Source organism: Glycine soja, chromosome 10, assembly GCF_004193775.1.
Source record: "Glycine soja cultivar W05 chromosome 10, ASM419377v2, whole genome shotgun sequence".
NCBI classification, from domain to species: Eukaryota; Viridiplantae; Streptophyta; class Magnoliopsida; order Fabales; family Fabaceae; genus Glycine; species Glycine soja.
Genome location: NC_041011.1, coordinates 46,351,560 through 46,495,738, shown reverse-complemented (window position 1 = coordinate 46,495,738; position 144,179 = coordinate 46,351,560). Strand labels below are relative to the sequence as shown.

Genomic DNA, 144,179 nt, shown 5'->3' with positions numbered 1-144,179 from the left:
GAGAGATAAATATGTAGAAAAAATAATGTTTATGATAAAATATATTATAAAAATATTATATTAACAAGATATCTCATACTAAAATAAAAGAATCATCCTTTTAGTCATCCAAAGTTTGAGGTCCCAGTTTATATACATCGTGATTGTATTTAATGCATTTAACTCTTTTTGCATTGTAATTTGCAAATAGCAGCGTAGCTTTTCCGTGATGCTGTGTGTTTGTACAAGGAAACTTCTTTACTTCTCTTCATTAATCCATTTATTTCTAATCAAAGAAAGAAGTGGTGTTTACAAAACAAAAGCAAACAAAAGAACAAAAAAGTCAAAGAGCTTTATGCACTGCAAGACACAGTAGCAACCTAACAATTTTTGTTTGTTTGTACGTGCATGTGTTCAGATTACTTACAGCATACCCTTTGCTCTAGCATCAATATTCTCCAGCACCTCAGGGGCAGGCCAAGGTAAGCAATTTCACTAAATTGAGGTCAATTCATAATTGGTCATCATCTTTAACAAAAATGCTTAACCTTTTATGTTATGTTAAATTTTTCAGGTTTGTCTCTGGGAGTGCTCAATCTTGCAATTGTCATACCACAGGTTAGAATTAAATTCACTCCATATAGTTCCACTCAGTAACTTCATTTTATATTTGTGATATAGTAAATGTTATTTAGTGTGAATTATTAACTAACTGAGTACATGTTTATGTATATTTAGATGGTGGTGTCTGTGATAAGTGGACCATGGGATGCTCTATTTGGAGGTGGTAACTTGCCAGCGTTCGTGGTGGGTGCGGTGGCGGCGGCCGCCAGTGGCATTTTATCCATAATCCTGCTGCCATCTCCACCACCGGATTTGGCCAAAGCAGCAACGGCAGCCGGAGGAGGATTCCACTAATCAGAGTTGACCGTGTTCATCATCTTTCTTTTTTGGCCCAGTCTTTAATATGGAAGAAAAAAGGAAAAGGAGAGCTTTTTTTTTTGTTTGAAGCCGTTTGTATAAGGCTTTTAATCTTAGATCCCAACAAATGCTACAGTTGCCATGGTTTTTGTGGCATCAATGACTAATAACAGTCATTTTTAATTGTAAAGTTTGATGTGGCTGTACATAACCCTGTTGAACCAGGACCCAGGCCTGTCTTAATTTATAATACTAGTTGGTATATTGTGGGTTCTCAGGTCAGGTCAGGGGAATGTAGTGATTGAAGTAGCATGCATGGATGTTAATCCAATAATAACATATGTGGGCTGAATTGGACCAGACTGGACTACTTTCCATTGTCTTCTTCTCCAGTGATTACTAGTACTATAATAATAATTAACATTCTCTCTTTATCTCAATCACAGTGAAAGGATCACTTGTGTTTGTCTTAGAATCTTTTCTCTTTTTGTCCTTAAACTTTATAAATAATTGCTAATATTTTACGGCTAAGAAGTTGTGTACAACTTGCTATCAATTATTTCTGCCATATATTCTTTTATCCCTCTTCCATTATTCTCTATCAAAATGGTTACGTATATATAGTTCTAATTTTTTTATGGAATTATGGCTGAACAAAAATCTTAGTAATAAAATAACCCAATCCAATTGAGGAATTGCTCTTGATTTATGTCCAAAAGTTAAGCTCTATCAGTTTTGCTTGTTTGGAAGTTCTGATCTTACTAGGAGTGGTACCTATAAACTATAATTTTACACCAATTAATTTTAAAAAATCTCGTGGTTATGGCATTTTGAGAACATATCTAGCTGTCTCACCTGAAATTACTTTGATTACAAACTGAGTGAATGAGAATCGCTACCATGCTTTTTTTGTTGTTGTTGTAAAAGACCAACCACTACCACATTAATTTTGTTTTAGCAGTAGCGATCAAGTTGCTAAATTAGATGTGATGATTGATGAGAATAAACAAAAAATTGTTAATGAAGCAAGACTGAAAATAAAGCTTTCAACTTTCATGTCATGGCGCGCAAGTGGTGGATGAACTTGACAAAAGAGGAGAATTTGACGAATCTTTGTCCAACATACATTTTACTCGAACATAGTAACTGATGCTCGTTCAAGGACTTCAGTCATTGTGTTGCTGAGATCACTTGAGTTAAACTTGCCTTAACATGTTATGTATATTAAATTTATTAATAATTTGCTTAGTAATCTTCAAATATTCCCTTTTTCAGTTATAAGTTTCGTGGCAGGATTTCCAATTCAAATTCCTGATACAGGTGTAAATAAGTAAATAAGATGTAAAGCAAAAAAAAAAAAAAAACTCAAACTTTTTACCCTAAAAAAAATGATATGTGTTAGACACTTGAAAAAAAAATTAATAACCTTTTATCTTTCAACAACGATGAGTATTACTAAAAGAGATCTTATATTAAGAGTAAATTAGTTATTTAAACTAAATCTTTTTAATTTCTTATTTTTCATTGAATTAAGACAATCTTGTTGAAGACATAATCAAATATTAATATTAAATATAAGTGTCTGATTTTAGTCACTACTATATCTCTACTAGAAATTTGAACTTTTATTCATAATTTTGTGAAAACTAACTCTTTCTGTGAAATTAAGTTAATCAACTTTTGTCAATGTATATATGCAAACAACAATTAGTTTAATTTATTTGCTAGCTTACTTCAATTTGTTGATTACATAATTGGTTGACTAGTTATAACTAAACTAGTATTGTATATATATATATCTGCCATTCACTAGTGACTATTATTGCTTGTAGTGTCATGCCATGAAAATGACCTTGCAGACTAAGAATAAACTTGGGTTTGTGGATGCCTCAATAAACAAACTATATGATTTTGGTGCTTCACGACTTCTAGTGAGGCAGAGGAACAACAATATCGTTAGTGCATGAAAATAGACACGTAATTATGGTTTGAAGTTGGAACTACCTTGAAATTTTAATTTGTAATTTACTACCACATCTACCAAAAGAGCCAGCGTGATAATCGTGCTCCTGCTAAAGATATCATGGTGCATTTTATTTCAAAACATAAAAATGATAAAGTATAATGGAAAGAGGAAAATACACGTTAAAAAGTTAATATTGCTTTGTTAAAAATGAAAGTAAAAAGTGAATCACTTTGATTATTGCAAAGTAATGACTTGGCTTATGTCCAAAGACTAACGCAAAAAAAAGTAAGTAGCTATCTGTCTTGGAAACTTTCTCAACCCATCGTATTAGATTTGTAAAGGTAGCATTAGTGTCACACTGTATATTAATTTTTTTTATTTTTTTAAACACTTATATTAATTATTGTGAATGGGCCAACCAAATTAAATAGAATCACCCAATAGAATCCGATTCTTTGCTGCTGAACTTCCTTCCGCCTCTCCTTTTCCATCGATTTATTTAAGTATACGTTTAATTGGGTTTATATTAAAGAAGTAATTATCCATTTTTACTATTTTTCGGAGAGAAAATTTTAAATAACATTTATCACGACTAAATATGCTATGGTTATTAAACACAAATTTCTAATTGTCATTTTTAGACTGCTAATACTACTATTAATTTAAGTGAGTTAGATATGATACATGGTAAAATAGACATACTTTTTTAAAATATATACAATGATTAAATTAGATGATATGAAACTATTGAGACTAAAAATAAAATTTTATGAAAGTATAGAAACTAAAATCATATTTTTCTCTATAAATAATTACTCTCCCATTGCAACAAAAAATACATATTTAATGCATCCATCACATGGGATGAAATTTAATTAAAAAAACTATTTCTTAGAAATTTTCTTAAGAAACTTAAGTAATTATTTTAGAAAAGGAAAAATTAAGCATGCATCAAATATTACTTTTATTGTTTATACATTTAATACGTAAGGAGATAAATATACTTTGTTTGATTAAATTAAAAAATCACAATTCAATGAACTTGACAATTAAATACTTGTTTGGATTACCTTTTAGAACTAGTAAGCGAAGAATTGAACATTCAACCTTCGTTGAGAGAAGCATGCATGTTTTTTTATCTTTTATAACTCAGCTGTAACAGATTGGGTATTACTTATATCTTTTTATAAATAAAGTTATGAGTGCCCATGGTTTTAAGTTTAACCCATGAAGTATATAGAAAGCTAGCAGTATATAGCATACTGAGTATATTATTTTGGTCATTTGGGCAAGGAACGGTCCAAGGAAAGCTTAACGCGTGTAAAAATAGAAAATATGAAGAGAGAGAGAGAATAATTCAGTTAAAACATTATCATGAAAAATAAGAATATTAATGAATACATACTATTATAAATGTAAATAAACATTACTAAATGGTTATATGATAGTTAATTAACTTTCAAATTATTTTTTAGTTATATAACTTAAATTTATATTTTCACGTTTTTAAATAAAAAATATTATCGTATTTAGATGAGTTTATGATAAAAAGAAGGGAGAGGGAGAGTTTAAGTTATTTTAGGAGTAATTCTTAATAGAATTAATCCAGTCAATAAATTTTTTTATTTCTTTAATTTTTATAACCTAATTGATGAATAATTTAATATTATACTAACAATCTTATATATCAAAATTTAAGGAGTGTAGTTATGTAATTTTATAATCAATATTTATTTATATATAAAATATACTATATATTAATTTAAATTTATTTAATGAAGTATAAATATTTTTTTAATTTTATAAAATTTTGTAGACTAAATCTATTCAGTACACAAAAAAAAGACTAAATATATTCAATAAAGTTTTAAATTTAATAGTTGAATTATTAAAATTATATGTGTGTATATATATATGAAGTGTTAATAAATAAAATAATTTGATCATGTATATATGTATAGAGAGACTACAAAAGTTTTTTACTCATACAAAAATAACATGTTATTAATATAAATTTTTCCACAAAAAAAAATGTTAGCAAACCACTGTGAAGTAATACTCTTCGTGACTTTTAAGTTTAGTGCTTTATCTGAGCCGTTTTAGTTTTTTGTTTGCCTATGTTTCCGGGATAAGATTAAGTTTAGGCAGTTGCTAAATGCAATTTCCATTTTTCGCTAAATATAACCTCATATATTTGTGTTTTTTCCTCTCAAAACTACCCATTTTGGGAAACCAAATTATGGAATTAACATTTTTGAAAATTACTTTCTGAAAGTGTTAAAAATAAGGTATCAATAAACAAAACCACAAAGTTGCACTTTCTTAATGTGGTCATCTTAGATTACACCTTCTATACTCCCATAAAACACTTCCCTTCCATGTTAATCCTTCCCTATGTTGTCATACATGTCACTTCATCCTCAACCCCTTTTATGTCATCGCCAGGATCTAGTTTTTCTCATTCTACTTTCAATGTAATCACTGTACTTTCATCTTTAATGAATCTTTCTCCGCAATACACCATCTTCGACAAGTCATAAAGGAGTGTGTTTTGAGTTGTAGGAGATCAATATACACCAATGAGTTTTGTGTTTGGTGTTTAAGCGTGTTTTATAAGCCTCAATTGGTTGAGGCTTTGGCTTGGAATGTGTAAGAAGATCAATTATCAACGAAAGGCCATTAAAAACAACAAAATGATGATGAAAACTTTTACATGTGTAGGGACTAATTTAATATTACCTTCAATTCTTTGTATAAGCAATAGTATAAATTATCAAAACTAAAAAAAATGATTATCACAGTATAATATTATTATAAATTTAAATTTTATTCCAGTGTTAAATTTAAATATTGTAAGTAATGATCTTATTTAATGTTAAAACTCATAATCCAATAAATGAGAATTTAGTAGACAGAATTAACAATAAATTAATAGTATAAAAAATATTTAATTCTTAATAAGTTTTAAAATTATTATTATTACTTATAATTAAGAACAAAGAAAAATATCATTTACAAATGTAATAAACTTTTATGTATAAAGAGTAAACTGAGAATTCATAACGTAAATAAACTAAATTGCTTATATCACCCATCTTATTTGGAGGGTTTCTCCATTCTTCTATGTTATTTTATGTTTAAACTTTTGTAAAAGTGTAAATGAGGATACATGTGATGAATGTCAATGAGTTACTTGTGTGTCATAAGTAGTATGGAATAATTGATAAGATTAACAAAATAGGTTAAACTCGTTGGATAATCCGTTTTGATCCCTTTTTTTGGTAAGTTAGATTGAGATTTTTAACCAACGAATCCTCTTTCTTTTTTATAAAAAAATAAACTTAATATTTTTTTCGTTTATCCACATCTTATTAATATTCATTAAATTTATTTTTCTTTAAATAAATTATAAAGATAATATATATATTATTAAGTATTTATTACTTAATAACAAATAGTCAAGCATAAACGGAATATGTTTGAATTTTCAACTAATTTTTCTTACTTTCAAAATTTAAAAAAAAAACTCACTATTTTTTTTCGGGTTAATGATAGTATGCAGGTTGACCCATTATGATAATTCTAATAATTGACAAGACAGAAAAAAAATAAAAAAATAGCTTCGAGAATTTAAAAATAATGTTTCAATATCATTAGTATAAATTTATAATATCAATTTACAAACCATGGATGTAAACCCGGATAAATTCACTTTACCCGTTAGAAAAGTAGTAGTAGTAATTCTGTAATTATTATTAGTAGAAGAAGGACCCAAAATTCCAGCGATTGGATTCAAAGAAACGTAGGACTAAAGAGAAGAAAGAGGAACAAGTGTTGGTGTATTCGTGTACTGCGACTCAGTCCATTCCCATTCCATGTCCTCTCTGACTCCAAGAGAGGGATAGAACCCCCCCATTTTCTTCCTCTCCACCATGCCAGTGCCTCCCAAACCCATAAACACCTTCACCATCACAATCATGCTCACCTTCGCCTTCTTCCTCCTCTTCTTCTCCGGCTTCCTCCACTTCCCCTCCTCCTCTTTCCCTCCCATCACGCGCCCCATCACAACCACGCCGTCCAAGGCCGAACCCTTCTCCAATCTGGTCGCGGCCTTCAGGCAATGGGACTCGCAAGTGGGGTGCTCTCGCTTCAAAGACAAACCCAATGGGGTGCCCCTTAACCAGTCAAAGGTCGCGTCTTTGCAGGAAGTTGGCGATTGTGGGGGCTTGAAACTCAACCATGTTAGCGTTTTGGTCAAAGGGTGGACTTGGATTCCCGATAACTTGGATAACTTGTACTCTTGCTCTTGTGGCTTGAGCTGCTTGTGGACCAAATCGCCCGTTCTCGCTGACAAGCCTGATGCTTTGTTGTTTGAATCTTCCACGCCTCCTGTTCAGGTAGGTTTTTCCTTCTAATGTACACGGGTGTGCTAGTTTTGTTTTCGAAATCACATTTTTTGATTGGGAATGATGGCGAGTCTTGTAGAAATTTAAATGTAGTAAAGACATGAATGGGGTTACTCTAATGTTGCTCAGGGTTCAATTTATGTTCCTTGCTTTGTAGTTGCCTATTTTGAAGTTTGGTTCTCATTTATTATTTCGGTTTTCACGGCTGAAACAATAGATAGTGAGAATTTCGTATGGTTTATCTGTTTGTAATTTGTTTGAGCGCTAGTGACCTTAGATTGCTGTTGAAGTTGATGTTGGAGTAGATCTGGGACATTTGGTATGTTACCGTGCTAGTTGAGAAGGATATGTTCGCAGATCATGACTGAACTGAACTTGTTAGCCTTGCAAAACTTGCATTGGGTGTCATTTTTTTTAAAGAACAATGGTTCATTCTCATGTTGCATTGATCTGATTTTAGATATAGTTATGAGAAGATATGATGAACAATGGTTCATTCTCATGAATAGGAGGAAGTGGTAATGTTACAACCACAACTAGTTGTGATGTGAAATATAATACATTGGTGGCAGACTGATTGTGGTGCACAAGGAGTCGTAGTCAGGGGAAGCTGGTGGCAGTAATAAGTTAAGTTATCCTTTTCAGCATATACCCATAGGCCATAACCATGCGTGGACTTTTTTCTTCCTTTGTTGTAATCTTTGGTCAATAACTAGAAGATAACATTGCAATTTGGAAGATTTCTTCTTAGTCACACCTTCATAGCTTGAATGCAGATTATTTTACTAATCCCTTGTTTGTTTTGGTGTTAGAATATTAATTAATTCTTGCACTTTCCAATGTAAATCTATGACTGAGATTAATTTGGGCACATCCTAATTATAATCAGTGAGTCAAATTAATTCTATCATAATCAATTCTACTACCCAACTTTAAAACAAACAGGCCCTAAGCATTTTGTTGTCAGCTTTTTCAGGCAGTGTTGTCTGGAAGCATGTGATGATCTTTGTGTGAAGATTAGGTTAATGGATCTCGGACTTGAGAATTTGTAAAGAATAAAAAACTGTGTTCGAGTGTTTTTTATTGGACTTCAATAAGCTAGCAGTAGCATATAATATAGATATTTGGTACAATGATTTCATGGCAATTGGCAAGGACTATTTGCTTTGTTTTGGAGTTCATTTTATTTAGGAAAATGCTGGCTAGAGATAAAAGCAGCAAATAATAACAAAATAATCCCTTTTCATTTCAGAGATTTCTTAAGCAAAAGGCCACATTTTTAATTTTTGGTCCTTCATGTCTCTACTTCTACCCTGATACCATATAGGGCTTCATAGCAAGATGAAGTTCTTCTTAATTTCTTTTACATCTTAACCAACCACCGCTGACAAAAGATATATCCCCCTTTTTTCAAAATATTATTAGCTTTATTGCCATTTGGGCTGTGGTTGGGTCCATCCATTTTTCCTTAATTTTTTAACTGTGCACCTGACATTTTAATTCTATTTTTCTGTTGTCAAGGATCAGATTAAGAAAGTCAACAGCTAAAATGCTTTTTGGTTTAGTTGTTTTCAAAGTACTTCTAATTCATGGAGTGTAGTTCTTGCCTCTCAACATACAAAATACATATATAACAACACCTAAGAAATATGAAACCAGACATAATTTATTTGGTAAATTTGGTAATTATCTGTACTTCCTATGGCTCAAGTCATGTATTTGTTTGAGCCTTTAGGTGTTTAAAATGTGGTTAGTAACATGCTTACAATACAGTATCAACTATCAATACTGAGTTCTTTAGCTTTATACAATTATCTCTCATCTGATTTAATGTCGAGGGCATTTTTGTAGAAGAGTTTAATAAGCACTTCTTATTTTAAGCAGTTCAAAATCTCACCATGGTTCCATTTTCTTAGTTTTGTACTTGAGGTGCTTTTATTGACTACCCTTTCTCAAATGCTTCTCATTCATGGTTGTCTTGCAGAGTGCATGTTTAGGCTTTCAGGATATTTTGGCTGGTAACTTGTACTGTGATATTGCATTAGGACCACTTTGTTATAGTTTCTTTTTTTATTTATTTATTTCAGAGACACATGGGAGAACCTCTTCGCGTATATATGGATCTTGAAGCTGGGCGAAAGAGATCAGGTCGAGAGGACATATATATTAGCTACCATGCTGAGGATGATGTACAATCAACCTATGCTGGTGCACTCTTTCACAATGGTCGAAACTACCACGTCTCCAATAAAAAAAACAGAGTAAGTAATTTATCAAGAGGATATTAAATGACAGATGACGAAAGAGGGACTCATAGCAACCTAACACAATTTATCTTTTGTAGGATATACTTGTTTATTGGTCTTCATCACGTTGTCTTCCTCAAAGGAATGAGCTTGCCAAGAAACTCCTGAGCTTACTGCCACATCATTCATTTGGCAAGTGCCTAAATAATGTTGGTGGTCTAGACATGGCTCTTTCTCTTTATCCCGAATGTGCAAACGATGCCAACGTTACACCAAAATGGTGGGATCATTTACATTGTGCCATGTCTCACTACAAGTTTGTTCTTGCAATTGAGAACACTTTTACTGAGAGCTATGTGACAGAGAAGTTATTCTATGCCTTAGACTCTGGTGCAGTTCCTATCTATTTTGGTGCACCAAATGTCATGGATTTTGTTCCTCCACATTCAATAATAGATGGTAGAAAATTCAACTCATTGGAAGAGTTGGCTTCATACGTGAAGGCAGTTGCTAATGACCCGGTAGCCTATGCAGAATACCATGCATGGAGAAGGTGTGGTGTACTGGGAAACTATGGAAAAACCCGAGCCATGAGCCTTGACACGTTGCCTTGTCGATTATGCGATTCTGTTAGCAGAAAAGGTGGAAGAAATGCGGCAAGCTAGGTTGAGTTTTTGGCTAAATTTGTTGTCCTGCATGAGAGATTGACACATTGAATTAGGCTTGCAACCTGTATAGAGGCACATTGCTTGTTTCTCTAAGCTGAGTACATTTTGCCAAAAAAGGAAACAAAAAAACAAAATTAGAAAGGTTTAGCTCATGCGATATATATACATACATATATACATATATATATATATATATATTTTTTTTTTTTTTTCCCCCTTTTTCTGATAGATCTCCACATAAGTTACACTATAGCTGAAGTGTTTTTGCTGATGATGTATAATTTTTGAGAAACACGAGCATATGCCGACTTGCTATGACAATTCATGCAAACACCACTCTTCATTCATAATTGAATTAGCCGATTGAACCAGTTAGAACAATAACACACAGGAAAATGTAATTTTATAACTGTCGAACCTTTTTTCATGATACGAATCAAGTCTGGTGTACAAGCATGGGCTAATATTATGGTGCAACAGGTGTTTCAGTTACAGTATACATATAAAAAAACAAACAAGTGTTTCAGTTATGGTGCAACAAGTGTGGTATGTTATCTTGCACGTTATTGATTTGATTTCTGGTGTTTACTGTGAGAAGCTAACAGGTGTAGCTACTATCAGTCTAATTGATTTGCTAAAATTTACTTAAATTCACATTTTATAATGTATAGGAGTAAATTTTTAATATATTATTAATGATTTAGTTTAAATTTCAATAAATTATTTTAGTATATTTATCAATAAATGTTTAAATATATTTTTATATACATGTACACATGCTTCAAAAAATTACTATTAATATTATTGGAAGTATTATCTTAGGTAGGATATATTTCGCTTTAATGATATCTTGCATTTTTTTTTTGAAAAATTGTTTAATTTATTTTTTTTGTTTGCACGCTTGATTTGAAATAACAAAAATTGAATGAAATTGTTTAATTATTATGATTTTGTGTCTTGTTAATTGAATATATTTATTATGTTTTTTGTATATATATTTTACACTCATAGTAATTACATAGTTTCAATGTTTTAAATACATCACAATTAAAAAATAAAATATTTTATTTATTATTTTGATCACATGATAATTGATTATTGTAATTTTAAAAATATTCCAGAAAAATTAATAAATTAATTAAGATATTATATAAAATAAAAGTTCATGTAAGATTTAATTAAGCTAAATATATACTTATGGTAATTTTCTCAATTTTTTATAAATAATATTTTGTTGTAAAGTAATTAAAACTGAAAAATAAAAAAAGAACAAAAAATCACAAGTAAAAATGATAAAAAAAATTGTTTTATTTGATTGACCTTACTAAAGGTAGTATATATTTTATTAAATAAATTTTGAAACTAAAATAAAACAATTAATATCAATTAAACACGATTAAAATAGTCAAGTATGTCTAATGACAATAAACAATCAAATATTCATTACATCAATCAATTTTCAATAAACTATAACTAGTATAAAAATTAGTATTTCATGATATACTTATATTTGGTATTAATGTTTTAGTTTGACTCCATACATTAAAATAATTGAAAAGTCTATAAATTATGAATCCTAGTATTAATATCATATAAATAAGTAATTTATATTTCATATGTATTGTTTCTTGTCATGAAGTAAAAACACAAATATAAAAGCTTTAATTGATTTATGGTTTGATTTGTTAATGTAATTGTAACAAAATTATTTGAATTGATTACATCTAAGATTGAAGAATAAAACAAATAAAAAATAATTAATTACATTTAATATTGATTAAAACCTGAATATTCACAAAATATAAATTTGAAATATAAAATATGAATGTTTTAATTTACACGCTTCATGTTAATTATCCTAATTATATTTATTTGAATTACAAATAAAATAATTTCATTTAATACTTTTTTGGAGTGAATAAATATAACTCATCCCATATAATAATATTTTTTTTAGGTTAATAAAGACATAATACGTGAAAATTAAGAGACTAAATTTACGAATTAAATTATAAAAAGATTAAAATTAAATTTTGAGACAAATATGAGACCAAATTTATAATTTAGTGTTTTTAGACTTGAAAACCTTCTTTTTACATAGATAAATATATAATAGAAATATAGCAGATTATTTTTAAAAAAATGGATAAAAAACATGACGAGATGCATGGGAAAGTGAAACATTTTTGTCATGTGGGAAAGTGTACTTGTCACCGTTAGATTATTTAACTTCTTTTAGATCTAGGGCCGATAATTTTTCTTTTTTGTTATATTTCCTTCTTTCGTTGTTACTTGTTAGCAAATGTAATGGGAAGCGAGTATTTAAATTTAAGCCCATGAAATGAGAATGGCTTTGAATATTGCCACAAGGCTTCTTGTTCCTGTGGTGCATCACGGACCCAGTTTGACTTGTGTCAGGGGTTTTTCATTCTCACAGTCACCAACCCTTGTTCTTCCTCTCCACTCTCACCGTCCCGCCAAAACCCTCCTACAAATCGCCACGACGCCGTCGTTTCGGAGTTGTGGCTGCGCACCAATGTCCACGTTCCAGGTTCGCGACAAAATCGACCTCTCCGACGTCGAGAGAAGAATCTTCGACAGGCTTCTCGCCACTCTTCGCCACTTCGACCTCCAAACTCAGCTCCGAGTCGCCGGTGGCTGGGTCCGCGACAAGGTCACACTCCTCCAACAATAATGCCTAGCCCTAATTCGTTCGTTCTCCGTTGATTCTTATTCCTCTCTTTTTTTTTCCTCATTGGTTCTGTTCTGTTCTGCAGCTTCTGGGAAAAGAGTGCTATGACATTGATATCGCGCTTGACAATATGATGGGAACCGAGTTTGTGGATAAGGTGAGGGAGTACTTGTTGTCCATTGGCGAAGATGCACAGGGAGTTTGCGTTATCGAGAGGTATTTTTTTGTTTCTCTTTCTCTTGTAGTATTCTCTACATGCAGGTCTCGTTACATAACTACGTTGTGATTGTCAAATTCACCAAATTAATTAACTGTAGTATATTTCCTAATTAGAATAACAGGCTTTGATATCCGTTGCAAAATATAACTACGGATGACTCCTTAATTGAAAGGAAGTAGTGCTAACAAAATTTAGTGTAATCTTCGAATTTTGATTTTGATTAGTATTTCTGAGTTTGACTGGATTGCAAGTTAGCAAGCAAGTTGACACATATTTGTCACCGGTGTTAATGAACTAGTAAATGTGCAAGTTTGATAACCGTGCTTACTACCTGTTATGCTAGGCATTGGTTATCATTAATTCTCATATCGTAATAGGCATAGAGCCATAGACGCATAGTAGTCAATAGCAGAGCGGAGTGGCTCAACAGTGTGCTGGTTATCATTCTTTTTCATTCAACTTTGCATCCGGAAATCGCAGGCATTCCTCTTTTTTATTTGTGTTGCATTTTCTACCTTTTTGTAAAGCATTACTTATTATTTTTCTTTCTTTTTGCAGCAATCCTGATCAGTCCAAACATTTGGAAACAGCCAGGATGCGTTTGTTTGATATATGGATTGATTTTGTTAACCTAAGGAGTGAAGAATACGCTGAGAATAGCCGCATTCCTTCTAAGGTATATAATTGCTCAGTCTTTTGGTTGTGTACAAGTTTTACCTATTCTGCTGTACTTACAAATTTGCATGGTATTTTTTTTTTTGTTTTCCTCTAAATTTCTTTAATTAGTCTTTTTTTTTTGTTTATTTTGGTCATATAAGATGTTATTTTTTTTCTAGTTAGTTAAATGCTTAAGAAGAAGATGCATGGTTGCTATTAAGTTAAAATTCCCCTATATTTTGCACTTTTGTTGATATTTAAGCTAATTTTGTGCTTAGATGACCATGTATTTCCCATTTGGAATATTTGGTCTCCCCCCCATTCCATACCCTAGTCAAATAACGGAATAAAGTGTAAATTTATGCCTAACAGCAAAGATTTGGCACAGCAGAAGAGGATGCATATAGGAGGGATTTGACAATTAACAGGTATCTTTCTGTGCTTTTCGTTTTTGATAAAAAAAAGTATCATTAGATAAGACAAAGAAAAAGTACAAGACTGGGAGAAATTAAAAAAAGAAACCACTAAATATTCAAAGAGTTTGTGCGTGGAATGATACAATTAAGAATTATGTTGATAACTTCTTTTTTGCATATATGTTGGTTTGAGTGTTCTCTAATATTCACCTACTTTTATACCTATTTTACAAGATAGTTTCATAAATTGATTTAGTTGTGAATGACAGCTTGTTCTACCATATCAACACTGACTCAGTTGAAGATTTCACCAAGAGAGGTTAGAGTGGATCTTTTTTCATAAACAAGTATTTTATGAGCTATATTGTCTATCTAATAATCTATTTGGCACCTTGCAGGCATCTCGGATCTTAAGTCTGGAAAGATAGTGACTCCTTTACCTCCAAAGGCCACATTTCTTGATGATCCATTACGAGTTCTTCGAGCAATTAGATTTGGTATATTCTAATTTAGTTTATCTTGTGAATATTTTGTCCTATGCTTTCTTTTGAAGTTTGAACTTGTCCTCCTGCTATATTGAAGATACATTTTCATTATTTTTAGGTGCTAGATTTGAATTTACTCTAGATGAAGATCTGAAAGTAGCTGCTGCATGTGATGATGTGAAAGATGCTCTAGCTGCTAAAATTAGCAGAGAGCGCATTGGAACTGAGGTGCGTTCTAACTCTTCCATTACTTCAGTGTAGTCACCTTAGAATGTTATTTTCAATTTTGGAATGCTATTGGAACTTCTTATTATAAAGATGTGCCCATGTTTTTTTTGTCAGTACTGAAATCTTGCCATTCATTCTCTTATGTCTATGTCTGTGTTTGTAGATTGATCTGATGATATCCGGAAATCAACCTGTCAAAGCTATGACTTATATTTGTGATCTTACACTATTTTGGATTGTATTCAGTCTTCCTCCTGAATTTGAACCTTACATTTCAGATGGGTGTGAAAGGTATAGTTTGTAGATAGGTTCAAAAAATGTTTCTTTGTAGGTTGAAAGTGCATAGTGATTGCAAATCCATTTATTAAAAACAATCTCATTTACATCTTTTGTACAAAGTAAGAATTAGCTATATATTATTGCCTCTTTGCCAGAAAACAAAGAAACACCTAATGGACAAATAACAATGATAGATATTTGTAATGAATTTCATATTTGAAACAGTATAGCTTTTGAGACGCGTGCAAGTGTATAGATAAGAGTTGAATGGTTGTTTTTGAATTCTTCCATTCCTAAATGTTGACCTCTTTTGTATTTTAAAATTTTAATAGTCACAATCTCCCTGTATAAACAGTCTGAAATGCAATGACCTTAGATTGAAATATTTTGTTGAGATCCCACATTGGCTGTATATATGGTTAAAGTATAATATAGTGAGGCTTGGCATGCAAGCTACTGAATCCTAACTAACTGCTGACTAGGCATCTATCTAACTAACAGAAAGCTGTACAAACAGAACTATTACAATACTCTATTTTATATATATATATATACCGTATATCAATCTGGTATTATTGAGAGCCTCCTTTCTTTCATTTCTTACTTCCCTACCCTAAACCTTTTGGTCATGCTTAGTTCTTTATTTTGTTTCTTTCATCTCTTGCATGGAGAAATGGATATTTTGTTGGTCATATGCTGATCAGGTATTTTTTAAACTTTTTCCAGGCTTTGCATTTCTTACTTGGATACTGCATGGAACCTTATCCATTTACTTGGAGAGTCAACTTTTACTGTAATTAATCAGTCAAACTTTTATCTTTGCTTGCTATATATTCTTATCATAGTAAGGGAGTGCATGGTTATTCCCATACCACTTAAGGTTTGTTTGACTATCTATCTTATATGCTGATACACAATTTGTGTATTTTAGGCTGAACAAAAAAGGTTAACACTTTGTGCTGCTTTGTTTCTCCCTCTTAGAAATACCACTTACAGAGAAAAGAAAGCTAAGAAGGTACATGCTTTTTCTATATACTAGTACTATTTATGATTTGGCAATATTAAGCCTCAAGTGCATTATCTCTGAGCTCTGTGATTTGAATTGTCCAATTGACGCTTCTAGCACAATGTCTATATTAGATTTTCAACTCTAGTTTCTTTTTCAAGGAGTTATTTGTATGGATATTTTAGAATAAATTAATCCTTGAGCCCTTAGGATAGATACAATTTGTTTTTTATTGATCATATCCTTATCTTTTCTGTTTTATTTTTCCTGCCCTGTCTATTTCTGAATTTGAAGTGTAATCAGATTGGTTAGAAAAATTCTAACCAACTCTGCCTATAAATCCCAATCTCTGAAAATCTGAATGAATATGAAACAAAATTATCTTTCTTCCTCTAAACTACAAAATAAAACAATATTTTTGTCTTGGTGCCTGCATTGCTGTTTGCTGGCACTTCTAGTTAAAAAAAAAAAAAGAAACATTTTAAAATGATGACTTGAATCGAACTTAGTCCCAAATCTTGATCTAAAATTCTGTTATAGTGTTTGAGCTCATCTACTTTAACAATTTGGACTCTTGACTCAATTCCTCCCCCATGGAGAATGGAGACTAATATATGTGCTGTGTCTGTGCAAATATGCAATAGGACATGTGATTGCTGTACCTTGTGTCTATTCTTGTAATTTTTATTTCAAATGACATGTTGGTTCAATAGCCTAATATGTGATTTGGAATTATAGATTCCTGTTGTTAATCATATTATCCGGGAATCTCTCAAGCGGAAAGCTAAGGATGCGGAAATGGTTAGTCTTCTTTCCTTGTAGCCTAAGTAAAGTTCTAAGGATGTATTATAACTTGCATAATGTAAATTATTTTCAGTATTACTTACTCTGGTTGATACTTTGTGTTGGTTAACGTGTTTGCAATTGTTCACCAAAATCTAGGTGCTTAACTTACACCAAGCGTCACATAAATTTTTGTCATTGATCCCTTGTCTTGCATCTAGTGAGGATGTCCAAGTTGTTGATCATGATTGGCTGGGAGACTTAGTGGATGTCCCTGTCTCTTCTAGAGTCCGGGTACTAACAGGTACAGTTTGCTTGCTTTGCTAACTTGGTATTGCATCTGCACTATGCTGGTTTTTTGGATTGTGTTAGAAATCTAATGTAGAACCATTTATGAATCTCCCCCTAACAGCTTAAGCCTTTTGGAATTATTGTTGGTTCATGACACGGTATCAGCGATGACCAAATGGTCTAGAGTTCAATCCTTGCCTTCTCCATTCTTCTAATTTTGAAGTTTAATTTCAGTACACCATACCTAGGCCTGTGACCTTAATCTTCAGTTATAGCCTTCTTTATTATGACATATTGTGTTGCGGACTATTGCTTTTCATGATTCTATGTTGCAGTTTCAATATTACTATTGGCTTTATAATTTCTAGTAGAAAGTAACTACAATCCATATTCCCTTAAATTCATTTTGCAGTCACATTTTTCCTATGTTAAACTATTGCTTCGGTCAAAGTCAAGCTACAAGTAACACTTCTTGGCCTGTTAAGACATCAAAAGTTTTTAAACCACATGACTAAATTTTGTCAATAAAAGAAACAGAAAATATGGGATTTCCTTAGATTATGAGGACTGAATTCGATGGAGTATTGCACTGTGATTCTTGCTGCTCTTCCATATTTGTTTGTATGGGAGGTTACTGCTATGCTATTGTGCATTATGAATTGTATCTGTTATGGCTGAGTTTTTTATATTTTATTTATTTAGGGTTTCTCTTAAGAGAGCTTAAAGATTATTGGCATGTTGCTCTGTTGATATCCACTATACTACATCCCATTGACATTAAGGATGAACCATCACAGTTGGGCAAACGAAGAGATCTGTTTAATACTGTGGAGAATTCTATAATCAAACTAGGTGAGCTTAGTGGCTCTTTTGTCAATTTTTGTCTTTAACTTTTAGTTTTATTACCAATCTCTAGTGCTTTATATCTTCTGAAGAAGTCAAATACTTATTATGTCAGCCATATTCGTACCATGTTTTTGCAGAGCATTTGAAGTTGTATTTCTTTTTTGTATTATATCTAAACTTGTCGATGTGTTTCTCTGATCTGAATAATTGAATGTTCATTTGGTTTATGATCCTTTTCTTCTTTTTCCTTTTGATTTGGAATTTTGGATGCTTTGTTCTAATATAGGAAAGCTTGCACTTGCAGTGCAGTCACATCAAAAACTTAACTAAAACAGGAGCTTAAATGCGTTGGTTAAGGTGAAGAGTGATTGGGAATTCACTCTTTAGACGATGCAGGCATGCAACTGTTTGAATTAGTGACATTTGTTTCAATGGGAATGCCAATGAACTATGTTGTGGTAGAAATATAGTTTATGGTTTACACTACAATTTTATAAATGAAATATAAAAGCAAGGATAACAGGGAAAAAAAAGAAGATAAATTGATAGTTTATCATGTTGCACCAAAAAGAGTGTTTGACAGGAGATGTGTTTTACTGTATTCTGGTCATACTTCAGTAGTTTGCTACGCCTCAAATTTCATTTTTAATGAACACATTTTCGTGGATGGCAGGCCTTGAGAAAGTATGGGACATAAAACAATTGATCAATGGCAAAGATGTTATGAATGCCCTACAGCTAAAAGGAGGACCTCTTGTTAAGGAGTCGGTAAGTCATTTGGCTGACTGCATTTTCACTCATGCATAGATGTACACACTGCATTGAAATTTGAAGTTTTGATTTTCACTTGCAGCTGGATAAAGCAATGGCTTGGCAACTTGCCTATCCATCTGGAACTGCAGAGGAATGCATCGAATGGTTGAGAGAAGCCAATTCTAAGCGTATTAAGTTGCAGTGACTCTAGTGAGGTTGATTGCCTTGATTGATTGTCTATTCCTTCCTCACCTTGTTATGGATTGAGACCACGTGCCCTGGATGGAGGAAGCTTAGCCAGTTGGCTGCATGAGGTAGATGATATTGGGAGTACATCAGCATTCTTTGCTTGAGGTTGCCCTGCCACTCGCAACCTAATAAAGCCTCATGCAGTTCCTTCTCACTTTTGGGATGTAAATTTGAACCCTGGAAAGTGTTTTTTTTGTGTGTGTGTAATTGTGAAAGAAGAAAGGATGATAATAGGTATCATAGCCTACCTAGTTTTTGTTTAATGATATTTATATCTGTGTGGTTGTGAAAGAAGAAAAAATGAGAATAGATTGAGCTTTCTATCAGGAAAAAGTAACCGTTTGTATTGAGACAAATATTGGAATGGCATCAATTCCGTAGCCTGAAAGACTGCATTTTATCTTCCCCGGAACATAATACATTTGGAGACATAAACTATCCAGGCTCAATCCCTCACTTTTTATGTGCATGCATTTGAATGACATAATAAAAGTTTCTTAGGTTGGAGGTAGATGCATCAGTTGTATCGGTGTTTATGGATATAGTTGTGTAACTAGCATTGCATGTATTGGAAACAAGATTTAAAACTTTTATGAAAATGTAGTTTTATCCAACGCCCACCCTGGTCCATAGGTTGATCCACTTATCTATAGCATTGCATTGATGTATTTTACTTCCTTCTGTAAATGGGAAGGTACCCCTTGTATCTATAGCAATGAAGTTCTTTCGGCTTATATATAAAAAAAAAAAAAGTCAAGTAACAATTTGTATTTAGAAAATACTGAAATGACGTCAATTCCGTAGCCTGAAAGACTGCATTTTATCTTCCCAGGAACATAATGCAATTTCATCCTGTTACTTATAAAGTATATAAATATTACATCTTTGTAGGTTTATCTAAATACAATTTTTTTTTGACAAAATAAATACAAATTTATGAATATGCTTATTTAATTCGTAAATCAAACGAAGATGTAAGGAAGTATTTTGGACGATAAGAAAAAAATAATAACAAATGACAATTTCTTAACTTGAACTAATATAGTTTACATATTTATTATCAATATAACTTTTTAAAAAAAATTATAAAACAACTGTTAACTTTAACTGTTTTTTTCTATAAAAAGTGTTATTTATTTTTAAAATTTTATTACTTAATTATACAAGCTATCTAAAATTTGGACGAGGATCCCCTGCAATATAATCCAATGGTTTAATGTATTTTTTTCTTATATATTTATTTAATTTTAATTAATATTAAAATATAAATTTAAGGGTGTAGATTTTGTGCAGTTAGGGAATCCATATACACGATATCTGAATTTATTTGAAAAAAATAGTGAGTCAACTCGATAAATTTAATCCCATCCCATGATAAGGTCATTTTTTGAATACTAAGGTGAAATTAAGTTTAAATCCCAGTATCTGATCCGATCTGATGATTATTGAGTAAAAAGGAAGCAGAGTAACCGAATAGGGAGAGAACAAAGTTTAGGGTTGTGTTGTTGGGATCCAACACGAACACGACACAAACAAAGAACAAAGGATGAGGATGAAGAGGGTTTTCGTTGTTTACAGTGTTTTGTTGCTGCTGGTCCAGTTTTGGCTTGGTGAGGCTGAGACATTCTCGGTGGATGGAAAGGTTTTGGTTTTGGACGAATCCAACTTCGATTCCGCCATAGCCTCCTTCGATCACATCTTGGTTGACTTTTACGCTCCCTGGTGTGGCCACTGCAAGCGTCTCTCTCCCGAGGTTGATACCCACCTTGACCTTCTTTCATGCCTCTCTTCAAGTTTTCATTTTTATTTCAAACCCACTTTCAAAACTCTTTTTTTTTTTTTTTGTTTCTTTTTGCTTCATGGGTCATGTCTTGTATTGTATGTAATGTGATGCTACATTGCCGTTCTTGTTGTGATTAATAATGAGTGTCATTTATGTCGCATTTTGTGTGAGGATAAAGGGTGTGATTTTCTGTCTTGCAGTTAGATGCAGCCGCCCCTGTACTTGCAACCTTGAAGGAACCCATAATCATAGCAAAAGTAGATGCAGACAAGCATACCCGCCTTGCGAAAAAATATGATGTTGAGTATGTTTGTGTCCCTAATATGGTTATAAGGCTTGTTGGAACTGTCTTTGTTTCTTAGTAACTTTGATATAAGTGTTTCCTTTTTTGGGGGGTTCAGCATTTAAGGAGACAACTATTTTTATTTCTTGAATGAACTCACATGATGCTTCTGTTCTGTTGTGTAGTGCATATCCGACCATTTTGCTGTTTAATCATGGCGTCCCCACAGAATACCGTGGACCAAGGAAGGCAGATTTACTTGTTCGTTATCTGAAGAAATTTTCTGCTTCTGATGTTTCCATTCTGGATTCAGATTCTGCTGTGAATATGTTCGTTGAAGAAGCAGGCACTTTTTTCCCGATTTATATAGGTTTTGGTTTGAACAGTTCGGTACTAGAAAAGTTTGGCATAAAGTACAAGAAAAATGCATGGTTTTCTGTGGCAAAGGATTTTTCAGAGGATCTCATGGTATTGCATGACTTTGATAAGATTCCTGCCTTGGTTTCCCTGAATCCACAGTACAATGAGCGGAACACATTCTATGGACCCTTTGAAGGTAAGTTTATAGTTTATACCGTAGATAATCTAGGTCATCACTTATAGTTATTTTAATTTTTATGTACCTTAGTATCTAACACACCTCTTCACACAAGATCCCTTTGGGCTTGAAGCATGGATAATGCAAAGCCTCATTTTACCTTGTGCTGAAGTTTTTCTTCAGTCTGAAGAGTGATGAATCATGAATGGCTTTGTCGTGGATCAGACTCCTAACTACTTGGTCAAAGAGGAACCAATTTCATGTCATAGACCAACTCTCCTAAATGCTGAAGCTACTACATAGAATCCCATTAATGATGTTTAAACTGCATATTTTGTGACTGTGCTGACTTCACTTGCTTATTTGTCAAACCTTATTTAGATATTGGGATGTGCCTCTATTGAATGGCTTATAATCCTTAATCTAGTATTTATGATAATCTGTAGCCAATCCACTATTCCTAATCATTTGTAGCCAATTATTAAATACTTGATTTGATCCCCATTAGTGTGAATTTAGTCCTTAGTTTCACTGGTTCTTTCTAAAAAGTCAGGTTAGTTTTTTTTTTCCCCCTGGGATGCAGTAACTAGTAGTCATGAAATTGCATTTTAAGATATTTTGGAAGCTTTGGAATAATATTTTTGCTACTTTTGGGTTTGTTTGGCTATTTGGAATTTGGAACACTTAGCACTGACTATCCAGGTTTTTGGAGGCATAAATGTTGTAAATCTCTATGGAACTAAGCTCTGTCTTAAAATGTTTGGTGCATTTTTCTTGGCTGAAATATTAGTAAAACTTGAAGCTGGGTCTTTATCTTTGCAACCTTTATGGGATAAGGCGAGTTTTATGGTATCTGTATGTATTTCTGCTCTTGGTTTCTTTGGACTAGACGTGTATCTTATAAGATAAGGTATGATGAAATTACCAAGGGAACTTGACTGAATGTGAAATCTAAGCTTAACATAATAGGTTCATTTGAGAGGCCTTTTTTGTTCATGGTAGGAACTGTAATTTGAACTCAAATGCTACTGTGACTTTTTTTCTTCTAAATAAAATCTGAGCTTCAATGTCAGCTATTAATCTAGATTGCCTTCTATCATCACTAGAAGTTACTATGATGTTCTAAGCTCATCAGCACTTCTTGAATTTTGTGTTATATATTTTGTTTTTTCTTTTGATGATGTTTTTGTTTTCGTAAAGCAGAGGATTTTTTAGAAGATTTTGTAAGACAAAACCTGATTCCTTTGGCTGTGCCTGTATCCTATGAAACACTCAAGTTGATGAAAGCAGATGGAAGGAAAATAGTTTTGACAATTGTTGAGGATGAAGATGAAGAAACAACAAGAGAGCTGATTAAGTTATTGAAGGCTGCGGCATCTGCAAATCGTGACTTAATATTTGGTTACGTTGGAGTTAAACAGATGGAAGAATTTGCTGAAAATTTTGATATTGATACTAAACTACCAAAAATGGTCATTTGGGATAAAAGTGATGATTACCTTTCAGTAAGTTAATGGTCTTTACTTTAGAAGTTATTTTAGTATATCCTAATTGTAGTTCTCTGATGATATGCTTGTTGTCTCTATTTATCTTGTACTCTTATTTACCTTGTCTGGTTTCAAGTTTCTTTTCTCATTCTGATACTCTCCTCTTGCATGTATTGTTGTTATCAATTTGAATCTATATTTATAGACTCCCTCCGGTCTCGAATATAAGCAACAAAAAATTCTTATATTTTGGTCTCAAATATAAGCAAATCTCAACTAACTTTACTATATTTAATAATATCATCTCCCAAATACCCTTAATTTCATTGAGATTCTATTTCCAGTGACCCCTTTCATTCTTGATATCAAGTTCGAATGATTGATAACTTGGGAAGAAAACTTATTTTTTAAGTGGGATTAACTAAATTAAATAATATTAACTAATTTTCTTAATTAGTGTGAAGTTAGTTTATTTTTTTGTTTATAATTGAGACTAGAGGGAGTACTTGGGTTTTCAAGGATGAGTTGTTTTTTTATCAGCAAAGATGAGTTGTTAAGCTGAACAAAGGTCTCCTATCCTGACAATGATGTTGAGTAAATAGGTATCTTTGATTATTTATATGTAGGGTACACTAGCATTCTAAAATAGAAGTGAGAATTGAGATTCCCTGGTATTAAATACCTGGAATCTAATATCCCTATGATTAATGTGGCTATTAAAGTTCATTTCAGTTATAACTGTGATATTCAAGAATAAGATTTTGGATTGCCACTTGCAAGATATCACACATTCCCACAAACCCAGCTTTTCAAACATCAGAGTCCTAAATATGGGGTATCTTATAGGTGAACATACTAAATGCCTCCATAACATGTACTGCTATAAATCTGGATCTCCTTTGATCATCATCAGTTGAAGGATTGCTTTGAGATATATGACCTGGAAGCCATGGACTAGTTATATAGGTTCTTCATTTTTAAGGTTGATGGTGTTGATGGGATTTTCCATATTTTTGCCATCTGTTTTTTAAAAAATAACTCAGGGATTCCTTCCATTGACCACCCAAATTTTGCATTTGTTTCTAAATCTCCCAGTGTAGACATATCTAGGGGTATGAGCAGTGCATCAATCTTGTTACAACTTACATGTACATAATGGGTCTTAACCTAGTTGGGGCAAGTGATTGCTGGAAAATTTGTTCAAACAAATCAAACCTCTTCTCCACGTCTCATCTTTCTTCCTCACAAGATTTTTGTCTATGTCTCAATGTATTAGTCTTCATTGTTATGTCTTAGTCACTTCCAATATATTACAGTTGTGTTGTTAAATTCTTTGATATATTATTTCTTCCTGATAAACTATGAACTGTGCTTATATCAGTATGAAGGATTACCATGCATTTGTCCATGATATATTATCAATGTCACTGTTTCATCTGGAACTTTCAGATACATCCTTTTACCAGTTAGTTAATGCATTTGATTCGTTGTTGACTTCCATACTGTTGATTTTGCTATCAAAGTTTCACTATCATGGTAACATGAATTGTTCATATCAAGTTCGTCATATAAACTTAATCTGCCTATTGTTGTGTACATTTGTGCCTAAATTTTTCACAATATGAGAAGCCAATCCCATTTGTTAAAATAATTTTCAGGTTGTTGATTCAGAAACCATAGAGGGGGAGGACCAAGGAACTCAAATCACTAAATTTCTCGAAGGATACAGGGAAGGAAGAACCATAAAGAAAACATTTAGTGGCCCTTCACTAATGCGATTCATCCATCGATCCTTTGACATTAGAATGGTGTACATCATTGTTTTTGTGGTGGCAGTACTGATGCTAATTCAGACATTCAGTAAAGGAGGTGATGAATACCAGAGTGTACCCAATCAAGTTCAAACTGATCATGCAATCAGTTCTGTTTCTGAAGCTGAAAACAATGAGTATAAACCTGGTGACAAGGAAGACTAAAAATTAACATAATACATTGATAATTAATGAACGTGGTCAGGAGTATTCTAGAAAGTAGCTGGCTTTAGAATTACCATACCTATTGGTATGAGTAAATATTTTGAGTTTGTGTATCTCCATAATTTTGAATACTGTTCAAACTCTTGCCTTTTGATTTACACCTTTCCACTAGTTATTTCTTAGCATGAAAAAGGCTTATTTATTACTTTAAAAATGACAATCATGAAATTGTTAACTTTATTATTATTTGCGTCCATCCTAGATATTTTTAGTATTTATTTGATTTTTTAGTATGTTGCTGCATCGTAGAGTTGAACAAGGCCAATGTAACATAAAAGATTGACTCATTTGCATCCTTCACAAGATAGATGCTTTTTTTTTTTTTTTAATGAAAGCTTTACAAGTAGGAGAAAGAATGATGTAAAAAAAATGAGAAAAAGAGTTAAAGCGAGAAATCAAACTTGCGTATCGATATTTTATTCCCTACAATTTACCTAATTAACTCAAGGAGACACTATTGTACTTTTATGGTTTCAAATTATGTTTTTCTATTTTAACTTCAGCACGTTAAAAATGAACACAATAAAAACTCTTCATTTAATAAAATATAGATGATTTGAAAATAAAATACATGAATGCTGTGAATTTGTACAATAAATTTGTTGAGAGTTATTTTTTATTTTTTTAAAAAGAGAAACCTTGTTCTGGACATGGTTTCGGCTTCAATTTTTTATTTTTATTTTTACAAAAAATTATACATCTGGCTGGTTTAGTTTATATTATGTGCAACTTATCCTTTAAAAATTTTAAGCTAATTAAATCTCTCATTTGAAAATTAAAGCAAATTTGATTTATCTAGCAACCTTTTTTTTTTTAATCTAAACCTCTCAAATTCTCAGTTTTGATTTTAAATTTTCACAAATTGATTCTACTTAAAGTTCACTAACCAAAATATTAAGTTTTACCAACAAAAAAATCATATTTTTTCCTCTTCAAATCCTAATACCAAATTCCACAAAATACTTCAAAATTTCACTTCATTTTTTTTTTTTTACTTTTAAACTTTTAAAAACATTTCATATCTCGATACTATCCCAAATATGTGGATAGAAAATGGGATTTTGAGGATTTTAAATAAAATAAAATTCATAAAGAGGACACATTCATTAAATTTTAAAAATAAAAAAAATGAAATTATACATACTCCAAAACTGAAAGAATAGAAAACATAATTAAACATTATTAGTGCTAGTATGAAAACAAAGCAGAACATGAGCCCATGTTCTGCACGTGGAGAAAAAACATAAATACCTGTCCAGGTCCAATTATTAATTTCTCTTGATATAGGATTATAGGAACACCAGTCGAACTATAAATGCCTGCGTTTTGAAAAAAGAATGATACAAGAAGAAAAAATAACTCAACTCAGAAAAAAAAATGTGCATCACTAAGCTAGATAAAATTTATTTATTTGATAAAGTATCTATTATTGGATTTGAGATAATTTTGTATTGCATTTTTTAATAGGACATGTATCTTCACAGTCCTCATTGGTTTAAGTCTAATAAAATTTTCAAATTATCTGTTACTTTTAATTTTTTTTCTTTATGTTATATTTTTCTAATCTAATTTGCTTGTATTTTATGGAAAATAATTCAATTTTTTACGTTAAAGAGGAAATTTGAAAATTTTAGGATCAAATACAATGAAATTATTTTTTAGGATTAAAATCAATGAGTCAATATTTGGAGAACCAAAATCATATTTAACTCTATAAATAAATATTTTTTATAATTAATATTAAAAGAAATGTTGTATCTTTGTATAGTAATTTTTAATATAATACAAAATAAAAATAAATTAATATATTAATAAAACTCGAGCATCTTATTTGATAACTAAAAATATTGTCATTAAAATAAATTTGAAAGAAGATTCATCATTATTTTATACTTTGGTTATAGTCTAAGTTTCCAAACAAGGTTGGCGCACAACCGTTGGCGCGCAACCACACAAAAATTCTAAAATGTTCAAGTGGCCAACTTGCGGTTATGTTGATAGATTTTCTCCCTCTTTCTTCGATAGAAGTTAAAGATGCTACTTTATAATAAGATCGAGACATATACTTACGACATCTCATTTTTATTGGTAATTGGTTTGTTTTAGGGATATTTTAAAGTTTAAAAATATATAAATAATTTTTATCCAACATGTGCTATCTGTTATCTGAGGTAAATCTAAATTCTAAAGTACCTAATCCTTTTATTGAGTGAAGATGTTTCTCTTGACAAACTGTTTCTTCGAAGGCAACTAACTAGTCAAGATTAAACATGGTATTTAAAACCATTGAAATGATTAAGATCAAGATTATCGAGATTAAGGTTGAGAAGTTTGAAATTGAGATCAATGCTCCTAATTCTCTTCAAGGTGCATGTACTACATTGCTTTCTTCTTGAAATTTTCATGGGTTCTATTTGTAGCTAAGAAACAATGGAATGATGTCATTTTTCTTTCAGCTTCTACCATAACTAATTTGTTTGGGTAACCTACTCCTTTACAAACATTTTTAGAAAAAGAAAATAAAATGAACTTCTCCATAAGTCAAAGAGAATTCTCCATTAATTAATCATTAACTAATTTATAGATATTCTTTCATCTTTTAGAGAAGACATATTTTCTCATCTTATAAATATTCTACAAATTAACTAATAGTTAACTAACATATAACTCATTTTAACTTATGAAAAAATCCATTTCATATTTTTCTTATAAATATTTATAAAGAAACTTATTCAAATAAACTTTTATATATAATTGGACTTTTGGTTTTAAGTTTGAGACTCAAGAGGTCTCATTGTTGTTTATTATAACAAGAAGGGAATATAAGATTGATCCACTGGTTGAAAAATGAAAAAAAAAAAAAAAAAGAATGAAGGAAGATAGGAGCATTCGGTGGAACCGGTGAACTACACTTGCTTCTGGATAGATGTGTGGGACAGAGGGCTTGTGGTACCTGCTGCCCACCATTCCTCCTCTGCTTTGAGAACCGTGTGAATGGAGAGTGGGCAGAAGGGAAGGAAGTTCTCATACAGAGTCGCACACTTACTTGAGCAGTGCGGAAGACTGGGGAATGGGTTGAGTAAACTCCCCTGGGGCCGGAACGAAGCTTTACTTAGATAGGGCTTTGATTGGTATTTTTTTTCTTAGTGATTGGAAAGGAGGGCACCTGGGTATGTTACAAAAGGGGAAGACAGAGGTAATACTTTGAATTGTTCCAATTGCCAATTAATATTTCTAATATAACTATCAAACTATCATTTTCTAATGAAAAAAATAACAAAAAAGAAAGACAATAACAAAATTTTGAAATATAAGATTGATCCACGGGTTAAAAAATGATGAAGAAAGAAAGAATAAAGAAAAGGTGACCGTTCGAATTTCTAACTAATATTTTTAACAAAACTATCAAACTAACATTTTCTAATGAAAAAAATAAAAAAAAGAAAGACAATAACAAAATTTTGTTTGTTGAATTTATAAAAAAATAAAAAATTTAAAAATGGTTACTTATCTTTCTTTAAATAAATATTTATAATATAAATAATAAGAATAAAAAACAAAGATAAATGAATAAAAAAAGATAAAACTTTAAGACGATTGAACCTTCACACTCAAAAATCACATTTAGTAGCTTAATTATCCAAGTGAACTAAGAAAGTTAAATTAATGATCCACAAAATATTTAAATTTTATTAATTTTCCAACTTTTAAACCTTATAAATCATTTCATTTCATTTGAAATCACCGTCTTTAATCCTTGACTATATGAGTATAAAATATTTTTTTTGGAGTTTATACATAAGAAAAGTAAGAAAAAACTAATTGTTATAAAAAATAATTTATTATTATTGTTCTCTTTTTTTTTAATTTTTTTTCTTTCTTTAGCCGACACAACAATGGTGATTACTATTGTTATCGTCACCATGCACCACTTTCCCTCTAGATGCTCTAGTAGCTTGGAATCCAATTTAAGATTAAATGTCCACAATAAAAATAACAATATAATCTTAAATAAAAATAAGCTAAAATATATTTTTTAGTCATTATTCTCATTGTGAAATTTTATTTTATCTTTTATATTTTAAAATTATTTATTTTAATCATTTAACTCATTGGTGGTTTATAATCACTGTAAAGTATGTTAATAACTGTTACAAAATACAAAACACTAATAATGGTAATATCGATTCAAATTTAAAAATTAATGAATAAAAATGTTTTTTTAAAAGATAAAGAATTTAAATAAATTCCATAAATGAAATAAAAAATATATATTCCACCTTTTTAAATATAATTATTTTTAATCAATTTAATGTACTGTATTAATTTTTCTATCACAATGTATTAAAATTGATAAGCAATGTACACGAATATAATTTGCATCTAGTACATTGTTTTCCGATCCTAGAATATTCCATTTTATCAATGCATTTAACTATTATTATTATTATACCCTAAAAAAACTATTGTTATGATTAGTTTAAAAATAAATAAATATTTGAGGTTCGACAGTTCTATAGAGTAATCGAGACTCCAGGGACTACTGCTGTTCTGTTCTGGCGGTGAGACATAAGTAACCATTGCTTTTAATTAATTAATAATTAATAATAACCTCAACCAAGACAACTTTTAATTTGATAAGATAATAATATTAAGATTGAGACACTTAAGGCAATTTTTAATTTGATAATATAATATAATCAGATTGCGACAATTACAAGCAGCAAATGTTAATACACGGATGATTTTCTTTAAGTAAAAATAAATTCTCTCAAGAGAATGATTGTTAATATATAGTAGTGTAGATCTTTTCAGTTTAAGGAAAATTATCACTCATAAAAGAGCTTGTCAATTGTCATCCTAAAAGAAAAAAGATAAATTTAATACAAACGATTACCTAATATTATCATTTATTGTTTGTTAGGTCTGATACAAGAAACAAACAACAATTGGCTAAATTTATAATCATTTTCAAATTATTCAGTCACATTATAATAATTACCTTTGATATTTACCAATTTCCACATCAAACTTGCTTATCCACGTACGATTTGGAACTTTCTGAATACATGCTGCTGAAATATTTTTTTTGGGGATATAATATTGATTACTATTTATTTTATCTTCTGATATTATATTTCCAATTTGCTGTCAAAACATTATTATCGATCAATTTGAAATTGATACAGAGCTGAGAGCATCAAGGAATAGAATAGAAGATTCATTTTTCCATTTTGATATGGAAGCTGATGTTTCTATTATTTTTGCCGCGTTTTCAAAACCCTAAATTGAAGAAATCCCAATTTCCCCTCCTCTCTCTCTGCTTTGGATGATTTTCAACCAAAAATCTGTGCTTTTGTGCTTTTCGAATCTTTTGCTCTGATGGGTACTTCCAATCTTCTATTGTTCTTCTCTCTGGTGAGTCTGTGTGCTATGGCGGCTTCCAAGGTGGTTCTTATTGGGAATAATATCACTCTCTCCTTCGATGATATTGAAGCTAATTTTGGTGAGTTTTCTGTGCTTTGTGTATAAACTGTTTTGGATAAGGGAGGGTGTGGTTTTGGTCTTTGTGCCTTATGAATGTTGAAAATTTCAATTTGGGTGATGGATAGTGGTTTGTTGGAACCTTTTCAGTGGGAAACTAGTTCAGCCTTTCGATCTAGGATCAAAGGTATTGTCCATGGAGGCAATCTTGTTCAAGTTGGAATTTGGTTCAGCTGAAACCTTTTGTCATGTTAGAAAGTAAAAAATTTCATGAGAAGAGACAGAGAGAGATTACTGTAGATAGGAGGGGGAAAAGTGGAGAAAGGTTTTGAAATGATTCGGGGGGATATCAAACAGTAGATGCTGATGTGTGGTATGCAAGTTTGGGTTAAGGATGCACGTGCTTAAAGCATATGCTTGCCATTGTAAAGTTTCAAGATTTTTGTAATTTGTATCACTAAATTTGTGATTTTTTTGTGGGGAAAAAATTGTGCAGAAGAAGAATGTAAGTGTGGTGTTATGTTGTTGTTCTGATGTCGATGTTTTTTGCATGTGATGGTGTGTGGATGTTAATTTTATCAATCTTTTTTTTGTTGACATGAATGTCTTTTGGTTTCAGCCCCAACAGTCAAAGGTTCTGGAGAATATGGGATCTTATATTTGGCAGAACCACTGGATGCATGTACAGAATTGACAAATAAAGTTGAACAACTTCCCAATGCGAGTTCACCTTTTGCTTTGGTGGTTAGAGGGGGATGTAGCTTTGAGGAAAAAGTCAGAAGGGCACAAAAGGCTGGCTTCAAAGCTGTAATTGTCTATGACAATGAAGATGGTGGCATCTTGGTTGCGAGTAATGACCAATTCTTATATGTAGCTACATTTTGTTGTTTATCATTCTCTTCTCACATGCAATTGCCATCAAACTTATGTTTTCTCCAACTGCTAAAGATAATGTGAGTTGTAATGTGCACTCACTGGTTGTGGCAAAATGGTTTTGTATAGATTAGAGATTCATCATTTAATGATTGAGGTAGCTATTAATTTTACACTAATTATGATTTTTGTAACCCTAAAAGAGATTATAATTCCATTGAAGTTTCTGTAAAAGAAATTAATTAATATGATGTCACTTGGAAGACATGTATTAGGGGTTGTTGGTTGCTATCTGATGTTAAATGAAATGCTGGAGAAACAATCGTGTTCATTGTTCTCCCTAGAGGTGATTTTCTTTGTGCCCATTGAAATTCGGGTGCCAGCAATGATTGAATGATGTATTAGGGGTTTATGTGTAGTTGATGGAATATATTATCAAGGTAAAACTTTTGGAAAGGATGACAACATATATACAATATATGGGCAAAATGTTGACACTTGTCCAGCATATGAATTATATAGTAAAAGAATGGCTATTAAAGATAGATAACTTATCCTTGGATAGTTTTCTTGTTACCTTGAATATAGTAATTGTATATGTTTTCACACACCTACTTCATATTTTGGGAATGTCTAATTAACAATTCTTGAGTTCAGTGGCAGGAAATTCTGCTGGTATAAAAATACACGCTGTATTTGTATCTAAAGCTTCAGGTGAAATACTAAGCAAATATGCTGGGTTGACTAATGTGGAAATATGGCTCATTCCAACTTTTGAAAACTCAGCGTGGTCTATCATGGCAATTTCATTTATTTCCCTGCTAGCTATGTCTGCGGTGCTGGCCACTTGTTTCTTCGTCCGCAGGCATCGCATAAGAAGAGAAAGGCCTCGAGCTCCTCTTGTTCGTGAATTTCATGGTATGAGTAGTCGCCTAGTGAAAGCAATGCCAAGTTTGATATTTACTGCTGTTTTGGAAGATAACTGTACATCAAGAACATGTGCTATATGCCTTGAAGACTATTGTGTTGGTGAGAAGCTCAGGATTCTGCCCTGCTGTCACAGTAAGTGTTCCCATGCCAATTTTTTTTATAAATTCAGTATATTATTGTGTTGGTTTGATATATTTCAGTGTATGCCTATGTACTGGGGCATTATTCAGCTTGAATTCCCTGGTACTGTATGCAGTTCATTGTTGGATCTAATGTTCATCTGTGTTAAGACATACGATAGCCGTCACATGTTGTAAACTTCTGGTGTAATATCAGTTACCACTTACCCTTAACTGGCAAATAAAAATGTCCTTGATTGTGAGGCAGGTTTTGGATATTTTCCCTGCCATCCTTTTAGGGTTCATTGGAGATAAGTATACAATGAATGTTAGTTTTGAGGAAATAATAGGTTATGAAATAAATGATTTACATTGCTCAGAGGCCTCAAGCAGGATATCTCTTTGCTTGGAGGCTTACACTTATATTCGAGCTTCTCCCACCCTTCTGTTCCTCTAGAAACTATGGTGAAGTATTTAGTTGTTTGAAGTTTGAACTATGGTGTTTTCCTTTGCCATACCTTTCCTTTACAAATGAGATTTAAAATCTCAGACACTTTCAATTTGACTATATTGTATCATTGACGTTGATCATCACAATTAATCCTTGGAAATGAAAAGTGTAATCACATGTTGCAACAAATAAAAAATACAATAAAAAAAAATCTTCTAATGAGATTTCCGAAAATGGAAAACTGGGAGCAGTTATACTTTCTAGGTGCTACCTACTTTCAACTTACAGTTCCTCTTGCTCATATTACTTGATAGTGCATTCCAGCCACTTCTTTGCTAATCCTGGTAGGGTAATTCAGACTTGGATTCTTCTGGTGTGTTTTCTTGCAAACCCCTTTTCCTATTTTTAACTGATAAGTTGTCACCTTGAAATACCATTTGGAATTCTGAAAGATCCCTCAAACTTTTAATTAAGCTTTTATCAATATGTTATTACAATTTTTTTTCTTCAAAGCTTGTGTATTAATTTAGTTGATTGGAAATTTCTCTCTTATTTTAACTGTTTGCAAAGCAGTTAATTGTTTTTATTAGTATAGAACAAGCTTAACTCACTTCCAAAAGCTAGCTTAAGAGAGGAGGATTGTTTCCCGAGTCTTATAAGGAGTAGGCATGTTAACAGTTTTTTTGGGCTTGAGTGTCATACTGACAATCCTGATGGGGTTGAAGTGTGTTTTAACAACCCCTCCAAAAAAAAAAGCAACCACCAGTAAGCCTCTTATACAATCCTATTGCTTCTTAATCTTCAACCTTTAACACAGACATTTGTGAGAATGGTTAAAATTTTCATTCCATCTTAATCTTGAAAACTTTTAATTTTGCCAATTGAGAAGTACCTATACTAAAGAACTGGCACCCAATGGTTTTTACAGTTGAACAATGGAACGATTCATTACAATTTTAATTTGGTCTCTGTATTCCTCACAAGTCACTAAGTACTGCAAATTAAACAAATTGCTTAATTTATGTGGAATCTTGGTCTGTGACTTGCAAGTGGTATATGAAAATTGATTGTTGATGGATCATGGATGAATGTATAAAATTCACATCACATGACCTGACTGGGAAAATATTTTTTTCTAATTAGCAACCCATATCTCAATGTCTAAGTAGTCAACCCAATTGGTTGAAAGGTTCAGATGATTGTTGATTGGCCTGGGATATAATATAAAAAACTGTCATTAAAGTTTTGGAAAAAATGGAAGTTCAAGAATTATCTGAATCCCGTGTGTGGCTCTATGAATTCTAAAACTGCAAATGGGCGGTGTAATGATGCTCCAGATGAAAGAGTGATCTTCATTCATAAATCAAACTTGAAAATAGGATGCTAATTACATCACCAACTTCTGCTCGTTGTATTTTTGCTTTTAGACAATGTGCTTGATTCCTGGTGTTGGTCTGAGACCTCTGAAGGTTTAGACAAGGCCTTTATATATATATATATATATATATATATATATATATATATATATATATATATTTTTTTTTTTTTTTCTTGTTTTCCTTTGTTTTTTATTTTGCAATACATTACATGCTATTGATGTTTTGTTGCTTAACAAGATTAATCTCTTCTGCCTGCATTGGTATTACTTGTATTTGCATTATGTGCATATTAAATTATGATTATGTTACAAGATTACATTAATGCTGTTTTACCTGATGAGTTATTCACAGAGTTTCATGCTGCCTGTGTGGATTCGTGGCTTACTTCATGGAGAACCTTTTGTCCAGTTTGCAAGCGTGATGCTAGATCCGGCTTAACTGATCCACCACCTTCAGAATCCACACCCTTGCTCTCATCAACCCCAGCATCTATGGCATCGTCTGTCTTATCTTCTGCAAGATCATCGCTAGCTTCATCTTCAGCCATACAAATTGCCCGGACAGCATCTATGGCATCCTCTGCCTTACCTTCTGCGAGATCATCCCTAGCTTCCTCTTCGGCAATACAAATTGCCTGGGCAGCTTCACAGACCCCATCTGTTTCTCGTAACCACTCCATAGCCAGTACACCTTATGTTCAGCCATCTCTTAGGTCCTCCTACCATCAATCCCCCTCCCTAAGTATCAGCCGAAGCTCCGTAGATCTTAGGAATGCATCCCAAAGATCTCTAGCTTCTCACTTGAATTCACCACGTTCCATGGGATACCCGTCTTTGTCATCTCTTAACTCGCGGTACATGTCTCCACACATTCCAAGTCCAAGCAATGCTTCGGTGAGCTATATGGGCTCATCCAGTCATCAACAACATCCTCTCCGCTATAGTGAGTCAGCTGCAAGCTTCTCCCCATTTGCATCGACACACTCCCTTCCGGAATGTTAAATTGTTCAATTGATTATATCATATGATTGAGACACGTCCATGCAGTTGAACCAGTAATTGCCAAGTCTTGAACTAAAAGGTGACCATGGATGACTGGTCGATATTTGGGCGTAGCATTTCCTCCTTTGTCTCCTCTGGCATTTGACTTCCTTCTTGGCACCTGGTGTACATTGTAGCTTCTCTGTGGTGTTAGTTTCATTTTTACATGTGCTGGTTGGCGAGCTTGCATACAGTCACTAGTGTGTATTGTTTGTACTTTGGATATTGATGTTTTCATGGCCTTGATGTCAAAGTATAGTCAACTGCTAACAAGAGAAATGTTGGGCTGAAGTAAGAAGAGTTCTTTAAGTTCTTTCTAGTCATGAGAGATCATGTGATGTGATACTCTAGTGTTATCTATACTTGATCATCTAATTGCAAAAGTGAGTAATAATACTTGTAAAATTTTCGTAGCTTGCATTGCTAATAGATTATCAGTTTTAAACCATGGGGGCAAATTAGGTATCCTATTTGATCTGTGGAAAATTCATCATATATAGATACTTGTAAATTGAATTTTCTAGAGAGTGCGTGAAATTTTAGGTTTCTATTTCTTTTTTTCTCCATTTCTATTGATTTGAAAAAATATACGGTACTCAGTTTAATGTGTATAATGTCAATTTTATTTATTACTCCAAAACTTTAGTAATGGAAAAAATGGAGAGGATCTTAACCCGTATTTGTCGGTGTTAGGATATGAGTTTCATGGCTAAAGAACATGAGGGGACAACAATGAATGAAGCTTTGATTTGTCAAGAGTCTAAAGATTCAATAGAACCTTCCGATCGTGTTGAGAGTTACAATAAAAATATTAATTTCTTATTATTTGTTTGAGAAAAAAAAAATAAAAGAAGAAAGTTATTTATGTGAAATTATTAAAAAAAATCCTTCCCGGCCCCCCTCAACTTAGCACGTTCTTTCTTCTTTTGGTTTCAATTTCTTGAAAAAAGTAAATACATGTATGTATTTTACAACATAAATTATAAAAATCGATTTTATTCGGTCTAAATTAAACTCGACAGAGATTTGTCACAAACAAAACTAATGGATGCACATGTATATATTTTCTATTTATAAATTTATGATATCATTCTTGTTTATATTTTTTTCTTGTTATATGGAAAATTATCACATAACTTAATATTTATTTATAAAAATATATTTAATCAAAGATATTATTTTAATGATTATTTGAGAAAAGGTTCATAAATATAATTATCAAGTTGTGTAGATTGACATAAAAACAGTTGGCAAATTTATTTGGAGCTGTTGTACCTGGTTGAAACAGTGGGATGATGAACCACTTGATGGTGTCTTAGTTGCCTTAAGGCATGACTCTTTTTTGGTATCCTAGTCTGTTAGTTTTTGGTCTTTCTTTTCACGATGCAAAAAAACAATTTGTGTAATATTTTCTTTAAAAAAAAATGAAAATCAGTCTAATCCTGTTTTTAATTATATTGAATTCGAAAATTTTAAACTAAATTAATTAGACGAAGAATTAAAAAAACAAAACAACTGAATTGGATAATTTTTCTTCTTCTTTAAGATTAGTTCAATCCAATATGCAAATACTCTTATTCACAGATACACTAAAATTCATTTAAAGTGACGACTCAAATTTGAACTCATAAAATATAGTCGTACTGTATGTCTTAAGATGTAGCAAAATTAATCCAAATTCCCTTTTTGTTCCCTTATTATTTCAGCTTTATTGTTTGTCATTATTGAATTAAAACTAAAAATAAAAAGGAAAAAGGAAAAAAGATGGGGTGTGGATCTTATTCAGTCCAAACATAGTATATTTCACGTTTGAAATTAAAAGTCTACTAAAAAAATTACTTAATTGGTACATGTTTAAATATTGAAATTATTGTGACACATAGATCGAATGGATAAAAGTAAAAATAAAAATTCTGATTGTTTTGTAAATGAAAGAAAATTAAAAAATCTAATTGATAGAATTAGGACTCGATGGATTAAAATCCCACAATACAATAGTCAAAGAATTAAAAATGCTATTAAGCTAAAAAAGAAGATAAGATTGAATATAGAAACATTCCTTAACAAAAACGTTTACGCTTGTGCAGCATGCTGCCAAATGTCGTAGGACCCAAGATGTCTCTTCATGGTCACTACTACTGAAGATGAAAGCCCAATCCCAGTAAACTTTGTTAATTCTGCCATTAAATCGCCTATATATTTGGCGTAGAGACAATTTTCAATAGTTAATTTGAGACAGATTGGGATTGATGGGAAGACTTCCAACCCTAACTGCACGGGTGATTGTTTGCCTATTGCATACTTTTCTTTTCTTTCTTCTTTTTCATAGTACATGAGATGAAACCAGTTACGCCAAATTTATTATTATATATCTGCCACTCTTTCATGCAATAATGTATGATTCCCACTTCTTGCGTGTGCTTGTGATGGTGTTTGATTCTCTCTTCTGCGAGAATATATCTATTCAGATAGAAAAATTAATAAATTTTATTATATAAAAGACCTAAAATTTATTTAATCTGATTTTTTATATATGTAGGAGTCAATCCTATTGTTTCTGAGGAAAAAATGATAGTACTCCAGCTAGTATAAACTGTGTCACATTGGGAAGATAAGTTGTTATTAGAATTTTAACATTGAGACTCTTAAACTATAATCATCTTGACAACTCAAAGTAAACATTAAACAATACTTGTACACAATGGTGATGGCTACGGTAAAGTCTCTTAGAAAATGCATCATTGGTAAGGATCGGAAGTCAAAATTGCTTGTAATAATAGATTACTTATCGAAAGAAAAACATAATAAAAAATTTAAACAATACCTTTTATTAAAAATGTAGACTTGTTCATTAAAAGGGATTATGTTACGCTCCTTTCTCCTCCTCGGGTGGTTTTTCAGATCTGCATCGTCAATCTCCGTCTGCTTCCAGATCGATGGGCTTTGATGGCACTGCATATCAAAGCTGATTGATGTGTTGTGTTTCTTGGAGAACTTTCCAAATTGTGTTTGAATCTCACTTTTGTTGATTCTAATTCTGGTGACTTCGAAATAAATTGTGTCTCTTGCAAAAATGAATTTTTGTTAAAAAAATTACTAACCAAATAACACAATGCTACCCTTTCTAATTTCCAGAAGAGTTTATTGCAGCTGCTGCATCTCTAATTCAAAATCAAAGAAGAACTCCCTTGCTTGAATCAAATTTAATAATAAAAAAAACACCAAAAGAAAAACTTAAGAAAAAAATATCCAACTTCTGCAAATTATTATCTTATTCATCATTTGACCACCCTTATGTTATCTTTCTTTGTCCAATAAAAAAGGTTAAATATATTTTATTCCATATAATTTAATATTTTTTTTTCATTTTCGTTTCTGTAATTTTTATTTATTTTAATCCATAAAAAATATATTTGTTTTTATTTTTCATCTTTTTAGATGATCTAGATAATGTTTTAAATAGTAAAAATACTTTATACAGTAAAAAAGTTATTTAAAATACTTCAACGACGAAAAACAAAAACATATTTTATAAGAATTAAAATAATTTTTTTTATAGGAATGAAAATAAAAAATATTAAATTGAAGGAAAAAAATATATTAAGCGAAAAAAATAGTATTACTATCCTATTCATAATTTAAGCAATTTAGTTCTCCAACCCAACAACTTACTAAATGACTTCCACACAAATAATCTCACATCCCCTATAAGGACCCACACAAAGTGACAAGCACAAAGGCTTCTTTAAGCACCCAGTGCTTGGCAAGTGTTTAATAAAACTGCCTGAGTGGTAGGAAAATCATTGTTTCCATTTTTTTTGAAGAACTTGAGCTGTTAAAAAGATTGTGTCGAATTGTAATCTTGTGATCTATAAAGAAGGTTTGTAAACAGTGCTAAGTGCTAACTGTAAAGGATTTATTCAAGTAAGCACATGTATTTGAGAAAGTTTATGAAAATAGTTTATATATGTCTATAATTTTCAAGTTATTTCAATAAACCCTTTAAAATAACTAATGAAAACAACTTATAACTTATATGAAAATATTTTAATCCTATTTCATGACCTTGAATTATAAAAACAAGTTACATAAGTATGTATATAATAAATACTTATTTAATAAGATATTAAGTTGTTTATTTAAATAAAAAATAAGTTATGCATTGCTATTGTAAAATAATAAATTTTATATCATTTAATTATAAATTATTATATATAATAAATTTATTAACTTTTATAATAATTAGTTTAAAAATTACTCTAATCATAATTTTTAATATTGATAGACAATATAAAATTATTTTATATTTTTAATTAATGAGAACTCTTGTCCAATGGACCTAAATGACATTCATTTTACTTTTTGGAATTTGGAGTAAAGTATTAATTAATAGCATAGCTAGGTTGACCGTATGAATTTCAAACATTTTTACACGCTGAAAATTTGCAAGTTAACTATAGCAATTTGCTCAAATATTAGTTTTCTCTTATATATGCTCGGATTAACGTGTAGCAGGCTAGCTATCATTCTTATAACTCTTCTCTCAGCACGCATGCTTGCATTGGATTCACCTTTTGGGGTGCTCTCTGATGAGGACCCAATTCCTATGGAGTCTTTAACATCAAGCAATAAGGTGCCTTATATGGCTAATATTTATTTCTAGAAAATATGTCGGCGTGGAAAGTTATATATTTTTGCAACTTCACTTCATATTATGAGATGATGGGAAAAATAAATCATCATGTAGTTGTTATTGGAATACAAAATTATTCCTTTTTCCAAATTAAAATGAAAAAAATCTTTCATATTAATTATTATGTTTCAACCGTCTTTTGTGCATTTATAGGTAATCAGAACTGGGGCAACACATAGTAATCTTGGTGGCCCATCTTGTTTTTGGTCTAAACACACTATCCTCCACCCAGTTCAAGTAACATTATGAACGATAAAAAAATTTCTTATTTAATATAGGTTTATATACTTAAGATTTAAATCTAAAATTTCTGATTAAGTTAAAACATTTTAATACTAATTAATTAATGTGTTTGATGGTTTCTTTGTGGCCCATGTAGTAGTGCTGCAGAATAATGAGAATATGTACTGGTTGAAATTTGGAGCAATGATAGAGTTGTGGCAGATGAAGAGGGTTATGGAGAAGAAGAAAAGAAAAACATTATCATGAAGCCAAGGAGTATTATTTATTCAATAAAAATAAACTTGGAAGAAAAAGTGGAGAAATTGTTGATCTTACAGAATAAGTTTGTGATATTTTGTCTCTCTTTCTTTTCCACGTTCCCGACCGGCATGAATTATGCGATCACATACACAAATGCAATATTTTCAGAGTGTTATTTATTATTATTGGAAGCTTGTTGTGGCTTTCTTCTTTCGTTGCGTGAACAATGCTACTTGCGAGTATTTTTCACAAGAAAAACAAACTTTGCGTATCAATTTTTCTAAAGACGATATAATTTTCAAGCAAGAAATAAAACTCGTTAGGAAAATGAGTCATCATGAGACACAATTTTTTTTACTTTTTATTAATGTTAGTTAGAGAGATAAAGAAGTAAACGGCACAATAAAATAATAAATATACATTTTTTTAAAATTATATAATCTTAGTTCAGTGTTTCTGCGGACAAATTAGCCAAGCTGGCCTTTTGTTTTTATGAAATGTATTGGATGGAGTACTACCCTCGTCAGATAGATTCTTTAGTGTTATCTGACGTACAGAATTTACACTCTGTTGCTGAATAAAATATCATCGAATTCATTCTTAAAAAAATATAAAATAAAATAAAAACCAGCGTTTCTTTCTCTCACTAAATATCGACTTGCATTTTTTTGCAATTCTCTAAAATGGTAGAGAATCACGATCCATCTGTTTTTCTTAGTTAATCGTACCATGATGAACTGTTATTTTCTAATATTTAGTAGCGTGAAATCAACACTCAATTTTGGGTCGAATTTTGATTTATTTATTGTATCTTGGGTCAGAATCATTCGAACTAAAACCCTATATGATTAATAATATAAGGTTTTTTTTCTCATAAAATGATATTAGTATATAGTATTTATCAATTTTTACTAATCTTTATCTAAAGTCTAATTAATTAATTATCTTTAATTGAGTCTTATCTTTCAATTATGATTTTTTTTTTATCTACAATGCAATGCTTGACTCCAAAATCTTGTTTGACAAAATTAAACTTAATTTTACTCGAACCAATCCAACCAATAACATGTTTGCGATGGTTGAGGTCAGCCCACTTCACCGCTTACTACTTATTTATCTATTAAATTGTTTTTTTCAGTCTGGATTGTATATTTAAGAATGCATATGATAAGGCTACACCTTTATTATGTTTTTTAAATATTGTTAAATTTTATCAATTTAACCATTAAATTAAAATTACTCACGACATATATTAAATTTATAAATTTTATATAATTGAAAAACTAATTAATACTTTATCCCACTACTTTATTTTAACATATGATATAAAATATAAATAAATTAATAATAATAAATTATTTATCTAATTTTTTTTAAATTATATAAAATTTAGTACACGTGATCATTAAGATAATATTACATGACTAAACAGTTTGATTGATAAATTCAATGTAAACATTCATAAAAGTTATTAAAGATATTAATCCTCTGTAGCTTGTTAAAGAAAGATTAAAAATCACAAACAAAACGTTATAATTAATAGAAAATTTCCAAAAATTAGGAGAATGTGATTATCCCTAAAAATTAAAAAAAATTATTTTACAGAAACAAAAGCTCATACAATAGTATAGCGTTTATTGAAAGAACAAAGGGGGTCAATACTTTAATAATATCTTAGTGTTTTACTCATTCATTCATTTCATCATTAAAAAAAAGTACGTGTTTTACTGTTGACTAAAAACGAACTGATCTTGAGGGGAAAAAAAGAAAAATATTACTTTTATTCAATATGATTAAAATGTATTTATAAATTCACTTCAATTGTATATTTTATATAAGAGACTTGTGTTGCCGTAAGTCTGTAACCTAAGTGTGAAACAAATATGGTACTTGGTATAACTAACTATCTGAATTACTGATTATCCATTTACCTGTTTTCCAGCCAGCCCAATACTCCACCACTTAAATTTGTAACTGTTGAATTGGCTGTAGCGTTTAATGCACAATATTTAGTTATAATGAAAAGCCTTTTTAAATAGTAACATATCATTAGTAAGAGACACGTTAGAGAGTTCTAAGAGGCACATTAATTGTCGTGACTCGTGAGGATAGGTTTATTCTCATTATTACATATATGGGGTATGCATATTGAACAACAAGGTAGCTAGGGGTAATCCAGATTGAAGAACTCGTCACATTTCTAGCCGGTAAAATGGGATCAACCCTCTCATGTACTTGTATGAATATTATCATCTATTAGTTACCTTTTGTCTACATATTAAGTCGTTCCAATTTCCAGTTGAGTATATGTACTTGATTATTAAGGAGGATATGTTTTTATTTTGTTTTAAGTACATTAGTGACACTATAGCTTTACCTCACTTTTTTCAATAATAAAAACCAACCTACCCCATAGCAGTCTCATTTGACTTGAATTTGGTCCCTTTTTTTCTTAATGCTTTTTTGGGCACCGGCTATCATAACCAAGAGATACCCTAAGTTGAATAATGCTATATCACAGGGCAGATGGGCCTCTTACTCATTATATAGTCTCTACTTTGAGCACATCCACTACCGTAAAACATGACAAGGATATATATGCTCAGGTAGCTTTCATCATATGCTGCACAGCCAAAGTGAACAAAGATAAAGGGAAAGGATTTTTGGCTTTGACCTTTAATTTACACCAACATAGAGGCTTCAAATATCAAGATAATGGTTATTTTCTTCCAATATCCATGGATTTAATAGTAGCTACTAGCTAGTGGATTTGTCATAAGAAATGCATTGAATATATTGAGAAACCATGTGGGGGAAAACCAGATGGACCCATTTGCATAACTTGAGCTCTAAGATTGTCTAAAACAATTATGGTGATAGTTGAATCATGATAGTTGGGTGCTTCCTCACTTGTCTCTCCCTTTTATTTTCTTCTCTAAAATACGGTGTTTATTTATTTATTTATTTATATTTCCCTAAAGGGAGGTGACGTAGAGTAATGTATCAGATGAATATGTTTCTACCAATAGTTGAACTCCACTTAATGAATAATAATGCCTTTCACTTAGCTAGGTGTAGATTGGTTTATTAGAAAATAAAATACATTTTACTCCACATACTTGTATGTGACCCACACGTGTAATTTTGGGTATTAAATGCACGTTAAAACTTACAAGTACCATTATAATAATCTAAATAGATGAACATTTTCTAACTTTTGGTTGTTTAAAATCTACACGGAAATGTCACTAAATGCAGAACCAACCAAACGGAGCATGTGGACTTTAAATTGATTGTACTCTGATAAGTACAAAACAAATCTGTGAAGTTTTTAATTTTTTTCAGTTTTGTTTCTGCAGAATAGTGGTGAAACCGTGACAGGCAAATAATTCAGGATCCATGTCTTAGAAAATTCGTAGTCAAATCACCTAAGTTGATGCCAACTTTTCAGGACCTGAAATGAGATCTCACCTTAATAGAAAAATAAAATATTTTTTTTTGGAAGATGAAAGTTAACTCTTGTAGTCTTGTGTATAGCTTACACAGCAGGAGAAAAGAAGGGTACACTCAATTTGTGAAGTTTTTATATTCTGAGGGTGATCATTATTTCGTTTAACACTAATTAACCTTATAAAATTATTTGAGAAGGTAAACTAATTCCACAGCCACCTTATTATAATAATATGATTACATGTTTGTTTGTGGTATATTAAATTTCTAATCTGTACAGAGTACAGAGTTTACGTACTTGTGTAGCGTGGAATCGTTTAAAACAAAGCGAAGGTAGCTCAACAACTTTGTTAATTGTTATCAACATCAGTAACAGCAGCCACTATAGACATCACTGAAAATATTAGGGAATCAATTGATACAATTGCAAATATTAGAAAACAAATTAAAAAATAAAGTCAAATTAATAATTTGGCAGTCTCTTTCCACTATGGTCCGGTACATTGTTTCCTCATGGGATCATGTAATTTTCACTCATAATGTGTTGTTATCACATGAAATACAGCAAAGAGCGTATATTGTATTTAGAGATTTTGGTGTTTGATGCTAAAAAAATAAAAACCAGAAGGATAAAAAAATACATTAGAAAAATATCAGTCATCAGTGATCTCTGAACAAAAGGAGACCAGCACTACTTCCTATATACTTGTATTAACATATTACAATAACTTGGGTTTCCAAAGACATACTTTGTCTTCACATACCATATTTTAGAAACTAAAAACAAAGATCAAGGTTTGAAATATTTTAAGAAAAGAGGGAAAGAAATACCTCTTTCTGGGTTTTTCTTAGAAAAACATGAACACAAGTACATTGACAGCTATGCATGCATCATCACAAGCTTAGAGGGACCTGGGACTAACATGCTCACAGGTGCTTCTTCTTGAGCTTGGAAGGTAGACTAAAGATTCAGAAACAGCACAAGTTCTCTTGCAAGAGGCATAAAGGCTAATAAACCCAAAACGATCACTAATACTCCTTATTGGCACCTTAGCTCCATTCCACAAATTTCTACTTGTAATTTCTTCATTATCATCCTTTGAGCATTCAACAAGTGCAGCAAAGAAAGGATCCCTTTGGAAAACACTTTGTATTGAATTCTTTTTCCTAATCCTTGTTTCTTCATGAGAGTGCTTTTTAGAAGAACAGTGTGTGGTAGTTGGAGGGGGCAATGGTAGTAGTTTCAAGGAAGACTCTTGCAGCTTCTTTTTAGAATTTTGTTTCTTGGGAATTCCAGGCAAGTGTTCCCAAGAAAATGGAACACCAGAGAATCTAAGAGGGGATGCAGGACTAAGAAGAGGATCCTCTGGGAAATAGAATGATTCAAAGGAGGAAGAGGAGGAAGAGGAATGAGTCCTGCGAGATGAAGGGTACCTTCCTGCATGGAAGAAGATGTCAAATTGTTTTGGAACAACCTTGGCATGCTGACTAACACTTGCTGATGAAGAAGAATCCATTGTGTTCCTGCTGTGTGAGGAGGAGAAAAGATGTGTCACTCAAAACTTTCTCTCTCTCTCTCTCTCTCTCTAGGTCTCATTGCACATTTTATTTTATAGGCACAAAGACTAAGACAGGAGTCCCAGTCCTATTTTAGTAAGAGTTTTAATTTCTCTGCATTTTAGGGTAAAATATTTTACATGTCAGCTAATCAGAAATTTTTATGAGTTTTTAGGTTTTAGTGTAAAAGTCAACAAGTTTAAGAAAAATTATAGTAATTTGTATTGTTGGAATAAAATATTTATACTGTCTAACTAATAAAAAAATATTATTAATTTAACTTTTTAGTTAATTATTATAAGAATCAATAAATTTAAGATACTTAATTTTTTATGATTAAATATTTGTGTAAAACTATCTTACATGTAAATTGTCTACTTTTTCTTATTACAAAGATTAACTAATTTATCATTCATATCAAGTTGTGATAGGAAGATAACATGAAATTTTTTTTGTCTTATTAAAGGATAGACTATTTACTTTTTAAATTAATTTTATGCTTTGATATTTTTTTTAGATCATCGATTTGTTAAGTAAGAAGAAGGTAAAGAAAACCTCTAAAAAAAAGAAGGTAACGAAAAAAAAAAGATATTATTGACTAACAAAAACGACCCCATAGCATTCATGAGGGGGATAAAATTGGAAAATCAATAATTATGGGGCAGATAAAGCCATGTGTTTAAATAGGGGGGTTACCATAAAGAGTGGTTAGAAAGCAATCACATGCATGGAGGTGGCTGGGCAAACATGAGCAATTGAAGCTACACAGGTGCAGTTTTAAATCAATTTGGTTCTGGAGCAAAAAAGACCTGCTCCATGTCCATTTCGAAGAATAGATAATTAATTTCATCTAAAAAATACACATCAAACCATAAATGCACACAGCATATGTTTGAAGATGTCAAATCAAACATCAAATTATTAACTCAGCTTGTTCCATTGGTAGAGTCAAAAGTTTGAGACTTTAAACATTCTTTTGAAATAAATAGTTTTGTTTTTGGTAAAATGCATTTTTTGGGACGAGGAATCCAGGATTATCTATGTTCCAATTGCATGAGTTGGTACAGTTTTCACCCAGTTGTTCGTACTAACAATTTTATGTTTATAATATTTACTTATTACAGAATAAAAATTATGGTGGAGATTGTACACATTATAGAAAACTGTAACTTATGTTTTTTATTTTTTATTAGAGTCAAAGTTTTGATGGTGGAGATTGTATACAATTTCAGAAAAGAGAAAAAAATAATATACGAACAGTGTAAAAAACTTTATAGAATTATTTAATCACAATGTATAATAACTTTATTGATTAAAATAATTATCTGGAAATAATTTAATTCTAGACCATCCAAAATTCCAAATCGTAAAATTTCTGTTCTTTGCCCGTGGTTTTGGTTAATTAAATATTTGTTGATTGATCACCTACCTAATAAAAGATAAACAAGATATTTTAAGGAATGCAAATTTTGCTTTGTTTACTTTTTTTTTCAACAGCACAAAGGGACACAGGCCTGAAAAGGCCCAAACAGAGAGACAAAGACTCCAAAAGCTTAGGAGTACACAAGAATCTAGCAAGGCTCCTAAATATGTCGTACAGATTCTATTCGCACCTCATTTTTATTATTTTCACCCCATGCTTTCTGTATTTTTGTTCTTCCAAAAATATCTTTGTGACGGAAACGTGATCCAAGTTTCATCTTCGTGCTTTGCAATTGTACATTTACATTGGCTTGAAATTGTATAATTTTGTGCTGTGGACAGGATGGAGTGACATGATTAGCGTGGCTTGGTGCATCACATATATGTGGCTACTGGTTGTATGGATGTTAAAGTGAGATTGTGTGATAGCCGGTCTGGTGAATGTGTAAAAACATTCAAAGGGCACTCTGGTGGCATTTCATCTCTTTGTAGTTACCCCTGTATTGGCTTCATATGATGGAACAACTTTTTTTTTTTTTAAAGATATAAAATTAGTTTAGTAGTTAGAAAAGAGTGAAGAGAGAAAGGAAGGATGACAGATCATGGGTTTAAACTTTGAGTTCTCCAACTTATATTTTCTAATATGTGCAACTTTACACAAGTTAAGTTTGATTAATGACTCACTTTCAATCAACTTTAATTAATTAATTATACAATTCTTTGGAAAGAGCATTATATATAAATTTTATCTAAAATTTGCTTTGCATTTTATGTAACAAATATTAATCATGGTTTATCATAAAAATAATTATTTTTGTTATTTATTTTGTAAGTTTACTTAAAAACTGTTAGTAATTATTATTAGTTTAATGGAAGAGAGATTACATTGAAGTGGGTCTATAAAATAGATAGGAGAGACACATAATTATTCTTTTCAAAGAATTATACAATTAATTAACTAATTAAATTTTATTGAAAATGAATCATTAATGAAGCTTAACCTATGCAAAATTGCACAGATTAGAAAAATCAGTTGTCTTTGTCCATAAAAAGAAAATATTTTCTCCTTCACTCGAGCTCCATGAATGGTGTTCATGATGATTGAACTTCAATCTTGAAATAAATCTGAATAGTTTCATCCATTGAGAATTACGTTTTCTATTAAGTGGTTTCTCAAACAAATAAAAATCACTTTAAATAATGAATATTAAAAATCATACTAACTATTTTCTAAAACTATAACATATACTTTCTCAAAAAAAAAAAAAAAACTAACATATTTGGGAGAAAATTCAAAAACAATTGTTCAACTGTACGCATTAGCACGCAGTGGTAGACCTAGGTTGTTTGAGGATGGGTAAATACACCTCCTTATTTTAATAAATTTATATGTATTTTTTATAAAAATTTTATATATTTAAACCTTTGACTTATTTTTATCTCAAAGTAAACAAAATGCACCCCTTATTTTAATAAATCATGAATATTTATTTTAAATTTTATATTTTACAGTTATTATTTTTTCATATTTGAATCACTTTTCATTTTTATGTGTAGATTTATTTTTTAAAATAGTTTGTTTGATTTTGGGTGTTAGATCCGCCACTCGCAGCACGTATTCTTCTCAAGTGTGGGTGGGCGTGGTTTGGCCTACGTAAAATGTTTCCAATTACCATTACCAAAAGGCAAAAACAATAATAAATGGTACGTAATGCATTCGAATGAAAAGAATTGATGGCAGAGTAAGAACCGTAAAAACTTGAAAATTATATATTCCGTACGGAAGAAATTTCTTGATTTCTTCCCTTGACATTCTGAATACAGGTTGAACTTGGAGAGCGATTCGAAATCCAAATCTACAATTACTATTCTTTTCTCTCTTCACTTCAATTTTGCTTGTTAATTTAATTCTCTAACTTTACAATTACAACAGAAAATCTCTCATTCATTCTTCAATTACAGTTAGTATGAATCAAGTAGCCACTCTAGCCCAGTGTAAAAGTGGTGTTACTGCTGCACTGGCTAGGAGCCAACAAATTGATCCATCCTTCTCTGCATACAAGCTTTCCCAAAAGAACTAGGCTGCATTCAACACAGAATTTCGATTTTCAAGTTTCAACTCTTGATGCGTCTCAAGGCAAGGTAGGCCAATAATCTGTAGAACACAAACATGAAAAGCAACACCCCAATGCATCCTAGGGTGCCAATTTGCCCCACCACATCCTCTTCAACAAAGCTGCAACCACCCTTATCACGTTGATAGCAACCCAATAGATATGATATCTTCTTGCCATCCTCATACTGGATTCTAGTCAGCAGCCTATAACAGTAGAAGGTTGTGGATATATATTTGATCCAAGCCATGCAAGATGGCACCTTATGGACATAGTATCCACCTGTCAACACAAATGCTAGCATTGTCACTGCTGCCACTGTGGAAGCCTGTTTGGCATCCATTATTGCTGCCCCTAAAGCAAGGCCAAGACCTTGTGACACCATCACATATCCAAGCACAACCAACAAAGTCAAGAGAAAAGCCCACAAATCAGGCTTTAATCCACCCATCCAATATGTCACAATGAGGAAAATCGTGGGAAGAATAAGCTCCATTGGCAGATCTCCAACAATTCGAGCCATGAAATAGGAGGACAGTGTGTACATACCAGAAGCTCGCTCTTTCATGAAGATGGCACGTTCTTGAGGGAATGCGAAAACCGAGTTGAAAGACGGGAAGACTCCCCAGAAGATGGAAATGAAGAAGAGTAGGCCAAGCCTATCTTGAATGTTCCTGTAGTCTGAGTGCCACCACATTAAACCAGCTAACAGTGCTGCAGCAATAACTTGACAGACTCTCAGAGTGTTGAAGGATTCGTGTTTTCTTTCCTTGAGGCTTCTCTGGAGAAGAATTCTGAATTGGTAAAACCAATCAAAGAAGCTAACCCTGTCGTTACGTCTAAATTCTTTTGAAGAGTTGCTTCTCAAAGGGTGTGTGTTTCTTGAAGGAACATTAGTACTGTCCATGCAGGCAGCTGTTACCTTGGGACCCAATATTGTGTTGTATGAATGGATTAGGTTTTGCTTTATGTTTGGTCTATCTTTTTCGCTTTGACCATCGACATGGCAAACACCTGAAGGATTCAAGGCCAAACTTGATTAATATCTTAGGATTTTCCCCCTCGTAAAACAACATAAAGTTCATTCTATTTTGCATTTCAAATTATCTAGTTGTATCGCTTATGTGAATAAACTAACTGGACTAATGTGGAGTAAAGATATATGCACATTTCAATATATCAGACCCTTTGTCAACAATCTATTTTTATTATATTATATCGCTCATTGTATCTATATTTCTCTCTTGTCCTATGCATATCACTTTCTAGTTAACCAATATTTAGCTTATAATTGACAAGAAGTATATATTATTCAACTTTCAAATTTAGGAAAAAAGAATAGGTTACACGTACGACAAAGAGTTAGGAAGGGAAAGCGATTATCCACAATAAAGCAAGAGAGAAATTGAAGACTTCTACGAAAAGTCCTTATCACAAGGCAACATATAATATAGTTACATTATTCTATTATGATATTTTAAATAAATTTATATAATATCTTTTATAATAGTATTTACTTTTTTTTATCTCTTTCTATTTTATTAGTTATCTAATCTCATTTTTATCTGGCTTCTCTTCCTATCTCTCTTTTTGTTATACACTATATTTTTATATAAAATTTATTTACTATACAATTTCTCAACCAATATAGTATACAAAGGAATAAACTAAAGAAAGTGACAGATGCAGCACCACGGCGATGCCCTATGGAAAAATATTGTAAAATATAATAGCATTTAGATAGCCCGGATCTATCTAGCTAAAATAAATATTGAAGCTGAAGAACCTACAAAGTATAGGATCGGTCGAACCAGGGATAAACTAAATCAAAATATGTTTAAATTCATTAAACAAGTACTAGATTATTCAAAAAGGGGATTTATTAGGGTCATGAACGTGCTTAAATAGGATAGTGGGACTTATAAAAGCTGACTAATTATGTTATGGTGAGTCTCCACTAAGATTGGTGATGGCACTGCTGACTGGGCCACACCAGCTCCCACTTTCACTTGCATAATATCAATGTAGCTATTTACTTTTATTTCACTACACCTTTCTGCCATCAGACTTCACTTTTCGAGAGAAAATGTTTATATGGATGTAAAGCAACCCAACACGTGTAGCTCCCTAACAGATCCTAAGATAAGAGATTCTAATAAAGTGGGAGGAAAAGAGAAAAAGAAACAAAGTGAACGGGAAAAGAGAATCCTTGCAAAATTGGCCAGATCATTGTCAAAGAAGTGAAGCTCAAGTTTTTTGGGATTTTTTTTTTCAGATGTAATGATGAATACGGAACACCCCAGCCCCCGAGACCATGTTCTCGAGTAGGTCAAGAATAATTTAAACGAAAATTCAACTTTTGTTCTTAGACTTCAATTCTTTACATTTTCTTTTTCCACAATTCATTTTTATAAGAAAGAAAAAATATTTTCTCTCTTCCCGTTTTTTTAATAGAAAAAAAAGTTATAGAGCATGGATACATTAGGAGTAAGAATAACTTTATTAAAGGAAATATTATCAACGTACCACAATTATATATGCAGAGCAATCCAAAGTACCAAATGTAGAACATTGACAAAGATATATCCTAAACACCAATTTAATACCTCTTATACTTCCGAAGGGTTAACCTCCTCCATAGAATACAAGATACCACTCGTGTTGGTAAATTACTTTTGAACTATTCAGTATTCACTAATTTTATAAGGGCAGACAGGGATTTAGTGTGCCACCTTTCCCAGTTGCTCTTTGCTTCTTTTTTTTTTACCTCAGTTTGATGGTTTCTCACGCTATCAATGTCGTCATCACCTCCTCCACACCTTAATATCCACATTATCATCATGGTCCCAAGAATCAACGAAAAAGGTTAAGAGAGGCACATACCCCTAATAATCTTTTAGTGCCAAAGGTGTTGAATCCCATATAAGATAAAAATACCTAGTCAAAGAGCACTTACCATACAGTTATTTGTGAATTAATTAATTAATTAGAGATTGTGCTTAGTGATATCACCAACCAATCTATCTATTTATATATACTAAAAGAAGTAAACAGAAGCACATAAAAAAAGGCCAGTTATCTACAACTCAAAAGACTCCGGTCCACTACCTAAGCATTTCCAACTTTATACCATATGCACGTTCTCTTTAATTTGACCGGCCACAAATTGCTTTGGTCCACATGGCAGGTGTTTTCAACGACAATTACTCTAGTCTACTCTAATTACATTAGTCTTTCAACAGATGCTAAAGGTTGTAAATAATTCAGAGAGCTTATACTAATTAAGCTCTCATATCTTATAAAGCAAGTTATATAGCATTCTTTGCTTGTTTCAACTTGACAAATAAACAAAGAAATGGGAAACGAAGACGACTATTAGTTGAAAAGGTTTCTTGGGCAAAGAAGAACAAAAACGAAAAAGAAAAGAAAAGAGAAAATGCAAAATAATCCAATTTAAGTTTGAAAACAGAAAGCGGTTTATGGATTGTGATGACAAAACACGACGTCAATATATATACATGCATCTGCACCCCAAGAGGTTACTTTGTATCCTAATAATTTATTGTCCTCGTACAAGCTCAACCCAAATGCCAATTTTCGACATCACAACAACAAAAGTATTGTTGATTCTGATGTTATTCTTTCCAAAGATATTAGATCAACTTGTTCCTGTTGAAAAGGATATGGTTGATGGTTCTAGTAACAAGCGGCCATGCCCCCGCTTAAGTCCATGAACGCATGATACGCGTCCACGCTATTTTTCTTCCAATTTTGGAATATATCCGGACCCACATAAAAATTGGCACCAAATTAACTGAATTTGATTGGCACCAATTTTGGAAACTCTTATCACTTTCTATTAGTTTCTAATTAAACCACCCTTTTCTGTTTCCTAAAATGGGCTTATAAGTTTAGTTTTCACTCTTCTAAGGAGATATATGTAATCACATAATATCCCTAATTAGTTCCCTCCATATCCTAGAAAGTTCATGCGTCCAGCTTAATTCCAAATATGTGGTAAATGTGGACTTAATTTTTCTTATCAAATTGCTAGTTAGTTTAAAGGGAAAATTTGCATGCCTCACTGGAGGAAGCAATGATTAATTGATTATGATTTTGGTTTGGCCAGGAAGAAACAGCATTGAGTATTTTGAGAGATGAAAAAAAATGGACGAAAAAAGAGAGGAAAAACCGAAAAACCAGCAGCATATCGAGTCAAATCAGGTTGGCCCCCCAAAAAAGTAAAATTAACTGGCTATACAAGAAAGGCAAGGAAAAGTAGAGCCAACGACAGACAGTTCCAAAAAAAGAGGACACGTGGTAAGCATTAACGATCTGTTTAAATAAAGCAACCCAATTATATTGATGCGAAATCAAAACCCATTACGTATCTAATCGATTTGCTCCACTCAAGCTAGCTCAGAAATCTTTATCTTTCTCTCCTCGCTTATACCTAAAATATACCTTTGATAAATAAAAAAATTACTACACCAAGCGAAAATTATAAAGAAAAGTAAAAAAAAAAATATAGTAAGTAATGTCATGTTAAAAAAAATTATCGCTATTATTATTAAATATTCTTTACACACACTCGATTTCATCACTACCAGTCTACCACAGTACGAATGGCCAACTCATTAAAAAAAAACACAAGTGGCCTACAAGTTTATTTTTTAACTACATCCTATTATGTTGTAGGATTGATCCGAATATTAGAGTGATGGCTACTAAATTTCCACTAAAGAGACTGGACAAAGGAAAAGGCGTTGGGGAGAAATGAGAAAGTAACATTTGTTAAGGATTATTCGCGAGAATCTGCAGAATATTAGTTATAGAAATATAATATATATTTTACTTAATATTTAAAATAATAAACATTAAATAATTTTAATATAATATTTTGTTTTTGTATTTTATAATGGTATATCTTAAAAATACTTATTGCCAGCATTATTTGTGATGCTTTATTAGAAAAAGTGATGATACGTAGATACTTTTATATATATTATACACTATATATTAACATTTATTATTTATCTCTAAATCTCTTTCTATGAGATCATTTATTTATTATAAGTCTATTTTTTTTTCTTCTTTTACTTTTCATCTTTAGTGTTAATTAATTAAAAATTTGCAAGTAAAATTGTGTTTGGATCAAAGCAGGACCTATATATATATTATGAAAAAGGGTCTAAATAACTAGGAAGAAACCCCAAAATGAATGAGAAAACCTAGTTGAGTATGGAAGAAGCAACGGAGTGTGTTACATTAGTATGATGTCTCCCACAGTATGTTGCCCAACTTAATGCCCTGAATGACGTTCATTAATTAGTTTTATGAACAAACACTCAGCCATCATGCCCATATTCTAAACATTCTACCCCACACAATGACACTACACACATTACCATTACCCCCACTATAACACACTACTACTATATCATATCAACTTCAATCACAAACACTCCCTTAGTAGCCAACATCACTCAACACTAATAAGTAATAATTCACACCAATAATTAGTAACAATAGCAAAAGCAGTTGAATCAGTTAAACCGACACAAGTTAAAACCGTAATTCGTTAAGAGATAACAGAAACGGTTAAAACGATGACGTACCGTTAGCGAGATCGAGCAGAAAATCTGCCGGATTCATCGGAAAAGACGGCGCGAACCCAACCGACTGAAAGTAGCGCATGGCGTCGCTTCCTTTGCCGAAGTACAAACACTGTCCCTCCGATAGCACCAGAACTTTATCGAACATCTGGTAGACGCGGCTCGATGGCTGGTGCACCGATGTAATTACCGTTTTGCCCTTCTTCGCCAGCGAACCCAGCGTCACCACGAGGCGGTGCGCCGCCGTAGAGTCCAAGCCGGAGGTAGGCTCGTCCAGTATTAGGAGCGAAGGGTCCACCAGCATCTCGTGCGCGATGCTCACGCGCTTCCTCTCCCCGCCGGAGACTCCGCGGATGAAGCTGTTTCCGATTATGGTGTCCTCGCACTTCCCCAGCCCTAGCTCCGCGATCGCCGCCTCCGCAACTGCGATCTTCGCCGCGCGCGGCAGCGTGCGCGGGAGCCGTAGCATGGCGCAGAACACGAGCGTCTCGCGAACCGTCAAGTGAGGGTAGAGAATATCGTCCTGTGTGACGAAACCGGTTCGCCGGAGAACCGGTTTGGTGAGTTTGCTCGAGTTTGCGAGGATTGTTCCGGTGAGACCGTGTCCGTGGAGTCTCCCTGCGAGCGCGTTAAGGAGCGTTGATTTTCCGCTCCCCGATGGGCCCAGCACCGCTAAGATCTCCCCTGGATGTGCTATCCCCGTTACTCCCTTTAAAATAGTTCGCTCCTGCGACGCTCCCGCCCTTGATCCTTGATCTGACGGTGATGATTCGTGCGGAGTAAAAAATCTCTTGATGCTGCCTCCGTTTTTTTGTTTGTCCTCTATCTTCAATCGGTATGCCACGTCAATGAACTGCGTTGCATGAAAACATGAACACATTAAAATTAATTTCTAACTTGATTTGGATTAATTTTTTCCACGTCAAACTCATGATGGCTCAGTGAAACGATCAAGATTAATAATACTAGTACGTTTATTAATTAGTTATTGTGTGTAATAATGTAACAACAAATATACCTTAAGAGTGATGGGGTAAGAGCAAGACAAAAAAGGAGAGAGGTCACGCGATTCTTGTTTGGGATGAGGCTTGGTGTTAGAAGAGTCTCCATTAGGAGTTTCTACACCACCAAACACTGCCGTTGGTATTGGTGTTGGTGATGGCATTATTAGTTTTGCTTAGTTTGGTGTTACTTTCCTTTGGAAAAGAGGAGTATGGGATGAGAGTTAGAAGGGAAGAAGAAGTGTGTTGCAAGTGAATGAATAATGAAGTGAGGGGAACAAGGGATAGGAATACAATGGGGTATTTATGGAGGGATCAGAAAGTGGAACTACCTATTTGGAATTGCTACGTGGCAATCATATACGTGCAGTTAGCATGATGCAATATGGTTCCCGGTGGAATGGTCCACTTTCTCTTCCTCATACCTTTTTCTTTCTTTCTTTTTCTCCCCATGCCAGTTTTTTGTTTTTCAAATAAATAAAAAAAAGTAACACCAAGCATAAGTTGGATTGGAAAGAGATTAAGAAAATACATTAAGTACATACTACGTAACTTGAGCAGTTTTGCTCAATTTGTGAACTGGGATCGATGCAGAGAATTAAAGAGTGCATGAATAAAGGTGAAGAGCCTGAGTTGCATTTGAGAATCTTAAATATACTGACTACTGTTCAGAAGTTGAAAAAAATGTAATATACAGTTATGGTAGACAGGCATCTGCTGTTGCTTTAACTGTTGGCCATTGCCAGCACCAGATGGATTCGTCAGTACTTGTACTGCGGGATATTTTTTGGATATCGATTTTCTGTTCTTAATAATAAAGGTGTTCGTAATCATTATCTTTAGAGTATTAATTATAAATTATAAATTAAAATATTTATACATTTTAATATAAAAAATTATTAGTTTTTTAATCTTTAGGATATTAATTTAAAATTTTAAAAATAAAATATTTATTATAAAAATAATAAAAGAGCATAAAAAATTATAAATACCATAATTTAGTGCATTTTAAAAAAATTATTAGTTATTTTGAAGAACACTGGTTAATATTTCTTTTGTAATAAAGATCGGAAATAGGGTGCATGGCTCTAACATGTGAAACGAACAATTAATAGGATATCCACTCTGAACTTGCAGCAACACACATGTATGGTCTTCTCTTCTTCACAGTATTTCATCATACAATCTTCTGCATAATTAATTCTTTTCTGGTTTAGGGGGTGCAGTGGCACACTATTAATTTTTTGGTTCAGGGTTTACGGGTACACTATGTTTGTTGACGAGAGAAAAATGTTTCTTAACATTCCTTATATTTTAAGACATTTAAAAAGAGAAAAATGCTTGTAGGATTTATGATAGAATAAGAAGAAAAAGATATTTAAAAAATGAGAAATATTAGTGAAATGTTTGAAATAAGTGAATATTTATATATCAATGCTCTCAAGCAAAAGCAATTCCTCAAAAGTAAACTTATAACATATTTAAATTGATATAACTGTGAAAAAATAGGAATGCATTTTTAATCAAAATCACACGATTGGTTAGATGATGGTACCTAAATTGGTTAGAATAGCAGGACTACTGTATAACACAACACATTTTGTACGAGTAACATTTTTTCTAAAAAGTAATAATATATTAAAAATTATTTATTTTAAACGTTTTATCGACTTCTCTCATTTTTTCTTTATCTCTCTTCCTATCAAGGCCTCATCTACCAATTCTAAAGCCTGAGGTAAATGTTATGTTTTCAGTCTATTATAATATAATTGATGAAGTTATAGTTTTTTTTTTGGAACTTTTTGAGCTCTAAAATTATTAATTAAAATTTAATAATCAAGTAATTACAATATCTCATCCTATAATAATTCATTAAGACACTATCTAAGAATATGTTGATATCAAATTAAAAAAAACCCTTTTGACAATTATAACAATTGCAAGTATTATTATTAACATTTTATAAACATTACAAGTATTTAAAAAAGAATCAAATTTTCAATGTAATTTAATACTTCTAATAGGACATTAATTTCTTATGTTAGTATATTATTAGTACCTTCAATTTATGGTGAAAAAAAAAATCAAGACCGATAACATCATATTAAGGCCGGTCACTAAGACTTAATTTTTGGTTTGGATTTATAGTAAATATAAACTAATTTTTCTTATAACATTTTAAATGTTTCCTAAAAAACAACATTTTAAATGAGTAATAAAACTTCTTAAATAGTTTATGAAAACATTTATGTATATATATATATATATTTTAAATTGCATAATTTCACTAATAAATAAAGTACATATAATATTCCATTAGCTCATAAATTTACATATACATGAAATATATTATATTATATTGACATAAAATATATAACATTTAATTTTTATAAGGGTGTTAAAAAAACCAAAGTTAACCTAATTTTGTTTTTAAAAAAATGTCAAAATTATACCATTAAACAAAAATTTATATGGCACAAAAATTCAACCAAAAATTGTCTATTCACAAAGTTATTGTTATTAACAGGATTTTTTTCCAAACCTACACAACAACAAAATGGATCGTTTTAAGTATTGACTTGACATGTTAAATTCTCTATCTACATGTAACAAAACATCACGAAAGTGAAGTATTGCTCATATGATGCAAAAGGAGTAAAAGCCTTATATAAAGAAATTTATCGTTTGATTAAATTATTTTAAAATAATTAACAAACTTACTATACATAATATTTTTCTCTAATATATTATAAAACATAAAGTCTTTTTGTTTATAACATAATGGACATAACATAATTAGCAATAATCATAGACTTATTTATAATACTTTTTATATCTTTATCTCATCGAGTATTATAAAAGGAATTAGTTTTGTTTTTATTGTTTCACACATAATTTCTATACCCTTATTTTATTTTAAAAACCATTTCATTCACTTTTTAAAATCAGGTAAAAGAAAAAAATATATAAAAAAAAGAGATGCATGTGCGAATAACATTTTGCGTGAGAATATCTTCTCCAGCAAATTGAATTTTCAATCATGTATATTCTCACAAACCATGATTAAATGAATGAACAACTGTGTTATATCATAATCAGAGTTATATAGCACATAACACTCAAAGCCCACAAATATGAGAATTAATAGATAGACCCATTTGTGTTATTTGGGCATGATGGTGACTTCAACGTTCGAATGAATACGACTCTGTATTCTAATCCAGCGAAACCTTCCTTCCTCTTCCGAGGGCATGGAATTCCCTCATTTCTCAGTTCTCACTCCCTATGGTTCGTTTTTCTCTCTTTCATTCATTATTATTATTCTGAATGCTTCCTTCGCTAATTGTGAAGCCCAATAATCTCGTTCTGATTTTCGCTTTCAGCAACTGCACGTTCTGTTACCGCAAATTAGACCTACACCTTCTTCAAAATAGATCTGTAACGTTCAAATTTTGAGGGTTTGAATGTTCTTTGTGATTAATTGTGAAATTTGGGAGTCCGGGATTTCAGATTTGGTTGAGATGCTGGGGCTGATTCTTATATTTTTATATTTTTTACGGTTTTAAATCGTCATAACTTATCTTCTTGTATTTTTTTCTATAAATTGTGACGGTTTTTAATATCTAAAAATTATATCTTAAAATTTAAATTAAAGAGATGTCGTGTGGTTTTTGAATTTGTTCAAGACTAATTTTTAACCAAAATATTACATGTTTTAATTTTGTGATAATAAAAAATTAATAAATTTTTTCAAGAACTAAAAATGAATTTTGATATTTTATAAAGACAAAAAAAAATATTTTTTATTTTATTTTTTTTTATAAATTTAGGAGACCAAGAACAATAGTGAGAACTAAAAAAGGTAAATCTAAGTTTAGGAGACCAATAATAACACTCACCTAAATTTGAATGGCCAACAACATATTTTATTCATAATACATTGAAAGTTATAGTATAAAAAATGCATTATCGAGACTTATTAATGAAAAATTTTAATTTTAAATTTTGTCGTCAATATTTTTAAGTACCGATTAACATTTGTCTAGTAATAATAAAATCTGAAGAGGAATATTAGTTACTGAAGTTTATTAAAAATTATTAATTTTTATAAGTCATATTTCTAAATCAAAGGATGAAATCATTAAATTAATTAAGGAGGGAGATTCACAAAAGTTAATAATTTTCTAATAAATTTTAGATAATTATAAAAAAATATCAGAAAGAATGTAGTTAGCATTGTCAAAGATGGATCTTATGAATATATTCATTAGTGTTGAATCCTACTTTATAAAAACAAAAACAAAAAAATCTCATTGACGTCACTAAATTAAATGTTTGCCACAAATAGTGAGTAGCTAAAGCTTTTGTTTCTTATTCTACTTTTTTTTCTTTTTGTTTGTGCATAGCTTTGAAATCAGTGTTGGTTGACACGAAAAAAATCCATCCATTTAGGGTGTGTTTTGTAACATCCCAATTTTTCGTAAATAAATTTAAAATTTTTTTTAGTAATAAATAAATAAATAAATAAATATAGAGCAAATAATAGGCTGAGTACCCTAGGGATAAATAGTTATGTTAAGTTAGCTGCCTCCTTTTGGCCTCATTTTCGTTTTTCCCCTTCTCCTCTCAAAACCCTTTCTTTTTCCCGTAGCCCACCAAACCAGTCTCAGAAAAACGACGATCTCGAACCCGTTCACCGTTGGATCGTCGTGAAATTTGAGTATCATGTTCGCAACACAATTCTGAGCATTCTCACCGTTGGGAATTTCGATATCATGTCTAAACTGAGAGAAAAACCCTTCGCATTGTAGCCTTTTTCTTTCCCGCAGAAACCCAGAGTTGTCTTGGTAAAACTACGATCCCGGTTTCGTTAACCGTTGGATTATTTTGAAATTTGGATATGTTGTTCGAAATTCAATTCCGCACGCTTCCACCGTTGGGATTTGCGAGATAATATTTGGGAGGGAGAAAAAGGAATCGTATGAAGACAGTACAAGTGGAGGTTTCAATCTCTTCTCCGTCTCTCTGATGTTTGGGAATTCTATCGGAGCAGTCGGATGAATAATTGAAAGAATTTCCGGGAACCGCTAGAGATGTTGCTATCGCTGGCTGAAGACACGTGAGCCCGCTTAGAGGTAAGGGATGAGTTATTCACAGTTGGGGATTAGTGAGAACATGTGTTGGGATCCTTAGAGGATTAAATTGGGATTTTATTTTGGGATGTTTGTTAAATTGCAATTTTTCCTTTATGATTATAAATAAAATATTGATGTCCCGATGAAAATTGCTTAATAAATTGTGCTCTTGATATTGTATATTTGGACCTATGATTTGGATATGATTGTGTAATATTATTTGAGGGGTTTTAGTCCTCATGTTGTGATAGTCTTTTATATAAATTGTTATATTGAGGACATGAAATGATAATTCAAATTGTGAGTATGTGATGAATTGTAGAATAACATGTTGCTTTGAGATTATAATATTGTTATTGAGATTGAGTATAAGTGTAAAGTTGAACATGTGTTAATTTGTGAGATACGTGTAAACATGTGATGGTGGATTGTGACACTGAGATGTGAAATTGTGAATGAGTTCTAGTTGTGGATAAGTGTGTAGTTAACACTTGATGTGAAATTACTTGTGTTGTAAGCTATGAATTGTACAATACCCGACCAGCGTTATCTTGAGAAAAGCGTTGATGCACAGTGTTAAAGAAAAAATGTAGGTTTCCTATTTAGGAACCAGTGTTAAATCGTAGCGCAATTGTGTTGAACGTGTTTAAAACACGAGTGTAAGGTCGTGGGTATTGTATAATTCATGAGCAGTGTCTGCATGTAAAAAAAAAAAAATTTATTTTAGGGGTTGGACCTGAATCAGGAGGGAGAGGCCCTGACGGACTCTTCGGAGTGTAGGCCTTGGGGGTCACCGGGTTTGAGTGCTCCTTTAAGCCTATGCTGATCTCATATGGTTGGAGCATTCTCGCAAAACATCGTGACCCTGACTGGTCTCCCTATGATCTTACTTAGTGAGAGTGACCTGACAAACCCATTGTGTGGTGTGTCTTGTTATGTACTCCTAAGCGCCCCAGGGTGGTTTTTCACTGACATGGTACCACATTGCATATAGAATTGAGTCTTAGCATAATTATTGCATATGCTTGCTAATTGATGTGTTATTATATCTTGATCGAAGTGTGGGATTCTTGTGTAATGTGATTGATAATTGAAAAGTGAATTTTGAATGACGAAGTGGTGAAGTTACGTGAGCTATGTTTAAGCAAGTGGTATCTCATTTATATAATATGTATATTTAATTGTCTTGTTTCTTTATTAGCTAGGAATGTGATAACTCACTCCCTGTGTGTTGTTGTGTTTGGATCCTGTGATGATCTTGAACTTGTGTTCGGGGGAGCAGATGAATAGGTGGATGACTATGAAGAACCTCATGCTAGAGGACACGGGAACACCACGCTCTGATAGGATGTGACATTAGGATATTGGTTCTATATTAATTGTATGAGACTTATATGACTTTCTTTGAGTCGAGATGACTTTATTATTTATTTGGACAAGTTTGAATATGATGTAGAAGAAAGTGAATGAGAGCCTTTTACCCATTTGAAAAGCTTGTATTTAAAAATGTTTTAAAAATACTTTTAATTAATATTTGAATTTTTATTCCTTTATTAATATATATGTGAGGGGTAGAGGGTGTCACATGTTTCATGTATTCAAACGAAAAAGCTACTCTTTCGGCGGATTGAAATCAATGATCATTTGAGATGCTGAAATAAAAATCCAAACACACAATGTGTGAAAATCTTCATCGGTGTTTCTTTTTGTTTGTTCCCACCATTTGGAGTTTGGACGTCCAAACACGTTGCATTACTATAATTCTCTTTCATTAAACTCAAATATATTTTCTTCTTCCTATCTTTGATTTTTTCATACCAGGGTAATATTTGATATTATTAGCAACTACATAAATATTTACTCCACTTTCTTTATTGAATAAATATTGGTGTGTTTGGAATGGTGAAAAGAAAGGGAAGAAAAATTTAAAATTTGAATGAAAAATTGAAAGAAAGGAAATTTGAATTTTTATTTTTAAAAATTTATTTTATTTTTATCCTTTTTAATTATTTTTTCTAACCATAAAATAGAAAATATAACGATATTTATATTTTCTTTCCTCCTAACAAGAAATACCAATAAGTAATCTCTCAAAATATCATGTATAATTTAAATTATGTGAGTACATGTTCATTTTAGTTCTTAAGATTACAGGGGTTAATTATTTTAGTGCTTAAATTTACAAAATTATTTCACTTTTTACTTATGTGATCTTCTTTCACTTTTTTCCTAAACAAAACATATAGTAGTGATTCATGTCATGTAAAAAACGATACGGTAGAATCACAATCTTCGCTCACCTTAGTCCTTAGGCATTTCCTTCTTTGTTTTTCCAAAACAAGAAAGAAATGTGAATATCTTCTCATCAATCATATCTACCTCACTTGCCAATATTTTATAGTTCTTCTAAAGATGGAGATATAAGCTGAATTGAGTGATTAAAAGAAAAGAAAAATCGTGTGTTTGATTGCTTTTCAAACAAAAAAAAAACTAATATTCTAATTGATTAACATTTGTCAACAAAAAAAATCATATAACTCCCTCTTCAATCTAAAAAATTGGGTTAGTTAGTTTTTTTTTTTCCACAAACGCAATAAATAATTAAACCACCTGATTTGTGGTGGTTACAAGGAGAGGTGTAGAATTGTGAGATAGTGGCGTTGATCTTGGTTTCAGTATATGGTTTGTTGTGGCATTGCTTGAACTTAAATGGCTTTAATTTTGCAGCAGGGACTGGGTTCAGAATGTGCAGTGTAATAGGAGATGGCCCGTTCTAAGTCCTGACGAGGTTCTGCTTGATTATGATGCTCTCGGATTAATCAAATATTGAACCTAGAGTTTAAATCTAAATGCCAGTGATAAGAAGAAAAGAAGAAAAAAAAACTATAACAAACTTATAAAGGAGTGAAGTAAGAAAAAAAAAATTGGACATCAAAAAGTATTTTATGGCCTATTTTGTTTTTTATTTTTCAAAGGAAAAAGTGGAACTTCCGCACAAGCTAGAGTTAAACAACAACTTACATTTACTTTTCACTCAATTATACTAGACTTCTTATACACTTATGGCCTATTTGGAATAATGAAAATAAAATTATGAAATTTCAATTGAAGACAAAGTACAAGAAAAATAAAAAAAAAATTGTTTTCTAAAGTTTTTTTCCTTTTATTTTTTCTCCAATCAAGCAAGAAAATATTTGTTATCTGTATTTTTTTCCTTTCCTCCAAACACACCATTAAAGAAAAAAAGGAAGGAAAAAAAGTAATTAATACGATTAACAAATAGTAATATAATATGATGAAAAAGAGGCAAAAGAAAAATATCAAAAAAGGAGATACAAAGAAATTAAGAGATGTTAAGCAAATATTTCATTTGTGCGTGTAAAGTTGGTCTGCCTGCTCATTTTTTAAAAATCAATTGTAAAAGACAATAAAAAAAATTAGTATAAGATTTTGGATTTCTTTTTCATTATTATCTGAAAATAGCGTTGTGTTTAGGATCCAAACTTTTGTGTTAAGAGATAATCAATAAAAGTAGATGTTCTGCAACATTTTGTTGTTGCTGTTGTTGGTATTGGAGACAAAATAATATATATGGTTCAAAACTATTAGGTGGACAAGCGAAAGAAATAGTAATTAGAAAACGTTAATTAAATTATTTTTAAAAAAAAGTCAATCCATCCATTAGGGGTGGGTTACAATTTTTGGTCCACACGTACACCTTGGTAATAAAAGGACGAGAGAAATAAATATCATAGGCTTAAGCAAAGTAGAAAGAACAATTATGTCTCAATAGGTAATAACATATATTGAATGATTGCTAAAAGATGCAGAAAATGAAACACATTATTATTTAGTCTTCAAAACTTATTTCATTTTATTCTTTTTTTTGAACATGTCGATCAATATTCGTCAAGATCAAGTTATATATCCCGCGACAACGACGCGGTGAAAAAAGGAGTGGCTACAAGGCTTGCCATGCATGCATGGACAAGGTTTGCCACAACCAAGGGACCTACCTACAATGATATAAAGGAGCTAGGTTTGTACCAAATTCCTAATTTTCCTTCCTTTTTTATATCTAAAATACTACTTTTTAGAAGAAAAAAAGTTAGTACTTTTTTTTCTGCAATATATATTGGACCTGGTGAGTTGCCAATGATATTGCTGGCGTAGATGACTCACGTTCACGTTGTTGTGTGGTGTGGTAGAGAGGAGCTTTGTAAATGAAAGCTTGGCTATGGTAACTCCATGCATGCATGCATGTAGAGCTTGATCAAGGATTATATATAGCACGCCCCTGCACCCTTCACAGATAGGGGGGAGGTGGGGAAGAGCCGTGGAAATCATAAGACCAATGAGGCCTTTGTCTTAGTTCCTGGCCAATGAGACCTTTGCCTTAGGCCTTCAAGAGTTTCATTTTTTTTTAACATTTTTAATATTTTTTTGTCAATTTAAATTATTAAGTGATAAATTTTGTTAAGATATGATTTATTATTTGTATTCATTTTTTCATTAATAAGATTACATAATCTTAAGTTATGAATATAATGATTATTGTAAATCATTTATCTAAAAAGTCTGATGTTGATGATCTTGATTTATTTTCAGAATTGAAAGTATTAAGAGAATAAATTGACATACCAATAGAAGTATTGAGTTATATTAAAATTTTATATTCTTTTTTAAATGTTTACATTGCATATAGAATTTTATTGACAATTTTTGTAACAGTTGCTACTGCTGAAAGAAGTTTTTTAAAATTAAAATTGCTTAAATTATATCTAAAATCAACAATGTTACAAGATAGATTGAATGTGTTAGCTATTTTATTTATTGAAAGTAAAATGTTAGAATTGTTTGATTATAAAACTCTGATAAATAATTTTGTAACTAAAAAAACTAAAAAGTTAATATAAAAATTAATATTTTATATAATATACTAAGTTTTTTTAAAATTTGTGTAAAAAAAAGATCCATTTACTATTTTTGTCTTAAATCCCAAAATATTTATACACGACCCCCAAGGTGGGGTGAGGTTTGTAACTTGGAAGTGACACACTTTATATTGAGGATTAAAATATATAAAGATAAAAATAAAATCCTAAACTTCCCGGGCATAATAGAAGTACACAACTTCGAATGTTTGATGGTGGATTTTGCTTCAAGGACCATGAGTTGTCAAATATATAACGATGTGCGCATGCGCCCGCATGACTCTTCTTTCTCCTCATATATTTTGAAATTATATTTGATTGTGACTAATTTGAGTCACACTTTAATAAAAAAAATGCTTAAAAGAGTAAAAAAAATTCAGTATATACTCTATTTTCACTCACGAAATTTTAAAGTTAAGGTACCACTAAAGAAAATTGAATTCCTCGTTTAAAAGGAAATATGCTAGGTGAATATACTTATTTTGATGTGATTTCATTTTATTTTATTTTTACATTTGTTTGGAAAATAAACAAAAGAACTTATTTATTAATTTTAAAAAATGAATTGCTACCCGTTGCGATTCCAAAATCACATATATTTTATTAAGGAATTTATTTTAAAGGATTTGTTTTCCCCCCAAAGTATTTACCTTTTTTCTTTCTGCTTTTTCTCCACAACACTGTTTTGCTAATGTAACCTACTGTCGCATGACACGTTACCATCCATTTCGCTTCTTCTCGTTGCTGCATTGGGCTGTGACGGATCAAGTTCAATGAGTCAGAATGAGGACCCAATCATAGATAGAGTTAGAAAAAGACTTTCATTGAAACAGAATCGGCACGTGTCAAATGGCACGTGCTGCCCACTCGGTTCTTTTTCATTTTTTGTATTCTATTTTTTTATAGTAATAGGTTGATGCACAGCACAAACTCTGTTCCCTCCACTTGGTTTTGTTTTCTGTGTGATACGATGTGAGCTTCTCATTGGACCACACAACCCACTGAAAAAACTCAATTCTTATGGCCATCCACCAATCATTTGAGTTTTTCAATATAGTTAGGTACATTATCACCAGCCATTGACAATTTTCTTTGAACAGGTTATAATTTCGTTTTTTTAAAGAAAAAATGCAACTTTTTTTTTTATGGTAGTAAGTGTGTTGCTTTTTTATATAAAAAGATAATTTTGTATGAAGCCCAGTCATACTTTTAATGAAATGGATTATTATAATAGATACGTTGAACTTATAGTTTAAAATATTAAAATCTTAGACCAATTAAGTCCCTTAGTGAGTTAAAAGTGCTCAAGAATGGATAACTACAGGGTTTTTTTAGTTAATTCGATTAAACTTATTTATGAAGTAATTTTATAGTAAAGGAGATTTACACACGCATACCAATCAAAGGGAGGGCATTTGGTCCAGTGCCACTGACACTAACACATTATGCGATGAATCTTGAAACTAAGAATAAATAAAAGAGTAAATTATATTAGTATTTCTTGTGTTTTTTTTTTAAATTGCATTTAATATTTTTTATCTTATAAAAAATCCTTTAATTGTTTAATTCACATTACACTCGGACTATATCTCTCTTAAACATCATTTAATAATTTAACAAAAAATAAGTACATGTTAGTCACATAATTTTTAATAAAAATTTATGTCTAAAATATTCTCATCTTCCTCTTAATTCCATAAAAGACATAGTATTATTTTCAATCTTAAAATATTTTTACACTCTTCCTTTTTTTTTCTCTAATTGGACATGAATCCAACTTTTTGTTGGATGAACCCACATTGTTGGTAAGCATGTGTTAACACTCTTCCTTCTTCTTCTTCTTTTTAGTTCAATTTTTTGGTGCATGTTGGATCATTTGGTTGTTGCGTTTTTGTTGGACGTATTCCCAACAATGTCATTAATTGAATATGATCCTTTGTTTCAAATTTTAGTGTTTTCTCCTGCATTTGTGTTTTTAACTCCTTTCTTTGAAATATTTATTTTTTATGGCTAGGTGTTTGATATAATGTCTCAATCAAGAACTGCATATTCTTCAAGTGTTAACAATAATGAAGTAATAGTCAAATATTAAAAAAAATTGTTATTATCTTAAGAAAAATCCATTCATAGGGTCAATTGTTAATTTGTTATTGAGTATTTAACAAAGATGTTAGGATAATTTCGTCAGTTCACATATTTCAATTGACGCCAATTAATTAACGACGTTTACGGAAGGGGATAAAAGTAATTAAAAAAAAAGGAGGAGTATCAGATGCAATTTAAGAAAAACATAAGGGGTGCAAGTGTAATGAAGATGTTAGGATAATTTTATCTACTCATATATTTCAATTGGCATTAGTTAACGATGTTAACATAAGAAATGTAAGTATAATTTACTATAAATTTGTTGAGTATTGAATTAACGATGTTAACACAAGAGATGTAAGAGTAATTTATAACATTACATGGTTATATAGTTACAAACTCATATGTATAATAAATTTGTTGAGTATTGAATTAATATTTTTTTTAAAATCTAGATTGACTAGAAAACTAATGATAAATTTACATACTACATCAGGCGTGCGTACTGCGCAATGTAAATCAATAAAAACATTAATCCATTAATCTTATCTAATTATAAATATCTACAAGTACTTTTTTAAAGACAAATAGTATCTCAATATTTGGATACTTATGAATTACATAAAATTACTGTAACGGTAAAGTTCTTTTTCTAGCTAATTAGTGCATCTATATTTTTAAAAGAGGAGGATCAAATTACTCTTAGTTAGAGTAACTTTAAAATAATTACTCATCTTATTCTTTTTTTATTTTCGTGAAATTATTTTACTTAATAAAAAATAAACATGTAAATTATTTGTTTTATCAAGCTTCCCTTATTTCCGGTCTTCCCATTTATAAAAGTAAAAATAATAGTTACAAATTACAATAAATATATATATATAATACATGTAACTATAGAATAATGTTACTCATTCATCTTAATCTCTTACAACTGGCTTTTATCACTTTATTCTCTATCTCTTTATCTTTTTTATCACTTCACATATCATATCTATCATTTTTTCTTTCTCTCTATCTCTCTTTCTCCACCTCTAAAATGGAGTGTATGTCTAACATTTTCCATAATCATAATAATATAAAAAAATGTAAATTATAAACTTAATATTGTACGTGATACAAATTAGCATTATACAAGTTTCAAATAAAGAAAAGTTATTTGTATCGGATTTTGCATTAAATAAAAATATAAAAATTTAAATTATTTCACTAAACTATACAAGTGTTTGAAAAATTATATTAATCAATAAGATATTTTTTCATTGTTGTGCTCCATAAGTAGGTATTGCGTAAATTTTTACGTGATGTTTTTCTTGTTAACTTTAAATAAAGCGTTGAACAAAAGAGTTGTACTGCCTATGTAGTTCTTCTACTTCTTCTTTTTTTAAACATAATTTATGTAGTTCTTTTGTTCTTAATAGAAAATATGTATGTTTTTAGTATTGTGTCGGCATCATCTTTTTACCAACTATTACTATTGCATGTACTTAGAATATAACGTGTCCTCAACACAACTAAAATGCTGCCTCATAATTCCTCAATACACATTGAATATACTGTGTCACGTTTTCTCCTTTTAAATTGCTCTATAAATTTGTCACTGCTCCTACTTGCGTCCATCCACGCGATAGCTTTCTAAAAGACTCCCATTAAATTTCATGTTTTATAAGAATTATGCCCATCACTGCTATCACGACACACGATCTCATATATGATTGCATTTAAAACAAATAAATAACTAGAGAAAGAAACAGTACCACTTGATATATATCACAGCTATCAGGGATTTGATGATATAGTTCCATACATTGTCATCATTTACACTGATAAAGTGTGCCAACAAGTCACACTCATAGTACCTCGTATCTTGATATAAATATATTTTGTGTGATAGAGGAAGCTCGGTACCAGAAACAAAAAAAAAAAATAGAGGAAACTACTATAAAACCCAAGAGTCATGGGTATCAAGAAACCCATTCTTCATTTTGAACAATAGAAGGTTTTTCGTGTAAATTATTTTCAACATTAGTTGAACTTTTCTATTTTTTGGGATTGTATGACTCTTGTGGCAACACTATGTGTGAGAACATGAAAACAACTAATAACAACTTAGATGAAGATTAAGCAAACAATAAATAAATCTATAAATATTTCTATTATCATTTTCTAAAATATTTTAGTTATCCCATTATTATCATGACTATCCTTGCCATCACCATGACGATCGCTAGCACCGTCACCATCATCAACGTTATTATGACTACTGTCATTACATCTACTGTCATGACCTTTATCGTTATCGTTATCATTGTCACCATCATGGTCACCGTTGCAACCACTATCATGATTGTTACGGTCACCACATTATCTTAAACCATGACCGTCATCATCTTCGTTGTCACCACCATCACAACAATGACGATGGTGGTGCTCATGGTGATGGTGATGAGTTAAGAATAATTGAGATACTGTATAATGTATTTTATGAATCTTTTAGAGATTTAATTATTATATTGAATTTTAATTTGAATTAATTTTAATTTGAAATAATAAACGAGATTCAAATATTTAAAATTTTAAATAAAAATTTAATATATCATCAAATCTCCAAAAATTAACCAAACAATAACACCAACAAACAAATCTATAAAGATCTCAATTATCACTCCCTAAAATATCTCAACTAAGCATCATTGTCATGATTGTCGCTACCACCACCATCACCATCATTGTAGCCACTATCATCGCCACCAACATCAACCACCACCACGTCCATGATCTTTGTCATCGTCACTATCACCACTATGACTACCGTTGTAGTCACTACCATGATTGTCGTTGTCATCATCACCGTTATCAACTACCACCACCTCCGTCGTCACAATTATCACCGTCATTGTGGCCATCATAAGGATGACAAATCAAATCTTTAAGATATTTGTCTTCTTGTTTAATAAATCTTTTTAAGAGATTTTACATTAAATAAACAACTGAGAATTAGATAGATAGATCATCATCTATTGATTCACTTATCCAAGTAGTATAGATTTAGATAATATATATATATAACAATACCATCACATGATAATCTTGGATGAAAGAATATTTTAACTCGAGTGTTTATGCATATTTTCAATTGCTTTAATTAAGCTATAACTTTATAATTATCTGAAATGTAACTTTAATGAAAATTTAGATTCTCATTAATTTGGCCATGTCATAAGAAAGAAAGACAATAAATAATTAAAATAGAACTTCCCGTTATTTGCTTAACATTCACTAATAATGGCAAGTTCTATTTTGATAATTTTATTTTCTTTCATAACAAATTTTTTTACTGCTATTTCATGACATGATATTGACATGTTAAAGTTTGGAAGAGCTAACTAGAATCCAAATATTGAAGTCTTGCTTATTTATGAATTTTAAAAAAGAAAAGATGCTTTTTAATTTAAAACAAATTACAATAATTATTTAATTTAAAAACAAAATTCTCAAAAGAATATTTTACTATTTTTTCATACAAAGAATATCATCTTTTGATATAAGAAAACATCGTCAAATCATTTTTTTTTAAGTTTAAACAAACGAATCATAGAGTATGTGTTCTACATTATTCTGATATAATGAAAATCCGCTACATCATTGCCGTTTATACGATTTTGTGTATTTAAATTAAGGACTAACCCCCCTCCCTTTTGTGTTGACCTAATTAAGGTGTGTGTATATATGCTTTTAATAACTATCACACCTCTTGTCAATCGTCTTTGGTGACAATCCCTGATTCTTCTTTTCATCTTTTCTCTGTCTTGAACTTTTTCTCTATTCTCTTTTATACTAGGTTTGTGTGTGTGTGAATGAATGGTAAGAACTTTTTAAAGTGGAGTTGATAATATTGTTGAAAACTTTGTCGACAATAAGAGGGCATTGTTCATGCAGATGAAGACATAGCAAGTGCTTAATGGGATAAGCTGTTTTTGCCGGGAAAGAGTGGTAGGTAGCCTTGCTTTTGGGACCTTTGATTCACGTTTTGTTCAATGAACATGACGTTTATTCGTGTCAAAAGGGAAAACACCCAAAGCGCACCGTACGTGTTGCATGATTATGTTAGGAAACTTTAACAACTCATGACTCCTATATCTCAACTTCCTTCTTATCACCAAATTGCTACAGAATCCTAAAAACGTGTTTAATTAATACTTTTACACCACATTATACTCTCTTCGATTTTTCTTATTATATTTGATCATATACGAACGTGGATGAAAACTCGTTGCTTAAAATTTTTCATCAGAGTAACCGTAAAGATCAGTAGATCACATTCTCTTCCCTTCATTTTTCCATCATGTTTTCTTCTGTTTCCGTTTTCTCCCTCCACCTCTCGAATATACCATGCGTTTGTGACCAAAGCAAAAAACGTTTTAATGGGTGATTTAGGAAAAGAAATGAGAAGTTCCCCTAAACCTCTCGATTGAGAGTTCTTTTAAATGAGTGACAATAATAGGAAATTATTATTATATAACCTCCAAACCTTCCTAAATAAATTATTGTGAAGACTTTTAAAGAAGCTATAATATAAAGACAAAAGTGTTCATAACATATTTTCTTAAGAAAAACTGCAAAATTATCAAACCATTAGCTAGAATTTATAAGTTTCAATAAATTTCAGTTAGTCGAATATATTAGGAAAAAAGTGCATCGCTAGCCTTTTTTTTAAAGTAATGAATTTCAAGGATTTTGAGCATCCAGACAAGAAAAAGAACTTGACATTCGTACTCTCAATCCCGAACATCAAGAAAAATTTGAATCGAATAAACTTACAATCGCGAGAATGCTCATACAGAAATATGAATATAAAAAACAATCATCCAATAATAATAATAATAATAATAATAATAATAATAATAATAATAATAATAATAATAATAATAATAATAATAATAATAATAATAATAATAATAATAACCTAGTCAAGCATCATCTTCGAATCAAGATTTTTTTTTCTCTAATATGTTTTTGTCCTTGATATATACCCATTTTTATCATTTAATCTTTAATAAATTTTTCTTTCGAATTCAATCCTTAATATTTAAAAAATTTTGTATGAAATTGTTGTTATCCATTGAAATTTTTTTATCTATTTACATAACGGTTAACCGATTACACAAGCATGTCACGTGTGATATCATATATAATCTTTATCAAAGTAAAACTTTACATAAAAAAATTTTTAAGTAAAAAACGACTCATATTATTCCTGTCACTATTGAAGTTTTGCCTCTTCACACATGATGAACCACCACCACCACAAAAACGTTTTAAAACTGAGAACCACACGAATTAAGATCTGAGTTTCATTGTGTTGTGATCAAAGTTTTGCCTCTTCGCACGCGACGATGCACCCGACATGGCCAGTGAGTCTTGGATTGCGGCAAATCAAACATGGAGGAGGGTACCAATGTCGGTGATGAACATGGATTGGAGTAATCCTCCTACGACTTTAACAAAAACACTACATACTCAATTTCTCATTCACAAATTATGTTTTCCCGATTTGCCCCTTGCTCCCTCTCTATTTCCTAATCTCCGCCACCCAACCAAAACCCCTAGTCGGTGCCAACCACACTTCAACAAGATTTTGCTTCCGATGATAAAAAAAAAGAAAATCCAGAATCCAACTTCAATTCTTTTCCTTTATTCATTATTTTTTAAAAAAATTTCATTTTTAGTTATTTTTCTGTGAAAAAAAGGAGAGGAAAGTGTACAATTTTACCATGGAACCCACCTCAGGCAAGCCCAGTTCTCTCCATAACCTTCTAATACGGTTTCTCCTCTTCGGAGTTTTGGTCATTGAAGTTTGTTTTGCTTACCTCATCACCATCGCCAACGAGTCCTACACAATCGGCGACTTCTGTTTTTTCTCTGTCGAAGACTCTTAGCCTTGTCATCATTGAAAAAAAAATTCTTGGAACCCTATTATTCTTTTTGTTTCATTTTAAGATAATTATAATCTAATTAACATATAATGTGACATCAACAAACACATCATCAACTTACATGTACGTTTATTTGGATATAACACCACACATGATATGACTGTGTGACCAGTTAACAGTCACATGAGTAGATAACATATTTCGACTAATGACAAGGACTTGACAAAAGTTTTAAAATATTATGAACCCGATTCAAAGGAAAAATTTATTAGAAACTAAATATAAAAAACGGTTATATATCAAGAACCAAAAACATATTTAAACCTTTTTTTTACAAGAATCCAAGAGTTATGTAATAATTCATGATTTCAGAAGAAAAAAACAATTCTAAACCTACATAATTATAAATTTACGGGAAAATATTATCAAGTGATAGAGTAGTTTTATGCTACTAGAACGGAAAATTATATGTGGATCGAAGACTCTGAACCAGATGTATAAATTAAGATTTCACAACATAACTATAGATTTGATCGATCAAATAAAAGGGCACCATTCTTTTTGGTTTGTTAATGCAAGGCTTTGCAAAGATGATGGATAAGCTACATTCATTTCTCACTTCATATCCTTGATTCACTGTAATGCATGCACATCCAAAGGCTCCAACAATTCAGCTAACAAAATAACTCGAATTTAAAACTCAAATGACAAAACTCACTGCACTTAAGGTTGGCATACATGAATGGGGACATATGTTCCAAAACTCATTATATGTGGTAATTGTCATCCACCTTTACAAAGAGATAACAGTGCAAAGAATGCAAATTTTCATTAACTACTAAACCAAAAATATACTACAATAAATACAATAGGCAAACAAACTAAAAGAATAAGGGAGCTAATTTATAACCATCAATGTCTATGCCGAGAGAAGCTTGAGGCTCCGGTATTGTAGGTACCTCTGTGGTTTCTGCTAGGAGAATCCATTGAGTTCCTGAAGGGAGAGTAGGCAGATTTGGCTGGTTCTGGCACAGAGTCCAAAGGAAAAGATTCCGCAAAGCATGCTGTGTTAATGCGTGTCCTCTCAAGCTCTGATTGAAGGAACTCGGAGCTGTACTGCTGTGCAAGAGACTGAAATACCCAAAATACAGCTTTAGATAGTAAATTTAACAACAGGATTCAACAGACAATGATTGGTATCAGAACCCATTTCACAACATAGAAAACCCACATCAAAATAAACCCCGTTCTCATATAGCAAAACAAGTCTATAGTATGTCACATCCAGCACAAACTAAGGAACCAAAATAATCACCAATTTATTCGGCATCCCTCAGCATTTAGACATACCACATGCGAAATGAGTAACAAACTACATTAACTATTTGCTTACAATGAGCTCATCAGGTGACACAGTTGTTCCTTGTTGCTTATCATCTGCAAGTGCATCTTCACTACCACGAGTTGGCCGACGATTGTGTCCTGGATTGTCAACAGCATCAGTCACACTCTCCGTGGCTTTTTCCAAAAGTAATCCTTGCAAAGACTTCAAGGAATCTCTTGCATCAGAAGTAAAATATGGATTTAATATGGTCTCGAAGTACTCAAGCTGCAAAGATACAAGTCGATTAATCAACAATCTAAGTTAAAAAAATTAGGCTCTTGGTCATCATGTATAAAATATATACTACAGGTAAAGGACATGAAACATAGAAGATAGAAGCATATTGTGTTTTTATCATATTATAGAAAAATAATGGCATAAAGAATATATATTTTGTCAGTTCCTTAATGTTCACCAGATCCCAGGGTACTAAAGGTGTTTTCTACACTATATATCTTTTTTTCTTTTCCAAATACACCCAAATCTAGGGGGAGCTGGGGAAGGTTACTCCTAAATCAAGGCATGCCAAGCTTCAGCGGGGGCTTAATGTGCCATATCTACTATCATCAAGGGCTTAATATGCCGCAGTACTAAGACTTACCTCAAGCATGAGCTGACAGAATCCATTTGTATCAAGTGCACTAAGATCTGTAGCTTCATTTTCATGAAAAATGCTGATAAATGTGTCAATCAAGCCTTCCACAAGAATGCCAAGCGTTTTATCCAAGAGAGGCTTAGCACCAGCAAAAACCTATGACAAAATATGATGAAACAATTATTTGTATAGTGCTGATCAGATATTGTTTAAACTGTAAACAAAAATGAGAAGTTTAAGAAGTTTCTAAAGCGGGGACTGCTTTGACTAAAATGCTCTATGCATCAGGTTCAGGTTCTTTATTCACACCTATGAATTATATATAGAAGTATGGCCTCTAAAGTCTAAACTGAGCTTACCCCGAAAGTTTAGCAAAGTATAATAATACCATTAGCACAAGGTCAACAAAAAGAATACGCAAGTCAAATGACCATAGAATTAACTTTCTGAACACAAAATATTCCTTCTTCAAAATATTTCTGAACACCTATGAATTATAGAAAATATCCTTCCTCATTAAGTCCTTCAAGACTTAGTCCTGATGTACATTGTCCAGCAATAACTGAAAATGGGTTGTGTAATTCGAGTGAAACTCAGGGAGGAGCATTTCCTTTAACTGGTTTGGTCCAGTGTAATAAACATAATATGGCTGTTATCTGATTCTACACGTTTGATATCTTGGTGGATAGGAAATTTTTTATCTCAAGATTTAATCGAAAATGTCAGTATTTTCATGGCCTTGGTGGTGCTCAGCACATGGTGTGTTATTAAAGTAGTCTATTTAGCAAAAAAGGAAGCAAATGTAGGATTCATAATCCCAAATGACATGCAATATTTACCTCTGCATGCACAGCTACCAATGTGTGCAGCAACTCTACTGCTGCATCCCGAACACCCTGGAAGAAACCAACATAAGATGGAACATCACATCAAAACATTATTTTCCAAAAGAAAAAAGTAAAACTCATTTTGAAGGAAAACAAACAAATACAAGAACTGTCATATTTACAATAAACATTATTGTCACTGGCTCCTCACTTTAACTGCAGGTGCTGCTCCCCACTGAATGCCAGAATGCAGCAGATAATTCATGGCAGCAGATCTGATCAAGTTTGCCTGATGAGAAAATGATAAATTGTCATGGTATTGAATAGTGAAAGCAGGTATACACAGTGCAATTTTTTCCAACAAGAGTATGGCCCAGTATTACTACTTACTACCGTCTTTCCTGATTTAGAATACCCAGTCTTTTTCAACCTGGAATCTAAATTCAAATGTTTTATAGTAATTTTAACATTCAATGTTCCAGCACATCTAACTCAGCTCAACATATACATTAAGATTTTTTTGTTGGAAACTAATCATTGAACATCTGCTATTAGCTGACCTGATATTTAGAACTTTGTATAACTTAAGAGCATATACTAATTTCTTCATTTATTTTCTTTCATTATTCATAGTCAACCGCTGAAACTTAGGCTGCATGAAGTACAGGCTGGTAGACTTGGAGGAAAGACGAGCATCTGATTACTAGCCATCAATACACAAAACCTTATAATTTATAGTGTATGATAATATGACTATACTTTGACATTTGAGAAACAAAGGACAATCTATTATTCTAAATGATGATTTTTCCAAAAACCAATCATGAAAAGTGTAAATTATTTCAGGTGATTCAGATAATCAAGAAAAGTTTATTTTTAGAAAAATTAACAAGTATAATGGTATTCACAATTCACAAACCAAAACATAATTAGATGCCCTTATAAGTTACAACTCTGATTACAGCCTCTATATTCATCTGCTTCCCACCCAGTTATTTTCTTGAAGGACAGGAACAATATTTTTCTCATTACCTTTGCAAAAGTATATTGTTCAAGGACCTTCGCTTCAAGCGCTGAGAAACTATTCACAAGATATTCTAAATCACTGTTCCCTTCATCCTTCCCCCTGAATTAAAGGCAAACCAAGAACCAGAATGCTCAAGTAAATACAAAGTCTGTAGGATAAAATATTTTCATAGAAAATTATAAGTAACTAGTCAGTCACAGAGACCTACAGGATCATTACAATAGAATAATTTGATTAGTTGAAATTTATTGCTAACCAAATTGACTCTTGATCTTAAAAACAAATTGAAATATATACATACCACCCTATTGAATGAATCATGACAAACAAATTATTGTGTAGACATCAAAAGACAGGAATAACTGATTAAGAAAAACCTAAGACAATTCTGATGTGAAGTCAAAAACCAGATGATAATTTTTTAGCAGGGTAAGGTAACAAGTTGCAGCTTAAGAAAATCTCACTCAACTTTAATAGCATGCATTCCTGATGAACTCCACAAAATTTTACCAGAACTTTTTATAAACTCAGGGAACAACAACGACAAAGTACCTGGAATGCTGCCAGATGTGTCTATATTTGTCATACAACTCACAAGAAAGTTCATTTTTGCAATATCCAATATTGCTTAGAACAATCAATAACTGTTGATGGGGATCAATAACACCTCCACGAAGACCAGAAGGTGCATTTTCCAATTCATGTGTATATCCATTTGGTAACTGGGAGCCCTCTTCGTCTGATCTATGTTGGCCAAGTTCAAATCCAATACGCTCTAAACTACCTACCAATTAAACAAAAGCTGATTTATAACTGAAACTTTATGTGCTTTACACGGTGACACCATTATGTCCTTTCACTATCTTTTATTTTCTTTAATTTCTTTTTTCTGGAAAAGCATGCTATTAGGTATAAGATAAACAAAATCCAACATACCAGCAAAATCCAGGAAGCAATTTAAAAATGCAAGTCTGACAGATTCTTGAATTTCTTGAAGTTGCATAAACATATCCTCTGACTTTGTTGCCTCATTCCTTAAGGACCGAAGCATCCTGAAGAGATCATTGAAATATTAACCCCAAATTTCAGAAAGAACCCAGACAATTGTAAATCAGGGGACAGGAATTCTCATCCAAATTAAGATCTTGAAATTTTTCCTTGTAGGTTCATGACATATACAGAAACACTAAACTTCACTACAAAGATAGAGAACTAAAAAAATAAAAATAAGATGATAAACTATGAGGAAAATTTCAAGTATGCCCCCAAATAAGACTCAAGAAATGAGTTTTTAAAAATTAAACACAAGTTTTGATGCAAATTATTTAGACTTACGAATTGATTTGATCCATTGCTGAGGCTACAACTGAACGGAATGTTAAAGGCAAGAATGAGATTGCATATGGGGATTTGTTCCTTTCAAGAATTGAAACAATAACCCATGTCACATCCTTTGAAACCTCTTCAACCGATGCCCGCATCCAAGAGCAAAGCCTCAGTATGTAAATCTTTATAATCTCTGATTGCAGAGTTCGGATAGATGCAACTGGAACAAAGAGAAAGACATGCACTCAGAGAAACTTAATATATGACAATAACTTTTATATTTGAAGAACTGATACCAGCAATCGGAGGAGCAGCTTCCTTCAATTCCAAAGTTGCACATGCTTTAGATATATCTTCTATGGCCTCACTCATGTAGAATTGGAGGACATTTGATTCCTCTAGATCATGAAAAATGCTAGTAACCTGCACCAATGGGAGGCTGGCTATCAGGGGGCATGCAAAACCAATAGGAAAAAGAGAAAACCATGACGCACACTTGTCAAATCAACCATGTGCAATATACACTTCTCTAAATACTAGATTAATTTTTTACATGCAGGTAGCCCCATTATTTTATGTTTATATATATAAAAAAAAAGGCTTCCAGATATGAAAAGTAGGACTCCAGAGAGAAGGGTGGGTGGGGGATACAAGCCAGATCTTGAAAAATAAAATGTTAAAACATATATATGACTCCAGGACAATCAAGACTGATAGCAATAACTGAAAACTTTGTTATAGCCTAATAGCACAAGAATGACAGAGAGGGTCAAAGAAAGTGTTATCCAGACCATAAGACAAAGGCACTTCTGACATACCTCTGGTAAGAGGCTCTCAACATTCTATTTTATGTGGGAAAAAAATGCACTCTTTGTTCACATCTATAGCTGGACAGAAGAACAGATAAATCTGGTAGGCACCAGAATTTGAATATGAATAAAATAGTATTTATATTGAAATATAGCTCAAAACAGAAAAAGTCGTCTATTACAATGTAGAATTGAGGAGAATTTTAAGAAAAGAAAACCTATGAATGGAGCAGAGCTCCCTTGCTGAATGGTAAATAGGAAAAACAAACCCAGACACCCCCTTCCTGAGGAAGAACTTCTTCTCAGCCTGGCTACAATAACCTTCCTTCAAGAATGACCCAGCCCCTTTTCGGTTTCTCCCCCTCCCCACTCTCTTCTATCATTCGGCATGATTCTCTTATCTTCCTCTCTGCTCTCCTTGCAAGCTGTCCATTCCATTATGCCCACCTATCTTCCTTTCCACTTCAGCTAGTGCAACTTGTAGCACTTGATTCTTTCTGCTCTCATACACAAGCAGGCCTTGTTTCTGAGGCCCATTTGTCCTTTCATCTTCTATTCCCCCACCCCCTCTTTTCCCTGTCCTATATACCTTCATTATGGACCTATTAAGATCTAACCATGAAAATTGCAAAAACATTTCTAACCCAAATCTCCAAATTCACATGATGTCAAATCAGAGACCAAACTAAATAAGTATAAAAGTAAAAAATAAAAGGCGATTGAAAATAATATATAGCACTTAAGAGAAAAAATCAGAAAATTAATTTTCCGTACATATTATAAAGAGATTGCAAAGTCAGAAAATATATATTTACATAGGAGAAAGGGTCATGTGAACACAATAATTACCTTGACTCCATACAGTGATATTGTGCTGCATATCATTGCAGCAACTTCATCAAGAGAATGGCTTGAGTATTTCCCATCTCCAGCTTTTTCTTCAATTTTATTTGCAGAACTGTTGGAATTTGAATCAGTGGGAACTTGGGAAGACTGGAAAAACAAAAAAGGGCACCACAAATATATAGCACATGTAATTATGTTTGAAGTTTAAGAAAATAAACAACACTAACATAAAATATATAGAATGGTAAAATACAAAAAACAAGACCATAACTGCATTTCCAGAAGTATCTTATGGAATCTAGATTACCGAAGAAGAGAAATTAAAAACTTGAAAGAAGAAACAGAGAAAAAAGAAAAGATTTCAGATATTCAGTAACTCAGAATGAAAAAAAAATTATAAATAATTCAAGCACACACACACACACACACACACACACACACACACACATATATATATATATATACACACACCAAATAATAATACCTTAGTAAAAGCAAAAAAAATAATAATACCTTGGCAAATTTTCCACTGAAAACAGAGAGTGCAACCTTCCAGAAGGCTGGTATATAATGGATGATTACAGCAGTTAATCTGTGGATATACCTTCCTCTTAAACCATCAACCTCTTCACCAGTTAGATCTGATGGATGAGACTGGACCGCAGGATAGGTATTACCAATAGGAGAGTTGTTGATATCTGACTGACAATAGTTACAAAAATACTATTAAAAAAACTTGCACCAAAATTTTAACCTAGCTTAATGACATTACATGACCATAAACTTTACACCTACAGATTCATTCATATCTTCTTGAATCTGCCTCCATCTGGCATCAGAAAGAGCCCTTTCGCGCAACTCATTATGCAAATTTTCCATTCTGGCCTCATGGTCTAAAGTACACTTCTCAAGCAGACCACAAATTCTCTGATTCTGTGAAGGAAACAAACCAAATGGACTCAACAATTTGGCCATCCCAATGGAAGTGAAAATGGCAAGTTCTAAAAACAATCAAAGCTTGAAGGGTGAAAAATTAAAAGTGTAAAAAAACTTGGGGGCAAGTAGGTACAAATCAACATGAAACTTGGTCATCATAAATAACAGGTCTACGACTACCAACAGCAACATTCTAGCAATTGACATTTTATCCTTACTCCTCAATATTGTTCACTATATAGTCAAAACAACTTCAGCAGTAAATATGAACTAAATGGCAAATATTTCAAACATACTAGCATGAACAGGAATTTTTGTACCTGAATATTCAAATAATGCCACACTGGATCTGACTCCGGCTCCAAATCCAACAGTAACCTCACAGTATTCTCAAGCTACATGAAGAACAAGCAAGTGTTATAATCACCCTAGCAACCAGAGAAACAAGATCGCTGCAATCCATCTCTAACTTAATCACCATATTATTAACATAATAAATATCACCAGTCCATGATGCTGTCAGTATAGGTAGGTTTTACTAGTGTCCATGCAAACAACAAAATTATAAGGATTACAATGCTCATAACTGTTTTCTCTTCTATGTGATTTAGAACACCACAATGTCACATAAAATATTGACAAGAACCCATATAACAGCTTAAAGTATTCTTCAACAAGTACAGAACAGGAAAGTCCTTTACATTAGCACTTTTTGAGGTCTTCATTTTGTGGACATGACCTGTTGATAGACCTATGTGACTTATTTTGATGAGTTTTTTTGCAGTTCCAGAGGCCAAGGTATCTTCAAAAGCGTAAAAGTAAAAACACACAGGAAGTAAGAAAACAAAGAATGCAGCAAGGCTATCAAAAGTTTCTTTAGAACCTGGAGATGGCAACTACTTTGAAACTGTGAAGCAGGTCTACAACAGACACCAAACACGACCAATGTGAAAAACTCAAATAAAAATAGATGTACACAACATGGCAAGAGATTACAGATCTAAATTAATAATCAATATTTTCATATTCGCTTTTAATCCAATGAAAAAATATCAGTATGTTCTTGTATATTCATCTTAAATCTATAATGATGAGCCTCACAAGAATATTAAGAGACATTATTTTATAATGTAAGCACTTATGATTTGTTTAGATGAGTGAAATTGGGAGAAAAGAAATATGAGAGAGAAATTGAAAGGATGTAAATAGAAGGAAAACAGAGTAGAAAAAAGGTATTGATTGGATAGATATAGAAATAAAGACGAAGTAAAAAAAAAATCCCATTACTTATTTGGATGAATGAAAAAGTGTGGAGAGAAATAAACATAGTGGAAAAAACTTTTTATACTAATTAAAAAAAATATTAACTTAAAGATGTGATTTTTTATTAAAAAGAAAAAAAAAAAACAGGAAAGGTGTCCAAGCTTCATAGATTGAAAGCCATGGGCAGGAACAACAAAGAGCAACTTAAAGAATAAGTAGCCTCACTGGTCTATCACATAAGCAATATGTTTTTATTTAATTTAATCATGTTGCAGCATTGATATGGTTTTTTTGAAAAGTCAATCCAATAAACTATACCAGTGTTAGTCCATATGAAATGCAATTTCTTAACATGGTTGCACAAATGTTTGAACCTGGTATCTCCTGCAAACTACCCAAAGGCCTTGTCACTAGCCCACTACCAGTGGCATGCCCAAGATGATGTGCTTCAATAAACATTAAAATACCATGTTAAAATAGAACGAAGGAGATCAAATGGCAAGGCTTCAGCCTTCAAGCCTACATCAATATGCATTCTGCAAGCAAACATCAAATCTCCTTATTTGTGCCTTTTTTCTTAATCTCTTAGAATGTGGGTTTGGACCTAACTTAACTCCAAAAGTTAGCTCATAGGGTGAGGGTTGTCATCCACTTATATACTCTATCTTGGCACTATCTCTAGCCAATGTAGAACTTGAGTTTTTCCCAACATCAAAAAATTAATGAAATTTCATTCTAAATTGGCTTAAAACACTACTAACTCATGCAATATTATGTATCAGTAACTGCTAAGCAAGATGCAGAGCAATCATAACACCACAACTCCACGAGTCAGCACAAAGATACTGCATACTGAAATGCAACCTTGTTTACAGCCCAATGCTTCTTTGCAATTAATTTCATTCCAACATAGCAGGTAAATTGAAGAAATTAAAAACTTACGTTTGTTGGATCTATTTGTGGATCTTCCATAGACTTGAAAAGCATAGTCTTGAAGTCATTCATCACTTTCTCAACCTCTTCAAGAACACGTTTTAGGATACCTACCTGAATCTGAATTGAGACCATAAGAATAGTCAAGTTCAGTAAGTAAAAGAGCATGATAAAGCTGATGGTTAGAGTAACCAGAAAATTCACAAACATGTTATGCCCCTAAATCAGTAAATGCTTGAATGGATGCAATTCTTATTCTTATATTAGTACAAGGACGGATGTACTTGAGACCAAAATTCATGAGCATGTATACTAGAATTTCAAGAAACCTCGAAATTAAACTTGTTTACCAATCAAACAAGGGGCACCTAAAGAAAAATCTAAATCAATATAAAAGTTTTATACATGGGAGGGCAGAACAATCGATTTGGCCTTCTTGTACTCCCTGACTGCCAAATCATATTCACCCTTGCTAATGCTGCCTCGGATAGTACTTGGTAGGTTGAAAAGTGTTCGAAACCTCTGTAGCATACCTTGGACAGTCCTAATTTTTTCTGCTTGAGCCTACACAATTCATAGAAGTCGTGAATAAAATTATTTTGAAATCTAGAATAGCAGCCACAACAAAATCTAGAATAAAGACTTCAGCCACCAGCCCACCTGTCTCTCAAATAAAGGCTTCAAGGCACGATTAGCCTGCAAACTAACATCCTGAATAATATTAAACAAATGGGAAGTCCCAGACCCTTCAGGGTCATCCTCAATTTGTCTTAACTTTGACTCAATATCTGGAAATTAAAAAAGAAATTTTTCACATCAAAATAAAAGAAATTCTTGGGAATTGACACGCTTAAACTTTATTTTTTTACCAAAATGCTTGGACAACCAATGAGAAAGAAAGAGTAAGAGCTTGAGCATGATAGGAATACCAGTCACCCAAGACTAAAAGATTACTTTTGTATGGTTAACTAGGGTTTTGAATATCGTGCAAAAATAAAGTCCATACCATCAATTGTTGTTTTGCAAGAGACAAAGCAATCAAAGTTGTCCTTAACCAACTGCTTTCTCTGCTCAGTACGACTTTTGAAATCAGTTTTCAAAGCAAGTGCACCAGCCTCCAGATCGGCAGCACTGGTATTACTGTGTATCCGTGATAAGAACATCTTTGCATCGAAGTTCTCCGAAAAATACAGCAATTTTTCTGTATAAGGGAATAAAAAATGCTGTCAGCCTCATGAACACTTAAAGAAGAAGCATGTGAATGAAAGCCAAAAGGAGAGTTAAGAAGAAGAAATCTGTTACAAATTTTCCAATCAATCTAAACAATATTTGGTATGGTCATACTTGTGTGTAATTATAATTTCGCTACATTTGTAAAGTAGAACTCAATTGATAACATGTCCATTTATAGCCACACTCTTATAACCATTATTTGGTATGGTAATACTTGTGTGCAATTACAATTTCGCTATTATTTTCATGGAGATTAGCATCCACATTTTTTTGTTTTTGATATAGAAGAAATAGCATCCACATCATGACAAACTGACACAAGTGAGACAAGCAACAGAAAGTTTAGAGATGATAGCATAAAATTCTGTTTCAAAACTTGCTTCTGAACTTTAAATGGAAAGGGAGAATTCAAGAGTCAGATAGTAGGAATGGGAAAACGAATGTTCTTTTTAGAAACTTCACAGAAAGAGGGAATGGTCATTCCCTCCAAAAATGAATGCAATCCTCATTCCATTCCTTCAGACATGCCAAATGATTACACATTATTAAACCAGAAACAGGAGGGAGAGAGAGAGAGACAATCACACATAGAACATCTTGTAACATTATTAACTTGATAGTAAGAGTGCTTCCTGGGTATTTCTTTTCTCTTAATCAAATCTTGTTACAAGAAGACATTATTTGCAAAAAAAAAACAAAAAGAGAACTATAAAGATTGACTTTAGTAAAGTAATTTTTGTACATAACATCTATCAAATAAAAATAATTACCACGTAAGTTGCCATCCTGAATATCCTTGTCAGTCTTGGGAGAACTATGTGCAGACTCAGTGATCAACCTTAGCGTTCTGTTGTCTATGATCCTGCCAAATGCCAATACCAGTAAATGTCAAGGATTAATCCCTCAGAACTGAAGAAACATGGAAATAACACCAGCAATAGAGCCAAAGACTAACATAACAGAGGGAAACAGTGCAAAAGCAATGTAAGATAACCATCAAAATGAACTTTACCCCAACCCCAGTGGATCAACACATTCCATGCCACGAGGGAATGACTGTAGGTAGGTAAGCCCCTTTCTACCCACTGCAGAACCTTCTTTTTCAAATTTTGAAGCCACAAATTTTTGAGGTGCAGGTGCTGATCTTGTTTCCCTCATTTCACGAACCCTACGAGCAAGCTGTCAAAGAAGCCCAACTACATTAAATTAAACAGAATTTCATAAGTACTTCATATAATAAACAGGATTTCATTTAATTTCATAGAACATCAACAAAACATCAAAATTCCAAACTTCCCAGCTTATGATGAATAGCATATTCCAAAAAAGTCCATAGTATATTTACAATAATAAAAAAAACTATAAACAACACAAAAAGAAAGGAACAAAAAACAGAGATGACAAGCCAAATGTAGCCCATAAAACATAAGATGCCTACAAATCTAATCTCTTTTAACTTAACAGCGCACACAGCCCTCCAAGAACTCATTCAATTTAAGGCAGGTATTTCAACCTAGTTACAATGTGGACATCAATAATAGGATCTACGATGTTATTACGTTATATTTGAATGGCTGAAAGAGAGCAAACCAAAATGCAATGGAACACGATAGTCATTAAAGAACCCCTTAAAAGAAGGGAATTAACAAAGACATTAGTTCCCCCGTTTCAAGTATACAATTACAATATACATCCGGATCTAATATTGGAACACGCATGTTGCAAAAACACAAGGAAAGTGATAAAACAATCAAAAGTGAAACTACAATACTTCACAAACTGTTCCTCAACTTTGTTTTTGAAATAATCATGTTGTGCTGAAGGCGGTCTAGGTGGGCGACCGCCCAGGCACCATGTTTAGAGGGATATTAAATTAAAAGAAAAATTTATATAATTTTAAAATTATATAAAGGTTATTATAAAAATAAAATAATTTTCAATAGATTTCCTCCAATTGGGAAACAATGAGTAAAACAAAAAATGAAAAAGGATAAAATTTAAATGATTTCGAGGGTATAATTTTTTCAGTTCGCCCAGGGCACCAAAAATCTCAGAGCCGGCCCTGTTTTGGTTACTGAACCAGTCCAAGAGTAAGGATAAATTAGCATTTATATTGCCTATGAGTAGGGTTCTCTGTTTCCGCTGCTGAATCTATTAGTTTTCTCTGACTATTGCATGCATAGCTCAGTAACTTCTCTTGCTACAAATGTATGACAGGTTCTTTGTATTTGCGTCTCATATCATTCAATCAATCAATTTCAGAGTTTTCTATGGTCTATGGATCTTCTTCTTTGAGACATGTTTCCGTATCAGCCTTCTCTACTACCATCTCAGATTCCTAAGATTCTCCTCGTACATTCGTGAAGATTAATTAATAAATCCAGAACATAGCATTACATCCTATCGAAATCATAGGGTTTAGGTCGGAGAGAAATAAGAATACTAACTATTCAATAGCATAAAATTGAAAATTGATTCGGTGCGTCTAAAATGCAAAGCACTGACACATGCGATTATCGCGTACCTCAGCCTCGTCAACGTGCTTCCAGCGACTAGGCTCCTCGCCGTCCCAGGTGCGATCGTCTTCGCGCACCGGTCTTCCGGCTGCGGCAGCTTTGGTCCTGGAGGCGGCAACCGGATCTTGGACGTTGTCCTCGTCGCCGCTAGAGATGCTGAGCATCTCGATTTCGGAATCGTCGTCGTCGTCGGCGACTCTGCCTTTGCCCTGCGACTGTTTCGGCGGAGGAGCGGGTTTCTTCAGCGGCTGGACGTAGTTTGCCACCGGCTTTCGGGAATTGGAGGAGGATTTGCCGCCGTAGTTGACATCTCGCTGCGCTTGCTCCTTCAGCGCCATCTGGAGGAGCTCGTCTTCGTCGCTGTCGCTCGACATCGTCGCGGTTCCGTGTGAAGGGAAAAAAGAGAGTGGGTGTGATTTTAGATCTGAGGGAGAAACGGTGTATGTGTTCCTCGTGGAAGGAGAAGACGGAAACGGAAAGAAAAATATGGAGTTCAAAGGAGAATCTTCCAATCTCAATTTATTTTTGCTGGAATTTCTCTTTTTCTTTTTTACTCAATTAAAGACCATATGTCATATCTATCGAAATTTATTATGTTTATTTTCATCATATTGCTTATTTCTATTTTCTTTATAATTCAAATATATTTTTTATCTAATTCTATAGCTTACAAAAATATTAAATGTACTCATAATCTCATAATAGTTTGATTGTTACTCCTAAATATATCATACAAGAGATCTCAATAAAGATTCTCATCTGAATCAGTGTTAATCCAAAAACTAGTGAGATTAAAGCAATTTTTTAGATTTTTTTACATTAAATAATGGAGCTATATGTTAGACATTTTATTACTGATATATCTGATTAATTTAAATTTTAATTATCTTGTATCAATCCTTATTTAGATTTTCAATAAATATCAATCATCAACAAAATTAAAATTAATAAATCTTTCACAACAATTATGACATTGTAAAAAAAATTAAGTTGAATTACTCCTATAATCCTATAATGGTACAGAGCTGATTGGAGTACTTTTCCCATCAACGACTACAGCAGGATCCACCAGTATCACGATCAGCGAGAGGAGTGAATGGCCTCATCATATACATGCATTCATTGTTTCTGTTAAAAAAATACATAACGTCTTTAATAGTGGCTGACGTGATGTTAAGGTGTGTTGCACTTTAAGTTTTAAGTCTATATACTTACATTATTTTTTACCTTTTGATCTCTTTATATTTTATTCCTTAAACATAAAAACTACTCATTTTAATCCTTATATTTTATGTTTTAGACTCTATCAAACACATTTTTCCTTTCTTCTTTCTCCACTTTTTCTTCTCCCCTTTTTGTTTCCTTCTTTTTTTCTCATCCACACAATAACACCTTCCTCCTTTTATTGTGTGGGTTCTTACCCTTGATTGGAGAGTATCAAATTAAGTTGCAGAGTTTAGGCGACGCACTTCTTGGACAAGATGACTAGATGAGATAGTTTGCAAGTAACGAATTGTGTTGGCACTCCTTGCGACTACAGGACTTGTCGCATTGTTTTAATCTTGAATCTTGATGCATAAAATGGATACACGATGTTAAAGAACCAAATGCTTGCAGAAATAAGTCGCATATTGTATGGTTTTAATTAATCATTTTAGTCTTTGCATCAAACACTCGGGCATGTGTCCCATGTAAGTTCATTGACTCTCACACTACTTTTGGATAGAAAATTTTAACTAAGAAAAGTAATTTATTAGAGAATTTGAATTTTTGTAATTTAGAAAGAATTTAAAATTTTGAAATTTTAAAACAGAATTTTAAACAACTAAAAATCTGGAATTTCAATTTCCTTCTAAAAGGTGAGAAATTGAAATTCTCTTCTTCAAGAAACACCCAGGAGAACACGTATAACTAGTACATCAATCATATCTTCTCTTTATTTTCATTCATTTTTTTCATCTTCATAATTTTAATTTTTTTTATCCAAACACAAAATTTTAAAAATAAAAAAAGAATTTCAATTGAAGTATTTGAAACTCTTAAAATTTAAAATTTCTCAAAATTTTAAATTTCCACATCCAAACATACTCTAAGTTCTTTTAACACTGTCACAAAATCGAAATTGGTGCTGTAAAATCGCCAACTTCCATGTTTATAAGCATTTTATGCCACAAGATTAAAATGATGTAACAAATCCCAAGGAGTAGCAACACAATTTGTGTGCACGACAAACATTACGATCGCAACCGTGATTTTAGAACCATATGCCATACCATAGAAAGATGGAATAACATAACCTTTATAATTGAACTGTTCAAGTTTGGGGCATCAATCTCAAATTCTGCTCAAGAAAGGTGAAAATGAAGCTTCAAAGATTAAACACAAGTCCTCATACCAAATTGAATACACTTGCTGTTATAGAGGCCAAGATTCCAAACCAATTGCAAAAAAAATCAAAGTCAAAGAAATGCCTTTTTTAGTTATGTATGGGCTCCAATAAGCAAGGTTACGTAGTATGTAGTATATTGACGGTTAGAATTCACCCAAGTTCTTTATCTCCTCCATGAGGCAATAGTAATTATCATTATTAGGCAAGAAGTAGAAACCAACAGTGGCCTCCTTTAGGTAAAGAATTTTGAAACTAATAGTAGATATATTTAGCTTGAGTGATCAGTTTGCCCAAAAATATTAATTGTAACTCTTTAAATTTGTAATCCTCTTATATATTTCTTAACTTGTTTCTAACTCCTTAAGTCCAATGAGGGACTTGTTCTCTGTCATTAATTATTACTATTTTATATTTGCAGAGACCAACCGGGTGTTCTTCAAGTTGTTCCAAGCAGGATGCTTGAGCTTCATTTAGGCCCTAAATTCACTGTTCCTCTAAAGATGTATTGGTTCTAAATAGTTCAGTTACCTCCACCATGTATAAACTACACTTTGACTCAACTAATGTTTATGTAAATACATAAGAAATTGATATATCATGTATACTATATTTGCCAATGATTATGCGTGCATATCGTTGCCAGCTGACTTATTCCAAATGGGGCAGATGACTTAGTCATTGAAAGCTTAATTTGACTCTTTGAATTGTAAATGCAGGCCATAATTTACCGTGACTAGACAAACTCGTCTGTGAATATGTGCAGATATCATGAAATTAATTAATTGTTGCTTGCATGAGAGATCAACTTACTCTAACCTAAGAGTAACTTTAAAAAATTACTTCTCATTTTAATTATTCTTTTTCCTAAAATTTAATTATTAAAATTATTTATTTATTAATCATTAGAATTAAAGAAAATGAACGATGAAAATAAGAAATGACTCTTAATTATTATAAGAGTAAGTTGATCTCTCCTCATTTTATAACTTTATTCCTCATCTCATTGTTCATTTTCTTAAAAATGAATGATTAAGATAAAAAATAATTCTTTTAAAGTTATGTATGTTGAATTAAGTTTATTCTCTTATTATTGTTAGCATATTCAGCACTTGTGCATGGATTAGGCTCCCGTACAACAGAGAAAGACAACAATTTCGGAATGTAGCGTCCATTTGCTCCATCTATATTATTGCTGGGGATCTGATCTCCTTTGGCATACATTGGATGCATAGCATATTAATTAGTAAATCAATGCCTAAAGTGCCTGTAAGAATGTACCCTTATAGTAAAGTAGAAAAGATTTTGTAAAGGACGAATCAATTTGGAACGGAAATATAATGGAGTAGAGAAACGAATTGAATTTGGAACATATTGGCTATGTTTATATATATATATATATATATATATATATATATATATATATATATATATATATATAATGTATATTGGGTATGGTTTCTCTCTTTTATTTTTATTTTTTATAAACGAAATTTAAGACTTTACATATATTGGATTCAGATCAAGTTTTCTATGTCCTCCTGACAAATGATGCACGGTGAGGAAAAAAAAAATCGAATAACTGAAAGAAAGAGAGAATGTCACCGCATAGAAGAGAGTTTGTTTTTTTTAATGTGTCATTTAAATTTGGGGAGGGGTTGCAAAATAAGGGGGGAAAACATCGATAAAAGGTATGAACAATTTCACTCATATAGTCACGCTAATCTATATAAAAAAAAAATGCAGTCATGCTAAGATTTAAATTTAGAACCACAGAAACAGAATCTAGCTATGAAGATTTAGTATCACTTAAGTTTGAACATAAATGAATTGGATTCTCATGCATGTATGTGGATGTCATTTGATCGATCCTTAATTTTTTTGTCTAGTTACATCCGCGCGCTGGAGGCATAGTTTTCTCTTTTTTTTTATTTGAAAGATAAGTGTTAATGAGAAGGATTTGAACCTAATCTACGACCTTTCCATCCTGTTTTCTTTCTTAATCACATCAAACCAACCTTATAACTCCAATTCTAAAGGCATAGTAATAGTAAATTTATCCCTTCATGGTTCCCTTTGTTTCTTTGCGATATTACGAAATTCAATTAAAGGGAAAAGAAGGAATGTTTGTCGGATCTCATAATCTCACATCGTATGCAAGTACAATGTATCCTTTTTTATTGCGTCATAATATGAATTGTCCATGTAAAGATCAGGGCATCAGCAACGTATAGGAATGATAGGCACGTATACAAGAAGATGGTTCAATGAAAAACTAATACGGTTCATGAATCTCATATAGGTTATCTGATCTTAGCCCAACATTGTGATCCGAATTGTCCACTTTTTGTTTACACAAGCAGTGACAAATAATGATCCTTCTAATACTTTATTATTTTAGTGACCAGTAACATGGTTTCCTTTGAAGCAGCAGTGACTAAAATATAATTAATGAACCTATGAATTTGTGTGTGTGGAATGCCACGTTGATTGAGCTGGAAGGAGGGAGAAGGGAGCCAATTCAGATTGTGAGTGCATTGAATTTGGAAAGTGGAAGGGGAATAATCCAGGGTGGTCTTATTAGATGGAGGCGATGAAAGGTGCATGGTGGTTTAAGAGAGGTTGGGTGTTGTGAGGAAGAATCATGTGGATGCATGTGCATTGGGGTTGGAAGAACATGCCCAAAGCAACAAGCAACACACTTAGGTACACCTGTCTCTCTCCCATTTCCTTGGAAGCCTCCTTGGAAAATTGTACTGTGGCCCCCACCTTCTAATCCTTAACTAATGCAAACAAGCCCATGTATATGTACACATATATAAAATCATATACTACACTACTAACAGTAGGTCAACTAATACAAGATTATTCTATCTTAATCAGATGTCTTAAGTTCGAGGGAAAGAGAATTTGGTGGTCTCAGAAGGTGTTACACTATAAATTATGCTCTTATGGTGTGTCATTTATGCTATACTGTGTTAATAGAATTACCTGAAATTTGAAGAGTGAGCTAACTTCATTATGGGAATTTCTTCACAGCCTTCTCTTGTTTCCCTTTCTTTGAAAGATCTGATTCAGGGAACTGAAGAAAACAGAACATCTTCATCATATGGGTGTTTGCGGAGCAAAGCCTTGGCAGCACAAGCCAAGAAGGTGAAGGGTACAAAGAGAAGTGTTAGGAGGCCAAGGAGGATTTTGATGATGAAGAGAAGAAGTGGTTCTAGAAGAGGATCCAACAATGGGATTAGAAGACGTGTGAGAAAATTGAAGAGCCTTGTGCCAAATAGTGACTCTTTGGAGTTGGATGGACTCTTCAGAGATACTGCTGATTACATATTGTCTCTACAAACGAGAGTGAGAGTCATGCAGGTTATGGTGAAGGTATTGACAGGCTCTGACGACGAGTGATTGATTTGTTTGTGTAAAGACTGATTATAATTGAGATTTTTGTTTTCCTTGTGGGTTTGTTGCTACAGAAACATTGGTTTCAGAATTTCATGTTTATTATTGTTTCATGTCATCTAGATTTAGATCAGTTTTATGATCATGGTGTCAAAGGTGAATCAGTATAACTGGCTTATTACAGTCTTTGTTATTAATTATATAACTATATTTACCTGTATTAATCAATCATTCAATTGGTATACTACTAAAAAATAAAAAAAGCTCGTAATTTTATAATCTTTGCAATGAATAGGATTGTGTTCTTGATATAAGCAGTTCCATAACAAGTGATACAAAAGTGAACTTATAAACGATCATAACAAGCACTCATGAAATCTGAAAAAGAAAAATTCTGATTGTAGAGTTGAAATGATGCTGCACATCGATCCTAGATGCTGTTAATGTAGCAAGAAGCGAAGAATCACATTAGTGGGCTTGATGACAAGTCCCAATCCAAAATCTGAAAGTATTAGATTCATGGATTACTCTACTGATCATTACTTTTTTTCATTTCTATCCAACGTGTAAGACTTTAATTATTCACATATTGAGCTCACACCTGAATTTTCCAAAATTGCCTATATATATTTTCTTCTGATGACTTTATAAAAATATAGTTCTCCGCAAATATTATGTGTGCGTTTAGATAGAGAATTTTAACTGAGAAAAATAATTTATGAGAGAATTTAAATTTTTATAATTTAGAATTCATTGTTTGGATGCTTTTTATGAAGAATTTAAAATTTTGGAATTTTAAAACAGAATTTTAAACAACTAAAAATTTGAAATTTCAATTTCCTTCTAAAATATGAGAAATTGAAAATTTCTTTCTACAGTCTTCCCCAAAAAACACCATCTGAGCTCCTAAAATATCGATCGGTGTGAACATAGAAGAACACGTATAACTAGCACACCAACCATATCTTTTCTTTTTTCATTCACTTTTTTTATCCTCATAATTTTAATTTTTTTTATCCAAACATAAAATCTTGAAAATAAAAAAATTTTAAATACTTTATTTGAAATTCTTAAAATTTAAAATTTTTCAAAATTTTAAATTTCACCTCCAAACACATGTATTTATAGGAGTAATTAAATTAATGATGACATATACATGTTTTTCGACACATGTTCCTATTTTAATGTAAGGATGACTTATGATCTGATCTATTTTTGCAACTCATTTCTGAGATTCTCTTGACTACTCCCTTTTTCTCATGCATGACGAAACATTGATTTAATATCGGCAACCAATATTTCATAGGGATCCTTTTGCGCTTACACTGGAATTGGAAATTCCATTAACTGTAGAGGGACATTATTGTATTGAGAAAAGGTGTCTTGGTACAGCAGAGTTATTTGCAGCGACCAATACCAGATTATGCTATTTAATTTACACTAAGAGAAACAAAAACAAAAAACTCATTTTCTTAGTGAAAAAAAAAAACAAACAAACTTGTTTCTGCAGTCTGTACTGTTAGATTTACCTGTGAACCTGTTAGTATATTTAGATCAAAATCTTAATCTATTTCCTTTTTTATATATTATTTTTTACTTAGTATAATTATGTATTTTTAATTTTTATTCATAAAAATATTAACTTTATATTATTATTTTTTACAAAAAATACTTCCAGTGTGTTTTGTTTAATAAATGTTTTTTTAAACAAATATAAATGTTATATGTGTAAACATAATATTAAATCATTTCGCCCTTTAAGCTAAAGTTCTGCATCCATCTTGATTAATCTACACTCTTGTGTGTAAATCTGAATATAAGATTCACAAAAAAAAAAGGTAATATAAAACAACTCAATCATGCATGCATCTTCTCAGCAAGCATTAACTTTTGTAGCGCATCTGCCTCTTTTATTCTTCAAAACTTTTCAAAAGTAACCATTTGCCTCTACCGTACAGGGTTACTAGTATCTTCTAATTAGTATACAATAAAGGTTAAAATATGTGTATAATACTTAATAAATATGTGAATTTTAGTTTATTTCTTAATAAAAAATTTGTTTGTATTAAGTTACTAATAAAATGATAATTTTATTTTTTTCCTATTTTTTTGTCCTTATTAATGAATTTTATGTTTGTTCCTTCGTAAAAAAAAATATTTATTATTAATCTTTTTTTTAAATTTAGGGATTAATAATAAATGAAAAATATTTATTAAGGGAACAAACACGAATTAACTAATTTATCCGGTACTAAAAAAATGCAAAGAATCAAAAATAAAATTATTATTTTATCATAGAACAAAAACAGAAAAAAAAAGTTATTAGAAAATAAATATAAAATAAGGATATTTATTAAGGATTATAAACATATTTTAGTCTAAAATAAAATAGAATTATGTGAATTTGCTTCTTATTGTTCTACTATAATAAATAACATGCAAATCCCATAATTTTTCTTATAATCTTATATCATAAATTAAAGATGAAAAAGTTTATGCATACTATAAAAATTATTTATATCGTCATTTAATTATAATTTATTATTTATGATAAATTTATTAACTTTTAAAATAATTATTTTAAAATAATTTAAATCATAATATGTAATTGAATGATTATATAAAATTATTTTACGGTGCATAAAATTTAAACATGTATTGAAAAATGTAAAACTTTTATTTTTCTTACTCTCTTAGTTATGAACTATATAATACCTCCCCCATTAAAATACATTTCATACAGTATCCTGCAACTATCCTTTTTATATCTGTCTCTAAATCAAAATTTATAAAATAACTTATCAATAACTAAAAAGAATCTTATGTAATCATTTAAATTATTCCTCACATATCTAAAATGTAATTCATATATTTAAAAATATTAATTTATTGTCAATTTTACTTCAAAATAATATAAAAATAGACATTTATTCTATGTGTTAAAATACTAATTTCTTATTTATTTTTCTCCATATCTCATATTCTTCTCTGATTTTTAAAAATTATCTTATTTATGGTCTGAAAACTTCCCCCTTTATCATTTTTTAGTACATACTTTTGTAGCTTTTTAAAAACTTACTTTTAATTAACTTAAAGGTCTCTGAGGCGCAGTGGGTTGAAAAATAATCATAATCTCAGGAAGAAAAGAAGTATTATTAACTGTGTTATATTTTAATTTAATTCTTGTATTGGTTTCTTATAGAATATAAACTTGTTCCGTACAATAATTGTGGACCAACGTGTTACTCATAGGTCGTTTGATTTTCACTAAAGTACATAGTTGTTTGTCATCAGCCTTTATTATTATAGAAGATAATGCAACTTTATCCAAAGTTTTGAGGATTAGTCTGACCATGATGTCCCATGTCAAGGTTAACAATTTTGTTTTAGTATACATGTGTAATTGTTTGTTAGCAGGAACAAAGTTTTATTCTCCCTAGCTATACCCATTTCTTTTATATCGATACATGAATACCTATTTTGATGAAAATTATTAATGAAGAATCTCAATTTTGTAAATGTGATTAAGGGAAACGTAGTTCTAAAAATATTATCAAATGGAAGTTTAAGAGTTTTTTTAAAAGCAATATTTTTATTTTTATTTTATATTATATTTTTAATATAATAGTTGATTCCTTTTCCATAATGCATGTTATTGAAGAATTGGATTTATGTGGTAAGTTCCATACGTAGAATCATGTAAATAATTCAATTTACTACAATGATTGAATGTAAATATTTATTCATTTTATAGGTCTTAATTATTTTACATACAATTTAAACTTATCTGTCTTTTTAAAATGTTTTTCCAAACTTTATATATTTATTATTTTAAAAAATTGAAAATAACATTAATTATTATTATTAATTTATATGTATCCTTATTCATATTTAATATAAAATTAATTATAACAATAAAATGAACACAGGAGAATTAGAGAAGAGATAAATTATCAATAGGATTGAGTCTAACAGAGGCTAGTTTCTCAACTAAAGTTTGATTTCTTGCTAGAAAAAACTACTTAGTATTTTATTTAGTATTTAGTCATGTCTCAAATAAAAATATTTCCAAAAAGATACACGTAAAATAAAGAGATAAATTAATTAACAATATGCTATTTCTTAAGCATTTAAAACAAAATACATATTTTTGTATATTTTATAAGTATTCCCCATAATGTTGGTGTGAGTTGTGGCAACTCCCAACCATTATTCTCAGATCAGAATCAATTTTGCAATTTGTGACAGCCACAGACAACCTCGGGATGAATGGCTAATATAGAAAAATTCAATTTGCACAACCTATATATATATCGGGACATTAACTTTGCCACACAGTTACCAGGTACGATAATGTCATAAAGGCGCGCTCATACCTAAATATTAACAACATAATCTTAACTATTTTCCCTTCTGAATCAATATTATTGTGATTTTCTCCACTTAAATTCCATATCCTCCATTTCAACAAAATAAAAATAAGATTAAATGTGTTTTTCTATAAAAATGTTAATTTATCATACAAACTTTTAGTATGTTTTTCGTATTTATGAAAGTGAAATGTGTCGTTTTTAGGCTTTGAGTAAAATTTGGATATCCTAACCCCTATGTGCATTAATTACTTTTATACATTGATCATATGCATGACCAATATTAAAAAAAAATAATCATCCTAGATTTGGATCGTCCAAAAAAAAGGGATACATATACATTTAGAAAAAAAATGCTTGTAGCCTTTATATTTTTTTGAACTTTTTTTTAAATCCTTAAAATTTCATATCATTTAATTTAGTCATTGTATGTTAAAAAAATCTTATTTTTAGTCCATTTTCACATAATTCTCACAGATGGCATTAATTTTTGTCTAACATGGCAAAAAAAGTAATTTTTTAAATTCTTTTTAAATTGATTAAAGTGTGAAAAATTATTTTATTTTTTAAAAATAAATTATTGATGTCTCCCCAAATGCATGGGACTGTAACTTTGAAGGAATTTATTTTTGTCTTTGTTTTTGTTATTATTCTTCAATTCATTATTTTAGATTTGTTCTTATGTCTTTTCTGACTTTGTTTGCTTCTTGAACTAACTTCCATAAATTTGTATGGTGAATGAATAATGTAATCTATTTGATATATAGGAAATGGTTTAACATCATCTAAAAATAAGTTTTTTTTTTAAATATATGAATTAAATTATATAATAGGAAACTATAGAGAATAAAATAAGATTTCATAAAAGTATATGAACTAAAAATATATTTCTTTTTTTATATTTTGTGAGGATAAAAAACTCACTAGAAATGTTGTAGAATTCATGAGAATAAAATGATTAACTTGAGAATAAAAAAGGTAAATAGATGTTGATAATACACCTCATTCAATTCCACCATCAATAATTATGGCCTTGACCATTGTTACACAGCACTGAAAAAAGTTAAATAAAGGAAGGCAATTCAATTCGGATCAATCATAATAAATCACATTCATACCTCGGCTATAATTTACGTGATCTTTCAGAGGGAGAGAGAAAAAAATGCAGAAGCATGGTTTTGCATCAAAGCGTAACGTGTTGCCGTATCAAACGCCGAGGCTAAGGGACCACTACGTTCTGGGGAAGAAGCTGGGACAGGGGCAATTCGGTACGACGTACCTGTGCACCCACAAGGTTACAGGGAAGCTCTACGCGTGCAAATCGATCCCGAAAAGGAAGCTTCTATGCCAGGAGGATTACGATGACGTGTGGAGGGAGATTCAGATCATGCACCATTTGTCGGAGCATCCCAACGTTGTCCAGATACAAGGCACGTACGAGGATTCCGTGTTCGTGCACCTTGTCATGGAGCTCTGTGCAGGGGGAGAGCTTTTCGACAGGATCATTCAGAAGGGTCATTACAGCGAGAAAGAGGCCGCCAAGTTGATAAAGACCATTGTTGGGGTGGTGGAGGCTTGCCACTCTCTTGGGGTCATGCATAGGGATCTCAAGCCTGAGAATTTCTTGTTTGATACCCCTGGTGAAGATGCACAGATGAAGGCCACCGATTTTGGCCTCTCTGTCTTCCACAAGCCAGGTTCTTTTCGTCTTTTTCTCTGTTAAAATTTTTCTATACACAAAACTTGTATGATGTGACTTTGCTATTGTTGTACTCTAACCAGGAATGGAATTTTACGCGTGTAAATGTTTTAAATTATGGTCGTGATTGCGGTTGCAGTTTCATCATTGTATACACAAAACTTATATGATATGTCCCTCCTCACGTGACTTTGGTGGTAGTGTTCTCTAATTAGAAATGGAGTTTTACGTGTGTAAAGGTTTTAAATTGTGTTTGTGGTTGTGCTTGCAGTTTCATCACGATTCATGATCCTAGATGTTACGAAAAATTGTGGATAAATGTGATCATTGTCGCAGTGACTCCAAAAACCTTGGCATTTCGGCCAAAATTGTGGTTGCAGACCATTTTTTAAAATCTTCTGACTTTTATTATTACACTGATTATCTGGGGAAACTCCAATTCCAACATGAAAAACACATCTAACAAAGTGCATATATATAAGTTTTGTCTATTTTGTAATGCACATACAGGTCTTAGGTGATTTTACCAATGCTTGTTATATATAGTCTGCTCTACAATTTTTATTTTTTTATGAATTATTAGCATGTTGGTGCATATTTTTACCACCAAATAAAATGAAAAATTGACACACAAAGGGCAAGGTTATTTCCATTATATATTCCTTCTTTGACAGAAGAACTCACAATAAAGAATCTTAAATTCCATGATTCCCATTTGGATAGAGAAAATTAAATATAGTTTGGATCAAGGTGCTCAAATTGAATGTTTGAACTTTGAATTGAAGAATAATACTCTGTGCCAGATGCAATTTTATTTTATTTTCCTGATGTTGAACAATTTTTTTTCCTTGGCTATTTAACAGTATGTATTTAGAGTGTGTGTGTGTGTGTGTATGACTTACCATTGCCTTTTCTTGTTTCTTCTCAGGACAAGCCTTTCATGATGTAGTGGGAAGTCCCTACTATGTTGCCCCTGAGGTGTTGTGCAAGCAATATGGACCAGAAGTGGATGTATGGAGTGCTGGTGTTATCCTATACATCTTACTGAGCGGGGTTCCACCTTTCTGGGCTGGTAATGATTCTAATATGTATTGTATATTTCTTGGAGTTGGACTAACAGTTGTGAAGCTTTTTTCCTCTGTATATCAGTTACTCATCTAGTTATCTTCTTTGTGCTTGAGTTGCATTCACTTTTCCTATTACCTTCAGAAACCGAAGCAGGAATTTTCAGACAGATTTTAAATGGAGATCTTGATTTCGTTTCTGAACCGTGGCCAAGTATCTCAGAAAATGCTAAAGAATTGGTAAAAAAGATGTTGGATAGGGACCCTAAGAAAAGAATTTCTGCTCATGAAGTTTTATGTGAGTTCCTTTAGTACTAGTTTTAATTGGATTTTTATTATGTGCTACTGGTATACTATATGCCAGATCATTATAGTGTCACAGCTTTATAGCAGATATAATAACGACTATGGAGTCTTGTATAATCAGGTAACCCTTGGATTGTTGATGATATTGCGCCCGACAAACCTCTGGACTCTGCTGTTTTGACACGCCTAAAGCTTTTCTCAGCAATGAATAAGCTTAAGAAGATGGCATTACGGGTATGTTTAGTTATCATTATATGCCTTACCCTTTTCTGTTTGATTTAAGCAAAGATACAATTAATTTTGTCTTAAGATTAATGTCGACTTGGTGAATGAGATAAGCCCATACTTACACATGACTTAAAATGTGCATGTGCATTTTTTTTTTGGGGGGGGGGGGGAGATTCTTGAAAAAAATGTTTTAGATTCCTAGTTGAAGAGTAGTTTTATTTTTAGTAAAAAATCAGTATATAAGTATGAAACAGCTGACTGCATATATGCAAATGTTTGCAAAAGTAAGTTGTACCAGAATTTGCAAGACCACCAAGATATACGACTGACTGGAATAAAATTTTCAGGTGTCGGGCTTCTTAATTATTACCACATGATTTGTTCTGAATTCCTATGAGCCAATACTATGCATATAGGATTATAGATCTTAGAATGCTTTTGTGATATCATAAATCTAAGGATTGTGAGGTCAAGAGATATGATGAAAGTATATTACAGAAGAAAATGTGGGTATCAATACAGATGTCATGTCAGCTAGTTATTTATTTGAAATTATATATACAGGTATGTCAATTTCTACGAATCCATTTCTCTCATATTAGAGGTTAGAGCTTTCTGTATTTGATGGAATTTTTATCCTTTGTAAGATTTCTGTTTGTTTCAGTTAATGATGATTAAATATATTATATAGTCTCTTTGTTTCAGAATATCAATTTTATAAAGTTTGTATACTCAATCCGTTTTTTATATATAGTCTGGTGTTCATCTAAATCACACACTGATACATTAAAAAAATATTTTCAGGTCATAGCAGAAAGACTTTCAGAGGAAGAAATAGGTGGATTGAAAGAGTTGTTTAAAATGATTGACACAGATAATAGTGGGACAATAACTTTTGAGGAACTCAAGGCGGGTTTGAAAAGTGTGGGCTCTAATCTCATGGAATCTGAAATTAAATCCCTTATGGAAGCGGTGGGTAGATTATCATTATCATTATCCTAGAATGTAATACAAAGGTGTTAAATGTTATTTCAAATAAGTTCAAATAATTTGTGCTTCTTTCGTGTATGCTGAGTTGGGTGATCATTAATTGCCTTCCCTTATGAACTTTGGCAGGCTGATATAGACAACAATGGATCAATAGACTATGGTGAATTTCTTGCTGCTACACTGCACTTGAATAAGATGGAAAGAGAGGAGAATTTGGTTGCTGCTTTTGCCTATTTTGATAAAGATGGTAGTGGCTACATCACCATTGACGAGCTTCAACAGGCTTGTAAGGACTTCAGCCTAGGTGATGTACATCTGGATGAGATGATCAAAGAGATTGATCAAGATAATGTAAGTTCCTCTAATTGTGTTTGCGTAATCTCCAGTACGTGTTGATGGTGTGATTGCTATCACTGTTTAGTTTCACTAACAACTTGTTGATTTCATGGTTAGTTTTCCCAATAAAATTGATGATATTACACGAACTCATTATCGCTTAAATTAAGGAACGTGGAGTATGTTTTTGCTTTCTTGATTCTTTTAGAAGTCAGCCATCATCATTACAGATCTGGGATGCTTTAACATGCATGAAAAAGGGATAAAAGTCTATCATCATGTGTTGGGCTGTGAATTGTGATTTGGGGTTCTATGGAAGTAATTGTTGAATTGTTTTGGATGTTACAATGAAATAAAATCTTACTTATCCCTCATGCACAATTCTCTACGGCTGAAGTTAACAAAGTAAAGAGAAAGGTGATCTAAGTCCCATTTCCAATGAAATGTTGCCTTCTTATACTAGCTATCTGCACAATTTATTCGATATTCCTAAGTTTTTATTTTCTTGATATTTGTTGTTTTTTCTGCTTTCTCATGCAAGCATTGGGGACCATGGAACTAGTTGATTCTACATGAAGTTAGAAGTAGTCCTCTAATTATAACGTCAATGTAAATTTCGTTATTAATTCAGTAGCTGATAAAATTTGGGATGCTTGAAGTAGAAAAGGATTATCTGCCTAAAGAAATCCCGTGCTGCATCAGAATTGTTTTGGCTGTGGCCTGTGGGTGATAATAATCATACATGATAAATATTCCTTATTCATAGCAACAAAATAGTAATTTACGAATAGTATTTTATCTGCCCATGAAAGCAAAGAGATACGACAATCTGAAGTCAAATCTTTGTTTCATTTGTAACTCTCCATGCCAATGCCCAATGGGCTTGGCTTGAATTGTCTGTTGTTGGGTCATATGGAAACTGCATGAGGATTTCAAGTTCAGAGAAACTTTTGCTATGTTTTTTCAACTTTTCTACCATTTACATATCTATTTTAACATTTTTCAATATTGAAAGTGATCTTATTAAATATTTAAAAAATACTCAGGCTTTTATAACAACTTTTTGTATATCATCAGCACACAATGCTTTTTATTTTAGCTCTAAGGATCATCCTGTAGAGTTAGCCTTTCTTCTTCTGTACTTCTCTAAGGGGCAAAACTTAATGCTAATAATAATGTTCTGATAGCAATCCTTTCTTGAAAAATTTTAAATACTTATATTGCCCCACAATAAGGCTTTTCTTTCTGTGATATATGATTGAAATTATATTGGATACCTTTCTCACTCAGGTACTTGAGGCTTTTGGTCCTAATCATGTATCCTTCTTTTCAGGATGGGAGGATTGATTATTCGGAGTTTGCAGCAATGATGAAAAAAGGTGATCCAAATATGGGTAGAAGCAGAACCATGAAAGGCAATTTGAACTTCAATATTGCAGATGCATTTGGAATGAAAGACAAAGACTCTTCTTGATATGCTACCTGAATTTTTGTGTACAGTTAGGAGGCATGATTGTAGAAGAAAAATCATAGTCAAAATTTCTTAGCCGCGTGGTTATAATCTGTTTTTGTATTGGAACTTTGTTTAATTTCTTAAGCAATGGTTTAATCCCTTAACTTGTTTAGAAACCTTCAGTGAAGTTGAATATATTCAGCATATATATGATATAAATTGGCTTGAATGGGTTAATTCACCAAAGAGAAAGGAAATGTGATGCTATCACCTTGTGGTCACTAGACCACTAGTCTCGTTATGTTGGCAGGTTCATAATTTTTTTTCTCTTCCAGTTTTTGGGTCAAACGTGGGCAATAGCTTCCTGCACCTTTAATGTTGCTTCTTGGACCTTTTTAAGCTTTTCAAACATCTATTTAGAATGTAAAATTACATTCTGGAAAGGCTATTTCAGAATGTATTTTTACATTGGGAAATAGGTTCAGGAAACAATTAGGGAGTACAGGAAGTAATTGTCTCAAATGTGAATTATATAGCCCAAAGCAGCGCCCGAAGGCCTGCCAAAAACAAAATGAATTAGGCTAGGCAGTTGACCAGAAGAAAGAAAATGATAACAACTATGGGATTATTGTATCATGCATTCTCATTATTACATCTTGCACCTCTTATTACATTTTGGAAAGTCCATTCTAATATATAAATTTGTATTTCAAAATGAGTTTTTTGGAATGTAATAGGAGGTGTCCGATGTAATAGTTTGACTGCAGGATATAGATGCCCAACTATGGTTTAAGTGATGCGACTGAACCTCTAAAAAAAATGTGATGCAACAGAAAATATCAAATAAAAAGGGGTTGACAGTTTGTAACAATGATAATTTATAGATTAAATTGTAATTTTGATTCTCTTCTAATTTTAAATAAGTGATTTTGATTATTTTATTTATAACTTAAACATTTAGTCCTCTTGTTTAAAAAAAAAAAGTAATTTTGATTCTTACGTCTTAATTTTAATCTTAATTTTAATGTGACATATGATATGAAATTACATGACGTTAATGGAAAAAAGATTAAATAAAATAAAAAATGAAAAATGTCTTAATAGAAATTGAATATTAATATATTTATTTTATTTAGTTAATTATATTAACATTATTTTTTATGTATCATTAGTCAAGAGTTATTATTTTTTAAAAAAATTATCAAAATTTATAATTAAAATATACTTAATATATAAACCTTTTTAAGTTTATTTATATGTTTTTATTTTGAATATTTTATATACTTTTATTTTTATTTTACCAATTTATAATTAAATTCCATAAATTAATATGAAAATTATTTACGTAGTTTTTTTAAAAATTGATTTTAATATGCAAATTAATTTTACTCTAATTATTAAGGTAAAATTAAAAAAGATTTATATACTAGAAATAAGGAATAAAAATCACAGATTTAATAGTACAGGAGATTAAAATTGCAACTTAATCTAATTTATATCACTAGCAACAACAAACAATGGACTAGGAATAAATCATTTGAGTGTATGTCTATCTACGTTTCTTTTCCGGACATGAAAGATTATTTATTATGTATACCCGTTCTAGATGCAATTAAAATTGGTCGGAATAGGGTTACGTAGTATTCTATAAAGAATAATGTTAGTCGTTCATTAATTTTATATAATAAATTTATAATTTAAGGGAGATACAAAGAGAAAAAGAAAGAAAAATATTAAATCAAATGATTAATATAATGAAGAAAAATTTGTTATAAGTATATCATTATTTTCTTAAAAATGACAAATTCTAGTAATTATTTTTTTAAATCTAAAATTAATTAAACTAACTGCTAGAATGTTTTTTTTTCATTTTTCACGAATCCAAAAATTATTTAAAAATAAATTAGTAATTAACATGGATATATACTTTAGTTAATGGGGTTGAGATATAAATAGGATTATTATATTTAGTGTTTATTGAATATTCAATATATTATTAAATCATGAGAAAATTGTGCGGATGAAACTGCTATTCAAAGAAGTTACAGGTTCGTTAATTTTCTACCAGATTGAGCCCTGACAATTGTTGCACGGAACTGAAAATGTGGCATCGTGATCGTGATCATGGTGGCAATTGAATACTATTGAGTATGGATCAATAATGTACACTAGCTTAGAGATTCTTGCTGTTGGAGGAAACAGAAAAAAAAGAATGTCTTCAAAGTGCAAAAATGTGATGCCGCACGAGACTCCGAACGTGAAGGAGCACTACGTGATTGGGAACAAGGTACTAGGAAAAGGGCACGTGGCGACAACATACGTGTGCACTCACAAGGAGACAAAGAAGAGGTATGCATGCAAAACGATCCCAAAGGCGAAGCTGTTGAAGCAAGAGGACTACGACGAAGTGTGGAGGGAGATTCAGGTGATGCACCATTTGTCGGAGCACCCCAACGTGGCCAGGGTGCAGGGAAGCTACGAGGACAAATTCGCCGTGCACCTTGTCATGGAGATGTGCCGTGGCGGCGAGCTTTTCTATAGGATCACTCAGAAGGGTCATTACAGCGAGAAAGAGGCTGCCAAGTTGATGAAGACCATTGTTGGAGTGGTCGAGGCTTGTCACTCTCTTGGGGTCATCCATAGGGATCTCAAGCCTGAGAATTTCTTGTTTGATAGCCATTCCGAAACTGCCACCATCAAGGTCATCGATTTCGGATTCTCTGTCTTCTACAAGCCAGGTTTCCTTTCATCTTTTCATTTCAGTAATGCATCATGTACATACAATGTCTTTTTGGGTTACCAATATGCATATATATAAGCTCTCCCATAGTCAATTACTCCAGTTTTTAGTTTTTTTTTTATCAACTAATGTTAGTTTTTGATAGAAATAATGATGGGAAAATTTGAACTCAATTTTTCCTCCTATTTATCCCTTCACCATTAAAGTGTGTTTGCAACACATTTTAATTTTTAATTTTTTTTTAGTAGTTGAAAAACTTATTTTATTGTTTGGTAAACGAATTTTAATTTTAATAACTTATATCATTGTATTTTTTAAAATATTAGTTTCTAATTTTTTTATATATATTTTTTTTTACCCTTCAACATTTATTATATTTTCTTATTAATCTTTTTAATTTAAGGTAAAATTTTATGTCCATTTATTTAATTTTATATTTTTTAACTACTTCACATAATTTTACTAAACACATGTGATTCTAAGATAATTTTTAAGCTTTTAATTAACTTTGTCTAACATAACTTTAAGTTTTTCCTTTCCAACCACTAGACTAATGTTATATCTTCACACCATTTTTTAGCTGGTTGATTTGTCTTGCAATGTTTTCACTTAGAGTCTAAAACTCTAGATTTTTGTCTCTAAGTAACAAGTACTTCACATCAAAATGCTTTGTGCGTACGAGAAAAAACTCTTATCATTATGAAAGAAATGTACAGCAACTATATATTGTTTAATATATATATTACAATTGACCGGATATATATACTTTCAACAATGCAAAATCCAAAAAATCAAGTTCTTCGTCCACATAGCTTGTCAAGTAAGTCTCATAGAAGTAGTTATTAGTGTTTGCTTGACATTCTTACAATAGATAACTCCTTCTGTCATCATAAAAGTACAGTTGAAAGTAAATTTTTGGTCGTCAAAGAAACCTGCAAAGTTAGAATCAAAATAACTAATGACCTAAAGTTGATGTTACAAAAAATATTGGCTTGGCCATTTAACTATATCTATTTTGTATTTAGTATGAGTGTATTTTTTTTAATGGGAAAATGTTAGTTGTTAGTATTGTTAATTTTGTGTCTATGACTTACGGTGGCCTTTAATGTGTTTCTTCTCAGGACAAACGTTTAGTGATATAGTAGGAACTTGCTACTACATGGCTCCTGAGGTTTTACGCAAGCAAACTGGACCAGAAGTGGACGTATGGAGTGCTGGTGTTATCCTATACATCTTACTGAGAGGGCACCCACCTTTCTGGGCAAGTAATGATCCTAATGTGTACTGTAATTCTCTTGGACTAACAGCTTTCAAGTTTTTTCTCTAAATATACTTGTTATCTTCTTTGTGTCTGAGTTTCATTCACTTTTTCTATTATCTTCAGAATCCGAATCAGCAATTTTCCAAGAGATTTTACATGGAGAGATTGATTTTGTTTCTGATCCGTGGCCAAGTATATCAGAAAGTGCTAAGGATTTGATAAAAAAAATGTTGGATAAGGACCCTGAGAAAAGAATCTCTGCTCATGAAGTCTTATGTGAGTTTCTTGAGTACTAGTTGTAACTGAATTTTCATGTGCTATTAATTGGTGTATCTCAGCTCATTATGGTTTCATAGCTTTGTAGAAGATCTAACGCCTGCAGAATCTTATATAAAATCAGGTCACCCTTGGATTGTTGATGATAGTGTTGCCCCTGACAAACCTCTGGACCCTGCTGTTTTGACACGCCTAAAGCATTTCTCAACAATGAATAAACTTCAGAAGATGGCATTACGTGTATGTTTAGTTATCATTGTATGCCTTACTGTTTTTTTTGTTTGATTTCAATGATGATATTGATTTTGTCTTAAGATTTATATTAATAACTTGTTGAATGAGACGATCTCATAACTTTATATGGCATAAAAGTTGCATGTGCCCTATTTTGGAAGGGGAATCAAATCTGGATGTCATGTCAGTTAGTTATTTATTTGAAATTATATTTACAGAATTGCCGGTTTCTATGAATACATTTCTCTTGTGTTCGAAATTGAGAATTTAAAACTCTAATAAATTTTAAATTTTAAATACTTCAATTGTTCAAAATTTTATGTTTGGATAAAAAAATTAAATTTGTGAGAGTAAAAGAAGATGAGTTATAAATTCGAGAACGAGATTTCAAATATTTTTTGGTGGAAGAGAAAATAAAAATTATAAAAGAAATACGAAAAAATATTTTAGAAGGTTCTTCTATCAAGAAATTTTTTTTCAATTTCTCGTTTTTTAAAAGAAAATTAAAATTTCACATTTTTAATTGTTTAAAATTTTGTTTTCAAAATCTAAAAATTTAAATTGTTCATAAAAAACATCCAAATAATGAATTTTAGATTAAAGAAATTTAAATTATCTGTAGTATTAGATATTTATGCTTTTGCTGGATATTTTATTTTAATCCTTTGTAAGATTTTTGTTTGTTAATCATGATTAAATCAGATGTATGGTCTCTTCGTTTCAACATACCCATTCATATCGATTTTTGTATAATTTTATGCTTAATCGATTTTTTTATATAGCCTTGTCTACATCTAAGCAAGGCGCCTACATTTACTCATTAAAAAAATTCTTCAGATCATAGCAGAAAGACTTTCAGAGGAAGAAATAGGCGGATTAAAAGAGTTATTTAAAATGATTGATGAAGACAATAGTGGGACAATCACTTTTGAGGAACTCAAGGATAGTTTGAAAAGTGTGGGCTGTGATCTCATGGAATCTGAAATTAAATCCCTTATGGAAGCGGTAGGTAGATTATCATTATCATTGATTGTAATACAAACGAAGGTGTTTAATGTTATTTCAAATACTAACTTCATACTACCTCTGGTCCTTTTTATAAGTAGCAAGCTACAATGTAAATACACTATAACTTGCTTCTTATAAAAAGGATTGGTGATAGTACCATTTTTGCTTTTTGTTGTATATGTTGAATTAGGTGATCATTAATTGCCCTCCCTTGTGCACTTTGGCAGGCTGATATAGACAACAATGGAACAATAGACTATGGTGAATTTCTCGCTGCTACACTGCACTTGAATAAGATGGAACGAGAAGAGAATTTGGTTGCTGCTTTTGCCTATTTTGATAAAGATGGTAGTGGCTACATCACCATTGAAGAGATTCAACAGGCTTGTAAAGACTTTGGCCTTGGTAATATGCACCTGGATGAGATAATCAATGAGATTGATCAAGACAACGTAAGTTCCTGTAAATGTGTTAGCGAAATCACTTGTAGATGCTGATGTGATTGTTGTCACCCTGCTTTGTTTAACTAGCAACTTCATTGTTGATTCCATTTTTAGTTTAACAATAAAGTTTATGACATCATTTGAACTTATTATCTCCAAAATTAGTTAAAGTGAAATATGTTTTTACTTTCTTGATTCTTTTAAAAGTCATCCATCAGGATTAAAGACTGTAAAACAGATGCAGACACAATTAACACTTTTATATGATATTTGAATGAAATTATCTAGGAATCCTTTCTCTCTAAAGGTACTTGAGGCATTTTTTTTTGCTTTTGTTATGGGGCTTTTTGGTTCTAATTTCTGTATTATTTTCAGGATGGGAGAATTAATTATTCAGAGTTTGCAGCAATGATGAGAAAGGGTGGTCCAGATGTTGGTAGGAGCAGAAAAGGCAATTATACAGCTTCAATATTGGATGTGCTTGTGGAGTGAAAGACTCATCTTTAATTTATATGCTAACTAGCACAACACTGTGTGTTCGCATGAGTTACTCGACTGATTTCCCGCAAGTTGTAATACGGCTTATTTGAATAAATTATAGAGATATTATTTATGTTGTTAGTATATTCTTTAGAAAAGATTAAATTATAAAGTAAAAAAAATGAAATTGTTAACATATTAAGTGTACATTCATGATAGATATATCGAACAACAGTTACATAATTCTGATTTGAAACATGGTAATATTACATGATAAATTAATCTAATAAAAATATGTGAACAAATTAAAATATTTTTCTTAAATTAAAAAACAAAATTAAAATGAATAAAATAAAATAAAATAAAAGACAAAGTATATTTTAAGCTTATCATGTAATTATTTTAAACAAAAAATATATAAGCAATAGTTGTGAATAGACACGATAGCAAAATGGACAGGATGGGTATGTTGTTTCTCGACCTAATCCCTACCTTCCAACATTATTCTCGATTTTTTAGAGCGACGAAATTTTGTACTTATTCCTAGATATATGTGCTTTGTCTCCATTCCCATACTTTATGATAATATATTTGTTACTATACTTTTTTTTTAGGGGAATCAAATTCTATACATTAAAAAACGTAAAGTTAGACTTCAGTAAAGTATTAAAAAATGTTGGACTTTATAGCCACTTTTGTCCATTAACACTAAGCAATAAAATGATCAAATTGAAAAAATTAGAAAAAATTTCACGGTTGTTTTGTCAGGCATATACCGCGTCAAAATTAAATATTCTCCCCAAATTCCTGGACAATTAAAAAAAGAAATTTAAAATATCACAACTAAAAGATTTAACTGAAATTATATAAAATTAAAGATCATGCCTACTTGCGTGGTATTCTCATTGAAAGGGTCCCTAATTGAGCAATAGCAAGAGACAAAAGATTTTTTTATTTATTAAAATGCAAAATGAATGTATTTATTAAAGACAAACTCAGTTTTAGCACAAGTGCAAAAAACCAAGCCAGAGTACAGATGCGAGAGTACAAAAATCTGAGTAAACAATAGAAAACAACTTGTACATAAAGAAATATTATCGTGAAATGCAGACCTCTTGTAGCTTCCTGCTTCAGCATATTACTAACTTCAAATCAACCAACGATCCAAAAATTTCCATCGGACCAGGAAAACATATCTAGTCAAGCCAGTATCCAAAACAAAACGCAAACAGAATCAATATTCCTTTTATTCTATGTTTTACTTGTGACCGTTTTTTGTTTATAATGCTTGTGACTGTTAAAATATAAGTCATCCTCAAATAAATTAAGCTCATAACAGCTCCAAACCTATGTGCCCACCATTTGTTCCAACATATTCCCTTGCTGCTTGTAGATATATAAAATTGCTGCTTAGCTTTGTCTTCTATAATTTGTCTTCAACATATTCATAATGCAACCAAGTATTAAATGTGTCAAAGACTTTCAAATCCTTCACTAATATTTCTACAGCCCCTGGACCGATCATGCCTACTAAAATATCAAATAAAATCAATAGAAGCAACAAATGATTGAACTCAATAGACAATTTGAAAGAAACAATCATAATGAATGACTCCAATGAGTTAATTAATTCTTCTTTGTTAGTTGCCATTACCATTTCTGGTGCTATAAATCAAGATATTGCATAAATACTCTATTCCGGAGCAGTCACATAATCAAATAGAACACAAATAAATGCCACGAAAGATGGTTAAACACGACTATATGCATAATATCAGTGAAGAAATCAAACAAGACTGCAAATTTGCAGTTAACATGAATTGTGATAAATACAACCCATTAACTGCCAAAAAAAAGTACTAACAATCAACAAATATCAATTTAAATTTATGCTACCACATACCTACTAACACCTCCTCCCAATTTGAGTAAAGTGTGCTTTCAGGTACTATGAATTGGACCTAATACACCTTGCTACCAGTGGTCACCCCTGAAACAGTGTAGAAGAAGAGAGAAAAGAAGAATGAGGGGAAAGAAGGTCACCAACATGAGACTTTTTATGAAAATCTTCTCTTCTCTCACGGTTTGACAAGAGTCATCACTGCTATGGGAGCAATATTCAGAAAAAGCAAAAGAATAAATGTTTGTTTGTGATTTTCCTAACGAAAAGTATTTTTTTTCTGAAATCATTTGATTTTCTCAAATGAGCAATATCAAAATGGGAAAGCGGGTGTTAACATGGATTGATTATTGTAAAAACTCAGCAAATATACATCCAATTAGTTTCGCTCAATTAATTTCATACCAACAAAAATCTAGCAACATAGCTATGATGTAGACCTCACCCAATATTTTTAACCCAATCGCAATCAACATCAACAAAGGAAGAGGTAAAAAAATGAGTAAAGGTAAAAAAAAAAAAACTTAGCCAAAGCACAGGCTTCAAATTCCTGAAATGAGAAATTTAGAGTACTTACCTCGTCAGTTATGGTGGGTAGCGACGAAAGCCCTCCAACGACGTCCAAAGTTGCGGGTTTTGATTCGTAAGAGTAAGGAAAACCAAAAAAGGGGTAGAGAAGAGATGAAGAGAGGGGGAGAAGGTGAGAAATGGAAAGGAGAAAAGGAAGTGAGAAATCTGAGGGAAAGGGAGGGAGAGGGTTTCGTGTGAGAGAGAAAAGAAAAACACTGTAGATTTGACAATAGAAGAAAAATCATGGGCAATTTTTCATACGATAGTTATAGTCTGTTTTAGATTGGAATTTGGAACTTATGGGTCAAACAGAAATTATAATCCGAAGCCCGTAGGCCTACCCAACTGATCATCGGGTTAAAAAATAAAAGAATTAGTCTAGGCCATATAACAAAAATATTAAGAGAAATTGCTTGTATAACTAGATAATTTTTAGGTGTTAAGACTAGAATGTAGATATTTTGCAAGTATAGAGACAAAAATTGTAATAATAATGTAAGTATAGAAACTAAAACTTAAAAAATAATATATGTAAGTATAGAGAACAAAATGTAAAAATAATGAATAATTTAATATTTTTAATGATGAAAGAGAAATAAAGCTTATAAATTCTTTCATATTTTCCTCACCATGATTAGCCTCGAATAAGATTGTCTTTAATGAAAAAGACATGTGATCTAAAAAGTAAATGTTACACATTAGTGTAAAATAATATTATATTATTATTTAATTATATATTATTATATATGATAATTTTATTGACTTTATAACATTCCCATGATAATTTTTTATTACAAGATATGTACAATTATTTAAAAATTTCAGTATATATCTGTTAAACTCTATGTAAGAAATGTCTTTAATTATGACTTAATTATGACTTATATATATATCTGAATTTTGTATATGGTCCTTAATAAAAAAAAATTCTTTGCAATAGGTTTCTAATATTTGAAAAACTTTGTGTGAGGTCTTTATGGTTAAATGGGATCTATTAGCTGTTAATGTGGCTATTAATCCTGCACGTCGATAAGTTACTCATGATGTCACGTGGATCAAATGTGACACATAAGCTAACAACATGTTGTCTCACATGATACTATATTTTAATTAAATTAAAACAAATAGAAATAGAGGTTTCATAGGAACCTAATACAAATTTTTGCAATTTAATATGGACTTGATCCAAAAAATGTCACTAGTGAACGTGTTCTTACAAACTTGTGCTTGTAATAACTAAACATTACACCGATGACCTTAAATTTAATCACAACACAATTTTGAATCAATACATCTAAAAAAACAACAAAACAACAACAATTTGCATCATCAACTTAATTGAAAACGTATAGAAGCAAATGATACAAGAAGATGGATCGAATTATGTTTTTAGAAATTTAAAAGTTTTTCTAAGACAAAAACATGTTTATCGTCTAATGTATATAAACATAAAAATAGATAAAAAAAAAAGTTTTGATGTAACCTCTAGCATATGATTAGAAAAACAATTTTCGTTGTAAATCAAAACAAGATATAAAATCTAAAAATAAATTCAAACCATTTGTCAGTTAAAACAATAAAAGGAAACACATAGAGATTTATACTGGCTCGTCTCAAACCCAAAACTGCATCCAGTTCTTGGCAACCTACCAAGTTTTCACTAATTTATCAAAGTTACAAGTATTTTTCATTAGCTATTACACATGCAAACTCTACCCCAAGCTTGACTTAGATTAGTATTCTTTGTCTTACCAAGTCATTGCTTTAAACAAATTAACGAGATTTGTTGAAAGTTTGCACAATGACTAATGTATGATGGTCTTACATATGTATATCACTACGCACTTTTAGACTTTTTTTTCTCAAGGTATACAAAGTGTTTTCAAAGCTTAGTATCTATAAAAAGATTTACAAAAGATTTATAAGAAAGAATGAAATAATATGTTCACGTAGATGATTTGTGTCTTGTTTCTTCAAAGCTTCTTTTATATATAGTCTTCATTTTCAAGTATTTATTGTCTCAAAACGATTGGGTTCTTCACTCTGCTTTTCGTCCGAAGTCTTGAGCCTGTTGGAGCATTTAATGTTTGAATTAAATACACATCCTTTCTTCATGTAAAGTCCATGTTGAAGGCGGACATGCCTTGTATTTCAACAGGAAAGTTACTTCTTTCATCATAACAAATATGCAACGACAGAGGCACCCTTTTGATGAGGATCAACGTCTTCTATGGACTCCATTTATTCTTCATAGGACTTTGACAGATCCTATGAGAATGTTTTCTGGATGAAAGAATCTCAGACACAAAGTATTAAATGAAGGTCTTAAATATACTACTTAAATGCCATGACAAATCATCTTATGGATGCATCGTCTGAGGATACACATACAGATCATGATCTGATAGCACATCAGACACAACTTTTATCATTTGTATTTATTTGCATATAATTAAAATATTTATTTGCAATGCTAACAATATACAACAAACCCTAAAGAAAGACCACAATGCATCACAGGACCTCCATCCTCTTTATCTCAATATTTGTCTTCATATGTTGTTTCACTATTTTTTTCCATAATTCTTCAATACCATTGGCATATCCTCGAGATTGAGCCTCTTATTTTGCAAGCAAACATCTTCTTCAATTCTTGCATTTGTTTATCATATAGACAAGTCCTTTTCTCATGTGATGCAAGTTTCTATTTAGTTGCTATAGTCTTCTACTTCAACTTCTCTACTTGTGAAAGATAAAGATTAATCTCCATGTTACTTCCAAAACCTTGGTTTAAATATTTTGTGAAATCATCCCAAATCCAAAATGTACACCTCTTATCTTTATGCACATTATACAGCAACCGCTAAGAACTCATGGATGTCTTTCTCTTTTATGGGTTGGAAGACATTTAACTCGCACATACACTCCTCAAAGAAGCCAAACCAACACTATAGGGAGGTGCACATCGCGAATCTCAGACTGTAAGGCTCTTCTTCTCTATCGTGATAATCAGTGCTAGGGAAAGAAGACACAACCCTTCTTTTATTCCTAAATGACAATGTTTTCATTATAGGGAACCTTAATCTTTTTTTTTGTTTTAATTTAATTAAAATATGATGTCATGTCAAATGATATGTGATCAATTTATATATCACATTTAATGTGATGTGTCATCACAAATAACTTGTTGACGTGTAGAGTTTCACATGAGTATATAAGAGATCCCTTCTCACAACCAGAGACATTGCATAACATTTTTCAAATATAAGAGACTTATAAAAAAAATTAGTAGGGACCAATTATAAAATTTTAGTATATATAAAAGATAAAAATATATTTAAGTTTTGTAATTTAACTTAGCAAAATGTTAGTCCCTAAAAGGTTTTTTTTACTGCAAAAGTTTAAAATCTTAAAAATATGAAATCACGCAAAAAAAAAAACTATATGTTGATTCTTTCTTTCTGTAATTTTTCCTGGAGAATTTATGAGATCCCTCCACCAAAAGAAAAATAAACTAAAAGGAATTTTTTATTATCTATATCAATCCAAAACAGATACCAATGAATTTATAACCTGACACACCCTCCTTGGTAAACGGGTTACAAATAAAATAAAGTTTGGTGAAAAGTAAAAGGCTTTTTAAAATTTATTTTTGGGCGAATATAATAAAAGTCCCTTGCGGTAATAGAAAACGGATAGGAAGAGAAGAGAGGATAGATAGGCCTCAGAAGCAGAACAACAATGGCCACTGCCACTGTTTCAATTTCAACACTATGCGCTACCTTCGGAACCCATTGCGCCATTTCCCACGACCCTAAACCTCTTTTTTCTCAACCTTTCAGTCTCAATCGCTTTCCTTCTACCTCTTACAAGCTCACTTTATCGCCTCGCTCACCTATTTCAACCCTTCCTAAGGTCTCTGAATCCGCGGTTGCCGAAACCGAAACCGGTTCGTCCGAGCCCGAACCGGACCAAATTGTCCCGGCTCAGCCTCCCTCCTGGGAACCCGGTCTCTTCGCTGTCGTAATGGTGAGTGCTGAATTGTGAATTGTGAATGGCTTTTTTCCGATGTTGGGTGTTGGTTTCGGTTAGCCAATGTGGAAAAGTTGCGAGCTTTGGTCTGAAATTGATGATTTTTCTTAGTGATTGTACATGTAGTTGTAGATAAATGCTTTTAATTGTTGTTTATATATGTGGCAGTTATTGAGTAAAATGGTTAATTTTGATTGTTTGAACTGTTGTTTGTGTTGTTCCGCTTTCAGTTTGTGGTGCTTTTTTTTTTTTTTTTGTTCTGTGGTTTCTGCTAATATTATTGTCTTCTGTTTATGTGCATCTTATGTTGTTGTTGTTGCTGTTGTTGTCTTGTTTAGATTGGTGGACGCCAATATATTGTTCACCCGGGGCGACATCTTACTGTTCAGAGGTTGAAAGGTGCTAATGTTAATGATAAGGTACCTACATAGCTTGTTGTTTACTTCTTGTTCTTAACTTCTACCAATTTTCAACAACAATTATCAAGCTTATTCTTATCAATAAATAGAATGCTCCATTCTATTATGAAATTATGTCAATAGTATAGACAAACCCTTGACCTCTCAGTCCTTCATAATGATTTTGCCAATAGTTTTTATGTGTGTCTTTCTCTACCTCCAGTAATAGGCTACCCTTTTTTGTAGCTCATCAGCCACAGTTTTGCGTCATTCTTTAAACTCATTCATTACTTGTTTTTTGTATTTTATTTTGACTATCACTGGTTTACTACCACCACTTTCTCCGTAGTCATTGCTGCTAAAATTTTCTTCCATTTGAATGTGATGGCAACTGGATAATAATTAACTGAATAGTGGTGAATGCCAGTTTAGTTTTTATATATGCACAAACACATGAATCACAGTATCTCAAATTTTGGGGAGTAAAATACCATATGTTGTTATTATTGTGGTATAATTGGCTCATATGATGCTTGCAAAAATACGAATGCTCCATTCCCTTTTTTGGAAGATTGATTATCATGAAAATTTACCTGATTATACGTGTATGATGTCAATATATAATCGAGTCTGATTAATGAGCTGAACCATGACTCCTACCTGTAATTTTAAGGTTTCCTACACAGAAGTACTTTTTAGGAAATTTTGCCTAAGCTGCAGAATGAAATCATTTACAAGTGGTTAGGGGTGACACCGGCTAAAGTGATTATATTAGATGAAATACCTATTGTGATTTTCAAATCTTATTTTACTATTAGTTTAATTTTAGCTGTTGGGAATGACAGATTGCCTTACACAAGGTTTTACTGGTTGGCACTGATACATCTTGCTACATTGGGAAACCAATTGTAACAAATGCTGTAGTATATGCAACAGTGGAAGAGCAGGTACACCTCTTTCTTTTTGTTTCCTTTCTCCAGATATAGGATTAAAAGAAAAAAAATTCTACCCTAACCATTTTATTTTTATTGCAGGGTCTAGACCCCAAAGTAATTGTCTTCAAATATAAAAAGAAGAAACACTATCGCAGAAACATTGGGCACAGACAGGTACTACAGCTCTGCTTTTACATGTGCAATGAAATTATTTATCAAATATTATGCAATTAAAATGTCAGTTTGCATGGCTTGGAAGTAGTTGGGAATTACTACTATTTATTTGAAAATATGTGAATGCATTTTCTTTGTGTATGTGTGACTGAGGGAGTAAGGGTAAATATGTCTTGGCCAGAAATACATGCATGAAATTTTTTAAATGCACTTACCATCCTTGGTTTTTAATTTTCGTTTCTTTTATCCAGTTATTTTCAGTGAAGTAGAATTCATCCAGGGAAGAAAATAATAAACCCCTGCATTGTTTTTGGTCTTTATGCTCATTGTTTCCATTAAGCTTCTATCTCATTGTACAACAGCGATAATGAGATTTAAACTTAGAACTTCATGCAAACTATCCAAATCCCCACTACTAGGCATTTTTTTTTTCTTCATTATGAAGGAATTAGTAAAGGCCAATCTCTATAATAAATTCTGTTTTGCTATAGTTCATAAAATTTTCGAGAGGAAAATAACAGGGGGAGGCAAAATACTGATGAACTTATCCCTTTAGTGGACAATTTGGTAAAATGATCTGTCTGAGCTTGAGGAATGGTGAAGTAAAATTGAAATTTTGGTTATCATCAATTTTTTTTCCAGGCCTTTGGAACCATAAATTTGGGAACCAGATATCTCATTCCATGGCAGTCATGATAACTTTACCATGCTTTTTAAGGTGGCTATAGTCACATCTAGAATGGTTCACCTCTTATACTAAATGGTGCGATATTACCCTGCCGTTATGTTAGGTTAATTAAACCATTCAATGATTTATCTAAATCTGATGCAAAAATTAAAAATTCCAATAACATCTCACCCAATAAAAATTGTCCGATTTGTGTTTAATTTTTAGCTTATTTAAAAATATGATTTTGGCCTTGTGTTTGAAATGTTTAACATTGTGTTAATTTCTAACATGTGACAGCCAAATACACGTATACGGATAAATAGCATTATGGGCTATGAGAACTACCCAAAAGTTACTATGGACGACATCAAATCAGACGAACCCGGATCATGAACACCTTGTTTACTGTGCCTATACTGTAGCTTCTTCCTCTTTAAATATGAAATTATTTCGCCATTACTAGTTTTGCTTTAATTAGAAATGTAATTTATGGCATATTGTAATATTGTATTGTTGTAATCTCCTGTTTCCAAAAACATTGCTATTTTTCTGTGCAACTTTCTTTCACGTGCCAATTTTAACCCTTCCTATAATGAGCTTGTTAGCCTAAAATTACAATTGTTTCATTTTCAGTTAACTGGCCTTCCATAGAAGAATTACTGGAAAAAAACAAGTTATTTAGTTTCAAAATTTTAAGTCTTATCCTCTTTCAATTAGTTTCTAATTGGCACGGGTTTCGATTTAATCAGGGATCTCAATTTTGATTGATTTTGGTTATACTTCTGGTCTATGCTGTGAAGGATGCATGTTCTGTGTCATAAAAAAACGGAGTAACAATAATTTTCCCAAAAGCTTAGTAATGGGAGATGGAGAAGAAAAAGAAATGAAGGATCTTTCCACGTTAGTAGCAAACTTGGATAATGATTGTCTGTTAAGGCTCATTTGGACAAACAATTTGACTAAACAAGTATTTTTTTTATGTAAGTTACTTTTATAATAAAAAGGAAATTATTAAAACTATTTTTATATAAATTGCAAGTTGTTTTTACAAATTATATCTTCAATAACTTATTAAAATAAGTTGAAAACAGCTTGTGGACACATCATAGGATATTTTCATAAGTTTTCTTAAGCATTTATATACGTGTTTGTCATAAGATAAATTTAAATATATTATGAATAAACTATACTAGCGGGATCTTAGAAAATTTTATGTGAAATTTATCCAACATAAATAGTATATCGAAAAGTGTATAAATAATAGTTCTCAGTGCTAAAATTTAATAAGCAAATTCAACGTTTGATATGAAAGCAATGGAATGGAACTAAACAGCAATTCTTCAAGGGCAGATTGCAATATTTTGCTGATATTATATAAACATCAGCCCGTTTCAACCTAGGTTGATACGCAACATTGATATGGCTTTCTGGTCGAGTCTAGGTGAATGTTGAGCATCATACTGGACAAGAGGAAAATTTAATGACCGCAAGAGTAATGGTTGAAATTCTCTACTATCATATCTTATATTGAATACTACAGGGTGAAAAGTCAGATCCTATATGGTGAGAAGCACGTATGCATACAGTATGGCTAAACAATCACCACAACCTTCCTGATGACATCAAGGCCAGTATATGTGTAATTTATCCAACAAAGCCTCATAACCTTATCTGAATTGATTGTTCACCACTCAGCTAAGTCTACCCTTACTCTCTCCACACAATCAAAAAACAAAAAGGGAAACAAAAAGACTTAGGCTCCACCACAGAAAATAAAATGGGGCATATGCCACTGTTTAAGTTAATAACAAAATAACAATACATCCCTTTTCATGGATATCTTTCTTAAATATTATCTTCTCTGATCCATTGTCATCACCATCTAATTAGATCCCGTAACTTGCCTTTTGACAAAATGGATTGTGCAAACTGAGCCAGGAAACCTTATTCATATACTCGCTTCCGCTTCAGAAGTGTTGGAGCTATGGAAACAAAACCAATGAGGAAAAGTACCGATAATGTCTTAAAATCATATAGATCCTTAATTGACTTTAGATCCCCAAGGGCAAGGCCAGCCTGGTTAAACAACAATGGAGAGGTTAGGAGGGGTAATAAAAGAAGCAGAATAACCACAGCTACAACAAAAGCATGGACAGACCGTTCAAATGAAAGAAGAAACAAAATGTATGTGAGCAATCAACAAGGGAATTATTCTTATAACTTCAATTACACAATCCAGCTAAACAGTGGACAACAGAAAACACATTCTAAGCAGAGTTGTGAAAAAAGAATTTAGATGCATTTCTCAATATTGCAGTTCAATGGAACTACAGAATGTACAGCAGGAATCCTTAGCATTGCCTTTTCAATGTTAAACATTGCCAGTATAATCTTTCCAATTCCTCAATGTCCCTCAAGATAAACACTTGCTAAAGGTCTTGAAACCAAGGACAACCCCATGTTCTCCTTGAGATTGGATTCTATGACATCGAAAATCCTTAGCTTAATATTGTTTCTCTTTCTATTATCTTGTGTACTCATATATATGCATATTTGAACCAGAATTACTTCAATACAATAATTGAACTGTTCCCTTTAGAATAAAAAACATCATATTCCAATTTAAACAGATAGAGTTTACAATAAAAAAAAACTTCATATTCCCAGAGGATTGTCAATGTAAAGCTAATACACTAGGAAAATATCTTAAATCCTGAGTCACATGGATCTTAAGTTGATCATCCACCCAATACATTTTATAAGAAACATTAAAGACCCTTCATCCCTCATTTCTTCTTCTTCATTTCTAAGTAAGAAGATGAGATTTCAAACTCAAATATTTCTCTCTAAGTTAAAAGTTCCAAATATAAAAGCTCAAAGTTGTCAAAACTAAGATCCTACTTAGAATAACCTTAAAATCATACATAAAATTAAATAAAACTTCAATTAGAAGTACATAAGAAAGTCATAACTCACAAACTTGGTAATCGTTATAACTCTTAATACAAAAGACAATTTTATTTATTTATGTATATAAATATAAGTTGTACTACCAAAAGAGGACATTTTCTACAAAACCTATGTCTCAGCTGTTAGTCACATGGCCCAGCCCCACCTAGCAAAGTCTAGAGTACTTTCTGACTCAAAAATAACCACAGAACTTGCAATAAAAAAGATGAACAGATTCAAGTCAAATGCAACTGAGATTACAGATAGAAGGGTTCAAATGAAGTCGAAACAGATGGGAGAGAGGTTTCAATGCTGTTGGGCGAAGAGGAAAGAGATTTCAGGGCAAAATGCCATGTTTGTCTCATCCGGCTTGCCCAACTCAACCCACAAAAATCAAAATCACATGTATGCAACTTGAGCAAAGGGATTAGGGCAACAGATACTTTATTCAAACCGGGTGGCAAAATCTGACCCAGTCGGTTTTGGGGCTCCAAATCACTGGGGGTTTGCAAGTTTCCCCATCGATTCTAGTCCAATGCAGGTGGCAATCCTGCATTGGCTCGAGCATGGAGAAACAAGAGAAACAGTAGAATGGTGCAATCCTAGGTGCAAAATCATGATCTTCACAACCTTGCAAAAGCCTATAGGCAACTACAACAGACTAACTAAAGTGAACTCAAACGAAAAATAATCAAGGCACACGTATAATACAAACATCTGAATTTTTTTTTTTAAAAAAAATCAATTTCAGATAAACCATAAAAGCAAGCATATTCTAAAATGACAGCAAAACAGACACAGAAGCTTACTCTGACAGTAATATAAGAGGCTGGAACAAGCCCAATCAATGTCGCCGAAAAGAATATATGAAAGGGAACATCAACAATAGGAGACGCCAAATTGATGAACAGATTCGGCAATGTCGGGGTTATCCTCAGAAAAAGCATGTAATTCAGCAACCTATCCCTACGCTTTGCAATCTGATTCAACCACCCAAAAAACAAAACAAAATTCCACATTAACAACAACACCCAACAAATTCAAAATGTTGACATTGTAAAAGGGAAGGGACAAGGACAAACCTCAGCTTGGAAGAACCTTAGTTTTTCAGGCCACAACCAAGAAACCAAAGGTCTTCCAATCAACTTGGACAAAAAGAAACATGAAGATGCACCCGCAGTGGCGTTGAAAACAACCAATAAGATTCCTCGTACAACTCCGAAAAGCGCCCCAGCCAAGAGGGACATGAAGATTGTCCCAGGAATCATGAAAGTCTGCATGAAGATGTAGGTGGAGCAGTACCCAAGAATGAACTGCGCAGGGTGGTTACTCGCATACGCCGAAAGATGTTCCCTTTAACACAAAAATAAATAAAATAAATAAACATTTCATAAAATTAATTAAAGCAAATAATTAAAAGGAAGACCAAAGAGGCATGGATTATTATTGATTAGGGTATTACTTGAGGAGGCGAAGATCGGAGAGCGTGCGGGGGAGCTTGAGGTTGGTGTAAGCGGCGGAGGGCAAGGAGAGGTAAACGCAGAAGAGGCCGGTGGAGAACACGAAGAAGACGGCGACGGCGACGGCGAATTCCCACGTGTTCAGTGGGAACCTCTCCGATTTGGGCTTCTTGGCGGAGGGCGAATCGTCTTCCTCGCCCTTCTCTTCGTCCCTCGTCGCCGTCACATTCCTCGGCGCCGCCATCGTACGATCCAATCACACAAATCTCATCAGGGGGGGGGGATGTGGAATCGAATCGAGGAGAGTTCCAGGAATTGAATTGGGTGAAAACCCTAAGATTTGGGGCGCGGATGAGAGAGAGAAAAAAGATACTTCTGCGAAATTTTCGCTGCAATGCAATTTGATGGAGGGGGCAGCTTTTCAACTTTGAAGAACGTAAACCATTGAAGAAGATAGTGTGTTTTTTATTTTATTTTATTTATTACTACTTCTTTGTTGAAAATTTTCTAATATTTTATAAATAGAAAAAAATATATACTACAACATCATGTATGTTAATTGAACGATTTACAAGTATCTGGGCATCATGACCATTAATATACGTATGTAATTTATAAGTTTAATTAATAGTAACGAAATTGATACCAATCTCCTGAGAATTAAATATTCAAAATATATATGAATATGAAATATATTAAGGCTATGCAGGGTAAAGTCTCCTAACATGAAATGCTGACGCAGAGCTTACGTGAAAAAATAATATTTAAATGAAGTAAATAATAAAAAAATATCTTAATAAAAATTAAACTTATAATCATTTATTCATAAATAAAGTGATAAATCACTCACACTTATTTTATTTAATTAATTACATTAACATTATTTTTTATATATCATTAGTCAAGAATTATTATTAATTTTTAAATTATCAAAATTTATAGATTAAAAATATTTAATATATAATTTTTTAATTTTATTTTATATTATTTTATATAGTATCAACAACCTACCTAAACTCCACTAATGATTTTAGCCTTTCATTTAATGATTTTAACTCTTAACATTTGATTCAATTAATAAATTTAAAGTTACTTATTTATACTTATAAATAATTTATACATTTGAGACATAAGTGCATTTGTCAATCAGTCAATTTATGTTAATTATAAGTGTTTTCTTATTATCAATCAATATTCTCTATAAATTAAAATGTATAAATTTTCCTTTTTAAATACTATGATTATCACGTTTAGAAATTCACGAAATTGATGTTTTTCTAGTATTTATTTTACATATCTATTCTCTATTTCTAATTCCCTCAAGATAAGATAAGATCACAATTCCTATAGAAAACATATTTGAGAATATTCCTAGTATAAAACCCTTCAAAGTAAGATATCACTTCAAATTTGAATGTCCCTCTCAACTATATATAAATTACCTTCCAAATTTAAAATCACATTCTTATAGATAATTTATACATAATATTTGTTGTATATAATATAGTTGAAAGCATTCTACATTTGACGAGAATCTAATGAATTTTAGAAGAATATTCTCTCCGTATATTAGAAGGGAAAATTAAAGAACAAACCATTTTTTTAAAAAAACTCAACATATAGACTTTTTTTTTTTGACAACCACATATAGACATTAATTAATCACCATAAAGTGGGTCTGTGGGAAATAGAGGTGTCAATCTCAACTTGCTCAAAGGAAATTGCTAAATATGCCTCCCCTGCTTGTAAAATACAATCCTCTTATGTAATTTTATTTATTTATTATCAAAATTATCCTTTCCTGGAAACTAAATTATAAAAAGTATTAAAATTTTAATATATCCAAAAATTACTTTTCAAAATTGTTATGCTTTTCAATAAATTAATTTTTGCAAGTGTTATAATGCTTTCTAGAATTTACTTTCTCAAAGCAAAAATAATAATTCTATGTATTTGTCATAAGAGACACAAAGTAAGACTCCCTAAGCATGTCATCTCAAAGTTTACTCTCTACATTTCCATGATGCATTTATCCTTGATGTTAGTCCCCCCCCCCTACTACGTCTCCATCTTTGATGAACCCTTCCCCTAAGTAGGGGTGGGTATACAGGTTTAGATTCACAGATTAGTCTGTTAAGCCCATGGATCGTGCCGATAACAGGCCTAAAAGTCCCCATAACAATAGGTGAATTTGAGCCTAGTCCGCGAAACCATTAGACTTTGTGTGTTTTGTAAGGCTAGGAGAGAAGACTCACTCAAAATGTCAAAACTTACAACTCAAAACCTAGCCTAAACAAACCCTTATTCCTCGCGTTGCACCTCCAGACCTTCTTTTCCCTGCATTGGTTGTGCCACCATGGCATTATTTGATTGTCATGCTCATACATTGTCCACTCCCTGGTAGCACTCACACTACTTACGCCTTCACACGTTGTGGTTGCAGTCAACCTCGAACTCATGATGCACCTCCATATCTCATTGGTAATGCACTAGCAATGTCGTCGTGGCTTTCTCCTGCCATCGTAGTGCATAGTCCCTCCCTAGTTGCACTCGCACATCAATGTTTTTATCCGCTCTCACAAATCGTTGAATCATCCTTGGTCGTGCCACCTCCATCCCCTTTATCTTGTTGTTGTTGCACTACCTTCATCGTGCCTTTGTCACAACCAATTATGACTTCACTAAGACACTAACTTGTAACTTCAATTCTTGATCTTGCCATCTTGGAACCTCATGGGTATAAACCCTTCTTTTTGTTTTGTGATTGTAATTTTTTTTTTTGTGAATCTAGTCTATTTGTGTTGAAATGTGATTATTTTTCTTTTCTTGTGGTTGTTCTGCTTCAATTTTGTGGTCTATTTGTGCTGAAATTTGGTCTATTCAATTTTGTGGATTTTTTGTTTGTGATGATTTTATGATTCCTTATTATTTCAGCTTTAATTATTAAACCATGGAATCTTTTGAAGCTATGTTCAATGAAAATGTTGAGGTTGATGTTGAAGTAAATGAGAAGAATATTTCATCTAATAATGTTGAAGAAGATAAACTTAATGATGAACCTGAAAGGCCAAATAAAAAGGCTAGGGATCTATCTTTTACTATGTGGATTTTTTTGAAAAACATGTTAAACATCCTAATGGGAAATCAAGGGCCCAATGCAAATATTGTAAGAAAAACCTTGTGGGTGGTAGGAGTGAAAGTGGAATCTTGACTTTATTTCGTCATATGAAAAAATGTGAGAATAAGCCACATTTAATTGTAGAGTCTGATGTTGGAAAACTTATGCTTGATCATACTGGAAATTTAAGAACTAGAATAATTGATTAGGATGTGATAAATGAGTTGATTTCTATGATTATAATTGAACATGATCTTCCATACTCTTTTGTTGAACATATGAGATTTAAAGAGTTGATTCTGTATTTGTATCCTGAAGCTAAAATACCTTTTAGGTGTGTTTCCACTTTAAATGTAAACAAATTGTATGAGAATGACAAGCAAAAGTTGAAACAAGTTTTGTGTAAACTCCTTGATAGAATAAACTTGACTGCAAATGTGTGGACTTCTTGTCCTATTGAGGGTTATATTGCATTGACTACACATTTTGTTGACAAAATCATATATGGTTTTTTAGAATATTGGGGGATTAAAAGAAAAATCTTTTCATTGACTTTGGACAATGCATCTTCTAATAATAAAATGCAACACTTTTTGAAAGATATTTTTTTTTGTTTGCAAATTGATGGTTTATTATGTTGTGGTGAATATTTTCATATCCGATGTGTTGCTCACATTTTAAATCTTATAGTTCAAGAGGGGTCAAAAGTTGTTGGCCATGCTATTCATAAAATTAGGGGGGAAATCAAGTATGTTTAAGGGTCAAAGGGAAGAATGAGGATTTTTTAGAGCTTGTGTTGCTAAAGTTGGTGGTATTACTACCAATATGGGTTTACTAGGTGGAATTCCACCTTTTTATGCTTGAGAGTGCACTTTTGTATCGTCATGCTTTTAGTAGTCTTGAATTTGAAGATATAAGCTATGTGAATTGTCCCACTAATGAAGAGTGAGATACAGGTGAAAAAATGTGTGAATTTTTGCAACCATTTTATCAAATTAATGAATTGATTTCTGGTTCTTCTTATCCAACATCTAATATGTATTTCATGTAAGTATGGAAGATTGAATGTTTGTTGATTCAAAATGTGAATAATGAGGATGAGACAATTAGAGACATGACAATTGAAATGAATAATTTTTTGATAAATATTGGGGTGAGTATAGCATTGTGCTTTGCTTTGGATGCATTCTAGATCCCCAATTCAAGTTTAATTTTTTGAGATTCTGTTATGCAAAGCTTGGACTTGATCAAATGGCTATCCAAGCAAAGTTGAAAGTTGTGAAGCACAAGTTGTATACTCTATATAATGAGTATGTTAAGTTGTTTTCAAAAGAAGCAACTTGCAATGCTACTTCAAGTCAAACTTCATCACGAAGGACTTCATCTGTTACTACTTTTACTAGTGAAAACTCATCATCACAGTGGAATGTTATGAATGTAAGTTTATGTTCTTCTTTATTCTTTTTATTGTGATTCTTGTTTATTGTTTTCCTTTACTTACTATTTTTTAAAAATAACGTAGGAGTTTATTCAGTATGAGGATAAAAGTTTGTCAGATGTGGATAAATCTCATTTAGGCACATACTTGGAAGAACAAAAATTGTCTTCTCAATGCCATCCAAATTTGGATCTTTTGTAATATTGGAAGAATAATAAGATCTAGATTTTCAGAACTTGCATTAATGGCTTGTGATGTTTTAAGTATTCAAATTACAATTGTCGCTTCCAAATCAACATTTAGTATTGGTTCTAGGGTGCTTAATAAATATAGAGTTGCACTTCTTGCTGAAAATGTGCAAGTTTTGATATGTACTAGAAATTAGAGATTAGGATTTGATGTCCAAAGTAAATTTATTATTATTTTTTTATCATATGTTACAATGAATTATTATTTTTATCCTTTTAACTAACTTACATTTTACTTATGATGTTTGTGATGAGTTGTAAGAAAAGAAGATAAGATCACAGAGATTGAGAAGGATTATCAAGCTACATCAAACATTTAGTCAAATGTTTAGTTGCTTGAATCTATGTTTAGTTGGTTTTGTATTTAAACATTAATATTTGGTTGTGTATTTGAACTTTGACATTTGGTTGTGTATTTGAATTTTTACATGGTCAAGACTCACTTAAGACATTTTGAAGCTTTTAGTTTTAGTATTGAGATTATTTATATGTTTTGTTGGTATATTTGAGTGTTATAGATAGATTTTAGTTTAAAATAATGAAGGAAAAAAATTATAATTTTATAAAAACAATTTGCCAAAAACATATATATTTTTTAATTATTAATTGAGTCTGCGAATCAGATACGAATCTAAAAGAAAATAATTTATTTTGTGGAATGAATTTACCTGATTCGTTTAAAATGTGAGTTTCACCGGCCATACCTTAAAACTGATCATACTCACCCTTATCCCCAAGTATATAATTCTTGAGTACCATTTTGTTGCCAACATCATCACCATGCTCAAGTGTTTTTCATTGTCGATACCCACGCACAATCATTAAACTTTTATTTTATTTTCTTATATTAATTATAGTAATACTATTTATTTCAACTGCTATATAATTATAGCAATTATATGTTAATTTTTATTAACTATGTTAAAAAAAATTGGTACAATTTTAATTAATCCGTAGTATGTTTTCTCATTTACACGTTGAGTTTTAAATTGCTTTTAATTTGATAGAAAAATTAATTTTAGCTATAAATTATTATTGATTTTACTTATCATAGTATTAAATTTTTTCCCCGCTAACAAGTTTTTTCTAGTTCCGTCCCTGCCTACGTAATAAATAAAAAAAATCAGGTTCCTATGCTTTGCACTATCACAGGCGATGAAGGGATTTGTCAAAGGTGAAGGCGTAATGAGAAGATGACTAACATAAAAAAGAAGTGCTTTTATGAGATTATTGAGGGCGGACTCCGAGAGGACGATGTTTCTGGAGTCCTATTTCATGTCTCTCTCGACAAATCCATACCATCCCTGTTTTTGCTTCCATAAAGTCTTATATCGCTTCGAACAAATAGTTTTTGAAAAATATTATAACACATCTGGAAATTAGTTTACTAAAGTATTAAATTTTAATATTTTATAGAATTTAGTTTCCAGAGAAGGATAATTTTGAGAATAAATAAATAAAATTACATAAAGGATGTGCATATAACAAATAGGAAAGGTGGATTTAGCAATTCCCTTAATAGTTTGGTGTGGGACGAATCTTTGAGACATTTGTTTGGTCCAACAGAACAAATGTCTTGGGGGGGGAGTTGTTATTCTTACTCCCAAAATGCTATTATTATTATCTATATTAGTTTTTTTTTTTCCAAAAATATTCTTTTTTATCAAACACAATTTTATTACACATTTGTATAATGAAATCGTGCTTTCATTGTATATAGTTGGGTGTGAAAAAAAAAACTAAACAATGAAAACACAATTTTATTATACATTGTATAATAAAATCATATTTTTATTGTTTATTAATAAGGTGAAAAAAATTAAATAACGAAAATACAATTCAATAACAAAAATATAATTTTGTTGCATAATAATTAATAGTTCAACTTAATCATATTTTCATTGTTTTATTTTTCTAATTGTACTTGCTAAAACACAAACTACTCCGGCATCCCAATCCCCCTAATCACCATCCCAAACTCATTTAAAATACCTCACACCTCACACCAAAACCCATAAACCCCTCAACAAAACCTACAACAAAATCCAACAAAATAATAGGAATAAACCATACAACCACCATCTCTCGTGCTAGATCTAATTTCAACCATCAACATAGACGAGACGTGGTGTGCATGATGCAACGTGCCACAACACATATCTCGACAGGCACAAGGTTGTTGGCGCAACACGAAGGTGTCATACTTGTTGCATTTTGAGGGATGATTTAGGTCTCTCTTTATTGACGTTTTATGTCTCTCTCTCTTTTCGCCTTTCTCAAATCAAATTTGGAAAAGGAAAGGATGATAGCATTAGCAGGACGATGGAGTTGTTTAGGGTGAGAAAATAGAAATGAAAAGTTGGGGGAGAGTGGCTGAACAAAAAGGAGAAGGGGAGGGTGTAACATACCGATGAATCACACTAGAAAGAGAGAGATTTAAAGACTGTGTAAGTATGAGACTATACAATTGGTTATGACTTAAAAGATTTAATTGGTACTATTTATACTAGCAAGATGCATTTATTTTTTGATAACTAATCACTTAAGAACTTCATAGTTAAGTATGTTTGATTTGCAGTAGATATGAGATGGGTGATCTCCTGGGAAGTTTTTCAGAAAATGTGCAAGTAAGGACAAAACATGCTGAAAAGTCTCGTGTTGATTTGTGGGGACAATTATTGATCTTGAAAGTAGTCGAAACAAATTATCGAGGTCTCGGAAAGGGCTACTTACAGAGGGTTTTGATCAGTAAAAGGTTTTGATTAATAAGAAAGTTGAGTGAAGTGTCATCGCGTGAAATATCGTAGTGTGAGAGCCGAGCAGAAGCTGATGTGCATGTAACATCTCGATGAATCACACCAAAAAAAGATGAATTAGGAATCCAGATGTTGTGTAGGTATGAGACTGTACAATTGAGGATGACTTAAATGAATTAATTGGTATTAGTTATACCAACAAGATGCATCTACTTTTTGGTAGCTTATCACTTAAGAACTTCACAATTAAGCTTGCTTGGCTTGGAGTAGTTATGGGATGACAACCTTTTGAGAATTTTTTCAAAAAACGTATGGGTGAGGAGAAAACATGCTAAAAAATCTTGTGTCATTTTGTGGGAACAATTAAAGGCATTACAAAGGGGTGTGTGGAAATGAAACTAAAGATAATCTTGTAATTTCAAACGTTTTGGTAGTGAGAATAACAATCTCATGTTTTGGTGCAAAAATATTTGGAGCACAACAAGACAAAAAAAAAATTATGGGACCAAAGTAATGACTGGACAAAATCTTTGTTGGGTTAGTTTATTCAGGAAAAAAAATTGAGCTTATATCTATCATACGTTACATATCCACTTCACTAGAAAAATAATTGATGCCATATTTATTAACAGAGAGAAATTTTTATGTATTCTTAATTAATAAACAAAATACTTGACACATAAATTATTATTATTGGTAATAAAAATAAAAGTAAGAAGGTGTGAAACGAATTTTTAGCAGGAAAATAAATACTACAGTACTGTATAAGAGGTTTATACGTGTCCATATAAAATATTGTTTATTTTGTATAAAAAATATTATTTATTAATATATGGATAATAGAAGTGTGAAAAGGATATCATCAAAGATTGGTTGAAGTCCCTCCAACCATGTTCCGCACTTTAGCCATAGCCTCCCCATTTACAAGAACGAAACATTATATTGCCCAGTTTAATTTCTTTCTATTTTTTTTGTACAGGCTTTCTCAAAATTTCATAAACTACTAATAGTATGCAATATTAATAAACTAAAGAAAATGATACTTTCTTACTATATATATATAGTCATGTTTTACATGCAAATTTGTTTCAGACCACTAGCTAATAATTGGATTTCTACTTTTAATTTATTTAACGATTCATATTTCTCAGTTCACACATGTCCCGCACCTTTTCTTTTAGAATAAAGTCTGTAATTTCATTCAACAATATTGGTCATGTCCCACACTTAATAAAATACATTTTGAAAACATACCTTCGTGATTGATGTCTGGTTGACAATGCTGAAGTCAATATACCAGTGACATTAGCATTTTTCTCCATTGATCTTTCTCTCACAAGATACTAATTGATTAGGGGTGGGGTCTGACCAAACGGCTAAAGGATGTGGTCCTCAACCTCTCACCACTAGAGAGAATTAAAGGATATAGTAGGTATCTCATATCCTAGCCAGTAGATCATGTTGAAATAAACTTTAACAAAACTGAAGCCTACGTTTTATTAATTACCTCGTTAAACACACTAAAAACCAAGAAAGGATTAATAAAATAGTTTCATTATTTTTACATCAAAAAAAAGATTGATACTATGTGTGATATTATATATAATTTTGTGTCTCCTTTTTTTTTTTGTTTAAACACACAGTAAAAAATACACTTTAGATTAAAGGAATAATATTTTCTCTAATAAAATACTTAGAGGGGAAGGCTAATATGATGTTGAGTAAAATCTTAATCGCATCTCCCTTTTACGTCTATTTATAATTAAAAATTAACACATTGATAAAAAAAATATAACAATTAAGAAAGAAAATGATATTTTTAATGATGCATTATCTTTTAATTAGAGGAACAACTAAAGGTTCAGATTTGAAAAATAGGAACAAATTATTAATTCCAGCCCCTCTAACACAACATATTGTCAAATGTTCTATTACTAATATATAAAAGAGTAATATTTCTCGTTAAAAAGTTTCACAATATTTTTTACATGTATTTTTTTTTATAAAACAAGTAACTTATTATTTTCTTGCATATCACTGATTTTATCTCATTTCTTTCCTCTCTTTTGTCCCTCTCAATTTTGTAAAAGTTGGAAGGTATTGTTAAACTAGCATTACTTTTAAAAATTTCATCACAATCACAATTAATAGTCCTCATACTTGATGTTTCGAGCATTATGCCCTTGAAGTAATAAAGAATGATGGTGGTCTCATATATATAACGAAAGAATGATATTATGCCCTTATGTTAAATATATATATATATATATATATATATATATATATATATTGATGAATAACACAGAATGCTCTCACAAAATACAGATGATTACGTATAATTGATTAAAGCAAAGAAAAGCCACACTATGCATGTAATAAAGAGAATGTACATTTATAAGTGACATAACCAAGGTAGGACAGTAAAAAGTTATGCTTATACCCATAAAAGAAAAAAAGAAAAGGCTTATGATCTTCTGAACTCTAATACAAAGGATCAGAGATTCACTCTTCAAGCAAATCTCCTTTATCACGTAAAAATATATATAATATCATCATCACCTAAAAAGCTTTTTGGTAATATTCAATCTCCCAGCAACAACTTCTAAATTAGCTTATGGTAAGATAAATGGAAAACTATGATATAATGAATATTATATATCCATCATATCTTACTTAGAGACTTTATTTATTAATTTGGCTATGGATTATGGTTGGTACGTGACACACAAGTTAATTATGAAGAATCAGGGAAGCATCCAAGGATATGACTAGCTTGATCATGGTTATGGGGCATCATCAAGGGCAAGTTTGGATGTGAAAAATAAGCTGCATTATCACTCAATTGAGACCCAAACAAGTTGTCCAAGCTCTTCCAATCGATCCCTTGTGCATTGCTATTGTTACTCCTTTCATCACTGCAATATTCCTCATTTGTTAAGCCATTATGTTGTTGTTGGTTACATTCTTTGATTGCCAAACTTGCAGTGGGACTATCTAGCTGTGGAAGCTCAATGAGTTGTTTGTCCATAATAGCCACAGTTTGGTTTGATAGAAGATTATTCAGGTGTTGCTGATGATCCGAGCTGAAGGGGTGACTAAAACTTGTACCTTCAGCATTAGGGTGAGGCACATTATTTGTTTCATCCAAAATGTCAGCAATTGATAAGGGTCTTGATGAATAGCTTTGAATTTGGTCTCTGAAAAAGTGTTGTTGTTGACTACTAGTACTGCACCATGGGTGGTCAAAGCCTGGCCTGTGACTTGGACTAGGCTTTCGAAATGCTCGGCACACAACCCATCCTTCTTCCTGCAATATAAATAATTTGCTACCAACTTCAGCTACCTATATATATATATATATAATTTTTCATGATATTGAGATGAGATACGTTCTCTGTATTATTATTAACATAGATAGTATAAAGAAGGACAAGCGTGTCGTAATTTGCGTTTGCCACTTTGAGCTTTATCAAAGGCAAAGTGCCTTTGGAGAAAGTGGAGGATATCTTTTCATTACATGTTTGAAATTTTGTTGAATGTAACGATTCCTAAAGATGCATTCTATGTACTACCTCTTTAAATTAATAATATTTTTTTGACTATCCAAAATTTTATACCCTACCTCTATACTCATGTACTTGTTATGGATAGAAAGTGAGAAAATAAATAAAAAGTAATTAAAAGTATAATATAGAAGTTGGAGTGTGATTTTTTTAAACTTTATTTATCAAGTATTGCTTCGTTCTTGAAAAGTTTATAATATTAAAAAGTGATTGAAAAGTAAAGAAAAAAAAGAGTGAATATTAATTTTTTTACTATAAACAAAATTTAGTAAAAAAAAGATATTATATTTACATAATTTTTAATAGTCTTTCACACTACTTTCACAATAAAATGTCACATCAATATAGAAAGAAAAATAAATAAATTGCGTTTTATGATAAGTGTAAAAATATTACTGAAACTATCCTTTTGTTACTTTGTATCATAGGAATAGAGGTGAACTACAAAGCAACTCTTGTTGCAATAATTAATTAGCTACAAAGTTTTCCAAACTTAAGAAATATTCTATATATATTAATGGATATATATACGTACGTGTTGCGTATATAACTCAAGCATATGATGGTCCTCAGTTTTTATAATTAAATCCTCATATCATGTGACATATATATTCATTTTTTTCAATGTTGAATATCTTTTATTTTTATTTTAAAAAAGCTTCTATTAAGATGTGTTATTATATTAAAAAAACCATTAACACGTCGTTTTTGTTTGATTTGATAATATAAGAAATCTGATATGATTGTTGTCATAAAAAATTTAATAAGCATGCTTTTAATTATCACTACAGTTTAACAGCAAATGTTTAACTCGTGCGATTACGATAATGATTAAGAAAATTAAATTAAAAATATTTATTAAAAATAAAAGTGTTCATTATTTCAAAATATTAAAATTATTTAATACTAGTTTAAAGTAACTACACAAATAATTTAATATAATATATTAAATATTATATACTTTAAATAGTATATTTTATAATACTCATTAAAAAGATCATTTACAATTGAAATACTGAAACGAAAGAAATACAAAAATGAAGCATTTATATAGAATTTCTCCCAAAAATAATTTTATAGATAATCTATTAACGTTTGAAATTATGACAGGAAAGAATTATATTATATATATAGAAAAGTGACAGGATTTTACGATATTAAAAGAAGTTAGTAATAATCTTTGATAGTTTTTCTAATACACTGTTTATTATTGAATTAAATTCATTAGTCTTATTTAACAAAGCGTGAAATCCATATTTATTTAATATGGAGAATTTTAAACAGAAATAAAAAAATCGTGGGAAAAAATGTGTTCAAAAGTGTGATACCATTAATAATGCTGCAATTTGAAAAAGATAGTGTGTATGTTTGAAAATGAATATGAAACAGGAAACGCAGTGTTTGACGACCCTATTTAATAAAAAATGACATGTTTGCCTTCTCCTTAACTTACGTAATGCATAATAACCAAAAAAACAAAACTTACGTAATGCATACGAATACATAATATTAGAGTAAACGCATTATTGGAAACTACCATTGAATTATATAAAGACCTTCAACAATTGACAATGGTTGATATGATTCAAGAGAGAGAAGAAATAAACTTGCCTGTGGAGGGCCATGTTCAGAAGTTTGATGCCTATATTCATGCATAATCCAGTCTGTTTTCCTTCCATTAGGAGCACGTCCTTTGTAGAACACCAAGGTCTTCCTCATTCCTATGATTCTATTTTTGGACATAACAGCCTTGTCTCTTCCCGTTGCTTTCCAGAATCCAGCAGCAGTTGCCCTGTTAGTTCTTGTCCCTGTTGGATACTTCTTGTCTTTATGGCTGAAAAAGTACCACTCATTCTGCTGCTCATATCCTAGCTTGCACCTATCTGCATATTTCAAGCACATCTTGTAACTATAATGTCATATGCATGATATGTCTTTGCTCCATGAGTTTATCAAATTTCTAAAGTTGACTTTTGTTTTTTTGAACTATAATTACTTAAAGATGATTAATTATGTCCCTTTAAGTGAACATATTGGTGTCAAGCAAATTGCATTGTGATAACTAAATATATATATATACCTTGTATGTCCCATGGTTCCATTTTGTAGAGATCAATCTCAACAATAACATCTAGATCGATTTTTAGCGAGTTTATCTTCCTCTTGAGGTAATACCCCACAAGCTCGTCTTCTGTGGGATGAAATCTAAATCCTGGAGGCACACATGATTCCATGTCAATTGATGATGATCTCTCCTGAAAGAAGCAAATTAAAGGAAAAGGAGTCATTATGTTACCGTTTCAATTTGATATGCATATATAAAAGTTTGTGTTAGTTCTCTTTTTTTTTTTTATCCGTGAAAATTAAAAAACTTATAATAACTCATATATCCAACTCAATCAACTGAAATTAAATCTTTTTAACTTATGTTATGTTGTTGTCTTTTACATGTATCAAGAAAAAAAATAAAAATATTATTATTATTATCAAACATATAAATATGATACTCATTCTTTTGGCCAAGGCCTAAGAGTAAAGGCAGCACTGGAAGATAAGGAAAAAAATTCAGTGGCCATTGGTTATGCGTTGCTCTTCATCAAAGTCATAATAGGTTACAAGCTTATACTAGCTCTAAAAATAACTCTAGGGATGAGATATTTAGAAGTAATGATGATGATGATGTATATATAACTTTGTTATTGGACCCAACAATTGTGAAGCATGTGCAATGACAAAATTGGCAGACCATGTGTGGAACCCACCATTAGTAAAACAAATTAACTAACAAGATAGGTCTATGATTAATCCTAAGAAGCTCTTTTGATTATGCCTTTATTTGCATGACATGAGAAGTTGGCAAAAGTATATTGAACATAAAAGTTGGCCGAAAAGCTTGACTTAGCTGTCACAAGCATGTCACATTTCTTTGAGTGCAGTGCACTCCCTACGCCTGCTGGTGGTGGAGAAAGACCTGCCCCTGTCGTGATCACAAATTCACGACCACCAGGCACACACATGTAGCCACCATGATACAGATAAAGTTCCACTCATCACCTTAAGCCAATTTTCATAATTTTATTCCAAGGACACAATCACTAGTTAGTTCACTACCCATGGTTTTGCTAAACCTTGACATGACCAAACCAACCCTAACTAGCTAAGTAATTAATACTAATAGATTTAATATTTAATTTTCTCTTGGTAATGGGGGAAACTATTTCATTGATGGTTTGAAAATTTTCGAATTAATCATATCATTCTCTCTTTCTACACTGTTAAGATCACGATACACGCACGTTCTCAGTTGACAAAAACCAAAACATATCAGACTTTGGATTGGTGCATGCCTTTCATTTTTATTCAGAAAACTAACAAATGTGAAAGAAAAGCAAGCTATAGAGATCCATTTAACATTTTCAGGCTTGTAGTTAGACATGGATATAATACAGTAAGACATCATCAGAAGCTTTAGTTCCCCTTTTTTGTAAAACAAATTAAAAAAAAGCTGTATATAGTTCCCTTGAGAAAAACCCTCCAAAAGGTTATCGTTACCAAATGGATTCAAGGATGTTTCAGACTTCTCTTGACATGCTGTTCGGAAAAGAAAAAAAGAAATAACCGTTACATTATGGACACTACAAATACATAGAATACTCACAGGAATTTGGGTTAATGACATCTTCTTGAGTTTGCAAGCTACAGGCGCACTGAAAATAAGATTAAGGGAATTAAGATCGAGAGAGAGAGAAAGAGAGAGGGAGATGTGTTGAAGTAAGGAGAAGGCGAATGTTTGTTTAAAGAGAGGTAGGAGAGTTATATATATGTATTTGCAAGAGCATGGTATCAAGAGAGAGAGAGATCAGAGAATGTTGTACAGAAAAGAAGCAGAAGAATAATATATATTATAAAAATATATACATATATAGAAACATATTGTAGATGAGGTTATTGATTGCGCGTGGGGTGGCAGATAGATGGAAAGGTCTTTGTTTGGACGGCGTGACACCGAGTTTTCACGCCACCCCCCCCCCTTCCACCGTTATATTGTACCCTAAGCCTTTTCAATTCCACCACTTTAAACAACAATGCTAGCTACTGTACAGTGCTCAGTTAATTTTAACCATATACTATTACTGTTTATATTATTATATGTAATATGGATCATATATAGTTTTTATAAACTTTTCATGGTTTTAAATAACAGTCTCCAACGCTAAGGTATTTCGACATTTTACAATTATAATTATGATTATATAAGTCATATTTTCTCATAATATAAAGATTTTCTGGTTCATGATAACTGTAATTTAAAATCATATAAAATCATATGAAACTGGTATTATATACTATATATGCTAATGATTTGATGGAGCACTAGATCAGAGGCCCTCTCACTAATTAACATATTAACACAAATAGAGTGTGTTACATGCATGTCACATTCTCACATTCTCCTCTTCGATCCTTCACAAGTGAGGTTTCACAATTGTTTGTTTGGTGCGCCGTCCCTCTACATTTGGCACCATTGCTTTTTTGACATGTGAAAGCTATGTCAGACTCCTAAGCTGTCCATATCAACATGTTAATCATTTGTGTCTTGTGGCTTTAGTGTTTTCATATGCATACCATAAGACCTCCACCAAAGTTTATCCGATTATTGTTTAGCGCAGGTGTGGTTTTGGTTTTTGCACTCTCTGCATCAAGCCATCAACACCTCCACCATAATTCATCTTCTGTTCTATATATGTAATTAACTATTATCAGATAATCAGAACATTGGATCTATAAACAGTATGTCCAATCCATAAAGCATTATATACATGATATAAAAGAGCAAATTACACCAACTTTCAGGAGATTTTGTTAAATTTTTCCTAATATCTCTTATTTTTTACCCTATATTAACTTTGCTTAATTGTTTGAAAAACGTGATGCTATTACTCAAATCACATTACACTATGTACTCTTATAAGATGATAAGGTAAACCTTAAGAATCGGAGTCAAGTGCAATCTCAAAATATTTAAGAAGCAGTCCATGTAATTTGCTCTAGAATAACTTATAGATGCCTTTTACTGTGATTTAATCCCAACATATTTATGTATATTAAAAATTTAAAATTATTGACTTTTATAATAATTATTTTGAAAATTATATAAAATTAACTTTTGATTAACCAATAGTGTTTTTTTACTCATATTTATTAATTAAACTCATATACTGATATACATATACATACATGTAAAACTTAATAATGAGTTATCAGAGTAATTGGTATAGTATATTAATTACTATATACAAAAATATTAAAATAATATAAATTAATAATTATAAATGATTTAAATTTAATTCTTTTCATGGATTTGTAGTCTACACAGGACAATAAGAAACAAACTTGACAGTTCAAGTTAGAAGACCATCCGTTTTTCTCTTAACAAAGTTCCAGATAAATGACTTGATTATTGAGAAAGAATACACTTTTATATATTATCCCTTGCTAAAGTAAGAGTAACTGATTAACAGGTTTCTTTGAGAACAATGCACTCTTTTGGTATATTATAAAAAAATAATGAAGTATATATTAATATGTTGATCGAAAAGGTAATTTTGGGATTTGTATTATATGTGGGTATATATAAGAAATACACAAAGGATTAAGTTTATTTGTTTTATACGTACACATAAAGCCTGGATAAGCTGGGATTACCAACCATTGTACTTTTCAAGGGTTTATTGTCTTATTCAGAGTAGACCCATTAATTTAATAAATAAATATGCTGCAAATCTAGTACATAAATTCCATTTATATATTATATGAAAGAGTAGTGACCAAAAGCCGAAAGCTTGTATAGAAAGCTTACTGTTACCATATTATTATACCAGAGGGTACCCTTTACACCTACTGAATACAACCTTCTAGGGACTCTGTTGGCAGAATAGCAATATTTAACCAGCAACTTGTCAACTATTAATTAAATAATTAAGGGTTCATTGCTGACATTGACGTCATTTTGTCCCAACCCTTGCTTACATATACTTTTTTTATGCCCTCACTATCCACTTTTTTATTAATACTCTACTGAAACTTTTATTTGTTTATTTACTTACTCGTTTTAAATAAATGCTTAATTAGATAAGTGGACCATGGTTTTGCTGTGCCTAGTGACTCTGTGTCCTTGGATTTCTGTTACAAATTAATCCCATTGAACCTCAATTCACTTATTCAGTGACGTTAGAATGTATTGAACTTCGTGTGAACACAATCCAAACATGGTGTCTATATCTAGTTTTTCAGTTAGGGAGTTTATCAATTTGGTTGAATTTAAATTAAACCTTGTAGTTGTTTGTTTATAGATTTTGTTTTGTTTTGTAGTGGTGTTTGGTGCATGACAATTTCTTTGTTGTCAATCTAATGGAAACCTAGCTAAGATCCATACCAAATGGACCAAATCGACATGTATGTTCTAGCTATATATCAAGTCTAATAAAAAAATTTGCGTTGCTAGAAAATTAGTCAAAATTTAATTAAAAATTCAACTAGATTATTCAAGTATGTATAGTTACGGGATGAGAAAAAATCATTAAAATCAATTATTCCCTAAAAGTCATCAAACTTATTAGTCTATAAAATTAGTCTATAAAAAATGTCTTTTGTACAATTAAATGGTCTAACTTCTTTCCTCCATTTTAATTTTAGAGAACAATTTTGAGAGGTGTGCATATATAAAAGGATAAAAAAAGTGAGAAGTAGAAATAATTATACGCAATATATATCAATTATTTAAAATTTTAATTTAGATACACTAAGTAAAATATTTTACACTGATAATATTTAATTATAAATTGTCATAAATATCATTTTTAAGTATTTAATATAAAATTTGTCATTTTGTTTTTGGTACTGAAAAACTTGACAAATTTATATCATACTTAATTAGCAATATATGATTGAGTGCATTTTAATTAAATTAATTATTTATTGTTAAAATAATAGAACTGTTAACTTATTTTTATCGAAGAGGTTCTAGCTATTTGGTATTATCCATTAAAAAATAAATGTGTGGAGAGTAAATGAAAATATACCACGTTCACTATATATTCGGAACGGTTACTTATACCTTATATACTTTTATATAAATTTAGTTAAATTTGTTTTATATGGTTGCGTTCCATTATTTTATTTAAAAAATGAAAGGTTAGAAAGTATTTTGTATAGTAATAGGTTACTTATGATAATAATTAATCGCAATGAAATAACAATAATTTAGTGACGAACAAAAGCAGAACTTGACTCTTTTTTTTTTTTTTTATTAATGAGGGATGCAGATTAAGCTCATAGCTGTAGTGTTTTTTTTTTTTTTTTTCCGGCAAAAAGGATTTTAAATTAATAAGAAGTGACATTGTTACAAGTAGTTACAATAGCCACAAACAATTACAGTAATAAGAATCCGATAAATAAAACACAAGTGGTCCAGATATTGCCTTATACAGTGAGCCATAATAATTTAAATACCACTCCCCTGCATATTCTCATTAATCCCTATCTGATATGTTGCAAGCAGTGCTGTGGTTGTATATTCCACACATACAATGATGAGTTAAACTCCTTGATATCGGCCTTACACCATGACCAAGATTTGTATCTCACTGCTTCAAATACCTGTAGTGTAGCATAACTGTTAAAGTCTTTAATCAACTTACGCGAACTGCTCAAAAACCTCAAGTGAAAAATAAGACTTTCTTTTTTAAATATTTTTGGTAGTATTATAGAAATATGAAAATGCGTGTGTTGATACTAATAGGATAGAAATATGATTTTAAATCACTGGAGCCACCAAAATATGATTATTTTTTTAGCGTTTCAATTATAATTCTATGATATAATATTATTTTAGTTTGACCGAGACTTAGGAAGAATGTTGTATATATTAGACCAAATTATTGTGTCTAAACTCTAATGTAATTAATTTGTCGTTGTTGCTTTATATTAGGGCTATAATAGACCCGTGGCTTGGTCATATACGCTATTTAACATCTAGGTTCCAATCTAAGGAAAAAAGAAGTTTAGAATTAGGAGCATAAAGTGAAAGAAATAGCTAGAAAAATACTTTTACGATGTTCGTAGTTCTACTGCAAGAAATATTCATAAAAAAGTAAATTAAATAAAGAAAATTAGACACGGGGAACTGTTTGCTAGTTTAATTTTTCAGGATAGAGAAAAAACAAAGAAGCAAAAACACAAACACAATCAAAGGCAATGTTCACATCCTGCAATTCATCACCTTTTAAGTTTCACATCTCTGAACCTCATTTTAGGTTTACATATTATGAAACAAGCTTAGGTTTCAGTTTTTGTTTGAATGTAGTTTTCTCAAGTCTATATTATATATGCACCACTTGAACAGAAAGACACTAACCCTCAATCAGAAATTCAGGAAATTAAAGAAGTTAAACAAATATGCTGGAAAAGTATTCTTTGCTTCTAAATATATCTCATGTATATTTTATCTAGTGGTGTGGAACAGGTTGCTTGTGTATGAGCCCTGAAATTTTGTGAATTCGTTTATTAGCTTGCAAACAACTGCACTAAAGCTTTAAAGCTTGGAATCGAAATGGTATGGTTTGATTCATTCTAGAATCAAATTGGCTTATTTTGTTTCATCTTTCGTTATTAATTTACTTTAAGAAGACGACGAAGAGGGAAATCAATTAAAAATGTATAGAATTCATGATTGTTAAGGTCCCACACGTGACCTTTTAGAGGACCCACTTAGGGGTTCAAAAGTTCCTATTTCCGACCCCACCTCCAACAGCCAATGATCAATGATAAAGAAGAAACAAAGAATGGAAGAAGGCTTAACAGCTTAGGGGATAGGGGAATGGTGTGGGGACTGCAGATGGAGGAAAGTTTTGTTCCCATTGCAAAATCATACCTCACCAGGTTTTGATAGTTTATCATGATTTTTCTACATTACTTATAATTTAATTATATTTTCTATTCATTTAATTTTCTTATTAAATTAATTCGTAGGTTTTGAACAATTTGAAATTTTAATTAAATCTCTGAACTATTTTTTAATTGTGTATATAGGGTGTGAAGTGTGAACTTCAATCAATGTTCTTACATCTGCATGTCTAGTTACAAACTTCTTCAGGCATCATTTACAATAATTTTGCTACAAACTCACACAAATGACTAGGTAGTTAATTTTTTTTAACAACAATTATACGGAAAGATTTAATTAAAAAACAAATATAATTTCAATACTCATTTGAAAAAAAATAGCTCAACAAAAAATTAAAAAATTCAATAATTCAAGGAGCTACAAAAATTTGCATATAAAATTCACAATACCATGCTATTTTTACTCATAAAACGTGCCAATTAAATTACTTTTACTTTTGAAATTAAGTATTTTGATTATATAGTTAATTTTTGTGTAAAATTATAATAATACTATTTTCCATCTAAATATTAGGGTTTATGATATATTTAAAATATGAACTCACTTTTAAAAGCTCAAAAGTATAAATTTAGTGAAATTTGGATAAAATTTAAAAGATTTATATGCAATGAGATGTAAAATTAGTGGTTAAATGGAAATTTTGAGATTTTTTATGTGAAATTTAATTGGTTAGTTTTGATCATTTAGAAAAAAATTTAAAACAATTCAATGAA

General features: G+C 31.6%; 14 protein-coding genes and 1 long non-coding RNA gene across 17 annotated transcripts in view; 9 read left to right on the top strand and 6 right to left on the bottom strand.

The window, feature by feature from the left end:
- Positions 1-1,340, top strand: part of LOC114371143 (sucrose transport protein-like) — a 3,555-nt gene extending 2,215 nt beyond the window's left edge. Inside the window, exons 2-4 of the mRNA XM_028328573.1 lie at positions 398-461; positions 554-597; positions 718-1,340. Coding sequence (XP_028184374.1) covers positions 398-461; positions 554-597; positions 718-897 — 288 coding nt within the window. The 3' untranslated portion in view covers positions 898-1,340. The remainder of the gene's footprint in view (positions 1-397; positions 462-553; positions 598-717) is intronic.
- Positions 1,341-6,604: 5,264 nt separating this feature from the next.
- Positions 6,605-10,338, top strand: LOC114369682 (alpha-(1,4)-fucosyltransferase-like). Its single transcript, XM_028326926.1, has 3 exons — positions 6,605-7,263; positions 9,360-9,533; positions 9,617-10,338. The coding sequence occupies exons 1-3, from the start codon at positions 6,799-6,801 to the stop codon at positions 10,181-10,183; spliced, it is 1,206 nt and encodes a 401-aa protein (XP_028182727.1). The 5' UTR covers positions 6,605-6,798; the 3' UTR covers positions 10,184-10,338.
- A 2,161-nt stretch (positions 10,339-12,499) lies between these two features.
- LOC114369144 (putative CCA tRNA nucleotidyltransferase 2) lies at positions 12,500-19,540 on the top strand. Its single transcript, XM_028326329.1, has 15 exons — positions 12,500-12,860; positions 12,964-13,094; positions 13,657-13,774; positions 14,128-14,183; positions 14,441-14,490; positions 14,570-14,668; positions 14,775-14,884; positions 15,048-15,175; positions 15,890-15,956; positions 16,095-16,178; positions 16,908-16,970; positions 17,112-17,256; positions 17,946-18,095; positions 18,763-18,857; positions 18,943-19,540. Exons 1-15 carry the CDS (start codon positions 12,528-12,530, stop codon positions 19,045-19,047), a joined length of 1,734 nt encoding a protein of 577 aa, XP_028182130.1. The 5' UTR covers positions 12,500-12,527; the 3' UTR covers positions 19,048-19,540.
- A 901-nt stretch (positions 19,541-20,441) lies between these two features.
- Positions 20,442-25,414, top strand: LOC114371962 (protein disulfide-isomerase 5-2). The gene is made up of 5 exons (XM_028329303.1): positions 20,442-20,844; positions 21,075-21,178; positions 21,343-21,713; positions 22,899-23,200; positions 24,841-25,414. The coding sequence occupies exons 1-5, from the start codon at positions 20,638-20,640 to the stop codon at positions 25,156-25,158; spliced, it is 1,302 nt and encodes a 433-aa protein (XP_028185104.1). The 5' UTR covers positions 20,442-20,637; the 3' UTR covers positions 25,159-25,414.
- Positions 25,415-30,351: 4,937 nt separating this feature from the next.
- On the top strand, positions 30,352-36,031 carry LOC114370378 (receptor homology region, transmembrane domain- and RING domain-containing protein 2-like). Its single transcript, XM_028327699.1, has 4 exons — positions 30,352-30,724; positions 31,322-31,552; positions 32,233-32,637; positions 34,806-36,031. Exons 1-4 carry the CDS (start codon positions 30,601-30,603, stop codon positions 35,453-35,455), a joined length of 1,410 nt encoding a protein of 469 aa, XP_028183500.1. The 5' UTR covers positions 30,352-30,600; the 3' UTR covers positions 35,456-36,031.
- Positions 36,032-44,680: 8,649 nt separating this feature from the next.
- Positions 44,681-45,743, bottom strand: LOC114370532. The gene has a single exon (XM_028327913.1). The coding sequence runs from the start codon at positions 45,635-45,637 to the stop codon at positions 45,023-45,025; it is 615 nt and encodes a 204-aa protein (XP_028183714.1). The 5' UTR covers positions 45,638-45,743; the 3' UTR covers positions 44,681-45,022.
- A 3,096-nt stretch (positions 45,744-48,839) lies between these two features.
- Positions 48,840-56,124, bottom strand: LOC114372080 (ABC transporter G family member 25-like). Its single transcript, XM_028329470.1, has 3 exons — positions 55,847-56,124; positions 54,832-55,681; positions 48,840-50,227 (listed from the first exon to the last, which is right to left on the bottom strand). The coding sequence occupies exons 1-3, from the start codon at positions 55,991-55,993 to the stop codon at positions 49,215-49,217; spliced, it is 2,010 nt and encodes a 669-aa protein (XP_028185271.1). The 5' UTR covers positions 55,994-56,124; the 3' UTR covers positions 48,840-49,214.
- Positions 56,125-74,588: 18,464 nt separating this feature from the next.
- On the bottom strand, positions 74,589-88,145 carry LOC114369993 (exocyst complex component SEC5A-like). 3 transcript variants are annotated; one of them, XM_028327274.1, is made up of 21 exons: positions 87,623-88,141; positions 86,111-86,294; positions 85,869-85,960; positions 84,872-85,066; positions 84,526-84,653; positions 84,271-84,429; positions 83,875-83,985; positions 81,990-82,064; positions 81,529-81,666; positions 81,247-81,435; positions 80,737-80,880; positions 79,375-79,501; positions 79,088-79,298; positions 78,689-78,804; positions 78,305-78,536; positions 77,758-77,851; positions 76,937-77,014; positions 76,738-76,794; positions 75,905-76,054; positions 75,313-75,528; positions 74,589-75,050 (listed from the first exon to the last, which is right to left on the bottom strand). In XM_028327274.1, exons 2-21 carry the CDS (start codon positions 86,254-86,256, stop codon positions 74,832-74,834), a joined length of 2,877 nt encoding a protein of 958 aa, XP_028183075.1. In that variant the 5' UTR covers positions 86,257-86,294; positions 87,623-88,141; the 3' UTR covers positions 74,589-74,831. The 3 variants fall into 3 exon arrangements, with proteins under 3 accessions (XP_028183075.1, XP_028183074.1, XP_028183076.1); XM_028327273.1 differs by having other exon boundaries at positions 86,111-86,277; XM_028327275.1 differs by lacking the exons at positions 74,589-75,050; positions 75,313-75,528; positions 75,905-76,054 and having other exon boundaries at positions 76,908-77,014; positions 86,111-86,277; positions 87,623-88,145.
- A 4,718-nt stretch (positions 88,146-92,863) lies between these two features.
- LOC114369215 (transcription factor UPBEAT1-like) lies at positions 92,864-93,633 on the top strand. Its single transcript, XM_028326412.1, has one exon. The coding sequence runs from the start codon at positions 93,022-93,024 to the stop codon at positions 93,406-93,408; it is 387 nt and encodes a 128-aa protein (XP_028182213.1). The 5' UTR covers positions 92,864-93,021; the 3' UTR covers positions 93,409-93,633.
- A 5,191-nt stretch (positions 93,634-98,824) lies between these two features.
- Positions 98,825-104,077, top strand: LOC114369999 (calcium-dependent protein kinase 4-like). Its single transcript, XM_028327283.1, has 7 exons — positions 98,825-99,469; positions 100,400-100,543; positions 100,681-100,833; positions 100,963-101,075; positions 101,874-102,041; positions 102,186-102,410; positions 103,729-104,077. Exons 1-7 carry the CDS (start codon positions 98,935-98,937, stop codon positions 103,867-103,869), a joined length of 1,479 nt encoding a protein of 492 aa, XP_028183084.1. The 5' UTR covers positions 98,825-98,934; the 3' UTR covers positions 103,870-104,077.
- Positions 104,078-106,060: 1,983 nt separating this feature from the next.
- On the top strand, positions 106,061-110,351 carry LOC114372188 (calcium-dependent protein kinase 11-like). Its single transcript, XM_028329639.1, has 7 exons — positions 106,061-106,586; positions 107,710-107,853; positions 107,973-108,125; positions 108,250-108,365; positions 109,197-109,364; positions 109,595-109,819; positions 110,186-110,351. Exons 1-7 carry the CDS (start codon positions 106,061-106,063, stop codon positions 110,300-110,302), a joined length of 1,449 nt encoding a protein of 482 aa, XP_028185440.1. The 3' UTR covers positions 110,303-110,351.
- Positions 110,352-111,217: 866 nt separating this feature from the next.
- Positions 111,218-113,041, bottom strand: LOC114372190. Its single transcript, XR_003658168.1, has 3 exons — positions 112,768-113,041; positions 112,194-112,280; positions 111,218-111,820 (listed from the first exon to the last, which is right to left on the bottom strand). It is a non-coding gene; the product is annotated as an uncharacterized LOC114372190 (long non-coding RNA).
- A 3,395-nt stretch (positions 113,042-116,436) lies between these two features.
- On the top strand, positions 116,437-119,562 carry LOC114372189 (50S ribosomal protein L21, chloroplastic-like). The gene is made up of 5 exons (XM_028329641.1): positions 116,437-116,789; positions 117,131-117,211; positions 118,036-118,137; positions 118,225-118,299; positions 119,267-119,562. The coding sequence occupies exons 1-5, from the start codon at positions 116,502-116,504 to the stop codon at positions 119,360-119,362; spliced, it is 642 nt and encodes a 213-aa protein (XP_028185442.1). The 5' UTR covers positions 116,437-116,501; the 3' UTR covers positions 119,363-119,562.
- Positions 119,563-120,462: 900 nt separating this feature from the next.
- On the bottom strand, positions 120,463-123,839 carry LOC114372268 (uncharacterized membrane protein At4g09580-like). Its single transcript, XM_028329747.1, has 4 exons — positions 123,381-123,839; positions 123,001-123,271; positions 122,728-122,898; positions 120,463-121,045 (listed from the first exon to the last, which is right to left on the bottom strand). Exons 1-4 carry the CDS (start codon positions 123,620-123,622, stop codon positions 120,914-120,916), a joined length of 816 nt encoding a protein of 271 aa, XP_028185548.1. The 5' UTR covers positions 123,623-123,839; the 3' UTR covers positions 120,463-120,913.
- Positions 123,840-133,354: 9,515 nt separating this feature from the next.
- On the bottom strand, positions 133,355-138,508 carry LOC114370639 (NAC domain-containing protein 30-like). Its single transcript, XM_028328030.1, has 4 exons — positions 138,160-138,508; positions 136,582-136,756; positions 136,113-136,384; positions 133,355-134,245 (listed from the first exon to the last, which is right to left on the bottom strand). The coding sequence occupies exons 1-4, from the start codon at positions 138,178-138,180 to the stop codon at positions 133,673-133,675; spliced, it is 1,041 nt and encodes a 346-aa protein (XP_028183831.1). The 5' UTR covers positions 138,181-138,508; the 3' UTR covers positions 133,355-133,672.
- Between the last annotated feature and the right edge of the window lie 5,671 nt (positions 138,509-144,179).

Excerpts from the sequence above, each read along its gene's own strand:
- LOC114369682 (XM_028326926.1), top strand. The coding sequence starts at position 6,799 with ATGCCAGTGCCTCCCAAACCCATAAACACCTTCACCATCACAATCATG. Across the intron at positions 7,264-9,359 it reads CTTCCACGCCTCCTGTTCAG|AGACACATGGGAGAACCTCT; the intron begins GTAGGTTTTTCC and ends TATTTATTTCAG. Across the intron at positions 9,534-9,616 it reads TCTCCAATAAAAAAAACAGA|GATATACTTGTTTATTGGTC; the intron begins GTAAGTAATTTA and ends TATCTTTTGTAG.
- LOC114369144 (XM_028326329.1), top strand. The coding sequence starts at position 12,528 with ATGAGAATGGCTTTGAATATTGCCACAAGGCTTCTTGTTCCTGTGGTG. Across the intron at positions 15,176-15,889 it reads ATTTCAGATGGGTGTGAAAG|GCTTTGCATTTCTTACTTGG; the intron begins GTATAGTTTGTA and ends AACTTTTTCCAG. Across the intron at positions 17,257-17,945 it reads TAGAGTCCGGGTACTAACAG|GGTTTCTCTTAAGAGAGCTT; the intron begins GTACAGTTTGCT and ends TTATTTATTTAG.
- LOC114371962 (XM_028329303.1), top strand. The coding sequence starts at position 20,638 with ATGAGGATGAAGAGGGTTTTCGTTGTTTACAGTGTTTTGTTGCTGCTG. Across the intron at positions 20,845-21,074 it reads GCAAGCGTCTCTCTCCCGAG|TTAGATGCAGCCGCCCCTGT; the intron begins GTTGATACCCAC and ends TCTGTCTTGCAG. Across the intron at positions 21,714-22,898 it reads ATTCTATGGACCCTTTGAAG|AGGATTTTTTAGAAGATTTT; the intron begins GTAAGTTTATAG and ends TTCGTAAAGCAG.
- LOC114370378 (XM_028327699.1), top strand. The coding sequence starts at position 30,601 with ATGGGTACTTCCAATCTTCTATTGTTCTTCTCTCTGGTGAGTCTGTGT. Across the intron at positions 30,725-31,321 it reads TGATATTGAAGCTAATTTTG|CCCCAACAGTCAAAGGTTCT; the intron begins GTGAGTTTTCTG and ends TTTTGGTTTCAG. Across the intron at positions 31,553-32,232 it reads TGGTGGCATCTTGGTTGCGA|TGGCAGGAAATTCTGCTGGT; the intron begins GTAATGACCAAT and ends TCTTGAGTTCAG.
- LOC114370532 (XM_028327913.1), bottom strand. The coding sequence starts at position 45,637 with ATGGATTCTTCTTCATCAGCAAGTGTTAGTCAGCATGCCAAGGTTGTT.
- LOC114372080 (XM_028329470.1), bottom strand. The coding sequence starts at position 55,993 with ATGCCATCACCAACACCAATACCAACGGCAGTGTTTGGTGGTGTAGAA. Across the intron at positions 55,682-55,846 it reads CTTACCCCATCACTCTTAAG|TTCATTGACGTGGCATACCG; the intron begins GTATATTTGTTG and ends CATGCAACGCAG. Across the intron at positions 50,228-54,831 it reads TCTGCTCGATCTCGCTAACG|GTGTTTGCCATGTCGATGGT; the intron begins GTACGTCATCGT and ends TGAATCCTTCAG.
- LOC114369993 (XM_028327273.1), bottom strand. The coding sequence starts at position 87,988 with ATGTCGAGCGACAGCGACGAAGACGAGCTCCTCCAGATGGCGCTGAAG. Across the intron at positions 80,881-81,246 it reads TCAGTGGAAAATTTGCCAAG|TCTTCCCAAGTTCCCACTGA; the intron begins GTATTATTATTT and ends TTGTTTTTCCAG. Across the intron at positions 75,051-75,312 it reads TGTCACCTGATGAGCTCATT|TCTCTTGCACAGCAGTACAG; the intron begins GTAAGCAAATAG and ends TGGGTATTTCAG.
- LOC114369215 (XM_028326412.1), top strand. The coding sequence starts at position 93,022 with ATGGGAATTTCTTCACAGCCTTCTCTTGTTTCCCTTTCTTTGAAAGAT.
- LOC114369999 (XM_028327283.1), top strand. The coding sequence starts at position 98,935 with ATGCAGAAGCATGGTTTTGCATCAAAGCGTAACGTGTTGCCGTATCAA. Across the intron at positions 99,470-100,399 it reads CTCTGTCTTCCACAAGCCAG|GACAAGCCTTTCATGATGTA; the intron begins GTTCTTTTCGTC and ends GTTTCTTCTCAG. Across the intron at positions 100,834-100,962 it reads TTCTGCTCATGAAGTTTTAT|GTAACCCTTGGATTGTTGAT; the intron begins GTGAGTTCCTTT and ends TTGTATAATCAG.
- LOC114372188 (XM_028329639.1), top strand. The coding sequence starts at position 106,061 with ATGTCTTCAAAGTGCAAAAATGTGATGCCGCACGAGACTCCGAACGTG. Across the intron at positions 108,366-109,196 it reads TTCAGAAGATGGCATTACGT|ATCATAGCAGAAAGACTTTC; the intron begins GTATGTTTAGTT and ends AAAATTCTTCAG. Across the intron at positions 109,365-109,594 it reads TTAAATCCCTTATGGAAGCG|GCTGATATAGACAACAATGG; the intron begins GTAGGTAGATTA and ends GCACTTTGGCAG.
- LOC114372189 (XM_028329641.1), top strand. The coding sequence starts at position 116,502 with ATGGCCACTGCCACTGTTTCAATTTCAACACTATGCGCTACCTTCGGA. Across the intron at positions 116,790-117,130 it reads GTCTCTTCGCTGTCGTAATG|ATTGGTGGACGCCAATATAT; the intron begins GTGAGTGCTGAA and ends TGTCTTGTTTAG. Across the intron at positions 117,212-118,035 it reads GTGCTAATGTTAATGATAAG|ATTGCCTTACACAAGGTTTT; the intron begins GTACCTACATAG and ends TGGGAATGACAG.
- LOC114372268 (XM_028329747.1), bottom strand. The coding sequence starts at position 123,622 with ATGGCGGCGCCGAGGAATGTGACGGCGACGAGGGACGAAGAGAAGGGC. Across the intron at positions 123,272-123,380 it reads TCCGATCTTCGCCTCCTCAA|GGAACATCTTTCGGCGTATG; the intron begins GTAATACCCTAA and ends TTTGTGTTAAAG. Across the intron at positions 122,899-123,000 it reads TAAGGTTCTTCCAAGCTGAG|ATTGCAAAGCGTAGGGATAG; the intron begins GTTTGTCCTTGT and ends TGGTTGAATCAG.
- LOC114370639 (XM_028328030.1), bottom strand. The coding sequence starts at position 138,180 with ATGTCATTAACCCAAATTCCT. Across the intron at positions 136,757-138,159 it reads TGTCATTAACCCAAATTCCT|GAGAGATCATCATCAATTGA; the intron begins GTGAGTATTCTA and ends TGCTTCTTTCAG. Across the intron at positions 134,246-136,112 it reads CTGAACATGGCCCTCCACAG|GAAGAAGGATGGGTTGTGTG; the intron begins GCAAGTTTATTT and ends TTTATATTGCAG.